Raw genomic sequence first — 144,179 nt, 5'->3', positions numbered from 1 at the left:
CTATGTCATTTCGGACTCAGCCAGCTCAGTCAGTAGTGGTGCTACCAAGCCACTCTTGGTGATGGACATTGAAGTCAACCAGAGAACAATCTGCGCCCTTGCTACCGAAAGTGCTTCCTCCAAGTGATGTTCAACATAGAGGAGAACCGATTCATCAGCTGAGGGAGGGCAGTAAGTGGCAATCAGCAGGAGGTTTCCTTGCTCATGTTTCAGCTGATGCCATGAGACTTCAGAGGACAACCCCTTCCAACTGTATACCACTGTGCCGCCACATCTGCGGAGTCTGTCCAGGGATGGTGATGGTAGAGTCTAGGACATTATCTGTCAGGTATGATTCCATGAGGATGGCTATGTCAGACTGTTGTTGCTTGACTAATCTGTGAGACAGCTCCCCCAATTTTGGCACTAGCCCCCAGATGTTAGTGAGGAGGACTTTGCAGTGTTGACAGGGTCCAGTTTCATTCCTTCTTTGTGTCTTTGTAGCGGTTTGTTACAACTGAGTGGCTTACTGGCCATTTCAGAGGGCAGTTGGGTCTGGAGTCACATGTAGACCAATAGGTAAGGACGACAGATTTCCTTCCCTAAAGGGCATTAGTGAACCAGATCGGTTTTTACAACAAACGGTTTCATGGTCATCATTGCACTTTTAATTCCAGATTTTTATTGAATTCAAATTCCACCATCTGCTGTGGTGGGATTTGAACCCAGTTCCCCAGAGCATTACCCTGGGTCTCTTGCTGGGCCAGCAACAATACCACTACACTATGCCCTGCCCCTTGAATAGAGCATTCAAGAAGTGGGGTGAAAACTGATGCCTTCTAGCAGCTACCAATTTACCAGTTTATATTACTAATAAAGTTGATACTAAGAAGGGGGTTTTAATGTCAGAGAGGAGCTAGTTCAGCGTTTAGTTCAGAGGTTGTTGATAAAATGGGAATTAACATTCAATGGGGCTGGTAGGTATAACTTCAGTAATTTTCAGGCGTGCAGAGTAGAGGCAATGTGAGAGCAAAAGGCAGCTGCAAGCCTCCAACTGGCTCCACAGCAACCAAAATGAAAGAACCTCATTTTGAATTTGTAAGATGAAAATGCTTTGCCTGGTGTTGTCTATGAGTTGCTGTTGCCTTAATGGAGATTAGTTTGAGAATTTGTTAAAAGTTATGATAGTAGTAATTTGTAGACATGTGTATATCTATTTTAACCTGTGTAATTTAATAAAATGTTTCCTTTAGTTCAATGTAAAACCTCGAGAACTGGTGGTCTGATTCCTGAATTTAGAGTTGTATCTCAAACATAACACTTAAAATTATAGGTTATGACAGTTGTTTAAAGTTTCCCTCTGGGATTTTTAAATAACTCCGCTTTACCAACTGCATTGTAGGTTGTAGCACAATGTACTCTAATCATAACTGGAGACTTTCTCTCAAAGCAGTATATATTTTCCAATTTTCTATTTCAGGCATCTTTTAATCTCTGTGGAAGGTCACCAGTTTGGGGCAGTGTTTGTGCTGTGGAGCCATTCCATTAGGAATTGGGTTGAGTTTGAACTCATTTCAACTTGGATGTTTACAGTAAATAAACGTCTTGTATCCCATCGATTTGAGGTGGATTTGAATCCAGGACTCAAATGTGAAAGGCAAGTGTCTCCCTCACTTCTGCCTATTCTTCATATTATACATGTTTCCCATCCTGAGAGTTTTCCAAGTTTCTAGGCCAATACTTATCCCCCAATCAACATAATTAAAAACAAATTACCTGGGTGTTACTCCATGCAGATTGACGGCAGCATTTTTGTGCACTTTTGTTCCATTGTGAGAGTTATCTTTTAGTAGTACCACTGTAACATTGGCACTATTACGTATTCAAGCAAAAATTAGCTGTTGCATCACATATGAGAACATCAACTTCTCTAATCTATTCATTTAGAAACACTGACCTCAGGGTACAGCACATACAACAGCTTCAGAACAATTCTCAATGATTGGCCAATAACTAAGACAAGATTTTATTCGCTTAAAGATTATAAAAACTGTTGCTAATCCTCAATGACTGTCAAAGAACTATGGTGCTATATCATCACTTTATTCTCCTGCAATGAAGAATATTTTAAAAGCACAGATTTCAGATACAATTCAGTTCCCACTGGACTTCTAAAGAATGGTTTACAAATGGAACACTCCCAGTCCATACTCATGACCTGTGCTTATTTCCAGAACATTTCAAGAAGGGTTTTTCCAAATGGTCTTTCCATTCATACAGAATTTTCTTTTTTACCAAGTGCAGTGCTGATGCAACAATAAAAATATTTTATTATTGATGTAGGAATTCACGTGTATCTCAATTTCTCCACATAGCAAATGGCTTCAGACAGTGGCAACAAATCAGTTAATATTCAGGTGCTTGCAACACTCAAAAATTGCCATAATCGTGTAATCATGGGCATAAATTGCATATTCATGTACAAAGCAACCAACCTCAAAGGTTTGGAAAGAATACGCAGCATTTATATACATGATATCCAAAGCTAAACATAAGAGGGTCTTGGGCACAAATTCAAAAGAAAAATTCTGAAAAGATTAGGGTTGGATTAGGGAGGCAACTATAGATCTAATCTTCTTTGGGAGTGTTGAGAATATACTCGCTGTAAGATACCTCATATTTAATTATGAAAAGAAATGGATTGCTGTGTTGATTTACTTTAAAACCTTTATTCCTTCTAAGGATTTTTCTTTAAACCCCTACTTTGGAAAAAAAATGGTTGCGTATCTTCTCAATCCTCTATTTCCATACCAACCACAATGATTTGTGTAGCTAGAGGGTTCAATGTCTACTCTTGATTCTGCCAGAGAAATCATCACATTGAAGGCAGGTAGGAGCAAACAATGACTTCTTTCTCCCACCCACAACGAAAGAAAAATCAGCTTTGTTAGGGTATAAGGAGTAGTACACTGCATTAAGCATTCTGAATAAGGCAGGTTGTTCGCAGCCGAATGTAAACGTGAATGTAAGAATCACAATAACCAAGTTAAACCATGCAGTTTTTTTTAAAATGAGGAAACCTCTGTACATTTTTCAAACTGAATGGTATTTTGTAAAATGAGGTATTTCATCAAGGTTGCAATGAAATTCCACATCATCTAAGCTGTGGAGTCAATTGGTTGTTTAATGTGCAAATCATCATATATTTAAAACCAAAGGGGCCAATTTCAAGATAACTGGTTTTATTAATGATCACTTCTCAGATTCTCTCACAATTATTGCAACTAATGAATACTATCAGCCATGACAGTGATGATTATTTGGGATGGTGGAGGTGGTTCCAGACATTCATCCAGGTGCATTCATAGCATTTAATGCAATGGATAGTCAATAAAACAACAACAGCTTAAATTTATATAGCACCTTTAACTTAGGAAAATGTCCACAATGCTTCACAGAAGCATAGTCAAGCAAAAACTGACACCAAACAAAAGAAAGCCATGTTAGGAAGGATGACTAAAGCTATTCAAAGAAGGTTTGAAGGAGGGTCTTAAAGGATCAAAGAGGGGTAGAGAGGTTTTGGGAGAGAATTTGGAATAGCCAAGTGAATTTAAACTTTTCCAGCTAAAGTGTACAAAACGTTAAAATCTCAACAGCCTGGAGGCAAATTCTATGCTAAATTAAATACTCTAGAGCTTTCTTGCCAGGAACCAAGTGCAGAAAAATATTTCAATGTTGGGTCTGTAACTGAAAGGGCTCAAGCATAATGTGTTAACGAGCATTTTTCATTTATGTAACATATATATATTATTTGAGACGCCTTGGGGATTTATGCTATTTACTGTTGATAGTAAAATTGTAAATACAAGGATAAAGAACAAAGCCCAGATGTTGCTTGGAATATCACACAGCAGGCATTTTCCTCAATAATTATCAGTGGCTCTACTGAGAGATGGAAATTTATGTCTGCATCTTACTCTCCTGAGGACTATGGTAATTTTTTAAAAATCCCTTCCAGCCCTTTTTCCCCTTACTGCCCTGACGGAGATTATTATTGGACTAGCTCAAGCAACTATCCAGTATTCCAACCAAGTGACTGCTCTTCGTGTGAGCCTAAGCAGTGAGTTAACCATGTGGGACATCAGTTAAATCAGATACTTTTCACTAACATGCCTTCCGTTTGATATCACGAATGGAAACATTTGTGGGTAGAATTCCTCATTCATGATGTCACAAAGCTTGGAATTTCATGGTGCCACATAATGAGAATATTCCATACAAAATGTCTGCTTCTAACCAACAGCTCTGAAGTATTAAAAACGAAAGAATCTTTCATTTATGTAACACAGTTCACAACTTTAGGATACCTCAAAGCATTTTACAGCTGGCAAAGTACTTTAGAAGCGTCGTTACTCTTGTAATGTAGGGAAATGCTGCCGTCAATCTGCATTGAGTAACACCCAGGTAATCTGTTTTTAATTATGTTGATTGGGGGATAAATGTTGGCCTAGAAACTTGGAAAACTCTCCTGCTCTTCTTTGAATAGTCTCATCGGAACTTTAGCAACCACCTGTGGTGGCAAACAGGGCCTTGGTTTAACATTTCCTCTGAAATACGCCACTTCTGTGCTGACCTGCCAGGCTTGATTAAATTTTAAAGTCTCTGGAGTGAGACTTGAATCTATGACCCTCTGACTCAGAGGCGAATGTACCTCCACCAAGCCAAGGCTATGAGGTTATGAGGTAACTGAAGAAACACAGGCAGCCAGACATTTCCCATTATGGCATTCAAAATCCTGGAGCAATTCAGCACAATATGTTTCCTGTTAGTAGTACTTTCTTGGCAAACATACTTCAAAAAATGTTGCTTATGAAAATCATGTGATGTAATCAATTGGGAATGGATATCTTTACTCAGTTTCCCATTCCTACTTCACAAGACGTTAGAGTATGCTGTGAGGATAGGAGTGGGGGATGTGTTACAAGAGAAAGAGGACAAAGGGCAAAAATCAGTGACTCTGGAAAAAGGACTTTTGAAGTGTTATGCTGATTATACAAACAGTACCAATGCAGAATTCCTGAGTGAAGAAAAGGGGAAAAAATGTAATAGACTTTACAAACATGATTCAACGTGGCCCCGGTATTAATTTGAAAGCAGTTTCCAAGCCAGGGCAAAGGGGATGGTGAGACTATAGGCGGAATCGCCTGCTCCCCTTTACCTTGCAAAGTAAGGCCCAACCAGAATCGTCCCCCCACGCCCGATTTACCATTACACTGGCAGAAAGACATGCCAGCTTGGAACAAACCTGGACAAGTGTCACCTGCAGAAGTCAGGACTTACTTTTAGGGGCTTGATCAGTTCATGGACATCTGAGGTGATGATGCTGGAGGCCAACAGCTACTGCACCCTGGAGAAACATGTTCATCGTATGCTGGGTAGATCCTCATGCACATGGCTCCGCCGCGGTGCAGCTCTCAGAAGGTGGGAGGTCTCCATGCAGCTGCTCCGACTTCGCTAAGGCTTCTGATCTTCACCAGGGCTGATACGGATGATTGGCGGACTGGGTGGGGGTGTGATTGGAATACGGGGGAGGGTGAAGGTTTTAGGGAGAGGATGAGCTTTGTGCGGTGGGGGGGGTGCTGGAGATGAGATTGGAAGGGGATCCAGGGGACGGAGGGAGTACAGGGGAGGGGGATACCTTAGGTGTTGGGGGGGGTGGAATGTCCAGGTGCACATTCAAGGGAGGGGTCTGTGGAGTCAATGGCTGCCTCCTGGGGATCAAACCCAATGTGGGCTTGGTAGGAGGGAATGGTTACAGTAAAAGGGGGTGGGGGGAGCTGGTGGGGTGGGAAGATGAGGGTGCGATGGTATCAGTAAAAGGGGTTGTTTGGTGGAGACACAGAGGTAAACATGGACACAAGGATGGGAAGGAGGTCAGGGAGGTCAATGTGGATGGAGATGGCATTCTTAGGAAGGTAAGGAACGTGCATGTTCACTTGGACATCCTGGATTACAGGGGTTCGGGCTGGAAGGTTACAATGGGGAGGTCAAAGTTATGCCAGGGGGATCTATGGTTATGTGGAAAGGACATGGATGACTAGAGGAGGGGAAATGATGGGGGAGCTTTTGAGGAATTTGACCACTACCAACTTTTCGAAATCAAAAGTGAGCGGAGCCTTGTGTTGGGCAGGCACAGGTGCTGCATAGGAGTGTGATCAGTGTGTGGCTGGAGATGCAGGTCAGCTCAGATGGACAAATGAAAGCGAACCCCAGCAGACAGCATTGAAAATGCTCGGGACATTGAGATTAGTGTGATGGATGAAAGCTCTGCGTTCGTGGGGCAGTGTTTGTACAAGGCTGCAAAAGGCCCTGCCACAGATACTTCCCCCTCTAGAATCACTCATGGTCTGGTTGCACACAGCTGAACTGCTAGTGCAGGAAGATGTAGGGGGAGGACTTGCAAAGCCTGTAAATGAAGCTGAAAGACACCATTACATGTTATTCAGTGAAAGTGAATACATTTTCAGATTATAAAGTGACAAAATGTGTTCACCCGTGCAACCACTTGTGATCAGAATTTCTTTTCTAGGCCAACCACTTCTAGGTTCTACACTGACATCCACAGCAGAGGTGGAGACAGCTGTACAATGATTGGCCCTGTTGCCTTTGTTGACTTTGGCATGCGTCCTATGGACAGCCGAGGTCATGAGGGTCCCAGCTTGTTTTGGCTGTCCTCCTGTGGGCCAGATGCTCTCTCTGTGGTGACAGAGGACGAGATTGAGGGGGTCACAGGCAAAGGGGGCTCAGAGGGAGTGGACAACCTCTGAGACTCCCGAGTGTATGATCCAGGGGTGTCCAGCTGCCACTCTTCCTCCCTTCAGGAGCCTGAGGGTCCCAGCCTGAATCCTTGGGGGGAAGGAGCACCTAGAGGGACTTTGAGGTTCCCTGTTTCCATCTCATGTTGCCACTGCAGGAACTCACCCATGGCTACCACGATGGAGTGCAGGTCTGTGCACATTCTGCTGGACCAGGGTCTCCATGGAGTCCGCCATCCTTCCCATGGAGACCTCCATACGTGCACATGTGGGCACCACTTCATCCAGAGCAAACCAAATCCAGAGGCTCGGTATCTGATTCGGCCTGACAAATGCCTCTTTCCCTGCAGTCCTCCGAGTGTCAGGGAGCTTGCTGAAACTGCCTCTTCCTGCTGCAGACAGGTGTCCATGCGGTGACCACCGGATTGTGAACCCAAGCCTGCTGTAGAATTAGGTCCCACCAAGGTGTGTGTCCCTGCGCTGGTGCAGGGTGTGGGTAAGTGCTGTGATGGGTCTTACAGGCTATTCCTCAATGGCGGAGGTGTCCTCTTGTGAGAACCTGGATGGAGCTGAGGGACTGGCTGGCGGAGGGTGTTGGTCGCTTGGCAGAGCTCCCTGTGAACCAAAGTAGAGATAATTAGTGCATGGCAGCAAAGTCAAAAGCAGGAGAGAGAACACTCACAGTTGCATTGAGAGAGGGATGATGTGGTGCAGGATCCTCACGTGGATGTTCAGCGCCGACCTCTGTGGTGCCACAGGCAAACCCCATGTCCTCACCAGTCAGTGCGATGGCACACTCCTCAAAGTGAGTGAAGGGCTTAATATCACTGTCCCCCCACCCACCCCACCCTGTGTGTACAAGATGAGAAGTAAACATAGAAACATATAAACTAGGAGCAAAAGCAGGCCATTCGACCCTTCAAGCCTGCTCCGCCATTCAATATGATCATGGCTAATCCGCTACCTCAACGCCATATTCCCGCTTTCTCTCCATACCTCTTGATGCCCCTAATATCCAAAAAATTATCAATTTATTTCGTGAATATACTCAGTGACCCAGCCTCCGCAGTCTTCTGTGTTAGAGAATTCCACAGGTTGACCACCTCATTGAAGAAATTTTTCCTCATCTCAGTCCTAAATGGCCTGCCCCATATCCTGAGACTGTGGCCCCTGGTTCTAGACTCCCCAACCAGGGGAAATGTCCCCCCTGCATCCAGTCTGCGTAGCCCTGTTAGAATTTCATCTGTTTCAATCAGATCCCCCTCATTTATTGGGTTTGGAATTTCTGATTTCAAATGAATTTAATCATTTTCTGCCTCCAGGTCTCATGTTCCTGAGCTGTGTAATGAGTGTGATGCATACCCACAGGACATGGTCCCACATCAACATATAAAGGACCAGTACAAAAATGTAGTTTGGAGGAGCCAGGAGATATTTAGGAGCAAGTGCAACACCAAGATTTAACATCACTTAATTACTGCTGGGTGTAGCCAAAAGCAGGAGGGACATGCCTTCTTGGTAACAGCAACAGGTTTCTGTGTGATGGGGAAAAGTATGGTTGAATGTGGCTAAGGGGATGAGCATCAGGGGCAACTGGCCTTGGGTGCAGTGCAGGACCTGGTTTAGTGACCATATGAGGTCAGGAAAATCAGTAAATTTGCTGATTCTCCTACATCTTGTGTTGTAATCCCAATCCCCTTTCATTCAATCAAGCGCAATCTATCACATCATTCCTCACACCCACTTAAGTTTTAGCACCACTATCCTTCACTTCCTATGCACTTCCTCACCTCTCGTGTCCATCCAACACTGCCACTCACCCCATTCTTTTGCAATGATACAACGTCTGATTGTTACCCCCACTGAATATACTGCATCCATTAGGTGAATACGTAGAAACATAGAAAATAGGGGCAAGAGTAGGCCATTCAGCCCTTCGAGCCTGCTCCACCATTCATTATGATCATGGCTGATCATCCAACTCAATAGCCTGCTCCCGCTTTCTCCCCATGTCCTTTGATCCCTTTCGCCCCAAGAGCTATATCTAACTCCTTCTTGAAAACATACAATGTTTTGGCTTCAACTACTTTCTGTGGTAGCAAATTCCACAGGCTCACCACTGTCTGGGTGAAGAAATTTCTCCTCATCTCAGTCCTAAATGGTCTACCCCATATCCTCAGACTGTGACCCCTGGTTCTGGACTCCCCCACCATCGGGAACATCCTTCCTGCATCTACCCTGTCTAATCCTGTTAGAATTTTATAGGTTTTGATGAGATCCCCCCTCATTCTTCTGAACTCCAGTGAATATAATCCTAACTGACTCAATCTCTTCTCATATGTCAGTCCTGCCATCCCAGGAATCAGTCTGGTAAACCTTTGTTGCACTCCCTCTATAGCAAGAATATCCTTCCTCAGATAAGGAGGCCAAAACTGCACACAATATTCCAAGTGTGGTCTCACCAAGGCCCTGTATAATTGCAGTAAGACACCCCTGCTCCTGTACTCGAATCTTCTCGCTATGAAGGCCAACATACCATTTGCCTTCTTTACCGCCTGCTGCACCTGCATGCTTACCTTCAGCGACTTCAGACATCCAGGTCTCGTTGCACATTCCCCCCTCCCAATTTATAACCATTCAGATAATAATCTGCCTTCCTGTTTTTGCTACCAAAGTGGATAACCTCACATTTATCCACTTTATACTGCATCTGCCATGCATTTGCCCACTCACTCAGCTTGTCCAAATCACACTGAAGTATCCTCCTCACAGCTCACCCTCCCACCCAGCTTTGTATCATCTGCAAATTTTGAGATATTACATTTAGTTCCCTCACCTAAATCATTAATATATATTGTGAATAGCTGGGGTCCCAGCACCAATCCCTGTGGTACCCCACTAGTCAATGCCTGCCATTCGGAAGAAGACCCGTTTATTCCTACTCTTTGTTTTCTGTCTGCCAGTTTTCTATCCATCTCAATACACTACCCCCAATCCCATGCTTTAATTTTACACGCTAATCTCTTATGTAGGACTTTGTCGAAAGCCTTCTGAAAGTCCAACTAAACCACATCCTCATCAACTCTACTTGTTACATTCTCGAAAAATTCCAGTAGATTTGTCAAGCATGATTTCCCTTTTGTAAATCCATGCTGACTGTCCAATTCTGCCACTGTTTTCCAAGTGCTCAGCTATTAAATCTTTTATAATGGACTGTAGAATTTTCCCCACTACCGCCGTCAGACTGACTGGTCTATAATTCCCTGCTTTCTCTCTACCTCCCTTTTTAAATAGTGGGGTTATATTAGCTACCCTTCAATCTGTAGGAACTGTTCCAGAGTCTATAGAATCTTAGAAGATGACCACCAATGCATCCACTACTTCTAGGGCCACTTCCTTAAGTACTCTGGGATGTAGATTATCAGGCCCTGGGGATTTATCGGCCTTCAATCCCATCAATTTCTCCAGCACCATTTCCCTACTAATACTGATTTCTTTCAGTTCCTCCCTCTCACTAAACCATGTGTTCCCCAACATTTCTGGTATGTTATTTGTGTCCTCCTTGAGCTTTACATAATACATAAACTTTAGTCCCCTGCAATTTTGTTATTCTGCCCTTGTAGAAAAGAGTTCAAAGAGAGTGAGTGAGTGAATGTGTTTGCTGTGGGTTATTAGTAAATTGGGTTATTAGTAAATTGGATCACCAAAACAAAGGTTTGGGAAAACACACCATCACACACGTTAAAAATAATTCAAAACACTTTCTGCTTACGGACAGCTGGTGAGAGGAAAGAAGTACAGTTTGCCGGTCTCTCTTCTGCTCATATCACAGGAGTTCAAATCAAACAGCAGTGGGTCGGTGGTACAGATAATTGCAAGAATGTCTACTATGCAAGGAGTGGCCATTTCTGTGGATCTTCAGATACAGGTGTCAAATTAATCCATGCAGGTCATGACCACGGCTGTGTAGACTATGACTGCCAACATGGCTGTCCCTTTAAAAGGATGGCAGATATTTTATCCATTGTATTTGTGGTAATCGGAGGTGTAATACACCTTTAAGAGAATGTGAGTAGATTGACCACGTGACTGTAAGACCCAATGGCTGTGTAGTGCATGCTACCATGTTAATGTTAGTCTAGAGTAGGGTCTGGTTGGAGAAGCACACATTGTTAGTGCTCTGTTGTCTGTGTAAATAAATAGTATGTGCTTCATTTTATATTGGTCTCTGTCTCTGCAGTACATTGTAATCGACTCACCCGCCGACAGATAAGCGTGCAACCAGTTCACGAGCATAGCAGTAGAACCTAAGTGTTACCATGTGTCACTGATGATCTCCAAGCTGGTCTGCAGAAGAGTGGTAGGAGTGATGTGGCACTGGCCCAGGGAGGTGGTGAAATGGGTCATGCAAGTGGGAATTCCATTCAAAGCGCTCCCACTTTTCAGACGTTGCCTTTATATTCCTCCTCCATCACTTCTTTGGATGAGATGAAGATGAGTGATGACTGCTTTGGTTGTCCTCCATTTGTAATCTCGCTGCTGCACAATGGTTGTGCAAGGCAAGTACACACTGATTCGGGATGCCCTCGTTGACGAGTATTGAAGGGCATTGCCAGATCTACCAGGCACCGGAAGGGCATTTTCAGCACACCAATTGCTTGATGGTACATCTGGTGCTCATGTATCTGCCATTGTAGTGCTTCAGAGCCTCATTGGTGGGCTCCTCAGAGGTGTCATGAGCCAATTGTGAAGGGTGTATCCCTAGTCTCCTATGAGCCAGACTTTACGTCTGCTTCCTGGTGCAAAAGGCCTGGAATGTTGGATTGTTGCAGTATGAATCCATCATGACAGCCCCCAGGGAATGTGCCGCACACCTCCATGAATCTCTTCTTGCGGTTGCCTCTCCCGGAGCACCTCTCTCCCCGTGCAACTTCTGATCTCACCTCAGCATTTTGTCGTTGCCATGGATGGTGAGTAAATTTGTCGTTGAATGATGTCCCAAAAAACATCCCATCCTACTGGTGCTTGCTTGAAAACTTCCAAAAAATCTCAAAAACCTCTATAATGACAGGAACGGCCCTGGTCCCAACCATCTTCAACTGCTTCATCAATGACCTTCCTCCCATCATAAGGTCAGAAGTGGGGATGTTCGCTGATGATTGCACGATGTTCAGCACTATTCATGACTCCTCAGATACTGAAACAGTCCAAGTCCAAATGCAGCAAGACCTGGACAATATCCAGGCTTGGGCTGACAAGTGGCAAGTAACATTTGCGCCACACAAGTGTTAGGCAATGACCATCTCCAACAAGAGAGAATCCAACTATTGCCCCTTGATGTTCAATGGCATTACCATCACTAAATCCCCCACTATTAACATCCTGGGGGGTTACCATTGACCAGGAACTGAACTGGACTAGCCATATAAATATTGTGGCTGCTAGAGCAGCTCAGAGGCTAGGAATCCTACGACAAGTAACTCAACTCCTGACTTCCCAAAGCCTGTCCACCATCTACAAGGCAAAAGTCAGGAGTGTGATGGAATACTCCCCACTTGCCTGGATGAGTGCAACTCCAACAACAGTCAAGAAGCTTGTCACCCTCCAGAACAAAGCAGCCTACTTGATTGGCACCCCATCCCCAAACATTCACTTCCACCCCACCGCCGCACAGTAGCAGCAGTGTGTACCATCTACAAGATGCACTGCAGGAATTCCCCAAGCTCCTTAGACAGCACCTTCCAAACCCATGACCATTACCATCTAGAAAGACAACGGCAGCAGATAGATGGGAACAGCACCACCTGGAAGTTCCCCTCCAAGTCACTCACACTCCTGACTTGGAAATATATTTCCATTCCTTTACTGTCTCTAGGTCAAAATCCTGGAACTCCCTCCCTAATTGCACTGTGGGTGTACCTACACCACATGGACTGAAGCGGTTCAAGAAGGCAGCTCACCACCACCTTCTCAAGGGCAATTAGGGATGGGCAATAAATGCTGGTCCAGCCAGCCAAGTCCACATCAAGCCCATGAATGAATTAAAAAAAAGGAACACTCTGTTAAATTTTGCCAGAGGGAAATAGAAAATCTGTTGAAGAACTGAACCTTTATTGAGATCAGCCAACCTGAACGAGCCTCATGAAGTGCACCTCAATCTTGCCTCTTTTTCACTGGCAAATTTCCCAAGCTGGAAGCCATGATGGAGGCATCAATTCAAGAGGATGTTTAATTCAATTAGAAATCCAATCGTTACCACATACTTATGATGTTAAATGCTGTGCTGATTGGTGATTCCCATGAGCAGGCTACTCTCACTGAACCAAAGATGCCTCCCCTGCCATTGGGAAATGAACACATTGGACTGGGTTGCGATCACGTTCCAATTTTCTTCTCTTTTTACTGTTCACCTAAGCCCAACCCAGACATCCAGGATCTCTCCACGTTTGAGGATGCCGCCATCAAGTTGGCAGGCAAGGACAGAGATCACTGCAGTGGGGAAAGTGAGATCAGCCTCTCCAGGCAACCCAGTATGGATGAACCCTTGCATTCTGACATTCACAGTGAGTAGCATGCAATATTGTATTCAGCCTGTTCATGAACTAAATCTTCTCTCTTTTACAGGAAGCAGCAGGCCCAGACAAACCTGCACAGGCAACATAAGCCCCAGCCCCCAGGCCACAGAGGAAGATGCTAAGGATCCATTTGAAGATGACCCGTCACACTGTTTACCTCAACCCTCCACCAGTGCAGAGACACACACCCTGGTAGGTCATAGTTCTGGATTAGGCCTGGAGGACACCTCACTGACACATCTCCGCAGTAGTTGAAAGCAGTGAAAGTCCATGTTCCTGGCACTAGGAGGCCTGCTGAAGAACAGCCAACTACTGAGTCCGAGTCAGGTGATGAGCCTCTGGAAAAGGCCACTGCAAACATGCTGGAGATGCAATGACAGGCAGCGTAAATCAGGTAGAGTTGCAAGAGGCATTCAACAGACTACAGTGAAGGATGGAGGAGTCCATCCTCGGTCTCTCTGATGTTATGGCTGTGACATGTGAGTGCCTCGAGGTCTCAGTGGGAAGGGTCTTGGAGACGTTGGCCCAGCAAGTTTTGCCGGATTTGCGCTCGGACCTTCACTCTATGGCTATAGACATTGGTGGGATCCATCAGTGGCTAGGCGAGAGGGAGTGGGGGGGTTGGGGGGAGGGCACCTTGACCTCCATCCAGGTAACCCCTTCTCCTCATGGGATCACTCACAGGGAGGAGGACAGCAGCTGGACACCCCAGGGCCATCCATTCAGGTGACTCCGCGGGCGTTCAGCTGATCCCAATCCCCTCTGCCTGTGACCCCATTCCCTCCAGCTGCACAGGCCGAGGAGGGTGCACCTGCCTCACAGCAGGAAACCCGAACCAGGCCAGGGCCTTCCAGGCCTTGAGGCTCCAGAGGGCACCCACCAAAATCATCAAATACAAACCGGCAGAGCAGTGAGCAGGCTACCTCCACCTCTGCTGCAGATGCCAGGGATGCACGAAGAGGCAGCAGTAGAGTTAGAACAATTAAAAAAGCTAGATATCACTTTTGGGTCACTGATGTTCACTCACTGTATATATCATGCAACTTTGTAAATACATTTGCTGTTCATGACAATGGTCGGCATTTGAATGCATCGTGCATATGAATCCATGTGGCCTATTGTTGTGAGGGTGACCCAAGCTCCCATTCTGTGATTGCCGCCCTTTGTAAGCCTCACATTCATGTGATGTCTGGCTGACTCATGTTAGTTACTTGCCCCTTGTCTAATGTCAGGCGGATGTCAACCTCTTTATTGAAAGTGACTGCAAATTGCATTGGGAAGTGATATTCATTAAAAGACACCATGGAGTTCTGCGTGCCCAATTGCATTGCAGGGTTACCACTCATGTTGTCTCATCATTAAATAGCTGTCTTCATTATTAGTGGCAAAGCACAAGACCTGCAGCCATGATGGTCTCTCCAGATATGTGCGCATCTCTGTGGCAGTAAGAAGTGTCTCATTCAGGAGACCGCGACTGCATCAAGTCTGCTTGAGGCAGGCTTTGCACTGACGTGCTACCTTTCACTTCCCAGAGCGGCTACATACAGCTTTGCTGCTGACCTTTCCAAAGGTTAGGGCCCAGTGAAACATGAGCGTTGGAGGTCCAAGGTCCAATGCTGACCTTGCTCTCGATGTTAGTTGTTGTAAAAGCCTTTCAGATCGCTGGCATTTCACTAAGGACAGGAGAAATGCGCTTGTCTTGCCTGCACTTTACTCCCCCTGGAACCTTGTGGCTAATAGCGTGTGTCACGGGCACGCCTTCCGGCTTTTGCGGCTTCGATCGCATCATGTGGATGCTCCCTATCATCGCCCCCTTCAGGTTCCTGCCCCTCCAGGTCTTCATCATCCAAGGAGTTCTTAGCCTCCTCCATGTCTCCCTCTGGCAAGTGATCCCCCTTTTGAAGCGCCAGGTTGTGTAGGATGCAACAGGCCACAGTGATGCAGGACACCCTCTGTGGAGAGTACTGCAGAACCCCACCTGAGCAGTCCAACATCTGAGGCGCATCTTCAGGACGGCAATGGTCTACTCCATGATGGGTCTTGTGTGCCGCGTTGCATCTCTCCTCTGAGGCACTTTGAGGGCGGCACACAGGTGTCATGGGTCATCATTTCAGTGGGTGCCCTTTATCACCAAGCAGCCAGCCCTGTGTGCGCTGCGGCCCTTCGAATATCTGAGGTACATTGGAGTACCTCAGGATGTATGAGTCATGGAAACTCCCAGGGTACCTGACACAAATATGTATGATGTGCTTCTGGTGCTCGCACACCAGTTGAACATTCAGGGAGTGGAACCCTTTCCTGTTTATGAACACCAGGGACTGCTGCCATGTCAAAACCACATGTGCACAATCGATCGCACCCTGTATTCTAGGGAAACCAGAGATTGCAGCAAAACCCAGAAATCTAGGAGCCTGGCTAGATTCATTAAGTGTGCACTTCACACAATGATGAGCCTTACTGTAGGGGGCATCTGTCACCTTCTTGATACATTAATATGTCAAGGATTGAGAGATGCCACATAGATCCCATGCAGATCTCTGGAACAACTCACTGGCAAAAAAAATGGAGTGTGGCGATAACCTTCAGGTGCACTGGCAGGGGACGCCCTCCCAGTCCATGCAGCACTAGCTCTTCCCGCAAAACATGGCGGAAATGAGCCACCACACTTCTTGACAAGCGTAGACGTGCAGAGACTTGTCTCTCACTCATCTCCAGATAGGAACAGCATCTCAGTAGACCCTTGGTCATGCGAGTTGCCTCCATGGGATGGTTCTGACTTCCTCATCCTCCAGGTCTTGCTGGGCCTTCCCTGGACCATGGTCCTCAGGCTGGGCCTCTTTTTGAAGCTGTGTTAGGCAGCGACAGGCCCTCCTCCTCCTCAATCAGATCACTGCCATCAAGAAGGCAGCACTGAGCACAGGCTCCATTATTCAATCCTCCTGCTCCCTGTGAACTGGTAGATCCAAAAGATTAAAGAGTAATGGGTAACCATAGTAGATCTCCCAATCACTACCAAAAAGCCCTAAAGCTGCATCTACACTACTCGTCCTTCCCTGATGCAGTATTCCAGCTGAGGTGCTACCTCACAGATCTTGGTGACCAAGATGCCACCCCAGTTACTTGACAACTTAATCCCAGAGAGGTTGGAGGAGGCTCGAGCACATCCAGGATATGTTCAACCTTACCAAAGGCACTCCCTATGATGTCTGGTCTGGTATATTGATTATGCCTAACCTGCACTTTTGGAATGACTGGATGCCCTTTGGCCTGTTAGCCATGCCGATTGCAGAAAGTACCTTAGAGGCCTTCATTGATCATCCTGCAGATATCCAGCAGCTGTTCTCCCTTCACGGTTGCCTGTATCTTCCGTTCGTACATCCTCTCGGTTAATGCTCAAATCGATCAACTTCGTTTTGAACCCAATAACTCCTACAGTTTCACATTAAAGCTCCAAATGTGAGTGGCTCCCATTGCACCTTCTCAGAACTCAGGAATTCCTGAGTTTATAATCAGCTCAGGCTCCATATCCATGTTGTTACTCTAAGCAGTGTGAGGGTGCCCCCTGTTAGGGTGGCTGAGTCCAGCCATGGGCTCCTCCCACACTCTCTCAACCGCCAACCTCGCAGGTTCTTTTCCAGTTTTGATTTTAAATTGTGTCATTACTTCAGGGTCTCAAGATAGTGCTGATGTATTTCTACTTCAAGACCAGCTTCGACCCTCCCCCTATCACAGTTTGGGTCCTCCCAATCTTCCTGGAGCCTCACGATGTGCAGGTAGAGCTCCCTCCGGTGATTCTCCAGCTTCCCCCAGTAACCCTGGATCCCATTGTCATTGTGGTGGACATTCCTGCCCTCCCTCCTGAGCCTATCACTGTTGGTGTCCCCATGCCCCATCTGGACCTCACCTCTCCCCATTTGGGGCTGTGTGTATGGTCACATAGAGTCAACCCCCACCTGGAGAGCTTCCAGTAACCCTCCCCCCTCCGTATTATGTGTTCCCAATCTACATGCTGCAGATGCCTCCCCTGCCCATCCCATCTGCAGCCCAGTACCTAGCCATCATCAACAAGTGTGAGATTATGACTATGCCCTGCACACCAAGCTATACCTGATCCCCAATGAGCACACAGGCCTTGCCATTACCTGGAGTGGGAACACAACATATTTGTCATGTTTAGCTCTGTAATGTGGCCCTCAGGGCCCCATGACTGCCTTTAATCTCTCACCCTGACTCTGAGACCCACATAGCCTCAGAACAACCTTTAATCTCTCACCCCAACCTCTTGGCCCAGTCCAGAGACTATGACTGTCTTTCATTCAGCTTTCAATGAATCACTACAAGACCATTTCCCTCCCCCTGCCATGTGTCTCTGTGCAATCTGTCCCTCTTATGCAAGCCTTCCCTCCATGCTACACCACACATGAATCTCTCTGCAATGCTTCCCTCTTCTGTCACACTAACCCCGCCCCCACCTCTCATACTCCAGAGTCTGCGTGCGTCCCCTCCCATTCATGCAAATCAAATCCCATCCACCCCCTTCTGTCTGCATTCTACTGTTCCATGTCAGGCTCCAGCTTCCTCGCCCCAAATCATTCCTCTGCCTGCCATCATTCCACACCCCCCCTTCCACCCATCCAACCCTACCCAATATCCCTCACCTAATGTCTTTGGCGTCTCCCCCCACAACCCTACCAAACCCCCTTCATGCTCATGTGTCTGTCACCTTCACCTCCCCAATTCTACCAAGCCCTTTCACTCTTATGTCTCCACCATTTTCCCTCAACCCCCACCCCTGCCACCCTGCTGGTCCCTGTTTTAGAGTGCAGCCCTGCCTAAAACTCACAGGACACAATGCGGCCCTGCCGGAGTAGCACGGTAATCACTGTGAGCAGCCCCATCATACACCCCACCAGTGTGGGCGAACACTGGCATCGCTGAGGAATCGGAGCAGCGCTGTTGCAGGTAGGCTTTGAATGTCGCACTCACCCCAAAGTCACAAGTCAAGTGAGAGCGGACACCGCTTATATCTGCGCATGATTTAGACTGGTCTAATTTCCTGCTGGAGTGGCATGTAATTGGGAGGTGGTGGGGGGGGAAGCATGATTCCAGCGCGTTGCGTTTTTATTGAGTATTCATAACATACTAACGCATGCAAATTGTGTTCCCAACATGATTAGCAGGAAAGCCGACCCGCAATCATCCCATCATGAAAGTGGCGAGGTAAAAATTCCTACTCATTTTCCCGCCAGCAGGAATCTGACTTCTGGCCTCTCTCCGAATTTCCCACTCCCACCCACCACGAAACCTGCCCGTGGCAGGATTGGAACATTCTGCCCTTTGTTTTTGTTAACATTGATACGCTGCATGAATAATTGTCCAATAAATTTGTTCTTTTTTCCTGCATTTAGTTCACCTGTTTATATTTGTAGTGACGTGAGAGCAAGCCCCCTAAAGCTGGCGTGAAAGAAGGCAATCGGTTGAAGATTGCAAGGAAAATTATAAGGATTGTAACATTATTGACGAATGAAAGGGCTGATTTAGGTGAACTCTCCAAGATGAACTTTCAGAGCTTTGGCAGGCAGGGGATTCCAGAACTTTCCCAATGACAGATGTTTGGATAAACGGCAGATAGTTGCCCACTTTCTGTCTTCCTCGTTTCTTGAATAGTGATGTTATATTTGCATTTTCCCTATCTCCTGGGACCTTACCAGATTACAGAGATAGTGGATGCAACAGTTGTAGCCACATCTTTTAAGACTCTAGGATGCAGGTCATCAGGTCCAGGAGACTTGTCAGCCTTTAGTCCCATTAGTTTTCCTAGTACATTTTCTCTAGTGATTGTGATTGTTTTAAGTTCCTCCCTCCCTTTTGCCCCCTGCTTTTCAACTATTCTTAGGATACTTTTTGTGTCTTCTACTCTGAAGACAAAGTACAAAATACTTGTTCAAAGTCTCTGCCATTTCCTTGTTTCCCATTATTAAGTCTATGAGCTCCTTACACTTGTTAGAGTGCAACAGTGCAAGACCAAATTATTTTTTTCTGTACACAATGTGATTTTTCCAAAGTGACAAAACACAGCAAAAACACCCAAAAAAGTTAACTAGCAGCCTGAATTAAGAAACCTACAAGTAACCTGTAAGTAACAGTGATCCCTTTAAACAGCAGTGGTGAGGGAGCCTTTCTGCCCATTCACACCATTGTGGGGTGCAAGTTCAGCACATGAACAAGTGAAGCACTAGGGGATACAAAACTGGAGAATGGGTCCCCCAAGACATGCAGGACCCTAGTTTGGATACATTATTCTGGACTTTAACGTAATCAACATGCACTCCTGCTACTAGCCTTTAACAATAGGATAGGCAGTACACTTCTGGCTGCAAATGTGCATATGCTTCCTATCTGCCATATTGGGAACTTAATAAATGCTTGACCAAATGTCTAGACCCAGGTGCCTTAAGCCAAGCTTCATAGTAACTTTACCTGGATGGATTGAATAAGGTTTCTCTTTCACCTGATATGAGCAAGCCAGATCACAGGCATCACTTGTGAAACTTTGTGTGTGTCAGGTATTCTGTAACGTAGTGTACATCAGATATTGAGACATTGTGTACATAAGATATTCTGTGACATAGTATATATCAGATATTGCTTGACGTGGTATACATCAAATATTGTGTGACGTGGTATAGATCAGATACTGCGTGACGTGGTATAGATCAGATATTGCGTGACATGACATAGATCAGATAGTGTGACGTTGTGTGCATAAGATAGTGTGACATTGTGTACATAAGAAAGTGTGTGCGTAAAATATTGTGTGGCATTGTGTACATAAATGAATCTGCAAACATAATTTTGCATTCATACTTCGCGAGTCAATTAAAGCAGATTTGGCAGACGTGTACATTTCTTCACACAATTATTTATATCCCAACTGTGCCCACAACAAAGTATGGTCACTAAAGGGATGTGCCGCAGTTATATTAACCCTTCATATTTTAAGATAATTAATTTAACCTACCAAAAGTTATCTATATGTATCTTTGAATTTTTCAGTTGCTATAAAGTACCTTAAGACATGTAAAAGTAAAGCATATATATTTTTTAAATGACCACTCAGAGTCACCAGGACAAGAAGCTGTTCAAACTGAGTCACTGCACACTGGACAGGCACATGTAAGGACATGAAATGAGAACAACATTGTACTGTGTTCACATCAGAAGGATTCAAATTAGTCTCCCTGTATGTGAACTGTGCCTTACTGTCACCAAGAAGACTTCCTTTCCACTACCGGTATTTACTCTGGAAATCAATTTGATAAAACTGAGAGTTAGAATAAATCTGGGACTATTCTATTCCTCTATCAAATCAGTCTGGGTTTGCAGAGGTTGGAGACACATAGTTCAGATCATTTACTTTAAAATTAATGCTTTGACAAATCACATATTATCAATGCATTCTTCTAACTATATTTAAATAAATATAGTTATAATAATAGTTAGTTAAATATATTTAATAGCAGGCTAAAATGTTTAAATGTCCAAAGAACACAGATGCTGTCATTTTTCTTGGATGCATAGTGGCTTCACCTAGCAAATCACATGGAAATATTTCCTAGCATTTCAGCCAAAAATGATAATAGGACATAACTGTCTGCCAAAAGGTCTGACCCTTGGTGATTGAGATTGGAGGCAGAACACTTTGGTTTAGGCAGTAAAATCATTTCCTACTCGTGATTATATAGCACACTTGTTAAGTATGCTTCAGCACAGTAATCGGAAGAATACAGCTAAGCAGCAGCCATGATGAACCAGCCTCTCAATGGGACAGACTGGGAGGTCACAAATGATTTGGCAGCTCAGATGAATACAAGTTTAATTGCATTTGTACTACTCACTGATTTCGCCAATCATTTTTTTCGTTAACAAGAACTGAACCTCTATATTTAATGCATAGCTAATTGTTGCAATGTTGCAACAATTACCCAAATTAAACATTTCGCCACGAATGTGGTCTATAGTTACAAACATACAGATCCAAATGTACAAAACTCTACATAGTTCAATCTCAGCGAGGACAAGATGACGATGCAGAATATCAAAACCAAGGGATGAAGGGGAGGGAAGAGAGAGAGTGCGAGAGGGGGAAAAAGAGACATCCATATCCAAGGTTGTTCAGTATCAGTTATTTCCCAGGGAAACCCAAGAAATCCATTATTACTCATAAAGGCTACACCATGCGGTTCGAGATGAAGTAAGTGTTCAGAAGAAATTGCCAAAATCTCCATCATAGCTCATTTCTCAGAATAGATCCTGGTGGATTAAAAATATTTACTGAACTGGAACAGTTGTTCAGTTGTTTACATGACATTGCAAATGCATTTGAAACATGCACTGAGATCAAATAAAGGCACAGGCTTTAATTCTGAGTTCATCAAATGGAAATAACATTATTTTCTACTAAATTATTGTTCCTAATCAGCTTCTTTATAAACCAAATGAATTGCTCACCAAAGGTGAATTCAGGATGAAGCAGGCTCTTTCCCTCAATGAATGAAGGGAGTTTCATTAAAAAGGATCCCAGAAATTCTAGCATTGCATTATAATTGTATTTGTATAAGGAAATGGGATTTAAAAACTTCTTTTATAAGAAAAAAAAATTACGATAGTGGGAAGTATTTTGTATCTTTGACATTGAAGAAGTTTTTTGTATATCCTCCTCTTCCATCAAAAAAAATACAGTACTAATTAAATGAAGTCTATTCACTACATAAAAAATAATCTCCAGTAAGATTTGGCATAGTGGCTTCCAGAAATCCATGGCTGGTTTGTCAGATCTACCTGTCCTTCAAGGATTTCACTGAAATGCTATCTAATGTGGTTGTGAAGCACCACCAAGGCTCAATAAGTCTCTCTGGAACGCTTTACTGCTAATTTAATGATCTTAGCTTTGTTTTGGGCATTGGTGGAAATCACTAAGCAAAGTCTAGTCTAGGCCTTCCCCACCTCGCCCAAGGGTGCAGAGAGAGTCAAATGGACCAAGTTCCCACTGGTGCTTCGTGTTGTGCGTGATTGCTGTTAGCAAAGAACTTGGAGCCAGAAATAATGCACAATACAGGGATACTCACAAAAATGGAAGGCAGAGAAAGACTTTAAAACATTTCTTGGCTGAAAAGGATTACGGTAACCAAGCAATATGAAAGACTTCCAACATAGTTAAATTGTTCAAGTTTTATTTACCGCATTTCATTTACATACTGAATTACTTATACATTTGTAAAATTGAATTATGCAGCTATTAGGTATGATGTTCCTCATTCTTACCATAGGCAAGTCAGACAATCACATAGGAACAGGAGAGAGCAAAATCCTTGATAAAGCACTTGTCCTTGTAACACACAAGCTCCCCACATGGAAGTGGCCTATCTTTCAATTTATTTCACTGCATTCAGGGAAATTACAAATGGAAATTCAAAGATGCAGCTTAACTAGAAGGGTAAAATCTATGATAAAGGCAATTAACCAGGAAGGAGAAATTCATAGCAACCCTTTCTTAGTTGATATAAAAAGATTGGGATTACAGCAAGCCTGACTTCCTGGTCTTTTGGAGGATCATCTGCATCAGAGAAAAAAGCAGGAAATGTACAACTGATGCATTCTTGAAAGGAATTCAGGTGTTGTTATCAAAGTGTTATCTTATCAACTGCTTCATAGGACACCACTAATTCACACTGATCTGGAACAACAAATGTCTCTTTCTGGCTGATGTACATTCTGAAGGTTAAGGTAGAAATCAAAATGCATGAAAATGCAAAGTTAAATATACCAAAAATAATTCAAGTTCACAAAGGAAAACTATTCACAAAGGAAAACATCTCTCATTTTAGAAATCAAAAAATATGAAAAAAATGTAAATGAAAATAAAGGATTGACTACATAATGGGAACAAAAATCATGTGGCGCAAAGGCAAATGTCTTTTAAAAAGAACAGTTCTCCCTCAGTTCCTTCTCAGAGATTATTGGGCAGATCAACAGTATATAAAGGGCTACAAAAATATCAGCATTGTGTTTGGCACTTATTGTTAAACTATTATGCTGAGTATCATCCTCCAAATAATCCAACTAAACTCTAAAATACTAAAGAAAATGAATCATGCACAAGACAAATCATTCCCTCAGGTTGGATATAATGCTAAGAAAGTTTCCCTAATCTCTAGTGTACTGCAGAAAGAGATAATCTGAAACAGGTCCTAGATAGGTATTGTGGCTTTGGTAAAATAGCTTTCGTCACTTGAATTCAGTTGTACATAAGGAGGGCCAGTTTTAGTTCTACTTGTGTACATTTTTATTAACACAATAAATTTTGCACACTGGAGGCAAAAATAAAAGTGACCAGCCATACAGAGACATACCTTAATACACTCCTGACCGACAAAGCCTTTAAACTTGATGCTTAAACTAACATCTGCACTAATTTCTGAATAACTTACTACATTTCTAAACCCACAAAGGTTTGCAGGGTACTTCACCTTATGTAAATGATCAATAAACTACACTGCAAATATTTAGCAGAATCAAAAATAATAAACTAATTAAAAATAGTTGGCCTCTTACGTGTTGTCCCCCAAGTTCCAAAAAAAAAATGAATTGTTTCAAAGTTGCATCCTTGTTGATCAGTGGTTGTTAATTTTGTCGAATTAACAGTTTTGATTGTCAATACTATAAATTTGTGCCAGTACGCACCTTGTAGAGAGTATCTATTCACTGCTTATTAGAAAGTAAGCCACAATTTCCCCTTTTTTAATGAACTAAATATATTCACATTTAGTTGACAATTTACTCAGCAGTCAAAAAGTACAGCTAGTTCCACACAACTGATTGGAATCATGTACAATAAAGATGTAGGCAGAATCGACTGCCAATATTTGCATAAGAACTTCAATGCCAATGTCCAAGGTTACCACAGCAATTGAGTCAGAGATTTTTTTTGCTCTTTGACATTTTAAACAGCAAACAAAAGATTTGGCCCTGGACTCAGGCAACTAACATCCCAACTTCACTTCAGAGTGTAAAGATTTACAAACCACGATATATTTCCATGTGGTAGAAAAATTTGGAGCGTCAATATACAAAGATTTTTTGTTTTCATGGCAATGCTTCAGCCAATCAGAGTTGATTACCAACTATTCAGCACCCTTTTCCCCTGTACTATAAATTGTTGTGTGGTTTGAAATTTGGCATTCTTGCACTTACGCTGAGTGACCAAAGAAAAGTCTCTTTTCAGCAATACGCAAAATCTTTTTTAAAAAAAACAGCACATCATCTTCCGAACAGTTTGTATACTAATTTGCATAAAGAGTGTTCAAACATTGCAGGACTTGAACAAATGAACTTTCATGATGTAAAGAAATGCCTGGATACATTTGGGAAGATTGTGAAGTTCCCTAATATTTGTGCCTTACTTTATTTGCATTGCTCCCCCTCCAACTGAAAGGAAAAATGCCACGGTTAAAACATTTTTTTTAGCTTAAAAATAGGATTATATACAGTTTTGCAGCATCATCATTTCAAACAGGGATTTCTGTGGAATTCAGACATCATTAGGATGGTACTGTTTTTTTATTTTCAGTCTCCTTCAGCGTTGCAAGCATTGTATATATGTCAACTGAAAAGAAAACAAATATGCATTCATCGCCGTTAAGAACAATGGCATTTTTCAATCCAAATGGATGGAAATTGATGGAAGATTTTATAGCAATGTTACCGTCACATTTTTTAAAAAGGACACTTTGTAACTGGTACCATATATGTTTTAAGTGTATTCACTATTAAAATATTTGGCATGGTTTCTCCTGCAGTCCATGGTTTTTAGTAAAGCTACCAGATGGTATAGTTCCTGCTGCATGCAGAACTGATATGAGCTGTGCCAACGGACATCACAGCAGCAAAGTAAAAGTAAAAGTGGAACTAGATAAACTTCCAAAACGTAGCCAGACAGTCCTGCACAAACTTTCATAAACTGCATATTATTGTACAACCTAACCAAAGTAATCTTCCTGATGTAAGGAACAATGTGGAACATATTGGAAAGTAAAGTAGTTTCCTTAGCTTTGTGAACAACATCAGTTTTATTGGGAGAGAACAAATTTCAGATTTTTTTGATAGGCCTGATTTGGCCAACAAAAAAGATTGCTGTCCTTTTTTGAAAAGAACTACAAGTCGTACAGCTTAGAAAAAAAATGGAATAAAACAATATTACACCTACTCTGTAGGGATTGCAGCAGACAAACTGAAGCCTGTAAAAGACTGAACAATAATTTTTCCTACATGAACCTACTTTAAATTTTCAACTAACAAGATTTATTAAATCATATTGGCTTCTTTATAATTCTGGAGGACTAAATACTTTTTTAAAAAATGACTTCATTATATACTTTAAAGATATATTTAGGGAGATGAACCATACCTTTATTCAAGGTATGTGGCATGTGTGTACTGAGGAAAAACATTTAAATATGACTAATCATTCATTTTCACTACAGTATACAATTTTTAAAATATCTCCCAGGCTATTGTTTTCAGTTTTATCACACTTTAACTGGTTATCTATAATCTAAGCATCTATCAAATTGACAGCAACTGAAATAGAATTCTTACACATCATAATCATCTTTAGCTGCATCCTAGAATTTTGAGTGCTACTACATTTTTACCAATCGTAGATGGAAAACAGCTTTTATTCCTGTTTAATGATTCACTTCAGTTAACTATAGCCAGAAGCAATAAGGCAACCGTTTTCATTTCTCACTTCAATTAATTGTTTAGTTCTACCTAAAATTCCAGCATGGAGATTGTTTGCATCCAAGGAGTTTCAAATGCATTGAGGAACTGATATGTAACTATGGACAAAATGGTATACTAATATAAATATAGATAATCATTTTCAACTTTGAGCATGATTATAGCCCTCAAAAGCAAGCAGTCACATAATTTATGCGCCACAGTGTTTTTTAAAAAGTGTATCAATATGCCATATAATGTATGCGCATGTTTGTTATATATGCACAGTGCAAGACACAATGCAAATTAAACTTCGGTTCCTTAATTTCAGACTTTTACATTATACAAATGTTCTTTGCACACCCTACTTAACTTATATTTTATGACACACAAAATTACTTATTCCTGAACCATTGGCTGCAAGAGTGGGATTAAGCAATTATTTTAGTGTTTTATTACTTTCTGTTTGCTTGGGAAAAAAATCAGAAAGCTCAAGATACAGTCAACTGATGCTATTTTTGAATAACATGACACATTGATTTGGATACCCATTTTTAAAAAAACTTCCAAACACACCCAACATAATCAAAGTAGCATAAAAAGGTAAAAAATAAGGTGTTTCTTCATTGTCCAGTGTTTCTATTTGATTTATAAGACCAGAAAAGGCAAATGTTCCCAATTTGTGCCAGAATATAATGTAATGCTAGAAAAGACAGAAGTGCAGATGTTATTTTTATCATTCAAAAATATTCGCAATGTAAATATTCAAACCTCCTACACAACAAATTTCACTTCATAATGACCACAGCATGAAAACAGGACTGCCCAAAATCTAGCTGTAACTTTGAATGACGTTGGCTGGTAATCTGGCATAAATAAAAATCATCTCAATTCATTTTAAGCCAGTTACTTGTAAACTGGACTGGCTCAGTAATTGCATACATTACTGCTAGTGCATTTTGCCCAGCTGAATCTTCTTCCAGGCTTCAGACGCTGTAAAAATGCAAGAATCTATGATCCCAGCAACTGTAAACGTTCCTCCAATGATTGCACAGATCTGGGGGTGTTAAAAATTATATGAATCAATTTCCGATACCAAAATTTCTGTGCACAACTTTCACAGACGTGATTTAAAAAAATACCTGAAACATTTATTCCCAGACAAGACACACAAAATAACATTTCTCCCCCAAATCAAAACTAGGTTTCTTGAGAGTAAATTGCTACATTTATAATCAAACATAATTTTGCAAAATCATTCAAGTGCCCTAATTCAAAACTGTCACATGCATTAATCTAAACAGGTAAACGTACTTTCTGCAAACTTAATCATTAACGCCAGACAAAAATCTTCATGCCAATTTTGATCTCATCAGTTATCATGGAATAATAAATCTGGGTTTTGACAATCCTTACAAAAAATGAAAGCAAGTAACTAACATACATAAAAGCCTTCTGTTACAATATAAGCTGAGCAGCAGTTATTCTCTAGGGTTCAGCATCATCAGTCTCTTACGTTAGTCAATTCCACATCGTTCGTCATCAGGGATTATTACCCAATACAGTTATCTTATCTTACAATATCAGGACTTGGGGTCGCAACAATGAAACTCCCCCCCCCATTATGACAACTAATAATCTCAGATGAGCCACTGTGTGCGTTTCACCTCTCTTCTAAAAGCTAGACTGTTAAACCACCGCAGAGACATAAAAACAGTTATGAGCAAAGGCTGATTTCATTTTGAAAGAATACATGAAACGAGAGACAATGAATGGAATGTTTCAGATGGCGGGGTTTCCCACCCCGACACCTGAAGATCCACCAATCATGGCAGCTCCCACCCCTGCGCAAGACATTTAACAATCGGAGGAGAGTTAATTGGCTGAAGGTGGGCCTTCCGCCTCTCACTCGGGGGGGGGGAAGTCCTGCCTCAGAGAGCTGCCAGCCAATCTGATTAGCCAGCAGCTATGTAATCGATCAGGCAGTCCCACTAGTATAAGTGCCAGAGTTCCCAGGAACAGGTGAGTGTGGGTCTCATGGCAAGGATGGTGGTGGTGGGGGGGGGGGGGGGGGGGGGGGAGGAGAAGACTATGGGGTGGTGGGGAGAGGTGTCGGGTGGGAGTCATAATGGCAAGGCCAGGTGGAAAGGGAGCACTTGGGGGAGGGGAGGGCAGAAAGGGCGGACCTTGGGGTTGGGTGGGGGTGCGTGATGGTTCAACATCCAGTGTGGAAAAGGGGACCAGTGAGAGGGGTATCCTCCCCCTTTCCCACCTGCAGGATCTGCTTCACCACCCAGCTGCCTACCCCTTCCCCCCACCCTCCGCTCCCTGAACTCTGCCTGCCTGCTGAACATTGCTGTAGAGCAGGAAAAGGCCTCAATTAGGGTGAGGGCAGGCGAGCTGTCCTGGGCCTCACCCATGCCCAATAAAATTGCAAACGGGTTGGGAGCGGGTGGGAGGTCACCAGCAAATTTTACCAGCACATGCATCTGTAAACCTGCTGCCAGAAGCCCGTAAAATTCTGCCCAATGTTTAGTGAATTGTAACCTTTTTTTAAAAAAAAAACATTCCTTCAAACATGGAAAGTAACAAAAAATGCCATTTGATCCCCATTGATGGGCCAAATACTAATCTGACCTGTAATTTTTCTGAAGCTGGAATGGACTAGGAGTGAAGCCTCACTTCACCTTTCTGACTTCCTCTCCAGATCCATTCAGTCTGTCTACAAATTGTGTGGACAGCAAAGCCCAGGCTTGAACTCCAACAGCTCTTTGCACATGACTGACCACGTGAACTATTAAACTGGTCCTTGCCTTCCCAAAAAAGTGCCAAGCAATGACCATCTCCAACAAGAGAGAATCTAACACTCTCCACTTGACATTCAGCAGCATCGCTGAATCCCCATTATCAACATCCTGGTGGTTACCTTCGAGCAGAAGCTGAACTGGACCAACTATATAAATACCATGGCTGCAAGAACAGGTCAGAGGCTAGGAATTCTTAACTCACCCCGACTCCCCAAAGCCTGTCCACCATCTACACGGCACAAATCAGGAGTGTGATGGAATACTCCCCACTTGCCTGGATGAGTTCAGCTCCAGCACTCAGGAAGCTTGACACCATCCAGGACAAAGCAGCCCGCATGATTTGCAGCCCACCTTGAACATTCACTCCCTCCAACACTGACACACAGTGGCAGCAGTATATATACCATCTACAAGATGCACTGCAAGGCTCCTTCAACAGCACTTTCCAAACCCGTGACCCATACCACCTAGAAGGACAAGGGCAGCAGATGACCATGGGAACACCACCTGCAAGTTCCCCTCCAAGCCACAGGCCACCCTGACTTGGAACTATATCGCCGTTCCTTCACTGTCGATTGATCAAAAGCCTTGAAGTCTTATCCTATTAGCATTGTGGGTGTACTTGCACTGCTAGGACTGCAGTGGTCCTAGAAGGTTTCTCATCACCACCTTCTCAATGACAATTAGGAAGGGCCAACAAATGCTGGCCTTGCCAGCGATGCACACATCCCATGAAAGAATAGAAAAAAAATGAACATTCTTGGCTCACACGAATGAAGATGTTCTAACATTACATGTCAAACTAGCACAAAGCAGTGTTGAAAAGTGTAAGCAGCAACCCCGTTATCTCAAACCTATATAGATAACAATTTTGATGGCTGTTACAATAGCTTTTCAGAGGACTCATAAAATAACTACTTCCCCATTTGTCCCATTGACTCCAGCTTTGTTTCTTGATCAAGCCAAAAAAGGATGCTGGATATTTGGAAATTAAGCCTTAGAATCCAAGTCTGACTTTGCATCGAGAATGAAATCATGTCTTAACTTGCAGCAAGTCCCATTCCCTTATTAACCCTGTGCTTGTTGACCTACATTGTCTCCCAATGAAGCAACATCTTGATTTCAAAATTCGCATCCTCGTTTTCAAATCCCTCCATGGCCTCACGCCCTCTCTATCTCCGTAATCTCCTCCAGCCCACTGAACCTTCTGAGATCTCTGCACTGACCAAATTCTGGCCTCTTGTGCATTCCTGATTTTAATTGCTCCGCCACTGGTGACCATACATTCCGTTACCTGGGCCCCAAACTTTTAAATTCCCCCTCTACACCTCTCTTTCTTCCTTTAAGGCACTCCTTATAACCTACCTCTTTTAACAAGCTTTTGGTCCTCTAATCTAATATCTCTTTACATGGCTCAGTGTCATACTTTATTTTATAATGCTCCTGTGAAGTGCTTTGAGGTATTTCATTATGTTATAAGCACTATATAAATTTAAGCTGTTGTTGCAACCAACAATTTCTTCTAGACCAGTTGCAAGACAGCTACTGACATCCTAAACACATCACTTCAATTTCTTTAGATGTCGAAGGTGAAATCGAAAGAGTCTGAGAAGTGAATTGAAAAAAGAAAAAAAACTGGAGAAAGGAAGAAAGAGCAAGCAAAAGTTTCTAACCTGTCCTTTAGTAAAATTGATTTTTAGTAGTACCTATATATGGTAAATATTTCAATAATAAAACTAGAAAATACTGGGATAGTTTTGGCATTGTAAAATTAGGGTTTGTTTCAATAGTGCACCGACTGAGGATTAAGTACAAACAAATCAACCTTCACTTCACCAGCGATTGCACATATCCTGGGATGGTCCCACTGTTTGCGATCTTACTTGGAAGGGAAATAAAATCTCAGGCAGTTTTTTTTAATGATTATGCAAAGTCTGGCTGCAGAATAGACTGTAATTTGTGTTAAAAAACAATACTCTTCAATCACCAAATATTGATCCAATTCTCCCTTAGATTTGTTCACATTAGCTGCCAAACCTGGACCCTATTCCATATATTCCCCATTTAGGGGATAAAAGTAAAGTTTACAGAAAAACAATGTAGTACCAGAATGTTAGAACAGATCCTCAAATGAATCTGCAGGGCAGCTTTTCGTACCCAAGTGGGGAACGCTGAGCTCATTCGAGATTTTTAATCATGCAGAGTATGTGAGGGCAATTTTCACATTCAGTGTGAGTGGAAACCATGTGTCAGTAGAAAACATGCAGTCGTGAATTGAGCATCGGTTATACACTCCACCCGAGTCGCTTATTCACTGAAGTCAATACAGGATGTGTAACCAACACTGATCCCATACTGCCAGTTTTCAACACCTTCTGAAAATGAAAGGCAGGATTTTTGATTTGGGATCGGAACCCTAATGTGGATCAAATGCAGGACCCGACCCTACACAACATGTTGGAAATAGTCACCTGACAGGGTATCCCAGGATTGGTCAGTTAGTAGCCAGAGGGCATGCTCGCTGTACAATTAAGGATAGGGGGAGGTTCCTGATAGGGGGTCCTTCAGCACCGAGACAGTGACAGCCTGCCTTCCCTTCCTGCCAATGGAAAGAAGGGAAAGAGAGAGAGAGAATCTCAAGATGGAAGTGCACCCTCTGCACTTTTAAAAGTTTTGAAAATAAAAATGGCCACAGCTGCTGGCAGAGCACCATTGTGAAGGGGGAAGCCCTCCACAGGGCAGAAGGGCAGACTGTGGCAGCAGCTGCAGCCATCTTTCTGCACTGGTGACATGGGTTTTGGGTGGGGGGGGAGCGCGGGAGCTTTAAACTATTCGGGATCACTGCTTCCCTGGTCTGCCACCGGGAGGCAGCTCCTTTCATTGGCCACATTTCAGTCACTGCTGTGGGGGGGAGAAGAGTGGGGGCTGGGGGGGCGAGGGGGTCCGCCTGCCGACTGATAAGTTCCAATCAGCACAGGAGTAGGGCCTTAAAATTGTTTCAATTGGCTACTCTCCTTTGACTAGGTCTCCTTGAAAATGGGGGGGGCGGGGGGAGATGCCAGGCAACCAGTATGCCATCTTCCCACTGTGATGATTCTGCTGGCACCTCTGCAACCATCTGAAAATCCAGCCCAAAAAGTAACTATGGCTCTTAAGTTATTGCATTCATTCTCCTGGAAGCTACTGGATCTGGACTTAATTTTTTCATACTTATGTATTAAATTAGAACACAGTTCTAAGCCTCCTAAGGTCAACACTAAACAAAGTGGATAGACTGTAATTATATAGCACAATATAAATCTAATAAATATAATACTATCAGAGCAGATCTGGCAGCTTTTTACACCACTATTAATCTTTATTGCATTTTTAACAGAAGTTAGGATAGGTAAGGTTACAAGGTTCAGATTAATGTGCCTTGTTTTTCCAAAATCACAAATATATGGACACTTGCAAGTTCATATTTGATAAATTCTGAAATTAAAATTGTTACCTACACTATTTGATGAATATGTATTTGCTGCGTAGGTGCGAAAGCTGCTGCTTCATCCCAAATGCTTGCTTCATAAACAATACACCATCTGCCATCCAGCAGATAATCTCTCTAGAAACAGCCCTGGGTAGCTTTCAGTGCACTGTGATGATTCACATACTGCCATAGCAACAATGATGTAAATCCTCACGATTAACACTATTAGTCTCTATATTTGGCCTATAAGAACGATATCCTTCGAGTACAGTCTCAGAATCAGAAGTACAACACTTTAAAGGAGTATTAATCTTCAATCCATGTAGTCATCGTATTCCATTTCTCCATTCTTAAATTTCGACTGACAGCTGGATTAAATTCAGAATTATATATTTCCTAAAGCTTTGCAAGATATATCAGAGATTCTGGTCACTCCCTTGCATAAATAATTCTTACTAAGGGTTCTGAATCTGAGATTTTGGAATCCCTTCTAACCCCTAATTACAGGGGTCAGTTTCACTATATGTCAACACTCATCTCTGTCCCTTTTCTTAAAGTTCCAGCTTGGTAATTGGCAGGAACCCTGAGTGGAGAATTGAAGTGAACAGCTCAAGCGCATGATCCATACATTCTTGAAATTGGCCAGCTGAAAGAACTTGAATGCCCATGAGGCAAGCAAGAGACATTATGTAGATTTTGTCTGAAGTTGCTTTGTTAAGCACTTACTTTAAAAGGATCCGTAGGTTGACAATAGACTCGTACAAAAATAACAGGGAGAGCTGGTTAAAATGTAGTTTTTCAAACAGCACTCAAGCTCCAAATGCTGCAGTGCTACTGCTCCACTGAACAGCTGTTACTTAAAACGTGGGTGAGATATGCAGACGGCAACTCCAAGCTTCTAAGCATCTGCAGTATGATGCTGCCCTGCTCCACCTTACCCCTTCTCTGCAATACTAGTAATTCTGCCTTGTTTCTCAGAGAGCACAACAGTACAGCAATGCAATAATGTGTTGATTTCCCCTCTCAACTAAATACAACCAAAAACACAGGATAAAGGGAGCTGGAAGTGATAGGACACGCAATTTCTAAATAAAAAATAAATAATTTAAATGCTTTATAAATAATAATAGCTTCACAGGAATTAAGACGCATAAACTTTGAATTAAGCACACCACTCTTTCTTACGTCAGGCTTCTTTTGAAATACTTTCTAATCCTCCAGAGTCTGCTTAAGTATACATTACATAAGTAATAAGCAGACAGTATTCATGTAGAAATTTTAGAAGTACAGAAAGGGTAGCTATGAAGGATTGAAACTGAGTGACCCAATCTAATGCTCTGGAATTGTACAATTGCATCACAAATGGAAGAAAGCTTAATAACTGAATGAAACACAAGCAAGTTACAGAATCACTAAAGCTTTTTTGATCAAAGAAATATTTTCTCATCTCAGTCCTAAATGGCCTGCCCCGTATCCTGAGACTGTGGCCCCTGGTTCTCGACTCCCCAACCAGGGGAAACATCCTCCCTGCATCCGGTCTGTCTAGCCATGTTAGAATTTCATATGTTTCAATTAGATCCCCTCTCATTCTTCTAAACTCTAATGAATACAGGCGCAATCGAACCAATCTCTCCTCATACGACAGTCCTGCCATCCCAGGTATCAGCCTAGTGAACCTTCGCTGCACTCCCTCTATGCCAAGTATATCCTTTCTTAGGTAAGGAGACCAAAACTGCACATAATACTTCAGGTGTGGTCTCACCAGGGCCTTGTATAACTGCAGTAAGACATCCCTACTTCTGAATTCAAATCCTCTTACAATGAAGGCCAATGTGCTATTTGCCTTCCTAATTGCTTGCTGCACCTGCCTGTCTACTTTTATTGACTGGTGTACAAGGACACCCAGATCCATTTGTACATCCACATTTCCCAATATATCACCATTTAAATAATACTTTGCCTTTTTGTTTTTCACACCAAAGCATATAACTTCACACTTATCCACGTTATACTGCATCTGCCATGTGTTTGCCTCATACACACACATAACTTGTCTAAATCGCCCTGAAGCCTCCTTGCATCCTCCTCTCAACCCTGCCCAGTTTCGTGTCATCAGCAAACTTGGAAATATAGTATTTGGTTCCCTCATCCAAGTCATTTATATATATCATGAATAGCTGGAGCCCAAGCACTGATCCCTGCGGTACACCATTCGTCACCACCTGCCACGTGGAAAAAGACCCATTTCTTCCCACACTCTGTTTTCGGTCTGTCAACCAATTCTCAATCCATGCCTGTATATTATCCCTGATCCCATGTGCTTTAATTTTGCCCACTAGCCTCTGATGTGGGACCTTGTCAAAAGCCTTCCTGAAATCCAAATACACCACATCCACTGGTTCTCCCTTATCTATTCTACTAATTACATCCTCAAAAAACTCCAGTAGATTAGTTAAGCATGATTTCCCTTTCATAAATCCATACTGACTTTGTCTAATCCCGTTAATGCTTTCCAAGTGTTCTGTTACCAGGTCTTTTATAATACACTCTAGCATTTCCCCCACTACTGATGTTAGGCTAACTGGTCTGTAATTCTCTGTTTTTTCCTCTCCCTCCTTTTTTAAATAGTGGGATTACATTTGCCACCCTCCAATCTGTAGGAACGGCTCCAGAGTCTATAGAACTTTGGAAGATGACCACCAATGCATCCAATATTTCCAAGGCCACTTCCTTTAGTACTCTGGGATGTAGATTATCAGGCCCTGGGGATTTTTCAGCCTTTAACCTCATTAATTTCTCTAGCACCATTTTTTTTTTTCACTAATACTGATTTTCTTCAATTCCTCCCTCTCACTAGACTTGGTTCCCTAACGTTTCTGGGAAATTATTCGTATCCTCTTTTTGATGGCATAATCAAAATATGTGTTCAATTCTTCCGCTATTTCTTTGTTCCCTATTATAATTTCCCCCGTTTCTGACTGTAAGGGCCCTACATTTGTCTTTGCTAATCTTTTTCTCTTCACATATTTATAGAAGCTTTTACAGTCAGTTTTTATGTTCCCTGCAAGTTTACTCTCATACTCCATTTTCCCTTTCTTGATAAATCTTTTTGTCCACTTTTGCTGAATTCTAAACTGCTCCCAATCCTCAGGCTTGCTGCTTTTTCTGTCTATTTTATATGTCTCCTCTTTGGGTCTAATACTATCCCTAATTTTATTTGTAATCCATGGTTGAGCCACCTTTCCTCTTTTATTTTTGCACCAGACAGGGATGAATAATTGTTGTAATTCATGCATATGTTCCTTAAATATTAGCCATCGCCTATCCACTGTCAACCCAATTAGCAGTGTATTTGGAATTGAAGTTTTCTAAATAGACTTTTACAATATTCCATTTAAAACCTTCTATTGGCCCAGATGTTGCAGTAATAATGATGGAAAAACTGTCACAATTCACCATCATTACACCTCTGTAAGTGACAGCAGCTTAGTGTCATAGTATCAATACAGCGCAGAAAGGGGCCATTCAGCCCATTGAGACCATACCAGCTCTCCATGCAGCAATCTAGCCTGTCCCATTCCCCAGCTCTATCCCCATAACCTTGCAAGTTTGTTCTCCTCAAGTGCCTACCAAATTTCCTTCTGATATCAATGATCATCTCCACTTTCATCACATGAGTGAGTTCCAGGTCATTACCACTCACTGAGTAAAAAAAGTTGTTCCTCACATCCCCCCTGTACCTCTTGCTAAAAACTTTAAATCTGTGGCCCTTAGTCCTTGTACCATCAGCTAATGGGGACAGTTTTCTTTGTCTAACTTACCTAAACATGTCATAATCTTGTGCACCTCTAATAGATCTCCCCTCAATCTTCTTTATGAACATAGGCACATACATACGAGCATACGAATTAGGAAGAGTAGGCCACTCGGCCCCTCTAGCCTGCTCCACCATTCAATAAGATTATGGCTGATATGATTGCAACCCAACTCCACATTCCCGCCTACCCCCTATAACTTTTCACCCCCTCGCTTACCAAGAATCTATCTACTTCTGCTCTAAAAATATTCAAAGACTCTGCTTCCACTCCCTTTTGAGGACGAGAGTTCCAAAGACTCACAACCCTCAAGAGAAAAAATTTCTCCTCATCTTGGATCTAAATGGGTGACCCCTTATTTTTAGACAGTGGCCTTTAGTACTAGATTCTCCCACAAGAAGAAACATCCTCTTCACATGAACCCTGTCAAGACCCCTCAGGATCTTATATGTTTCAATCAAGTTGCCTCTTACTCTTCTAAACCTAGCCTGTCCAACCTCTCCTCATAAGACAACCCGTTCAATCCAGGTATTAGGTTAGTAAACCTTCTCTGAACTGCTTCCAACACATTTACATTCTTCCTTAAGTAAGGCGACCAATACTGTACACAGTACTCTAGATGTGGTCTCATCAATGACTATATAACTGAAGCATAACTTCCCTAGTTTTGTATTCAATTCCCCTTATAATAAATTATAACACTCTATTAGCTTTCCTGATTACTTGGTGCAGCTGCATACTAGCCTTTTGCCATCATGCACTAGAACACCTAGATCCCTCTGCAGAGCTCTGAAATCTCTCACCATTTAGCTAATATGCTTCTTTTTTATTTTTTGCTGCCAAAATGGACAATTTCACATTTTCCCACATTATAATCCATTTGCCAGGTCTTTGTCCACTCATTTAACCTATCCATATCCCTTTGTAGCCTCCTTGTGTCCTCTTCACATCTTACTACCCTACCTTTCTCTGTGTCATCAGCAAATTTAGCAACCGTGCCTTCGGTCCCTTTGTCCAAGTCATTTATATAAATTGTAAAACGTTCAGTCCCCAGCACTGATCCCTGTGGTGCTCCACTTGTCACAACCCACCAACCAGAAAAAGACCCATTTATACCAACCCTCTGTTTCCTTTTAGCTAGCCAATCTTCTATTTATGCCAATATGTTACCTCCTACACCATGAGCTTCTATTTTTCGCAATAACCTTTAATGTAGCACCTTATCAAATGTCATCTGGAAATCTAAATACAGCACATCCACTGGTTCTCCTTTATCCACAGCACATGGTACTTCTTCAAAGAACTCCAATAAATTGGTTAAACATAACTTCCCTTGCAGAAAATCATGTTGACTCTGCCTGATTACCCTGATTTTTCCCGCTATAATGTCCTTAATAATAGCTTCTAACATTTTCCCTATGACAGATGTTAAGCTAGCTGGCCCATAGTTTCCTGCTTTGTCTCCCTCCTTTTTTGAGTAAAAGGAGTTACATTTGCTATTTTCCAAAAATCCCTAGATTTGGGGAAGGTTCCATTAGATTGGAAAATAGCAACAACCCCAGCTTCTCCAACCTAACCTTGCAGCTAAAATTTCCCATCCCTGGAACCATTCTAGTAAATATCTTCTGCACTGCCTCAAGGGCCTTCGCATCCTTCCTAAAGTGTGGTGATCAGGTCTGGAATGGAATACTCTGGTTGTAGCCTATCCAGAACTTTATAAAGGTTCAGCATAACTTCTTTGCTTTAGTACTCAATACCTCAATCCATGAAGCCCAAGATCGCATATATTTTGTTAACTGCTCTCTCAAAATGTCCTGCCACCTTTGAAGATTTATGCACATGAGCTCCCTGATCCCTCTCTCCCTGCACATTCTTTAGGACTGTGCCAGTAATTATATATTGCCTCTCACTACCCCTTCTGCCCAAATAAATCACCTCACACTTTTTAATATTAAATTCTATCTGCCACAACCATCCTGCTAGTCTATCCATATCCTGTTGTATTTGAATGGTATCATTCTCACTTTCACATTTCCAAGTTTGGTATCATCAGCTAATTTTGAAATTTTACTCTGTATTCCAAAATCCAAGTCAAGCAGCCTCTGCGCATTTCCTTCAATGTTCTCGTTACTTTATCAAAAAAATTCAATAAGATTCATCAAACATGATCTGTCTCTTACAAACCCATGCTGCTCTCCCTCATTAACTCAAACCTTTCCAAGTGCCTGTTGACTTTTTCCCTGTTTATTGTTTCTAAAACCTTACTCACCACTAATGATTAATTAACTGTCCTGTAGTTACTAGGGATGCCCTTGCACCGTTTCCTGAACAACGGTGTCACATTTTCCACTCTCCAATCTTCTGGCATCTCCCATCTAGGGAAGATTGAAAGATTATGGCAAGCCTTTCCGCTTTCTCCATGCCCCATTTCACTTAGTAACCATCCGGATCAGGTGACTTATACACTCTAAACATAGCCAGTTTTTCCAGTACATCTGCATATCAAGTTTCACTCCATCCATTACCTCTATCATATCTACTTCTACCAATATATTGTCAGCATCCTCTTCTTTAGAAAAGATGGATACAGAGTACTCTCAAGTATTCTAGCTTTGCCCTGTGCCTCTAGAATATTGCATCTTCTTTGTCCTTAATAGGGCCTTCCCCTCCTCTTACTATCCACTTACTATTTACATGCTGGTAGATGATGTTTGGGGTTCCCTTTTAATGTTAACTGCCATTCTATTCTCTGTTTGCTAGTCTTATTTACCTTTTCATTTCCCTTCTCAACTTATTGTATTTGGCCTGGTTCTCCCCTGAAGAATTCACCCGCCTTGCAATACACAACCTCTTTTTGTTTCATCATATTCCCTATCTCCCTCATCATCCAACAAGCCCTAGATTTGGTTCCCCTGCCGTTCCCTCTTATTGAAATCTACCTCACCCGTACCTGAAATATCTCTTCCTTAAAGGTCACCCATTGTTTTGTTAGATTTTCCTGTCGAACTTTGGTTCCATTTTACCCTGGATAGATCCCCTTGCACCCCATTAAGGTTAGCCCACTTCCAATTTAGTAGTTCTACTTTAGATTCTTCCTTGCTCCCTCTCTAGCACTAACCACTCTTATGCAAATGTTCTTCTTTGGGGCTGGGACCCTGGCTTTGGGGTTAAATGGGGGCCACAAACAGTGTTCCCTCTAAGCTGCATGCCTGCATAGCCACTCAACAGCCCACGAGTGCCAGAGTGCTCAATTATTACAGCCATACACATCCTGATGGATACATGAGGTTTACTGCCACCCTAGCGCAACAGTAAAGAATTGATAAACTCCTCAAGACAGGAAATTAACAGATGAGAGCCAAGCCCAACAGGATTAATCAGGTGAAATTAAAAGCCGGAATTCAGTTCCTGGAGCCTGAAGCTACGTCAGCGTTTGACTTTCCTGCAGCCCGCTTGCCGACTCTCCCACTCGCTACTTCCCTCCCTGACCTTACTGTTCGCCACTTCCCATCCACTCGCCATCTCTCACTCTCGCCTCTCCCCCACTCACCACTTCCCTCCCTGACCCTCCCACTTGCTGCTTCTCTCCTGCTTAGCACTGCCCTCCTCAGTCCTCCCACTTGCAGCTTCTCTTGCTCCCTCACTCACTTCCACCTGTTCTCATTATGCATGCTTGGCTGAGAGCCCAGACCAATAAAAGCATTAGCTCAAAATGGAATCTTTTATGATAAGTGAAGTGAATTTTTGGCTTTACTTGGTTGACAACTTTAAGTGGTTATAATAAGTTATTCTTTCTGTGCTCACTTTAGTCTCAATGTTTATTCAGACAGGAGTAAAACGTGTGACTTGCTTGAAGCCTGTCATTGATACTTTAATGGTCAGTCTGACAATCAATTTTATAGAGTTGTACAAACAGTGGTTCATTTTTCAAAGAACATTTCTGAATGGGAGTTTTTATTTCTCAGCAGTTCCACACATACCATTGATATTACATGGCTCATTGGTTATGTACAGAGTGCATACTGGGTGAATGAGCATGGAAGGGGCATGAGTTGGCACTGAGCTGGCATGGAGAGTACAAGGGGCCATGGGGAGTGGCTGGGAGGGCATGAGTTGGGATGGACGGTAAGAGGGGCTGTGGGAAGTGGGTGAGGGGGTGAGGGTTGGAGGGCCTAACAGCTTTTATTACAAATGGAATTAAGTCCCAGCAAACCGTGGCGGACCTTCCAACACCCCCACCTCGGCACTCACCCGCCCCCATGGCTACCTAGGGTCTACTTCTGGGTCAACAATTATCATGCATCCACCTCCCTGGAGCAAAAGTGGTGTGTGACCGGGTGCTTTAAATTGAAGTAGATCTTCTGAGTGGGGTAACTTCCTGATGCAAGCTACCCGCTTCAGGAGCCAGAATCTGGCCTCAGGTATCAGCATTAAGCGCTGCAAGGTCAGCTTTTGCTTAGTTAGATGATAAGTAAGACTTCCCCTACACTCGGTCTCAACCAATACACTGCAGGGGCCCTCCTGCTATATGAGCATGATGTGCTTCAATTTTCCACACTAGGCACCCTGTAGCCTCTGGGCCAATATACTGCCAAACTAGGGGAAAAATCTGTTATAGTTCTACGCTCAATAATATTGGTGTTGCCCATATAAAATCTTTTTGGCCAACAGATAAAGAATCGTCCCAGATTTGCACCAGGTGCAGGCGTTGGCGGGAATTAGAAGTTTTACCCGTCGGCTGCAATGGCAGCTTTTCACGCCATATCGTCCCAATCCCACCTCATTAATCATGCATTCCCGGGAAACATGCCATTTTGATGCCGGGTGGGGTCTCATTTGCCCACCACAACATCACCTCACCGCTCCTACAAACCAAGCGACAAATTTAAAGTGCAGCTGTGAACATACCTCTCAGTGCTTCCAGCCCAGGACTGCTGAAAAGTAGACATGGCCCTGAAAGGCAAGAAGGCTGCAGCCCCCCGATTCAGTGACACATCTCTGGAATGCCTTTTGGACGCCGTGGAGGCCTGCAGTAATGTCCTTCACCCCGACCCAGCAATCTCACCACTCCGGCTTGGTTGGCAATGGCAGTGGTAATCAGTGCCAATGCTGCACAGAAGAGGTTGGTCATCCAATGCAGATAGGGGATGAATGATGTCATCCATGCCACCAGGGTAAGGCAACCATCTCATCACTCTAAACTCACACACTCAAGCCCATCACACATTCACTAGCATCTCACTCACCGCCGGCTCAAGAGACATCACCACTCACTCTCTCACACATCCTCACATCTCCATCTGGCCTCATCTCCTCTAGAGGCTGCCTCCTCAGCCCTCACCATCTTGAGGCCATTTGCACAGGTCAACTTGTGCCCTCACACACACCCTGGAATACCCCCCTTCCCCAGTACAGTCCTCGCCCTGCAGCCTCCTCCCTTGCCAGAAGCCACTTCTCCCTCTTCCCCAAACAAGCCCTACCCCTTTAGCCATTGAAAAGCCACCCGCGCCTTACAGCTGGTCTGGTAGGTAGAGACCTGCCCGTGAGCCCCCCTCAAAAGCAATGTGGTGCTGTCTGCAAAGCCTGGCGCTGATGACCACAAGTCATCAAAGCAAGTTAAGCAAACAAACCTCAAACTCCCGAGCGAAGTGCAGCTCGCCAGGTGCACATTGCTTATGTACAGTTGTGAAACACGTTGGCATGCTCAGATGATCCAGCGTGGAGGGGGGGGAAGAATGATTCCAGCGAGCTGAGCTTATAATGATATGCAGATGTATTACAATGAAGTTCCCGATGTCTGACAGCGGGAAATGCGGCCTGCCATTGATGGGCAGAGCAGATGATCACAAACTGGTTTCACGACGTTGTGAAACCGATCTTTGGCCTTCTTGCCATATTGTCCGCTTACGCCGCCAAACATGCCCAATGCCAATAGGCATGGAAAAGTCCACCTAAAGACTTCTCTTTCATTATTCCAGGCAGGATTTAAATTCAAGGTTCGGTTATGAAAGATGAATGTGGGATGCACTACACCAAGATTTTAAATTTTTTTAAAAATCAAGACATTATTATTGCTTCTCTTTTCCTAATCTGACACTATCATGCCCAATTCATTCTATTCAATGAGAAATCTCAAAAATTAGAATGGGTTTATACACACAGTTTTAAAAATAAAATATGCTGCAGTGGTAAAGGAATCCCTAAAGCAATCCAACTTACGTCAGGAGAAGAACCCATATCAAGAACCTTTGAGTCATAGGAAATACCCATCTTAAAGTCCCTAAATGTTGCGCTGGAAAACCACAAGGTTATTAAAAGCTAACCCACAGAATAAACATTAGCACACTAATTATTTGAACTGATATTTCAAAGTTTTGTTCATTAAGTGAAAGTATAATTAATATGGTTTTCCCAATCAAGATTGAATTACACCAAGGTGACTGAAAAAACAGAACACCATCAGAATGTTGGCTTTTAAGTCAGCCACCTAATTGTTATTGTATTTGTATTATGCTACATGGTATGAACCATACAGCGTGATGTACTATTAAGTATTCACATCAAGTTGATAATCAAGTGTCCACTCACTGTTGTAATAAACCTGTATAATGGTTGTTGCCGTTCAACATATTTTACAGTGATTGGGCTGAGGTCATACCGGAACCAGATGGCAGGTATAATGCGGCCTGTGTGGCTGTATGCCACATATTCCTGAAATGTACAAAAACAAAGCATTAATCAAATTTTGACAAAGGTTGTTTAAATTCAGTTTAATACTGTTTTCACATTATTTATTTATTCCACTCATTGATGTACGGAAGGAGAAAGGGCTAACTTGAATTCATATAGCAGATTATCACTTCTTGCAAAGATCTCAAAGGTGCATCACATACAATAAGTTAGTTTGACAGTTAAATTGATAGTTTGCAGGCAAATGCAGCAGCCATTTTTTGCACAGCAAAATCCCATAAACAACAATGAGCTGAATAGGCAAGGACTCCAGTTTTGAGGGTGGAACATTGGCTAAGAGAATTCTCTGATAGCGCCACGGCTAAGAGAATTCTCTGATAGCGCCACGGCTAAGAGAATTCTCTGATAGCGCCACGGCTAAGAGAATTCTCTGATAGCGCCACGGCTAAGAGAATTCTCTGATAGCGCCACGGCTAAGAGAATTCTCTGATAGCGCCACGGCTAAGAGAATTCTCTGATAGCGCCACGGCTAAGAGAATTCTCTGATAGCGCCACGGCTAAGAGAATTCTCTGATAGCGCCACGGCTAAGAGAATTCTCTGATAGCGCCACGGCTAAGAGAATTCTCTGATAGCGCCACGGCTAAGAGAATTCTCTGATAGCGCCACGGCTAAGAGAATTCTCTGATAGCGCCACGGCTAAGAGAATTCTCTGATAGCGCCACGGCTAAGAGAATTCTCTGATAGCGCCACGGCTAAGAGAATTCTCTGATAGCGCCACGGCTAAGAGAATTCTCTGATAGTGCCACGGCTAAGAGAATTCTCTGATAGTGCCATGAAATCTTTAATGTCAAGCTGAACCTTTAAGACAGGAAGATGGAGCCCAGGCGTAATATCATGGTCAAAGGATGGCCAATGCATCACTTCCTCAGTTCTGTTATACTGGATGCAAGCCTAGTTAATTACCTCCAAGCCCTAGAATGTGTAAATAACCACATTCAAAACAGACTGATTATGTGGAATGCAAATTTTAATGAGAAAATAATATAGAATATGGGGGATAGAACAACATACGGAGGAAGTTGTTTTGACTGCCCTCTTATGAGCAGTGTTTATTCTACATTAATTTTAATTAAAGTTGTATGGGAGCACAATCGCCCACTCTTAAATTCACTTAATAAAAACTCAGTCACCTTACCTTTTGTGCTACTGTGTACTGATAGGAAAAGCGTTGTTTTGCCTTTAAATCTTCATACACTGTGGGGACTATCTTCAGTACATAGTCATGTGATGCAAGAGCTGTGCGAGAGCAAAGAGAGTCAAATGGTTACATCGCAATATATAGTGAAGACTTTTCAACTGAATTCCTATAAGTGTTAGAGTATGTTATTTATATGTAACAATTTTATCATGTTATGCATGGTACAAAAATAATCACCAACAACTACCTACACCTCGATTTGATTCTAGACATGAATCAACATGTGACCTTTACTTTGGGTTTTACAATTTATGATTTAAAAAGCTAATTAAGAGTTTCAGTTTTTGTTTGTCCAAAAGACAAGGACTAGCAATCTCCAAGTAAATTACCATCATCACCACACTGACAGCTCCAACAAAAGCCTGAGCACTGTGAAAAGGGTTACAAATAATATTTTGTCTAAGTGCATAGCCGTAGGTACAAGTAGCAGTATATTTTCTTAGTTTACCTGCCTGCGGCTGCTGCACCTATAGAGTCAGCAGCATTTCATCTAAATGGTTATGAGTAACCCCCTGATCATCAGCCATGTCACGATTAGTGTAACCAATCAGTGAACTTCATCTTCACCTTTTTAAAATAAAAATGAGGAAGACTGAATCACCACTGATGCAATTAGGACACAGTTCAAACAGGTAATTTAGTGAAAATATAATTTTAAGCATCAGTATCTAGCAGCTAGGTGGCACAGGGCTATTCAACAGCTGTACAAGCACTATTCCAATGACTGCAGACAATGTATACCCTGCCAGCCACAGATGGTGGGTTTCGATCTTCTCAAACCGACTATATACTCTGCAACATGTTAACCAGGCAGTGGGAACCATTACTATGGATCTGGACTATCTACGCAGATGGCTCCATTTCCAGTCCTATTTGGCTAGAATGCTTGAAAGTGAACTAGAAGATCAGATAACTTGAGTTACAGAAACCTACTGCCAGGTTAAATTGGTGCAGGGCATTGGTGGGTGTGCTACCTTCAGGAAGCTGAACAGCCCATACCAAGGGGGAGAAAACCTGGTATTCCGTTTCTTCCTGTGAAAAGCATCCCTTCTGTCAGCTTAGGTTTCTTTTGCTGTCACAGAGAAGTCTGTGGCTTGTGCATAAATCTTCCATGGAAAAGGAAGAGAAGGGAAGATTCAGGCCATGGGGTCATCGCACCCCCAAGATCTTAGCCCCACCTTTCTTCCTTCCCGCCTGGTCTCCAAAACTCCCACCCCCCCACTCCCTACGTTGCCAATTCCTTCCTGCCCTTAAAAGCCCAAGATTTATCTCACTCCGGACACCATTGATCTTCCTTGTGGGGCTGCTTGCAGTCCCAGCAGCACGCACTGAGTTCTGGCACTGCTGGGACTGCTAGTGCCGCCGGTTAAGCGACCAAAAGTTCTCAAGGGCACGACCTCCTCCCACTGAGAGGCGGAAGTCTGATTCTCATCTGCTTGATGCCACCAGCAGCGTGTTATTGCTTGCTGAGCATCAGTCAGTACAACACCGATTTTCCTTGCAGGGGCAAGCAATATGCACCCCTCCCCTCCTTCCCCAATCCCCCCTGACTCCGTCAACTCATCGCCATGTCTCAGCATTCGTGCAGGCCTCTGGATTACTAGTCCAGTAATATTATCATGATGTTACCATCCTCTATCATATTAAGATAGATGCTCATTTAACCGTTGTGCTCTCAAAATTCAAGTTTGTATTCAGATAAGGTTTACACAGAATGTGAGAGAAATATATTTTTCCCCATTTTCAAAATATTGGCGTATCCTTCAAGTCGTTTTCTAAGTTTAACCAATCAGCCCCTCCTAATTCTTACCGAGCTAACTAAAATATTAGTTATGACCCTCCTCCTACGCTAGGATATTTCCAATGAAGGTACCAGAACTGTTCTGAGGAACATGTTGGTGAGATTTAAAGTAAGTTTGCTCAAACCTAGCCTCAGAAACTATTTTACTTCTTATTAAAGACTGAATCTATAACTATTTTAAATACAAATTACAAAACATCTAGCCAGGCAGTTGAAAGTATTGCACATTGTGCTATCACTGGTTTGTTTTTAATGACTTGATTTTATATTTGCTGGAATGAAAACCTTCCAGTACCTGCAGAGTTTGCTTTGACATTCTGTCCCCCTCTAGGCAGTTGGACACCTTTCCAGAATAAAACTAGGTACTCTACAGAAACGGCAAGTCCATTTTTCAGGCATGCACAAGTTGACCCAAGATTAAATAATAGTTGGTCGGATATTTTGAAACCTGATTTGCAGCCATCCTGAATGAATCACAGAAAAGCTCCACTAATTACAGCAGCAAGGAACTACAACTGAATTTTCTGCACGATTCACTAATGATGGACAGAATCTTGTTGAGGTGTCGGGGGTCTCGCCTCCCAGCTGGAGAGCCAGTGGCAGACCAGCACTGCCTCTTTTCAGAAAGGCCCACCAAACAAGACCCGGGGGGGGGCGGAAGTCTCACCTACTGATCAGAGGCTGGCTGCTCTTCTGCTCAGCAGAGCCATTGGGAGGCGGTGGCTGCTGCAGGAAATAGGCCTACCAGAGTTCCAGGATCGTGGAGTAACCCAGGCCATAGGTAAGTAATTTGGGGGAGGGGGGGAATGGGGATGGGGTTCGTGGGGTAGGAGTTGCAGGGGGAGGAGTGTGGCAGCAAGGGTAGGGGAGTGGCTCTAAATGCCACCAGCCCCCTCGCCCCTCCCGATGTCGAGTGTCTTTGATCGAAGGGCCACCACCACATCCCCACTGCTGCCAGTGACAACAAGCTAGCCGCACACTGCTATGTAGACTGCATGGCGACAGGCCCACTCGCAGCTGGGTTAATACCAGCAACGGCAGGATGAGGCACTTAAGTGGTCATTAATTGGCCAATTAGGGGTCTCAATAGGCTGTGGGGCGGGAAGGTCAACTGTGAGCCTTCCTAACCAGAACTGAATTCTGGCTGAGACAGGGTTCAAGTATGCCACCATCCTGCCTAATAACATACCCCTCCCATCTCCAAGCTGGCCACAAGGGAGAGCAGAAGATTCTATCCGATGTTAGTAGGTGTTCCAAATTACCTTGTAACAATTCGTAGATCACAACCCAATCATTTCCTTTAAATGTAATTTTCTTGTCACACTTTTTATGCAATAGTATGAGTAAAGTAAAAGTAATAGTCAAGCATCTAAACTGAACCTGGAAAAATTAATTCATGTAAGTACTTACGATTTGAACTAAGTTTATCTGCTCTGGCTAGGGCATTAAAAGCACCTTGAACATTTTTAACCTAAAGAAATAAAACAAGAGAAATAAAACAAGAGTGACTTTTGTACCAAAACATATTGGCTTTAGAAGTAATTTCCTCATGTTTAATGTAACTACATTTTCCTTGAATCAAGTGCTCAGGATTATTTTCTCATCTGCAATGAGACCGGAGTGAGGTCACGAACCACAATGTAATGCGAGCGTAGGAAAAGCAGCTGATTGGTGAGTATTTCTAGTCTTTAAAGTAAAAGTAGGGTCTTCAGTTTGTGTTTAGGTCTTTAGTCTTTTTTTCTCTCTTTTTCTTAAAAATAGCTTAAGATCTATAATGGTGTAAAAGCAACTAATTATAATAAAGTGTAAAGATCAGGGATACTAGAATAATTAATTAATTAAATACAATAGTGATGGCAGGACGGGTGATGTGTTGCTGCTGCAGCATGTGGGAGCTGCTGGAGACCAAGGTGATCCAGAGTGAATGCATTTGCAGTAAGTGTTTGCAGCTCGAGGAACTTTCGATCTGAGTTGAGGAGCCACATCAGGGAGGGGGAAAGTTACCTGGACATTTTGCTCCAGGAGGTGGTCACACCCCTCAGATTAGGTAATTCAAGTTTGCTCTGTGATCAGAGACAGGAGGGTGTGACTGCAGGTGAAGCAGGTATGGGGACCCAGGGGGTAGCATTCGAGGAGCCTCAGCCCCTGCAATTGTCTAACAGTTACGAGGTTCTTGCAAGCAAGGGTGAGAGCAGGGACTACAGGGAGGTTGAGTGAGCTGACTGCAGCAGCATGGTACAGGGAGCCATTCAAGTGGGGGGAGGGAATAGGAACGTAGTAGTGGTAGGGGACAGTATAATTAGGGGGATAAGCGTTCTCTGCAGCCGGGACCATGAGTCCTGAAGGCTGTATTGCCTGCCTGGTGCCAGGGTTAAGGACATCTCCTCAGAGCTGGAGAGGAACTTGGAGTGGGAGGGGAGGGATACTGTTGTCATCGTCCACCTTGGTACCAACAACATTGATAGGACTAGAAAGGAGGTTCTGCTGTAAGAATTTGAACAGTTAGGAGCTAAATTAGGAGGTTCTGCACCTCCAAGGTAATAATCTTGGGATTACTACCTGAGTCATGGGCAAACTGGCATAGGGTAAATAAGGTTAATGAGTTAAATACATGCTCAAAGATTGGTGTGGGAGGAATGGGTTTCAGTTCATGGGGCACTGGCGCCAGTATTGGGGTAGAAGGGAGCTGTTCCGGTGGGACGGGCTTCACTTGAATCATGCTAGGACCACTATCCTGGTGAATAGTGCTGTAGAGAGGGCTTTAAACTAAATAGGAGGGGGGGTGGGGGGTGTGTTCTGGAGAGGGGATACGTAGGCTCACAAAGCGAAAGGATATGGCACCATTGCAGGGCAGCTATTTAGGTAATGATACCCAGAGTGTGACAGGAAGTGACGGAGCGTACAAACAAAAAAAGCAGCAGCAAATAGGATCAAAGAGGGAAAAAAATGGTAAAAAGGCAAAATTAATGGCTCTTCACTTAAAGGCACGTATAATTCATATAACAAATAATGCACGTATAACAAAATAAATGAATTAACAGCACAAACAGAGGTTAGTAGGTATGATCTTATAGGCATTATGTAGACATGGTTGCAAGGAGATCAAAGCTGGGAACTAAATATTCAGGGGTATGTGACTTTTCGAAAGGACAGGCAGGAAGGAAAGGGTGTTGGGGTAGCCTTAATAGTACGAGATGGAATAAGCACGATAGCAAGAAATGATCTTAGATCAAAATATGTAGAATCCATATGGGTGGAGGTAAGAAATAATAAGGGGAAGACGACGCTGGTGGGAGTAGTCTCTAGGACCCCTAACAATAGCTAGACTACAGGACAGAGAATAAATCAGGAGATAATGAGGGTATGTAAAAAGGCAGTACATTAATCATGGGTGACTCTTCATGTGGATTGGGAAAATCAAATTGGCAGAGGTAGCCACAAACAAGAATTCATAGTGTATTCGGGGCAGTTTCCTAGAACAATATGTTGTGGATCCAAGCAGGGATCAGGCTATTTTGGATCTTGTAATGTATAATGAGGCAGGTTTAACAAATGATCTGTGAGTAAAATTCCCCTAGGAAACAGTGACCAAAATATAGTGGAATTTAGCATTCAGTTTGAGAATGAGAAACTTAGTTCGGAAACAACTGTGCTAAATTTACATAAGGGTAAGTACAAAGGAATGAGGGCAGAGTTGGCTGGAGTGGACTGGGAAAGGAGTTTAGCAGAAAAGATAGTTGATGAACAATGGTAGATGCTTAAGAAAATAGTTCATGACTCACAACAAAGATATACCCCAGTGAGGAAGGAGGATTGTAGGAAGGGGATAAACCAACCATGGTTAACCAAGGAAGTTAAGGGTGGTATCAAATTGAAAGAAAAAGCATATAATGTAGCAAAGATTAGTGGTAAGCCAGAGGATTGGGAAAGTTTTAAAAACCAACAAAAGATGCTAAAGAAAAAGGCAGAAAATAAACTCTGAGGGCAAACTAGCAAGTAATATAAAAATGGATAGTAACAGCTTCTTTAAATAAATAAAAAAGAGAGGCGTCAAAGTGAACATAGGCCCCTTAAAGAATGAGGCTGGGGAAATAATAATGGGGAACCAAGAAATGGCAGAGGAGTTGAATAAATACTTTGCATCAGTCTTGACGGTAGAAGACACTAATAGCATTCCAAAAATACTAAATAATCAAGGGTCAAAAAGGGGGAGGAAATAGATACAATAACTATCACTAGAGAAAAAGTACTAGGGAAACTAATGGGGCTAAAGGCCGATAAAGTTGTATCCTAGGATATTAAAAGGAAGTAACTGTAGTGGATGCGCTGGTAATAATCTTCCAAGAATTCTTGAACTCTGGGAAAGACCCAGAGGATTGGAAAAATGCCAATGTAACACCCTTATTCAAAAAGGGAGGGAGACAAAAAACAGGTAACTATAGGTCACTTAGCTTAACATCTGCCATGGGTAAAATGTTAGAGTCTATTATAAAGGATGTAATAGCAGAGCATTTAGAAATACATAATATAAGCAAGAAGAGTCAGCATTGCTTCATGAAGGAGAAATCATGTCTGACAAATTTATTAGAGTTCTTTGAGGTAACAAGCAGAATAGATAAAGGGGAACCAATAGATGTAACATATTTGGATTTCTGAAAGGCACATAAGGCTACTTAATAAGATAAGAACCCATGGTGTTGGGGGTAGTATATTAGCATGGATAGAGGATTGGAGGATTGGCTAACTAATAGAAGACAGAGAGTTGGGATAAGGGAGGCATTTTCAGGGTGGCAACCTGTAACTAGTGGAGTGCCACAGGGATCGTTGCTGGGGCCACAATTATTTACAGTATATATTAAAGATTTGGATAAGGGAAGGCAAGTGGTGAGGATAACACAGTCTACAGAGAGATATAGACAGGTTAAGTGAGTGGGCAAAAACTTGGCAGATGGAATATAATGTGGGAAAATGTGATTTTATGCATTTTGGCAGGAAGAATAGAGGAGGTGAATATTATTTAAATGGAGAAAGATTGCAGAAAGCTGCGGCACAGAGAGATTGGGGGTCCTTGTGCATGAATCACAAAAAGCTAGCATACAAGTTCAACAAGTAATAGGGAAGGCACGTGGAATGTTGGCCTTTATTTCAAAGGGAATGGAGTATAAAAATAGGGAAGTCTTGCTAAAACTATAGTTTTACTAGTATAGTTAGACCACACCTAGAATACTGTGAACAGTTTTGGTCCCCTTATCTAAGGAATGATATGGCACTGGAGGCAGTCCAGAGAAGATTCACTAGGTTGATCCTGGATATGGAGGGATTTTCTTATGAGGAGAGGTGGAGTAGGCTGTACTATTGGAATTTAGAAGAATGAGAGGTGACCTTATTGAAACACATAAGATTTTTAGGGGGCTTGATAGGTAGATGCTGAGAGGTTGTTTCCCCTTGTGGGAGAGTCTAGGACCAGAGGACATAATCTCAAGGTAAGGGGTTGCCTAATTAAGGCAGAGATGAGGAGGAATTTCTTCTCTCAGAGGGTAGTGAATCTGTGGAATTCTTTACCACAGAGGGCTGTACAGGCTGAGTTATTTATATTCAAGGCTGAGATAGACAGATTCATAATCAGTAAGGGAATCAAGGGTTATGAGGAAAAAACAGGAAAGTAGAGTTGAGGATTATCAGATCAACCATGATCTCATTGAATGGTGGAACAGTCTCAATGGACTGAATGGCCTACTTCTGCTCCTATGTCTTATGGCCTTATGGTCTATTAAGCCATTTCAATATGTGCAGCAGATGTCCCCCTTACAGTAATAATGGGGGGAAAGAGCGAAATTTACATGGATGAGTGAGTGGGATTTGGCAAGGGTAGGAGTTTTAAATGGGCAACACGTCCAAGCACGTCGGGAAGTCAGCTTCAACCCACCAACTTCCAGGTTTTACTGAGGCGAGACAAGGGGAAGGCAGCCAACAAACTCCAAAGAGGCGGGTCATCATTTTAGATAAGACTGAAAGCTTCAGATTTAACCTGTTTTGCAGATTTAACTGTGGCCAGCCAGGTTTATAAAGTGTGGCTGGTCAAAAATTCTAGGCCCCAGGACACCCAGCAGCTACAGCAAGGCTGAAACAGCCCGAGGGAGAGGGCAAATGCCTTCATGAAACTCCTTGTGAGCCAGGAGGGGCAAGAGTGCTTCCCCCCACCCTTCCAAACTCCTCCACCATCAGAAACTTCCCTCCCAATTCCCTGTGCCCTCCAGGGTTAGAGATTGGGTTTTCCCCATCACCCGAAGGAAGAGAATCTGCTGGCACTGGGCAGAGATTGGACCCCCACCGGGCCCCGGCTCAAGGACCATGGAATGATCATTGGCAGATTTCTTTCAGCTTCTCTCCAGCTGATTTATCACCTTCAAATTGTGTTCCTCATGTTTTCTTCCAACATGCAAGACCTTGCACTTACCTGTACTGAACTTCATCTGCCATAATTCTGCCTGCTTACAAATTTTGTCCTAGGCCTTTGTAACGCTGGCTGCTACATCATAGGTTTACTTAGGCTCAGCTTGTCCTTTTCCTTATTCTATACTTACTGTCATCACTAATACTATTAAAGTATTCAAAAAGTTACTTTTAAAGAATTTTGCAACCTTTAAATCTATTTTCTGCCTCCAATTATCCTCCTTCTCCATAAGTAATCTGGGAGCCAGTCCCAGAATTAGTTGCACTGGGTTGCAACTGTTTTTTGATGAGTCTGAATAATGAGTTGTGAACTGCTCACGTCACCAGAGCCACCCGGTCAATATATGATGTAATTTTCAGACAAGAATTCAGCAGTTCAAATTGGCTTAAGTACTCAGCAGATCAGAGATCTGATGGATATGCTAATTTTTAATTCACATTTCTCTATCAGTTGCTTGCTAACATGCCATGTTCTTTTACTTCATAGGAAAATGCGGCCAACTTACTGACATAAGACAAATACCACTGCTGCAATAATTCTAGGATAAATATTAATAAAGCAACTTTCACAAAGAAACTAATATCCATGAGCCTTTTCTGAATCACTGGAGATGAGCTGGCATTTAATTCCATGCAGGGGAGAAACATTTAACAGAGAAAATGGTATTTGCGGTGAATTTACCATGTAGCTAGTTCATTTCCCCCAGATGCCAGCATCATTCTATTTCATTATCATTGGATTTTAATGAAAGAACGACTATGAATTACACTTGCCTCTCAGAAAAATCCTAAATCACTTCATTATTTTTTTTGTTTCATTGAAGTGTGAACAGGTAAATCCCATAGTCACTGGATTAATGGCCAGCCAGTCAGATGAATATTGACAGTAGGAGAACTACCTGCCCTTTCTCAAATAATACAGTCCAGCTAAGTCATCTGAATGCCTCAATTCCACAACTCACTCTAAGAGCTCTACCTCTTGAGTGGCAAGTGAGTGTTACTCTTTCATCATATTTAATTGGCAGTATGAATGAGGTCCCTCAGATACTGCACTGAAGTGTTTGTCAGGTTTGCCAGTTTTAAACAGAAAAGTTTTGGATAAAGCATTGCTTTGACCGGGTTATCAACCAGGATAGGTTTGTGTATAAAGAAAATATAGTGTGCAAGGTGATGGATGGTTATAACAATGAGCTAGCATTAATACTGTTTCCTCAATAGACTATAAATTATAAACAATTTGTTAGCTTGGCTGAATAATCTATTAACACACCATGCACACCGTTTTGTAAGCCTTGGATCCATTTTTTTGGCTGTGAACAGTGAGATCTCCAAGATAGAGACAGAGATACCAGGAGAAATGTTTTCAAGTCTGGATGCTGCTCAGGCAGTATAGTTTTCTTTATCAAAAAAGCTAAAGGCTGTGAAGCAAGGAACCCTAAATAAACGTCAAAAGGAGGATATACCATAAGGAGTTAGTAAATAGTTTTAAGTCAATGACGCAGAGAAGTCTAGCATGTCCAATTTTGCAAATTATGCAAAAGTAAGTTGTATATCTTGAACGAAGTGGCTCTGACCATAACTGCCGTGAGAAAAAAACACATTAATGATTCAAATTCCTCATTCACTAGCATCGAAGTGTGAGCAGAAAACTTAGGAAACAAGCCTACCCAATATAACGAGTTTCAGAATTTAAAAAACAGAAAACCAAGGACTTCAAGACCTCATTCACACTGGCAATTAAATATGATGAAAGAGTAACACTCACTTGCCATTTTGGGCAGGGCTTTAATTGGCCTTGAGAACTGCATTGATTTTAATGGAGAAGAATACACTTACCTCTATTATTTCACCAAATGTCAGTTTGTTAATTACATGAGTCATGTCTGGATTATCTGGCTGTGCAGTAGCACTGTGTGTGGATACATGGAAATTACCTGGAACCTAACAAAAACACATTTATTTTGCTTACAATAATACAAATTAATCCCAGAATTCCACCTGATATACAAATACAAAATAAACAATTGAAAAGAAATACAAAATGCTTAACATAGGGGTTGGGATGAAGGGGAGAAAATGTTATATTTAAATCCAGTTAAAGTTTTTGGTCCAGGTTTTGCTGTTAGTGCCAAAGAAATGCTGCTTGTTGTTAACACTCTGACAGCTGCCCACAAAGTTTTCTTGGGCTTTAGAGAAGAGGCCTGCTGCAATCAAGTGTCTGATCCAGCACAGCGTCCTCCACATGGCATCTGTGAGTAGGGCAAAAAACAGCGAAGCTCTTCAATCAAATTGAAGAATCCCAACTATTACAAGCAAATTACTAAACCAGTACAAATTAGAGACAGAGAGAGAAAAAGCAAAGGGAAGTCATTTTTATTTTATATTTTAAAATCTCCAACACTAATTAACTTTTGAAGGGATGAGACTCAAAATGAAAATTAAATTTTCAGGAGCAGGCAGGTTGTTTGGCATTAGTTATCAACTATCAGGTCTTTAAAAATTGACTTACTCCTGAATGCACCAGTACTAACTTTTTAATGGTGTCTTTCTAGTAGGAAAGTAGCCAAAGTTTAGGTCACTGTATATCTTTCAATGTTGAGTCCATTAGCGAGGACTCTGACAGTGCACCCTCTGGAAGAGCAGGTATTCCCAATGGCAACTTCCAAATTTCAATGTTTAAATGCACATGTGCGGATGTCAGATGTTGGTGTCTCATTTACTCTAATATCGGTGAATGCTGTTAGCCTCACCGTTTTTACCAATGCAGAATCTGGACCATTATACTTCATACAGCTTTTAATCAAATCATTTTAAATAATGGACTACAAATAGAGTATGATTCAATTTTCATAGATTTTTTCATTTTTTGTTTTATTTTAAATCTCAATATATTAAAGAAAGCACAAATCAGAAATAAATGCTGTCAAAAACTGAGTACAATTTGCACTACATTCATTTTTATAGCTTTCAAGTGCTCAATGAGGGTAGAAATTCCACTTGCCTGACATTTGGGTACTGATTCTATACAGACTGGTTGTAAGCAAGTGATATACAGAAGTCAATAACCAAAGTCATTCCAAATTGAGGGACTGAATCATATGGACTCATCAGGGCATCTATAGAGTGAGACATCAAGATGCTGCTTTCTGTTTCAGCATACTGACAGAATTATCAGTCTGATTCATTTGTGCCAGCTTTTGCAATCGGGCCCAGGTTTTATTCTTTCCTCTCAACTCCTGAAGGTACTGACCTGATACTGCTCCATTGGCACCAGCTGACATCTGGTGAAATAACAATTATTTAGACTATAGCAAGATATTTCTCATTGCCGTTTGGGTAAGCATTAGTAGACATCAGTGTACACTCCTCACGTTTCAATTTCAGATCTGCATTTACTGGCTAATATTACATATATGGACCCATCATTAAAAAAAATCAGTGATTAGTCAAAAGTTGCCACTCCCAAACAGCAAGTAATTTTAGAATCACTTAAAGTTATCTGAAGATTAAATAGCCTTTACCTTACACTTAACTGGCTTGATCAACACTTAACTGGCTTGATCAAGACAAAGAAAGGGATTCCTACCATATGACTCAATATTCTTTACATAAGCAATGCAAGTCACAAGGTTCAGTTACAAAAAATAAATACACTCTGTGGCGGACCAGTAGCTGGAATAGCATTTGAAAGGGAGGTATGACAATACAAAGGAATCTTGATTCACTGGATTATTGATGAGTCAAGATTTGTAAGCATATCGAGTAAAACCTCTTTACCTCATCTAAATAACGCATTCAACAAATCATTCTGCTGAACTAAATAGTCCAGCTGGTGCAGATCCTTTAAAATCTTGTCCTGCTCGAGCTATGAAACTATTACTTTTTGTCCCTTAAGTAAACAAAAGTAGATGTACACATTTCCAAACCAAACATTCCAATAAACTAAAGGGATGGATGAACCACATAAGGAAGCTATTCAATCCAACATGATTTTATGCGCAGATAACTTTTTAATGTTTGGTAGCCCTTCACTAGCTTTTATTTTTTTCCCCCTAACTACAGAATCTAGTTTCTTTTTCCAGCAATTCCAAATCAATTCGATTATTTTCTACAAACTCAGTAAAATGAACAAATCCGATCACTTTCAATGGCATCCATGGCTTGTTTTGGTTTTCATAACTGACATTTTGATTCAGAAATAATTCGTAGTCAGACATTAAACGAAAGAAATCTCCTGTGATTATACAGTTTGGTTCCTCCCTTAACGTCTACAATTCAAAAATCCATTTGAACCATCCACGCAAATTTTGTCTGGGACATGGCTTTGTAGGCTTTTTTTTTAAAGCTGTAATTGGTTACAAACTCTTTGAGGTAGAGTTCCCACTTGGTGAGCAGTCATGAAATTGGATCCAAAATGCATTTGGTTAAGTTTCCACTAAAACTAATTTGCATAATCACAAACTAAAATCTGTGACCAAAAGCAATAGAGTGTAACCACTTTTTCCTTTCCATGAAATGTACTTCTTGATGTACTCAGGAGTGGTAACCTGGTGCAGTTTTACCTGTGTAGCTGAAAATAGGTTTATCACCAAAAATAAGCATTTATGTGTCCAGTTTTCCACTTATGAGTAACCAGGTTTAAAATCAATGAAAATTACTTAAACAAACTGAACCAGTTAATAGTTTAAAGGCAAAAAACTGCGGATGCTGGAAATCCAAAACAAAAATAAAAATACCTGGAAAAACTCAGCAGGTGTGACAGCATCTGCGGAGAGGAATACAGTTAACATTTCGAGTCCGTATGACTCTTCAACAGAACTAAGGAAAAATAGAAAAGAGGTGAAATATAAGCTGGTTTAAGGGGAGGGTGGGACAGGTAGAGCTGGATAGAGGGCCAGTGATAGGTGGAGATTGCCAAAAGATGTCAGACAAAGGGACAACGAGGTGTTGAAGGTGGTGATATTATCTAAGAAATGTGCTAATAGGTGACATTAAGGGTAGAAAGCAGGACGAGCAAGGTACAGATAGCCCTAGTGGGAGGGGGTGGATGGAAGGGATCGAAATAGGCTATAAGGTAGCGATAAAACAATGGATGGAAATACATTTAAAAATAATGGAAATAGGTGGGAAAAGAAAAATTTATATAAATTATTGGAAAAAAGGGGGATCGGAAAAGGGTTGGAGATGGAGGAGAGAGTTCATGATCTAAAATTGTTGAACTCAATATTCAGTCTGGAAGGCTGTAAGTGCCTAGTTGGAAGATGAGGTGCTGTTCCTCCAATTTGCGTTGAGCTTCACTGGAACAATGCAGTAATCCAAGGACGGACATGTGGGCATGAGAGCAGGGTGGAGTGTTGAAATGGCAAGCGACAGGGAGCTCTGGGTCATGCTTGTGGACAGACCAAAGGTGTTCCACAAAGCGGTCACCCAGTCTGCGTTTGGTCTCTCCAATGTAGAGGAAACCGCATTGGGAGCAGCGAATACAGTAGACTAAATTGAGGGAAGTGCAAGTGAAATGCTGCTTCACTTGAAAGGAGTGTTTGGGCCCTTGGACGGTGAGGAGAGGGGAAGTAAAGGGGCAAATGTTGCAGCTTCTGCGGTTGCATGGGAAGGTGCCGTGGGAGGGGGTTGAGGTGTAGGGGGTGATGGAGGAGTGGACCAGGGTGTCCCGGAGGGAACGATCCCTAGTTGTACACTAGCCAGTTTCTTTGTAAATTAAGTATTTGGAAAACCTTTTTAAAAAAACACGACTATGAGCCTAAAAGAGTCTTCCCTACCAGTGCAATCAGGGGAATCTCACAATGTCAGTCTGGGGACATGGCCAGTTATGTGTGCGGAACCTGATCCAGACAAAATGAATCTTGAACTAGCACAAAAGATCATGAGAAACACGAACATAAGTGGTTTTGATGCAAGCCAATTATGCTTCAAATTCCTCAATCTTTTCTGCTGGTTCACCAGTGCTTTGGAATTTGGGTGCAAATTAGTGAAAACAAGACGGAATCTTATCCCCCCCAACGCCAGGGAAGTGACCATATTTAAATACCAAACCCAGATACAGAAAAACATGTGACAAACATTGTGTTTATCTTCTTTTATCTTTGTTGTAGCATTTAAGCAGGTGTTTGGACATAATCGTTAAATTTCTGAGCACATACAAAGGTTTTTCCAGACTTTAATTTTCGTGAAACATCCTGAAGCCTGTTTCTTTCAAACTTACCTTATTAATGTTGAACTGTCCCTCAAACCTGCAGCCTTGACCATTATTTAGAGGAAGTTTCATAGAGTTATCAATATGGCCAACTTCATGTCGTCCCATTTCATCTTGAATGTCTAGTCCAACAACTGGAAAAAAGATTTTAAAATAAACAAACCACTACAAACTGTTCAAACATGAAACAGAAGTCCTCAAAATTTTCAAAATAACTTTAAATATATTGTCTACTTAAAATTCTGAAGTTAGTTTTTGATGGACTAAAATAACTATTCAATTAGTCCTAAAATAACCAGGAGCTAATTATTAATGCTCTACCTCTCGTTGTACAAAGTAGTAAGAAAGAGTTCCAGCTGTGCATTATTGACACAATAAAACATTGGCAAGAATACGCATGGGCCAGAATTTTACGTCCTGGAGGCAGGTGCGTGCCTGACCTGAATGGGGGTGAAATCGCACGAGATGACGTTGGGCGAGCGTCCCGACATCATCACGCACTTGCACAATATTTCGCTTGGCGGGCACATGCAAAAGTCAAAAGAGCACCCGCCGACAATTAAGAGGGTAATTAAGCCCATTAACAGCCCAACTGTAACAATTTTTCATGGCCCATCCAACTTTATGGTTGGCAGATGGTGGGGCCAATCAGCCTGGCGGCCTTTACATTTTTGATGAAACCTCATCCAAGGGCAGAATGAAATCTCCATTAGGATTTAAAATAAAAACAGTCCCCAGGTATTTAATGAGATCTGCTTTCAGGTGCTTGATCGTGCTGCATGGACATTTTCTGTGGCATTTTTGGGCTCTCTTATTATTTGGAGGTTTTCAGCTCCCTGAGGCATCTGTCTGCCTTCAGGGAGTTCATTGGAAGCGCTCACCAGAACCCACAGAGACATCAGCGCCCGCCCCCAACAGCAGTGGTGAGCCTTTTTCCAGGCGAGTTTCACGCTGGCTAGCCGTTAATTGGCCAGCCAGCGTAAGATAGCTGTTGGGGGCCAATCACAGGTGGAAGTGCATTTCACGTCCGCTTCTGGGTGTGCCGATCGCCCACGCCCGGCGAGTACAAAAATTCAGGCCATGGAAGATTGCATTTACCCCTTGTAAAATTAACTATATTTGGCCTAAAATAAATAGCTTAGGAATAACCATAATTATTATCAGCCTCCAAAGCACAAACGTCTCAAAAACAACACTGAATATAGGCCAGTGAAGGGGGGACTGGATAACTTAATTGGTTTGGGGGCCAAATATTACAATTTGGTTTATTTTTCTGTGTAAACCTAAATCCAAAGATCTTGCCAATAATGTACAAAAGTAATTAGTTAGATTGAATGTGAGGTACTGCATTAACTATGACAACTTAAAATGTTGGCAATAACTAATTCTTCCCTCAATGTAGTCACATCAGTATCCAAAAGGGCAATTTTCTAGCAGCAGGTTTAGAAATTTCTTAAGAGAACATGAGCACTGAAGTAAGAATTATTTCTTAAGGTAGTCTTAGAAGCATGTAACCCCAACCCCCCTCCCCAATTTTGAATCAATAATTTTTTTGGTATGTTTCCAGTATTTTGAAGGCTACTACAATTATGACACATACCTTAAGCATTAAATGTTGCTACAATTGACTTGATTTTTATGCCAAGAGTTGATAGAACAGCAGTCAAACTAACAATGGTCGTCAAGCATGTGTCATTGCTGTTTACATCACTTTTTTCCAGTATATTTTACATTGATTTTGAAGATATATTGTGCACCAACTAGTCTCCCTACTAAAATTTACATAACCAGTCTCTATAGCATGTCACCGCCCCACCCCCACCCACCTTGAAGGTGCAAACGCTACTAAGAACGATGTCATGACAACCCAGCAAGAAACCACATGACTGCACATGCACACGCACACAAGTTCCTCTATGCACACATGCAAATTAGGAGGAATTCTCAGGCAATTTTGGAAGATGAGCCAGGCAGTGCAGGCCCACAAGATTGCACATGCTTACAAGCTTTGATGCTTGCATGCGTAGAAGGGGATTTTGGGTCATTCTGCGACAACATCAAATGACTCCAGCTAGTAAATGCTGATACAACTCTGCAAAGGTTGACCATCAGTACAAACACAGATCAGCTTTTTTTGAGTAATAATGTGAAATAAGGTGTTTTTTTAATGAGGGGTTATAACAGTTCAATGCGCAGGAGTATTAATTTGCTTACGCCTCATTTAATTAGGGACCTTTTGATGAAATACCATCAAGAATGACTGTTTACACACTTGTAATATACTAACTATTTACCATAAAATATTAGAAAAGAATAGCTGAATCCATTTTGATCAGAGAATCCTTTCATTCTGCGACTGGCTCCTGGTCCACCCAATAATTTATCCTGCAAGATCATGTCTGGCACAGCATGATCAATGCTCTTCTCATCTACCCTAACCTGAGCCAGGTGGTCTTTTAGCACAGTGCGTAGTGTCCCTGCCTCTGAGCCACAAGCTCTTGTAGGAGTTTAGTGTAGTTATAATACAGAATCAAAATATCTAAATGTAATTTTTGTATTAGGTTTAACTTCTATTAGTGGGTGATTAGTTTTGGAAATATACAATCTCTTTTGACTTTTATCACTCGTAACTTTATCAACAGAATGCGCAAGAATATTTTACCTAGCCCACCTTGTAAATACTGATGATTTCTATCTACTTATGTTACACACACTTGATTTTTAAATATTGCCCACTGTGTAATTCTCTATATTAGTTTGATATTGCTTTGTTTAAAGTTATAAATAACTTTACAATCTGTTTTTAAAAGTAAAATAGCCATTCCAAACACAACAGCCACAGTAAAACATATCACCCAGCAGGAGGCCTCCAGAAAGCAGACATTTAAAAGCGACTGATCTAATCAACAACACACACTGATGCAGTAAGATAAGTGCAAAAAACTGCAGATGCTGGAAATCCAAAACAAAAATAAAAATACCTGGAAAAACTGAGTTTTTCCAGGTATTTTTATTTTTGTTTTGGATTTCCAGCATCTGCAATTTTTTGCACTTATCTTACTGCGTCAGTGTGTGTTGTAGTTTTATTTTTGCAGTAAGATAAGTGTCTCATTTAACTTGGAATTCACATTAAATAACTAAAATCTGAGACAATGAGCTAATCTTGCTTCCTATCCTGGAAGAATGGACATCAGGAGGTGACCATGCACTGTACATGCTTCACCTCGCCAATCAGAATCTAATCATGCACTGCCTGAACCAGAGTTCAGGGCTGCCATTGGTCAGGCTGTGGTTGTGATTTGGAATGGGTTAATAAGGCCTGTTTCAGTGGTACAGTGTGCAGAAAGCAGAAAGAAGACAGAAGAAGAATTCTGGAAAAGACAGTACCCCAGCCAACCGAGGACGGTATTCCATGGTGAATCGGCCGAGACCACTGAGTGTCCCTTCTGTTGTACTTGTTTTGATAACTTAATAAATTTGTGAACCTTGTCTAAACATACTTGTATCCAGAGTGGCTTCATTTTTGGTCAGACCCAGGGTCTTACAATTAATGTTAAATTGGATTTCAGAACCCTATACTCTGGCTTCAAGTCACACATCAGGACTCAATGGTCATGGAAGGTACATTCATGATGCAGCCAAACAGACTGATTATCAACCTGAAAATCCTTCCAATACACCTATAGCAGGCGATAAGAGCGGGAGAGTCCTCTGGTCAGCCATGCTTGATGTGGAGTGGTGCCCCTCAAGCTATAGCCTCTGGCGACAGGCTGGCGACCTGTTCCAGGAAAAAGTCGTCATGGAAACGGACAAAAGCACATGCATCTTCTGCCCCACATGCCACTAGGCATGGGAGAGAACGAAGGAAGGAAGGAAGGAATTCTGAGCACAATATTGCACTTGCACACAGGTTCTGTGCAGTTCAAAAATGCCCAAAAGAGGGCAGGGAATTTATGGGTTAAACTCAGAGGTTAAGCCCGGCAATGCCGGAAATCCTGATTTCTTTCGCAACAAACATTAACGACTCTGCAAACGGTAACAGCATAGAACATTTATGAAGAGTACCAAGATGTATTTAACTGGCTCTCACTGTAAAGAGGGCAATGGGGACAGGGCAGCAAGGAACCGATGGGAAGAGGGTAAACTCATGATCTGAGTTTTCTTTTTGAAGTATGAAATGGAATGAGACAGATTTGAAAATGTTCTTCCTTCCTAACCAAGAAACCGAGAAGTGGAATTATCAGTTATGGAAACTAAACCAAACGCAACTTAAAAAACGAGTAATTGCTTCACGTTTAGAGTCGTTTACAAGGAGAATAGAATGCATTCTATAGTAATGGCAGATTCGGCTAAAACGCTCAAGAAAATACAAGGGCCAGAATGGTGATCTAACAAGTAGCAGTGATGCAGACTTGAAATCAACTCTGATGTACGGATGAAGTTTAGCCCCAGAGGCTTTGCATATTCAGACATAAAAGAAAGGGTAAGCTGACCTTATCATTCCTTCCTGTTTTTGTTCATTCATGGTTACTTATACTCACCATCACATGAAAGGTTAGGTAAAGTGATATTTAGATTTACTTCAATTTTTCCTCCACTGTCTTTGTCAGGGTCATCCACGTACAATTCATTCACTCTGAAATAAAATGGCAACCGTTCATTCCAAGAACATTTGGCAATAAGAAAATATGATTTAAATGTTCTAGTTGGCAACACCAAAGATAGAAAGAAATGTAGCATTTTCCCAACTAATGTTATATAATGTAATGGAGCCAATATTTACTCTGTCTTACATTTATTTACAGTGAAACTTACAGGCATATACCTCCTAACTCAGCCACACACAGTTTCAGTAACTTTTTTGTTACAAAACAATTAAACTGAGCTAACAAAATCAATGTCTCTATATGTGCTTAAGCAAAATCCCAAAAAATCCTCCACCTGCATATAATTAGACACAATTAATATACAATTAACAACAATTCTAGTGCAATGCAGACAAGTTTACTCATCTGGGCGACATCTCTCTGGTATAGCAATTAATATAATTAATTTACAGCTCCACACCTTCAATTTGGCTACACAAAATTCCATAACTGTTTGAGCTGGTTTCTTGGCATGACCAAGTCAAACTACAATTCAAATTATTTTCTGATGACTCTGCATTGTTCCCAGTAACAATGAAGCATACGTGAGATGTACATAAAATGATAAAGGAGCTACTGAGGGCTCGGGATTAAAATTTGAAATTACAGCACAGCAGTGCCCTGGAATCCAATTATGAGAAGCCAAAAAATAAAACGAAGACAACGTTTCAAATAAAGGAAAAAAAGTGTCATCAGAAAGCAAATAGATATCTTTATTCAAGGTATTGTGTGTAATGTGTGGTGCATAAGATGTCTGACTTCAGGGCAAGTCATATTCCCATCAGTAAAAGCGATCTAAACATTTCAAAACAAGTAATATGCAAAACTTTAATTGAAGGTTACAGGAACAAAGCTTGATTTTTAAAGAGCTTCCTTTTTCCTTAAAAGTATTTGCATCACTGAGCACGTTTCCATTAACCTTTGCTCGACACTTTGACATTTAAATGGAAACTGTCACTATTTCAGTCATAACTTGGTGATGACTTTTTAATCTCCTCTCTCTCTTTCAACGCTGGTAGCAGGTCTTTGATTTTTAAATTGACACCGAGAGTCAAAACTGAAATCTTGGGTCAGGAGGAAAAGCTGTCACTGAAATACTACAGGAACCTGCTCCACTCCTCCAGCTCTATCAGCTATTACTCTGCTCTAATTCTGTTTAAACTAAGTGAATTAGCAGTATCAAGGATAAAGAGTATGGAAAAATTATACTAAACTAAACTTTGTGGGGTGTGTGTGTTTGGGGCTGGGAAGACAGGGGGAGGATGAGAGATTGCTAGAATCGCTGCCGCATTAGTGTCCCCAAGATGTTAAGTGTCACAGTAAGCACAACATTTACCCACTTATTATGATGCTTAGCGAGATGATTCCAGCTGCTAAACTTGACTACAGATCTGGTGCTCCACCTACAGAACTAAAATTATAACTAATGTACGGGAAGGGTGCATTTTGTTTTTTTTTAAAATGGAATGTTATGTAAAAGATTGTAAAAAATTTGCAGTCTATTCTATTTTGCACATCAGGGATTGGACTAGCGCAAAGGGGAAAACCTTAAAATTAGAGCTAAGCACTTCTGCACAAAGTGCACAAAGATGATTGGAAACCTGGAATTCCACCATCCATCGCAACCCAGCCCCACCCCCCAAAAAAAAAAATTCTGTTGAGGTTAGTTTAATTGAAAATTTAAAAACTGAGATTGATGGAATTTTGTAATATAAAGGGATCAAGGGATATAGAATGAAGGCAGGTAAATGGAATTAAGATACAGATCAACCGTGATTCAATTAAATGGCGGAGCAAGTTCAAGAGACTGAATGGCCTACTCTTGTTCTGAAGCATATCTATCCTCTACGAAAACACACCTGATGTAGAGATTTTTTCAAGACCTGTTGCTATAAATGAATAGAAAGAAGGAGGGAGAGTAAATATTATTTATCAGTGATAAACAACCCAGGGAGAATGAAAAGCCATTGAACTCCTAGCAACCCAAGAGCCAACAGTAATGAGCAATGGTAAATTTAATTGAGCCCTATGCATTAAGCTTTCCTCTGCAAATGAAGGGTTTTAATCAATACTGCAGCAACTGTAATAGTTTACGGACAGACTGTCATACTTACATTTCAGTGGCAATGAAGCCAGTCAGTTCTGACAAGAAAAGGAACAACATGAACACGCAACAACAGATGGAAACTGTAAAACAAATGAATGCATTTAAAAACAACTCCAGTACTATTTGGTTCAAAATGCAGGATATATAGTCATTGTATAGAGTAAGAAATTCTACAAACCATAATTTTATGACCCCATCATTTATAAACGGTAGTAAAGACTCAGTGCTTTGCTGTATCAATAAAGGTTGACTAACTGGTCACTTGGTTGAAGATAAGGGTCAGGTAAATAAACAAGTAAAACATTAAAACCATTAAAACATTGTCAGAATATTGACCTGCATTAAAAACTCTGTAAAGACTCAAAACAAATTGTTTGTAAAAGTTTTATGATCCTGGATCCATTATGTGCTGCAAATGTCTCATTTTCATGTTACTCTGTGAAGACGGGAGAATTAAACAAGCCCATAAACAAGTGGCAGTATCAGTTTGATTTGGAGAAGCAATGTTCCATGTGATTCTACTTTTTTGATGTCAATTCAATTATTCATTAGTGTAGTTAACCATCATATAAAATTAATGCAGCGGAATGTGCCACAGCATACTGTAGTTGAGCTGCTAAAGCTCAGACAATAGCAAAAACACAGCTAACCAATAAAATCTTGGAAATGTAGGATCAAACAAACAGATGTTACTTGGCACATGGAGGGCTGCTTGCTTTTCAGGCCGTCAGAGCTGATGAGTAACTCTCCTTTCATCCCCTTCCCTATACAACAACAATAACTACACTACTTCATTGGTTACAGAGCACTTTGAGGGTTCCGAAGTTGTGAAAATTGCTATGTAAATGCAAGGTTTGTTTCTTTCTCTTAGTCAACTATACCGGTGTTTGATAAGATTCAGCAAAACCAAAATATCTCCCAAATCCAATTTCCCCACAAGATAAAAATCCATTGGCTTGTCTGGACAAACCAAAATTTTATTCATTTTCAAACAACTACATAAAATGAATATATAGTGCATCAGTCAGTTTTGACTAGACCATTGGGCACTTGGGCGAACATTCAGGGACAGCTGGCCCAAAGATTTTCTTCATATGAACTTATCCACAAGCAGAAGGAGATGCTTCTAGCTGCTTGCCTTGTATGTCAAGTGCCCAAAAATAAGTAAGGTTGGTCAAAACTGTGGTTAAATGCTAAGAAGCAATCCTTTCAAATAGTGGAATGGGGCCAACACCCTTGGTACTGTAAAAGTGTAAGGTAAATGATTTGCAAATTCTAGCAGCAAAATGGATAGGCAGTGGTAACGTCCATGAAGAAGCACAAGTACTCAAGTCTTCACATGCAATATGTAAGGCTCGCCACCCAAGGTTCCCATGGTGCCAAAAAGAATCCTCAAATATAGAAACTTCACACACAATGGACTGTACTGGTGTCAAGGTTTGAATTTCAACCATTTCCCTCGCATCATTAACTCATATTACACAAGATTATCAATGTTATTTTGGCATTAAAGATTAATTAATTCATATCTTCACACTCTTCCCATGGAGAACAGTGTGAAGCAATGAAGGCGTTTCAGACCAATTAACAGTTTAACAAACTCCTTCCATGGATGTAACCATCTTTGTACAAGCCAATAAGGTGGTTAACACTATAACAGCAGAGGTTTTTAACGGGCTCCCATAAAATGAACAAAGGGACGGATCAAGAATCCTGGGTGTCAAGCCAAAATTCAGAGCTTGGACTGCAGTCTCTACTTGCCAGGGATGCCTGGAGCAAAACTCAAACCCTGCACCTTCTGGTTCTGAAGCAGGAATGCTACCACTAAGCCAAAAGCTCACTGCAATAATTAAGGTTTAGGTTTAGGTGTCTGACACAGGGTGAAAACAATATTTGCGATAAAGTAACTACTATTGCAGTACCATACAATTTAACATTACCTAAACAATGGTTCCAATAGAAGTAAATATCATGGTTACAGAGATGTTCCACAGGCTAAGGTATAATGACACTCTTCGTCACTACCATTTTGTGCAAATCACTGAAGCCAGATCCAACTACTATTTAGATATCCTTAGCAACAAAATAACACTAAAAAAAAATCATTTTGGCCATGGACAGCAAGACCAGCGTCATAGAATGATGAAATGGTACAGCACAGGAGGCGGCTATTCGATCCAGCATGTCTGCGTCAACTCTTGAATGAGCTGACTAATTAACCCCTCATCCCTGCCCTTTTCCCCTAGCCTACAATTTTTTCCTCTTCAACCATCCAATTCCCTTTGGAAAGTCACCACTGAATCTGCTTCCACCACTCCTTCATCTCTGGTTCTTTTGACAATTATTTCAAATCTACTAACACTTTTTCCACAGGAAAATAGCTTACTCTGATTTACTCTATCAAAACCCTTCATGATTTTAAAAACTGCTACTAACTGTCCCCTTAATCTTCTCTGCTGTAAGAAACCAACATTCCCCCCACCCCCAGCTTCTCTAGTCTCTCTGCATAACAGTATGTGTAACCGTTCGGAAATCAGTCAGACATATTGCTGGCTGAAAGTCCCGAAGAATTTTGTAAAAACCTAAACAATGTGTTAGGTATATGTGGATGGGTTTAAAGGAAATCTTCAGAACTCATGACACAACTTAATAAATTGTCTTGAAGGAAACTGCATTCTCTCGATTGTCAAGTAATCCCAAGTGATATTGAAGGAAAAATCTGGCTACTTGGCAGAATCTCTGCCAGCCCCTTTGTTACTATGCTTAGTTCATACGTTGTAGTTGCTGCTGGTTTGACACAGCCTGGGAACTAACGCTTACTGTGGAACTCCCCCTGGTGTGGCTTCCTGAAATTCCCCTTCAGTGACATGAACCAAAACGGTGAGCAGTGGGCAGCACTCACTCATGAGATCATCGGAGTGGAATGTCAGATCACAACAGGAAGAATGGTCTGGACAGAAAATTTCAGTTCCCACTCTTGCTTTAAACCTCAGCTTTTAGAAGGGTAAAAAAAAGTCGATAAATTGTACGTCTCCTTGGTGTAAGTTTAAGTGTGTACCCGTGTTTCATCATCTGATGAGAAAATCAAATATAAGGGCTGGAATTTTCCAGCCCTTCACATCAGCAGGACCGGAAGATCCCGCCAGCACAAACGGAGATTTCAATGGCTTGCTGGCCCCGCCGCAGGAAAACCCGCCACATGGGGTTGGGGTGGGGTGGGGGCTGGAAAATTCCAGCCAAGCTCAATTAAGTACACAATAAAAGACACCACACTAATTACAAGCGTCTAAAATATGTAAATAGATTTATGACACAGAAACAAGCCACTCAGCCTACTCACGCCATATTGGTGTTTATCCTCACGAGGAGCAGTCCCAATTCCACATGCCCTCCCTGTTCCATATTTTCTTACTCCCCTTCCCTTCAAGCACCTAATCTAACATATTCTTAAATGTTGGCATGGCCTCTAGTTCAATAACTAATTCCAAAGCCTCACAACTCTTTGTAAAAGTCATGTGTAAATGACAGCCTGTTTGCTATCCTTAATCTTAAATTTGTATCTATGTCTCAACTACTGGAAACAGTGCGTTTCTGGCCATTTTGCCCATCCCTTTCTAATTTTAAACATCTCCATCAAATCACCTTATGAACTCCTTTGTTGTAATGAAAATGACCCAACTTCTCCAAGTCCCCCTTCAAAATTATTTTGATGCACAATTATATCACAGGAATAAAAACTGTCAGAATGAAAATTTAAGAAATTATAAATCATTTCCTTATGGAAATGGAGAAACACGTGGTCAAGAAATGATAATCTTGAAGAACAAGAAAAATATTGCAAAGAAACCTGCTATACATTTATTGCATGTTTGTAAGAAAATATTAAACAAAATACAAAAATACTGAATCAAAGTAAGTTTTATTTTAAAATTTATAGCATTGTAGAATTTAATTAACATATCGCACTACTTGTTCTGTTGAAGGGTCATGTGGACCCGAAATGTCGACTCTTTTCTTCTCCACCGATGCTGCCAGACCTGCTGATTTTTTCCAGGTAATTCGATTTTTGTTTTGTACCATCGCTATGCAGTCTCAGATTATAAGGATTTAGGAGGCTTCGTTGTGCAAAACAATTCTCAGGTTGCAGGCACCGTTAACAAAATAAGCATTTATTGCCCACCCATGGTTGCCTTCTTGAATCTCTGCAGTCCACATTGTGAAGGCATTCCCGCAATGCTGTTAGGTAGGCAGTTTCACCCAACAACAATGACAGAACAGTGATATATGTGGAAGTCAGGATGTTGTGCAACCTGGAGAGGAACTTTGATCTTTAGACCAGATTTATTTATTCATTAAAACTGAATTCAAATTCTCAAACTGCCACGGCGGGATTTGAACTCATTCCCTGGATTATTAATCCAGTGACATACTATCCTCTTTTGCATAGTGTAGTGCCAAAAGACATGATGGAGAGCACCAATGTGAAAATAGGTCTTGGCCGCCACACCAACTATATAGAGCTTAGTCCGATCAATGCTGCCTCAGACAGATGCATCTACAATAGACAGATTGGTGAAGACAAGCTCAAGTCAGTTATACTGTTGCGTTGACTCTTACACCACATGCAGCAAACCCAGCCCCACTTGAAGACTCAACCAGCTGGATTAATTGCAGTATCACCAAACTACTCAAATCACCACCAAGTGCACATTCTGTGCTCTCCTCCCTTCAGTGCCTCCAAGTGGTGTTTAACATGGAGGAGTAGCGATGCATCAGCTAAGGAAAGATGGTAAGTGGTAAACAGCAGGAGAATTTCTTTCCCACGTCTGACTCGAGGTTCTGAGATTTCATGGAGCCTGGAGACAATTTTGAAGACTTGTTCCCACCTGACTGTATAACGCAGTGCCTGCAGTTGGGATAGCACATACTCAGGGCTGCTGTTGGAAGACTCTGGCTGGGACTTTGGCTGAAAGGTAAAATTCTGAGTACGATTAGGTCAGGCTGTAGCTTGACTAGTCCGTGGGGAAGCTCTCCCAATTTTGGCACCAGTCCCCAGATGTCAGTGAGGAGGGCTTTGCAGGTTTGATTGGGCTAGATGCGCCTTTGTTGCATCCTAATTCTATGCGTAGATCATAGCCCAGTGCTCCATTCAGTTTTTATTCTTATTCGTTGTAGCAGCTTCACACAAGTGAATGACTTCCGAAGCCACATTAGAGGGCAGTTTAAAAATGAGTCAACCACTTAGATGTGGGCTAGAATTGTGTATAGGCCCAATGGGCTAAGCACAGTAGATTTCATTTCTTAAGGAAAGAGGTGAAACAGTGAACAATGTAATCTCTTAAAAGTGCCATGGTAGGATTTACACTCACTTTCTTCGAATTATAAATCCAGGCTTCTAGATTACTAGTCCAATAACATGACTAGTACACTACTGTGAACCCTGTTTCAATTATGAAGCCATGTCTGCCTTATTTTTCTTTCACAAGTACCTTCAACTTAAAGATTTTAGATTACTGTTGTTTCTCTTGTTCAAAAGTAAAGAACAGTATACAATTGACTGTAGCTTTTAATTTTTTTGAGCAACCATCTAGAGGACAGGGATAAAAGAATTTGCACATTGAACTTTATTACTCCACCATTAAGAGCTGTTTTCTAAAGTTGAACAATTAAATAAAGATAGTCTCTTTGACACTTGCTCTCTACAAACCAGAGGCTATAACTGAGTTTTTCCAGGTATTTTTGTTTTTGTTTCAGGTTTCCAGCATCCCCAGTATTTTGCTTTTATCTTGGCTATAGTATATCATTGATTCTGAACTATACCGTTTACACTTCCTCTTATTTGAGAAATTCCTGAGCGTGTGACTCTTCTCAGAATACTGTTGGTTTGTCAACACATCAATATTGTAGCAGTTCCTAAATGTCATCGTTTCATCATCAGAACCACTCTCTTACAGCAACTAAAGGATTAATTTTATTTCACAAAATTAATGTTTTATGGAACCATATTGTCCAATTGTATCCATTTTGACAAAAATGCAGATCAGGTGCCCTTTTAATCATTACTCTTGCAATTCTATCCTCTTTAACCATGTGTTTTCTTATGTGAGTCTCAGGTCTGTGAAGGGTTTTCTGTTCTCTACCTTATATTTGAGAAAGTCTTATTTGTGTATTTTGGAAACAACATGAAAATTTGTTTTCTATATTTTAATCTCAGGATTAGTTTGGTCTCAATTTTCAAAAAAAAAATACAAACTTTTCGAGCAATACTGGTGTTAATTAGAATTCTGCTCTCATACAGGTAATATTCAATTTACACTCTTGTTTTGGATTGTAAATCTACTTATTTTTCCTTATTAACTACAATTTTCATTTCAGAACAGTGTACTTCACACTGCATAAATGATTTAAGGATACCATTTATTTTGTCCTTGAAGGGAGTCACTGCATTGCAAGAAAGATGTGGGTTATGACATGCGTCAGAACGGAGGAAATGTCTTACAATATTGAGAGATGTGTAGTTTACAGTCATTAACCAGTCACTACAAGCCAACTATTCTGACTCATGATACCAAACTGTCAAAAATGAGTAATCCTAATGCATCACCACCATCCAGTTATAGATCATGTGATTTTTCTGAAATAAAGATCAGGAAAGCTTGGTTACGCCATCCAACTGCGATAACTAAACACTATTTGTGTAACCGCACTGTGGGTAATAGAGGCACAAACATTTAAGGCAAACAATACAGCATGTTTTTACTTCAAAACTAATCACACAAAATTGATAGTATCATACAGGAAACATTATCTGGGTTTTTATAAATGAAGGCATAAAGGTAAAGACTCAACATTAAAATTGTACAGGGCAATGATTAGGCTGCTGTGTGAAAGTTTCGGGCATCTCACTATAGGAAGGACATGAAAGCTATAGATAGTGCATACTATGTAAATCCCAACAGCATGAAGTCAAGGATGGGAAGCTATAGTTTCAGGAGAGGCTTGAAAGGCTGTGCCTATTTCCACAGGGGGTAAGATGGCTATCAGAAGATTTAAAAGCAGTTTTTTTTTAAATGGTGAATGATTTTGCCAAAGAAGATTTCCTCTGGTTACTCAGTGACCAGGGCACATCAATTTACTATGGTCACACCACATGAAATTTTGTTTTCTATGATTTATCTCAGGATTATTTTTGTCTCAATTTTCAAAAAGACATTTTTTATAACAGTATTGGGACTATTTACAATTGTCAAAGGGTCAGGAGAAATGTCTTTATTCAGAGAGTTGTTGAACCATGGAACACTGTCACATGGAGTGCTGAGGTAGTGATATTCCTATCTTTTACAGCAAACAGGAACAAACATGTGACGCAGAGGAAAATACTGAGCTTAATGAGAATAGTTTAGATACAAGTCTACAACTGGGGTAGCCCAGTCACGGGAACTAGTTAACTGGGAATAATTAGTTTTAACAAAAAGCTGGCACGAGCCCAATGGACTGAGTGGACTCCACTCCCATTCTGTAAAATTATACAGTTCCACTCAAATATAACAAAGTCAATTGTCTCATCACTAGGTCACTCTATACGAACTTGACTCATGACTGTAGCCACACCGCATTTGGTCAGAAACATGAGAAGAGACATAGGAATAACAACAACTTGCACTTATGCAAGTGCCTTTAACATTGCAAAACATCCTAGGGCACCAAGGTACATCAGAAAACTTATTTTTTTCAAGACAGATCGACCAGCATGATTAAGAGATTTCTTTTAACTTTGTGAGGGGGAAAAAAAATATGCAGCACTTTGTAAAAAGATATTCAATTTTTTCATATGGGTTATTTGACTTAGCACCACCACTCTTGGTAATCAACTGTCTTTATTCCCAAATTAACTGCACCAGAAATGAGCTCCTGCCCTTTAAAATGTTAATACTAGTGAACTTGCAGACCTTCACAATGATTTCTCTTTTGACCAGCTACCACAGCAAATGCTAACCAAGAGATTGGTCACGTCAAATCTATCTGCATGATGGAAATAAAAATAGTGTTCTGATTACCTCGCTATTGATAAAAACTTCGCTGATCTTCAGAGAGATTCCGCTCTTTGGATGCCCAGAAGAATTGCACAAGAGGTATGGAATTTTCCTTAAAACTCTGTTTTCCTGCTCCATCCGGGGCACTTTGAAGGTCGCGCTTCACCGGGGGCTCAGTTAAAATATTAAAGTATTGTGTCTCGCCAAGAATTATACTCTTAGTTACCTGCTTTGTGCATACTGCTTCTTGAACAATCACATTAAGTTAATCAAGAAGCAATATTTTTGAAGCAAAGTCATTGCTTTGTATGAAAGCAATCAATCAATCAGTGAAATTTAACACAGTGCGGCCCCAAAAACATCAATGAGATAATCAATTAAACAGATTTTGACGAAGACTCAGATTTTTTTTCCTGTATTGGGTGCCTGACACAAATGGAAACTCAGTGTTTAGGAGTCTCCAAACTGAGCTACCCTTCCCTGAGGATTGCATTTTGATGTGCTGGGAAGATTACATTCTCCCATGACCCAGGGAGCTATGCCCACAGGAGTATAACTCCTGACAGGCCCATTCCAGCCTGACAGGGGGAAACGCAAGAGCCAGACTAAAGGCAGTCTACTCACACTCGTGGTCAGGGGCTGCGAATTAGGCTTTAGGATCTGTCCATGTAAAATAAATTCCAATCAATAAGCAAACAACCCAGAGAATAGCCAAGACTGTTACTGACGTGAAAAGATAAACATCACCTATGGATAGCCATGATATGTAGGAAGTAAGGCATGATAATACTGCCTTGAAAGCAAATGTCCTGCTTTGAACAGACAGCAGTAGAAGAAATGGGTTGCCTAATGTGCCACAAGACATGGGAGACTAACAAACTTGCCAATCTTTCCACGTCATCCCCACTAGAGCTGTACCTTGAGTATCCTGCCATCCATTCTTAATTAGCACTTTTCTTAGATAATATCACCACCTTCAACACCTCTTTGATCCTTTTGTCTGTGACATCTTTTGATTATCTGCTCCTATCACTGCTTGCTTGTCCCCACAACCACCCCACCCTCAACTTCTCTCCCCCGCCCCCCACCTTAAACCAGCTTATATTTCACCCCTCTCCTAACTATACTTCAGTTCTGTTGAAGGGTCATGTTGGACTCGAAACGTCAACTCTTTTCTTCTCCACCGATGCTGCCAGACCTGTTGAGTTTTTCCAGGTAATTCTGTTTTTGTATCTCAAACATAATCTGAATCAGAAACATAAAATGCTGATAAACAATCTGTGGAGGGAGAAACAGTCAATTGTTTTAGGTCAATGACCTTTCATCAGAACTGGAAGGTGTTAGAAATTAGCAGCTTTCAGGCAAGTACAGAGTCAGTGAAAAGATGGCTGGGGCAGTGAGTGGGGAACCAGCAGGCAAGAAAACAAGGAGTAGATAGGTCTTTTTTTAAAAATTTGTTCATAGGATGACAGTGTCACTGACATGGTCAGCATTTATTGCCAAACCCTAATTGCCCTCGGGAAGGTGGTGGTGAGCTGCCATCTTGAAGCACTTCAGTCCATGTGGCATAGGTATGTCCACAGTGCTGTTAGGAAGAGAGTTCCAGGATTTTGACCAAGGAAGGAACTGCGACATAGTTCCAAGTTAAGATGGTGTGTGGCTTGGAGAGGAACCTGCAGATAGTGGTTCTCATACGTCTGTTGCCCTTGTCCTTCTAGGCACTAGAGGTTCTGGGTTTGGAAGGAGCTGCTGAAAATGCCTCGTCAAGTTGCTACAGTGTATCTTGTGCCACTGTGCACTGGTACTGGAGGGGGCAAGTGTGATGGGCTGCCAATCAAAAGGGCCACTTTGTCCTGAATCTTGCTGAGCTTCTGGAGTGTTGTTGGAGCTATACTCATCAAAACAAATGGAGAGTATCTAATCACACTCTAAACTTCTGTCTTGTATATGGTGGACAGATACTGGGGAGCCAGGAAGTGAGTTACTCACCATAGAATTCCCAACCTTTGACCTTCTCTTGTAGCCACAGTATTTATATGGCTGGTCTAGTGAAGTTTCTGGTCAATGTAACACCCAGGATGTTCATGGTTGGGGATTCAGGGATGGTAATGCCATTTAACATCAAGGGGAGATGGTTAGATTTCTCTTGCTGGAGATGGTCATTGTCTGGCATTTATTTGCATGGCATGAATGTTACTTTCCACTTAGCCCAAGCCTGAATGTTGTCCAGGTCTTCAGTGTCTGAGGGATCAAGAATGGGACCAACCACAGTGCAATCAACAGCTTCAAAAGCTTCCTTTGTGCTGGGCATGACTCCAACCAGTGGAGAGTTTCCCCCCAATCCAATTCCCAGACTTCAGTTTTGCTGCCTTAATATCAAGGGCAGTCACTCTCATAGCTCTGGAATTCAACTCTTTTCTACATGTTTGTACCAGGACTGCAACAAGGTCTAGAATCGAGTGCCCCTGGAGGAACCGAAGATGAGCACTGGTGAGCAGGTTATTGTTGAGCAAGTTTGACATGATAGCCTGCCAACAATACTTCCCATCAACAAAAACAGGAAATGCTGGAAAAACTCAGCAGGTCTGACAGCATCTGTGGAGAAAAAAAAATCAGAGTTAACGTTTCACGTCCTTATTACTCTTCTACAGAACTCTGTAGACGAGTCATAAGAACTCGAAACGTTAACTCTGTTTCTCTCTCCACAGATGCTGTCAGGCCTGCTAAGTTTTTCCAGCATTTTCTGTTTTTGTTTCAGATTTACAGCATCCACAGTACTTTGCTTTTATCTTAATATTTTCCATCACTTTGCTGATGGTCAAGAATAGGCTGACTAGACAGTAATTGGTCAGATTGGATTTGCCCGATTTGTGGACAGTACATACCCAGGCAATTTTCCATTGGCAGGTAGATGCCAGTGTTTTAACTGTAGTGGAACAGTTTGGCTGAATAAGTTGAATAAGCAGAAAACCCGACAGACCACCCGGAATTAACCTAGGCACCAGAAGCAGCAAAGGAACACCATGCCAAGTCCTCCTCACTTACTTCTGGGGACTTATGCCAAAATTGGGAGAGCTGACCCACAAACTAGTTAAGCTACAACCATACTGACTAATACTGCACAGCCAGTGTCCCAGGTCCCTCCATCACCATCCCTAAATATGTTCTGTACCACCAGCAGGATAGACCTATCAAGAGGTGGTGGCACAGTGGTATACAGCCAGGAGGGAATTGCCCTGGGAGTCCTCAACAATGACTCTGGACCCCAAAGTCTGATAGTATCATGTGAAACATGGGCAAGGAAACCTCTTGCTGATTACCATCTATCACCCTCCCTCAGCTGGTGAGTCAGTATTCCTCCATGTTGAACACTACTTGGAAGGTGCGCTGAGGGTCACAAGGGCACAACATTTGCTCTGGGTGGGGGACTTCAATGCCTATTACCGAGCTGGCTCAGTAGCAGCAATACTGACCGAACCCTGAAGAACTTACCTGCGACAGGTGGTGAGAAAATCAACAAATGGGAAAAACCTACTTGACCTCACACTTGCCAATCAACCCAGTCCAAGATACATCTGTCCATCACAGTATTGGCCAGAAGTGACCACCACACAGTCCTTGTGGGGACAAAGTCCCGTGTTCACACTGAGGACATTATGTGTGTGGCGCTACCACCATGCTAAATGGGATAAGATTCAGAACAGATCTAACAACTCAAAACTGTGCATCTATGAGGCACAGTTAGCCATCAGTAGCAGCAGAATAGCATTCCATCACAATCTGAAACCTCACAGCCTGGCATATCCCTCACTCTAGCATTATCATCAAGATAGGTAATAATGCTGTTTCAATGAGGAGTGTAAAGCAGCAAACCTAAAAATCAACCCAGGACTATACATGCATGATAACCAATAGAAACAGCATGCAACAGACAGAGCTAAGCAATTCCACAAAACAGATCAGATCCAAAGGTCTGCCACATTTAGTCATGAATTAACTGGAGGTGAGGTCAACAAACATCCTCATCCTTAATAATGGCAGAACCCAATATGAGAAGGCAAAAGGCAAGGCTAAAATGTTTCCAACCATCTTCAGCCAGAAATGATAAGCGGATGATCCATCTCAGCCTCCTCCCGAAGTCCCCTGCATCACAGATGCCAGTCTTTAGCCAATTCAATTCACTCCATGTGATAGTAAGAATTGGCAGAATCAAGCCTAGCCTGTCCAACCTTTCCTCATAAGACAACACACCCAATCCAGACAGTAGTTTAGTAAACCTTATCTGAACTGCTTCCAACACATTTACATCCTTCCTTAAATAAGGAGACCAATATTGTACACAGTACTCCAGGTGTGGTCTCACCAATGCCCGATAAAGCTGAAGCATAACCTCCTCACTTTTGTATTCAATTCCCCTCACAATAAATGATAACATTCTATTGGCTTTCCGGATTACTTGCTGCACATGCATACAAGCCTTTTGCGATTCATGCACTAGGACACCCAGATTCCTCTGCATCTCAGAGCTCTACAATCTCTCACCATTTAGATGATATGCTTCTTTTTTATTTTTACTGCCAAAATGGACAATTTCACCTTTTCCCACAGGTATTTGCCCACTCGCTTACTTTATTCCTTTGTAGCCTCCTTGGGTCCTCTTCACATCTTACTATCCTATCTTTGTGTCATAAGCAAATTTAGTAACCATATCTTCAGTCCCTTCATCGAAGTCACTTATATAAATTGTAAAAAGTTGAGGCTCCAGCACTGATTCGCGTGACACACTACTCATTACATTTTGCCAGCCAGAAAAAGACCCATTTATACCTACCCTCTGTTTCCTGTTAGCTGGCCAATCTTCTTTTCATGTTACACCCTGCACCATGAGCTTTTATTTTTCACAATAACCTTTGATGTGGCGCCTCGTCAAATGCATTCTGGTAATCTAAATACAGTGCATCTTCCAGTTCCCCTTTATCCACAGCACAGGTTGTTATTCACAATAAGAGGTTGTGGTGGAAGAATTAATCCAAAATTTTAAAACTAAAAACAAATTTTTTCATTGCATCATTATAAGGCACCCCTCTTCCAACACATTTAATAATTCTTTTAGAGCAGGCACTTCTTTTTGTAAAACAGTCTGATAGTTGGTGACTTGTGTCAACCCATTTTATCTTAGAGATCTCTTTTCCTTCTAACATCTCCTTTATGCTGGCTAGGTCTATTCGTAGTCTTTTTTCCGTGACACTTTTCATAGATTGAACGTTGTCCCAAAGAGACCGGAGACCGGTTATCAACATAACATTCTATGGGCAAACTTTTCCCACATTGCCCCTTGTATAATATTCCTGTCAATATATTGGACAAGTCAACCTTTTATCTAATGCCTCTAAGGCTAACGTTTCAGCAGCTAAGGTGCTTTTCACTACCCTTTTCATTTTCTTAGCCTCCCAAGCCAGGGGGCAACATTTATCGTTCTTTCCCACCAAGAATATGATAAACCCTGCGGTGCTAGAGGACCCATCTGGAAGATTGGCATGTGAAGCATCACTAAAAATGACCAACTTCATATCTTCTGGGTCACCCAATGCTGGAAACTTGAACACACATCTCTCAGAATTTAATTTTTTTTTAAAAAGTGTTTTATTTGCTCTCAGAACTTGCTCAACTGTCGCATGCTTCATCATGGTACTCAGCTCCAATACATCATAACTAGCGTCAGGCCTAGTCTGAGTGCACAACCAGTTCAACTGCCCAATCAAACTTCTCAACTGTTCCATTTCTTCCGTGGTAGCAGGATCCTCTTGTGAGGATCTACCATGAGTTATTGGGATATAATTAACATTTTCTAGATAAGATTGTTGATTCAATGTCGCTCCTAACTTGCTCTGCTTAATGTCTAAACCTATGTATTTAAAGGCCCTGGAGGCCTGACTTCCGATCTGGAATCCCTTCTTTATCTTCTCAATTACCAATTGTTTAAATTCTACAGATCCTCCACACAGGAAATCATCAACATGCATGATAGAGATCCCAGCTAGTTTCTCCTTATGGTACCAGTAGAACATCACGGGATCTGCCTTTAACTGAACGCAACCTACTTTCAACAAGACAGACCTCATGGAAAAATACCATACTCTTGATGCATCATTCAACCCATAAACACACTTATTCAATTTCCATAGCTTTCCTTCTACATCCCCGGCTTCTTTGGGTAGTTTCAAAAAACTTCCCTTTGAAACTCTCCCTCTGTAAAAACGCAGCCTTTTATACCAATCGATTTGCACTCCCAGGAATAGGATGCCAAAATAGCTAAAAAAATCTTCAAACTCACTTTCCCCACAGTAGGCAAGTCCACTCTGACATCCTGATCTCCTAGTGTCTCTTCAAAGCCTCAGGCTACTAATCTCACTTTCACCTTATATATGCCGTCTGGGAGTGCCTTTTCTGTACAGATCCATCTGTGAGATAAAGCTGGCTGTCTTCTGTCAAGTATTTCAGAATATACCCAAATTCCTTCCAACTTTCTAACTCTTTCCATTTTTCTTCCTTTATCAGCTTATTTTCCAATTTATTAGCAGCTACTAGAATCTCTCTCTCTGTCATAAGGACTTCTACTTCTATTGCGATTGCAGCTCACTCTCTAGTCTTCCCTGTTAAGCTACGGCCTCTACTCACATTCCTATCCCTTTCTGGGCTGCTACTATATGATTGTCCTCCCACGTGAACAGAACTCTGTTCGCAGGTCCGTGATCTTTTTCTAGGGCTACGACCACTTTCTGGTCCACTGTCAGAACTCATACTGCACTTTCTGGTTTTCCACGTCTTTACCTCAGTTCGCCAATCGATAGATCTTGTCCTTCATCCTGCACATTTAGCCAATGTTTGTATTTACCAATGGCCTTTCCTGCTCTCCCTATGATGGTGGCATCCCTCGACACACTGGTCCCTTCTGGCATGTATGTTACTTTTGTTCCTACTTTGGGTAATTGCCCTTTTGGATGAATAGTGTTGTCCTGTACCTCAGTATGACTTTGTTCACTGTCAGTCAACCCTGTATCTGCCGTCATCTGCTCCTCATAACTACCCAATGTATGTGTATGTGAAGGGCATGGTGCCTCCTCACGTTCTATGTCCTGTTCAGAACCTGTAAAGGTATAGTCAGTATCATTTAACCGTGAAGAATTCCCTAACAGTTTGGTTACCGTGTTGCACAATTACTACTTTCCCCATTACTCCCTATAACCTTGCCAGGTCCTTTCCACTCTTTCTGGCCTTCCCTTTCATAATATACCATGTTTCCTTGTCTAAACTGTATTCCTGACGATCTTATGCAGTGCCGTAGGGCCCGCTGAATTTTCTCCGAAACCTCAGCTTTAAATGAAGGATTTTCTGCCTGCATGCAAAGCGTTCAGATGAACAGAAAAGGTGGAGCTAATGCTAGTCCCTTCTAGAGCAGGGGGAGCATCTGACAACACTGAAGGTAACTTCGGATTTCTTCTGTACATCAACTGATATGGACTGTACCCCCCCCAATCATCTGCAGAGAGTTCTTTGCGTGCACCACCCATGCTAGTGACGTTTGCAGTTTACAACCTGGTTGATCAACCAATATTTTATGTAACACGTCATCTATTACTGCATGGTTTCTTTCACAAAGACCATTGCTAAACAGGCTCTCAGCTGCAGTGTACATAACTATGATGTTTAAATTTTCGCACATACATCAAAATTCCTCATTGACGAATTCCCCACCATTATCTGTGAGGAACTTCATTGGTGTTCCTAATCCTGTTCCTACCCATTTCTCCATGACCTTATTGACAATGGTCCTTTTGTCTTTACCATGTATCACGGTGGATAGACTAAATCTGGTTGCCATATCAAAGGAGTGTAGTAAAAAAATACCCCTATCCTTATCCCAAACTTTCAAGTCCATTGCCACTGCATCGTTAAACTCCCTGGCTAGTGGCAAGCTCACAACAGGTCGCAGTGGTGTCTTGCGATATTTAAGGCAAATTTCACACTGAGCAGTGATTTGTTCAATAAGATCATCATATCCTTTATCGACCACTCTCACATCTCGAAGCAGAGTCTTCAGTTTCTGTGGCGCGGGATGTGCAAACTGTCTATGTAACTTCCAAATGATCATCTTTTTGTCCACCAAATTCTCATTCTCAGCAGTTAACAAAACTTCATGAACTTTTTGATGAGAAATCTCTGGCTTCCTTAGTGGCAAGCAGTAATGGCCTGGCCTAGTAAAATGGAAATCCACATTTTTTCCAAACACAACTGCTCCATCATTCTTCATATCTAGTGTCATCTGAGCCTTCTTCATCGTGGATCGACTCAACAATAGCGGTATTCGCTAGAAACCACATCAGTACAAATTCATCCCCGCTATCTTACAAGGGAGGACCACCCGTTTGGAGGATGTTAGTGTATTGTCATCTGCGAACCTGAAACAGGTAGAGCTTTCATACTCCTTGACCTTCTGCCAGTCTGCCTCATCGAGAGACTCCAGATAGCAGTCAAGCCAGTCCATGCCATACTTTGTAGAAGTGCAACCACTGCCCAGAACTGTACAGTTGAAGGAATCTATCATCAAGATACTCATCACCAGATTCAAACTCTCAGTGATCAATACAATTCCATCATGGCAGTCACCATCAGCATTTTCAGTTTCAGATGAATCCGTCTCGTGGGTCACTTCAAAAACATGATTTCTTCGCTGTGGGCAGTTCATTGCGTAATGGTACTGGGAATCACACCAAAAACACTGATTAACCATTCCCCGTGCATGTTTTGGGTTTAAATGTCTACGGTCACCATCCCAGATATGCTTTTTGGCCCGACTCTCAAACTAACTATGGTTACAGCCATTTTCAGGCCTCTTGTCATTAACCCCATCTTTGTATTGGAATCTTCGTCTAATATTTGGTCGACCGCAAAATTCAATCACCATTGAATCCTCTATCCTTTGTTTTACAGCATAGTTGTTCGCATTTGCTAAAAAAGTGGCAGGGAATGACTGTTTCCCCAAAAAATTTTTTAGGGTAGCAGCCATTTGATCTGAGAGAGGTCCTTTCCCCCGGAACTGAACCCCTGTTAGTACTAAAAGACCATCAACATGGGAAATGCGAGCACAGTCCAATAATTTAAGTGCCAATACCAATTCTGGAGTTTCAAGGTCAAATCGCTGTAGTCTCCTATACCATTAATCAAAATCCATGATATATTCTTTCATGGGCTGATCATCTGATTTCCTAAACCTACCAAAGATCGTCCAAGCTTCATACACTTCCAATAGCTCATCATTTTTGTAGAACTTATCCAAAAATTGTATCAGATGGTTTAATCCCTCTTCATGATCCAAATCATCTACTTTCCACTCTGAAAATACTTTGCTTCTTATCTTACTTTTGGCTGGCAATGATAACGCCAAAGCCATACCTTGCTTCTTCCGGGGTATAGCAGTAACCCGGGTCCACATTTCAGCTTCAGCCTTCCATTGCTGAAAAGGTTCAGAGTCAGAAAAATTTGGTGGATAATCAAAGCTTGCGATTTTGTACCACCATTCCGTAACTTAAATTGTTAGCAACAGTACACTTCTTTTCCCTCAGAGGACTGAGACAGAAAGCTTCATGTGCAGCAATCAATCAGCAAAGCTCAAAGTTCATCCTCTGCTATCATGTTATTCACAATAAGAGGTTGTGGTGGAAGAATTAATCCAGGCAGGTCTCTTGGTTAAAGCTGGTTTATTTCCAAGACAACTCCTCAGTGCTACTAACTTCCTAGTAGCACCCACCCAAAGTGTTCCAGCTTTACCTTTTTATTCTTTTCAGTTGGGATAATTAATGCCCCATCACCTGTTTAACTACCAATTAGTTTTAACAAGATGATTTCCATATTAACACATGTTACTTCTTCAAAGAGCTCCAATGAATTGGTCAAACATGATCTCACATTCACAAAACCACGTTGACTCTGTCTGATTACCCTGAATTTTTCCAAGTGCCCTGCTATAATATCTTTCATAATAGCTTCCAACATTTTTCCTATGTCTGATATTAGGCTAACTGGCCTGTAATTTCCTGCTTTGTCTCCATCCCTTAGTGACTGTAACTCCTTTGTTCAAAATTTTCCAACATAATGGAACCTTCCGCAAATCGAGGGAATTTTGGAAAATTAAAATCAAAGCAACAACTACCTCACTAGCCACTTCTTTTAAGAACCGAGGATAGAGTCCATCAGGACCCGGGGATTTGTAAGACCACAGCTCTCACAATTTTCTCAGCGCCACTTCCCTGATGAATGTAATTCCGTAACCCCCGCCCGCCAAGAGTTCTTCCATTTTCTGATTTCCAGCTATTTCTGGGATGTTACTTGTATCCTCTATAGTGCAGAACGATGCAAAATACCAGTTCAATTCATCTGCCATTTCCTTATTTACCATTACTAATTCCCCAGACTCACTTTCTTTAGGACCAACATTGACTTTGTTAATTCTTCTTTTTTAAATATCAATAGAAACTCTTACTGTCTGTCTTTATATTTCTAGCTAGCTTTCTCTCCTACTCTAATTTTTCCTTCTTGATCAATCTTTTGGTCATTCTTTGCTGTTTTTAATATCCCCTATCCAACCTTCTGACCTGCCACCCATCTTTATGCAATTATATGCTTTTTCTTTAAGTTTGATATTATCCTTAATTTTTTTTTTAAGTTAACCACAGATGGTGGGTCCTCCCTTGGAATTTTTCTTCCTCGTTGGAATGTATCTATTCTGTGTATTCTGACATATTCACTTCAATGTCCATCACTGCAACTCTATTGGCCTATCCCTTAACCTAATTTGCCAGCTCATTTTAGCTAGCTGTGCTTTCATGCCCTCATAATTGCCCTTATTTAAGTTTAAAATAGTCTTCGACCCACTTTTCTCCCTCAAACTGACTGTAGAATTCAATCATATTAAGATTGCTTCTACCTAAGAGTGCCATCACCATGAGATCATTAATTAATCCTATCTCAATGCACAATACCAGATCTAGTATATCTGGTTGGCACCACAACGTGCTGTTCTAAGAAACTATCCCAAAAACATTCTATGAATTCCTTAGCTAGGCTACCTTTGCCCTTCTGGTTTCCCCAGTCTATATTTAGATTAAAATTACCCATGATTATCGCCATACCTTTCTGACAAGCTCCCATTATTTCTTCCTTTATGCCCTGTCCTACCATGTGGTTACTGTTAGGGGGCCTGTACATCACTCCCACAAGTGACTTCTTGCCTTTATCATTTCTCATCTCAACCCAAATCGTTTCTACATCCTGGTTTCCTGAGCTTAGGCCATCCCCCTCCAATGTGTTAATACCATCATTAATTAACAGAGCCAGCTCTCCAACTTCTCCAAGCTTCCTGTCCTTCCTAAATGTCATGTACCCTTCAATATTTAGGTCCCAATCTGGCATCCTACAGCCATGTCTCTGTAACGGCTATCAGATTGTACTTAGTTATTTCTATTTGTGGTATCAATGCATCTGTTTTGTTTCAAATGCTATATGCACAGAGCCTTTAGTTTTGTCCTTTTATTATTTTTGTAACCTCTAGTCTTATCTGCTGATTTACTCTTAGATTTATACTTCCTGTACTCTCTGTCCCTTCCTGTCATGGTCTATTTATCATTTCCCACATTAATACCTTTCTCTCTTGCCTTTTGTCTATTCTTTGATTTACCACATCTTCCCAAATTTGATCCCTTGCCCCCACTATTTAGTTTAAAACCCTCTCTACTTCCCTAGTTATGTGGCTCGCTAAACACTGGTCCCAGGACAACTTAGGGATAGGCCACCCCAAAGGTACCCACTTTCCCCAATACCAGTGCCAGTGCCCCACGAACCGGAACATTTCTCCCACACCAGTTTTTGAGCTATGTCTTCATCTCTCTAATTTTTTGTACCCTATGCCAATTTGCTCAGATAATAACCAAAAATTATTACCTTTGAAGTTTTGCTTTTTAATGTAGTGCCTAGCTCCTCATATTGAATATGCAGAACCTCTTTCCTAGTTTTACCTACGTCATTGGTGCCTACAGGGACCACGAGAACTGGATCCTTCCCCCTCCCCCTGCTAGTTCCTCTCCAGCCCTGAACAAATGGCCCAAACCCTGGCACTGGGCAGGTGACACGACCGTCTGGACTCTCACTCTTCACTGCCGACACCAGTGTCAATCCCCCCTCAGTATACTGTCCCCTCCTATCACTACATTCCTTTTTGCACCCCCACTTGAATGGCTTCCTGCAGTGCCATGGTCAGTTTGCTCATCCATCCTGTGGCTCCCACTCTCATCCAAACAAGCTGAGAGAACCTCAAATTTGTTGGACAATTGCAAAGGCTGAGGCTCCTGAACTCCTGTCCTCTGGGTCCCCTACCTGCATCAGTTGCAGTCACAGCCTCCTGTCCCTGACCATCTAATAGACCAAATATCCCAACTGTTTCATTGGAGTCAGATAGGAGTGCGAGACCTTTTGCAAAAGTAGAGTAGCAGTCATAATTTCACGAAGACCCATTCCATTCATGAAGGGACTCTCTTTTGAACTGCTGTTATTACATGAATAATTAGGAACACATTTGTAAAACTGGCATGAGACCAAGTTGTAGAAGCAAGCAGGATGTTATAGCACAAACACTTACTAAAAGCTCCCGTGTACGTGGGCTGTGTAAGGTCTCTTGGTACTTTCCTGTAGATATCAAGTCTAGGAAAAATATGAAAATATTTTAAATTAAAATTTAACACCCCAAATACATGGCAACATTTTCATCAACTCATTTCAATTTCCTAGCACTATTTGCTTCAATTGCTTAGTAAGCTCTTATAGAAAAAAATTGAAATTGCTCTCATTTAGCTGTTTTTAAACTTGTTACTTAATATAAAATAGCAGTGCTTACCACCTTCAAAGCCAAACAGGCAAGCTGCATTTACATAGCACCTTTATTATAGGAAATGGCATATGGCATTTTATGAAGGGATAGAAATAATTCAAATAAAAGGAACAAAAGCTGAGGTAGAAGACAGCCACAACTTAATCAAACAAATAGGTCTTGAGATTTTCAAAAGGAATTTTGTGAATGAGCTCTAGAGAGTGCGGCTGAATTGCCTGGAAGTTCTGTCTGTCACTAATGGTGGGGTGGATGGGCATATCCACTGAGCATCAAAGTTCTAACAGTGAAGAGCGCAGGAGAAGATTGAGGAGGCAGTGTCAGTGTGCGGGTGGGGGGGGGGGGAATGCTATGGAGGGATTTTATTTTGAGAGGGAAGATTTTGAACTCGACGCAGGGGCAGAAGTAATAAGAACAGGGGTGATGTGTGAGCAGGACTTGGCGTGGCTCAAAGATTTGGGTTAAATCAAAATTCACAGAAGGAGGTGGTAAGAGGATGGCAAGTGTGGCATTGGAGAAATCCATCTGTAGATAACAAACGCACAAATCAAGCTCTCAGGCAACAGTCAGTGCCAGGGAGAAAAAGATACAGCCACTGGTACGCCGCCAAGCGTTTTGGTGGTGAGTAGAATGTGACTTGTGAAATTCAGCACTGAGGTGAAGAAAATTCAATGGGTTTGCACAATGGGTTTGTATGGAATCAACAAGGAAGTTAAGTTGATGATGAGGGCCAAAAATGATGGCTTTGCTCTGCTAGATATTCAGTTGTTGAAAATTTTTCCTCACCCACAACTTAATGTTAGACTGGCATTACATAGATAGGTTTCAGGCAGAGATGATTAGCTCTGTGCTTTTTGCACTTGTTTTTGGAGGCAAAGATATAGAGGGCAGGGGAAAAAAGCTTTGAGCAGGCAATTCATAAGAGAAAAGAAATCTTGAACTACCCTTATCCTCTACGACAGAGTGAGACAGGATCAGCTGTGGGCAAGGGCAGACTTCTGCTTAATGTGATCAAGTCAGATCTCCTGAAGAATGATCAGATCAATCATACAACACTTAAGCAAGAGTTTGCAGCCCTAATACATAAGGGAGCAAAATTGGAGGACTAGACCAGAAGGAATAGTAAGGCTGAGAGAGCCTGAGTGATTTGGTACAGCAAGGATATCAAATTAAAATAACTTAGTAGGTACAATGAAACATCTGACAACATTGAACTGGGAAGGAAAAAAGACATCCTGCACTGTACTCATTAAAGCCAACAATCAACATTCCAGTGGTACAGAGTATCACACATCACGGAAATGTGATGCAAATAATTGCAGGCAATCAAAGCCCTTTCAGTTGCTGTGTGTCCAGAAACAAAATGTTGATACTGTAGCATGCTCAGGGGACATTCTCAGGAAGCAGCAAGCTGATTACAGTTTAGAAACACAAATGTATTACCAAAGAAGGAAATAAGATTCCTTCATTTCAGCAGTATTAACACAACAAATAAAGACATTCTAAAATATTATATAGCAGAAACCCAGAAGCAAGATGGCAGGGAACCAATTGAACTTCACTACTATAATCTAAGATAGATTTCTACAACATTGGGAGCAAATGTACAGGCTTATCTGAACCCAAAACATATATAAATACATATAATATACAAATAATATATAGATTGTATAATATTCTATATTATATATAAAATAAGATATATATGTATACACACACACATACATATACACACACACACACACACACACACACTATATATGTATTAGAGAGAGAGCGAGGGAGGCAGTATTATTCCACACTGTATTCTTTTTTATAAATTATTTTTACCAGCAGAAAATCACCATCAAAAGGATTTCTTGTGTTCTACCATAAACACTAGATGGTTATTTTCTGACAACATTCAATTTAGACAAGTCATTTTCTTTATTCTCCCTTATGCAACACTCAGCCCTCCTCTGTCAGATTAAACCCTCCCATTCAGACAACTGTTTCTTAGTTGTCTTGTTATATGGCACAAATGGAGTCACTTCCTGGATAACATTCCTACATATATTTCCTACCTATATAAGTGCGTTTAAATTTCAACAGTATTACAAATGCTGCATCCACAATCAAAAACAGCAATCATAAATTGAGTGGTGGGCGTTTGAAGTGGCTGTCGGTACAGCTGATTTGTTTCTGTTTTTAAAGAACTTACACTTGCCTCACAGGGGAGTTTTCTGGCAGGATATGTTCCTAAAACACAGTCAGCATCAAAAACTGGACTGTTGAGACATGCTGGCAACTGCATCATTGCCATTCTACAATGAACATTATGTCTGTTCCAGTGTGAAATATTTTCAATCTAGTTTCTAGTTTTCATTAAGGAGAACATTTAAGAATAAAAATAGGAGCATTGTGAACAAGGTAACATGCTTCCAACTCACTTAAAGCCCAGTTACACATCATTTAACATGGTGTCATTTTTCCAAGAGTTGTTACATCAGACCATATTCCAATTCTTTACACGCTGAGGGGGATAAATTAAACCAGCATGTATTTTTTTTTTGGTTAGGTAGCGGGGAGGTGACAAACACTGGCCAATAAATATAAAACGATTTGAGGTTTGGGTTAATACTGCATTGTAGCTGAGTTGGTATCATTGCTTGTAGGCAGAAGGAAAACAACACATATACTCAACGTATGAATGGAACTGCCCCAAATGTTGTGGTAGTAATTATGGCAAAACTGTCAGTGTTCACCATCATTACTCCTAGTCTGCAATCAATTAGAAATCATTGAACTGATGAGAACTTGCCAGTTTATGCTATTATTAGTCTGATGTAACATCTCTTGGGTGACATGTAACTGGGCTTTTGATGACTTGTTAATTTCATAATTACTGCTGAATAGGCTCACTGGCCCTTAAAAACTAATTTTATATTTGTGGAATATCAAACTCCTTCATTGTGATAAAAAAAATCCACTTACTTACAATTTTTTTAGATTTAGTTATATTTAGCTTCTATCTTAATCTCATATGGAAGCCCCATTCATTTATTTCACTCTCCGTAAAATTTAATTAAATGTGAAGGGTAATCGATGCATTTTACTTCTTGGTTTGCTACGTGCGAGAATACTCCAATGTGACTGGCTACTTAGCCTGACTAATGAAAATATTGTTGCTAGATGCCTGGTGATTTCCTTGACTGGACAGCAGGCTCAAACTAAGGTCGGGGAAGGGGAAAGCCACACCACAGAAATCACTACATTTTTGTGGGCAGTTATCTTTGATGTCAGCGGCAAGTGCTGTTACTTCACCACTGACTACAAAATCCAGGCCATTACTTTCTTAACTACACATTAGTAAATACCAGAAAATGAAGTGACCTTGTGCAACTAACTTAAAAATTCCATAGATAGAAATGAGTTACATTACCTATGATAGTTTATTTTCTGAACCAGTCCTAATCAGCATGTAACACTAACTGAATCAAAGTAGAATTTCATGGGTAGTATAAACCAACAGGCTGGTATTAATAAAGTAAATTATTTTCTGTATATGTGTACAATTAGTTTGAAACACAAGCATATTGATGAAAATCTAACGAAATGCAAATTATTGAAGGAAAGGAACCATTTACAATAATTTCTAAAAAGAGAATATGCATTTATATCGGACTTCATTGCATCTGCCAAACCATTTTATAATCATTGCATTTCAGAGTGTTGTTTATGTACGAAGACAGCAGCTATTTTATAAACAGCATGATTTCAGAAGTAGCAGTGAATGCATTGAACAATGAATTCATTGCCTTTACTATTAGTTGAGAGAAACATTAGCCAGGTTCCTTGCTATTCCTCAAATAATGTGAAAGAAATCCACCTAAGTGCTATAAATGGCAAACAGAAACTTGCATTTTCCCCAGTGTTGCGTATTTCACTGAAAAAAGATTGACATGTGGACTCACAGCAGACAGCCATCATTGAATTAACTTTATTTACACCTCCCCAACAGACAGGACAACATTGAGGGCATTATAACAAAATGCTCAGATCTTGTAATATACTACACTCCCTCCCCACTTATAAAAAAGCTTCAATATTAAGATGTAAAATAGTACATGTGTATAGGTTCCCATAACACAATATGACTAAACCAACATCAACAATATCTGAAAAGTTAACAGGTTGGTTTGCATACTTGTTTTTACTGTAATCACAACTAAAACACATATTGTAGATCGTAGCGAATAAGTCAACCCACCTATATGGGTGTATAGGACAACCCCATTTTTCCAGCCCCAAAAATCATGTTTTTGTAAAGACTCAGCATATAACTCAATCTGCTTTTTCAGCCATGGCATGTGATACTTGCATTAGCAGTCAGCCTCAAATTTCATCCCACAAATGTAGCTTTTACTTACCTTATAAATGGGCATAAGGAATCAAGCTGGTGATACAGGCTGTGTTGCAAAGATGTGTAACAGTTTAAGACATGCCCACATATAGCAGATCCCACGTGCAAACAACGAAAATAAATGGAGTCTTCCACAAAATGGAATGAATTATGAAGTTGGTTTCACACAAAGTCTAACATTTGCTGACTCATCAAATAACTGCTGCAGCGAGGGAATTCAGTGTTAGCGACAAACCAGTGTGAGAACAGGGAGGAGGAGTAATCCAGCCTGAAGATGATGCCAAAGTCCAAATGCGCCATGAGAACAGGGGCCAACCACTGGCCTTACCTTGTGAAGCAGTTATTGGAATGGGTCCTCAAAAATCATCAGAATGGTTACATCGTCACCAGAAATGCTATGATTCTACACACACTTAAATGGGCCAGATCAAACCGAGTCCAGCAAAAATTTCAGAGCAACAGCTAGTTGGTGTATCTGTTTTATGGAGCGAAAATATCCAGTGCTGCATAGAAGGCCAAGATTTCTCAGAGACTATCAAAAGGCCTTGATGCCAATATTACCAGTTCCCATGCATTCATCATCAGACAGCAGCAAAAACGCAAGTACCCATTATGCCACATTGTTTCATCCATGTTGCCAGTCATGAATTTCGATGTGCCCAGCAACCAAACTGTGGAGTGGAAAGGTCTGAAACAGTTCTAGTGAAATCCAGATGGCATAAGACGACAACGTCCACGGTGGGCACTAGCCTACATGGCCGATGGAACAAAATTAAAGCCTATGGTCCTTTTTAAAAGAAATCCCAAGCCAAAAATCAAGTTCCCTGCAGGAGTTTTTGTGCAGGTTCATGACAATGGTTGGCTGGATGAGGATGGAGTGAAGTTATGGATTAATAATGTGTGGAATAGGCATCCAGTGGCCTACATAAAAATGCAGATTATGGAATTGGTGGTACATTTTACCTCCCATAAAACCCGAGATCAATAGGCAACTGCAAAGAAACACCCACATTGCAGTAATACCGGGAGGTCTGATGTCCATTTTTCAACCTTTGAATTTGTGCCTCAACAAACCATTCAAGGATCATGTTCACATCGAATGGGATGCTTGACAGAGAAAAAACCCTCACAAAGAATGGAAATATGCACACTGCCCTGCTTGATGTTTTGTGTGATTTCATCATCAAATCGTGGGATGTTATTAGGGCACAATCTGTCCTCGGATTGTTCAAAATATGTAGAATATCCAATTCAATGGATGGAGAGAAAGATAATTTATTGTAGGCGGGTGATTCTGAAACCAAAAGCACCAGATCTGATCCAGAGTGGGATCCTTACGATGATACCTTAAGAGAATGAACAAGATTAACTCTCTGCATCAGATGATGGTGACAATGAATTTGACATTTAAAAACACTTTCAATGTGGTTAAAGGTTTCTTTATACAATTAATTTACTCAATATGAATTACCATTTTTTTTTCACATTTCGAGATGGTGACCATGCATGCCAGCTATTTACATTTTATACTCGCGTACAAGTCGATTCCCGTTTCTGGAGGCATTAAAGGTCAACTTACATGTTGACAACTGCAGTATGACCAATAATTCCAGAGTAATTTACATGCAAAAAATTTTTCAACACCAGTATGCTTTTAACAAAAATATCATTTGGCAAGAAGTAATGAAAGAAACAACTTATTTCTTCTTCCTTCCACGTACTTTCAATTAACCTTTCTGGCTTCTTTCTCTTTTTGTCTGGCTACCTCCTTCCATTTCCAATACCTTGACTGTGCACTCTCAACATCTCTGTATCAAACCTGAGCTTTGATTTTAACTAGCAATTCCACTTAATGGTTGGGACTAGACATTGATTTGTCTTAAAAACCCTGACTCACTTTGCTCTACCAGTGGGTTCTGTAATACCAGCAATCCTTCAGTTTCTTTGTGACTTTCACTTTGGGCTATAGGAGGAATTTGGATTATAGGGGATTTATCCTGCTCTCCTTTTGTCAGGTTTCCTCTTTCAAGCACATGATCCACATGACACTGACAGAGTCTCTCTTCAATCTTCACTAGATACGTGAATGCGCCTACTCTCTTTACAACAACCCCAAATACATACTTCTCTAATCATCTCAATGGTTTTTCACCATGACCTTCTAACCAGCACTGTGCTCTCTAAATTTCATGCCTTGTATATCATGACTCATCTTCACTTTGTCTTGCTTTGCTCTTACTTTGCTATTGACGACAGGTTTAAGCTAACTAAACCTTAGCCCAGGCGGGTGTTTAAACACTAATTCATAAAGTGAGTAACTTGTTGTAGACTGTGGCGTTATTCCGTAAGAGAACAAAAAATTGTCTAGTCTTTATCAGAGAGAAGCACAGAAATTACTGCCTAGCTTCTCACTGAGCAAACATTTCTGCAAAAGCCTCTTCACAATCTGTCCACTTACTTCTGCAGCACCATTCGATGCTGGGTGAAATGGTGATAGTCGAGTGTGTTTGACTCCATTCTTACTCAGAAATTTTTCAAACTCTTCTGATTTAAACTGTGAAGCATTATCTGACACTAACACCTCTGATAACCCATAAATTGCAAATTAGCTTCTTCAAACCTCAGTAGTTTTTGCACTTATGATATTGGGCATAGACTCAACATTTATCCGCTTGCTACAGCTATTAAGCAAAAACAAAGTACTCTTCTCTTCCATTTCAAAAAAATGGAAATACTCGTTTCCGCTGTTTCCGTGTGTTTGACCGTGAAATGAAAGGAACCTTGGGTGGACTGTTTCTCATTCTGGGACACATCTCTCAACTTTTCACCAACTCTTCAATATCTCTATCTACCTTGGATACCAAAAATAGCTTCTTGCTACTGCTTTCAAAAGAACTATTCCTGTGTGATGCATCTTCTCTAACAATCTGTTTCTAAGCCTTGGTGGAATAATGGACCCTTAAACACCATTGAAGGCAGCCTTGATCTGCACTCTGTTGATTTTCACAAGTGAAATAGTCCTGCAATTTCTCAACACACTCTTGAATGGCATAATTGAGCACTTTACTTTGCATCACACCCTTCTGAGTTTCTTCATTAATTCCTCTAGCAGATACCGGCATGTCATTTGTGTAGCTAAAGTAATTCACAGGTAACTCAGTGACAAAAATGACCCATTTTTAATGGGAAATCTCTAAAGAACACCTGCATTTGCGTGATCTTCTGACTTACAATATTTAATATTGTACTCATGACTAATTTTATCATTTGGTCCTCCTAACTCAAAGATCACTATGTACTCTTTTAGCACTTTCTCAATGACAGATGTACTCTTTCTGATCCCTACTATAAATAACTCGGCTCAGTTTAACCACACTTTCTTAAGCCAAATTCTTCCCATCAGGGACACCTTGTTCCCTCCTGGTACTATCAATGGCAGGTAAATATTCCATCCTAACACTACCTTGGCCTAACACCGAAATGCTGTTATTGGGCTAACGAGTCAGAATCACACAGGTTTTGCATAAGGGAGGGTGACTTAGGGACTTCTTGTACTCTCCTTCTGAGACAACGGACACAACTGCAGCTGTATCAACAATGAAAGTAAGTTGTGAATCTCCAATAATCACTTTTATTGTGGGTGCTAAAATTGCATCTTCAGTACTTTTACTCCCGTTTTCCACGTGCTGTTTTTCTTGCTCTCGGGGCACAGTTCTTGATCTTCCTGCTTGATAGTATCAACTTCCGTTTCCGTATCTATCAAATGCTCGTTTGAGAATTTCCAGACTCCTGAACTAACTTTAGTTTTACCGTAACCTCAACCTAGTGCATGGCTGTGACCTGGAGCTTTACCATGACCTGAGGCATTACTGTTTTCTCTACTCCTGCATGACATTTGGGTATGACTAGCTTTCCCACAGGCATAGCACTTTTGACTGGAAATGGGGGGTGATTTAAATGGTTGGTGGGTGCCATGGCAGCGGTAGCATCTAAATTTCTGATGCTGAGACTACAAATTTGGCCGCCGTGGCCTGGATTTCTCTGAAATCTGTGGACTTACCCTACCAGCTCAGGAAAATAACTCCCGTGCAATCTGAAACTCTCTCTCTTTCTGCCATTTCCATGCCTGTGGCCTCACTGCAGGCCTGCTTCCACGTCAGCTTATTGCCTTTGCTAAAAAGCTTGGCCTGGACTGTATTGTTCTTTAGGCCTCCTGCGAAAGTGACTCCAAGGTTGATTTCTAAGTTTGCGCCATACCCACAGTGACAAGAGAGTTTCTTTAATTCGAGGATGTAATCTTAACAGTCTCACTCGGTAACTGCTTCCTTTCACAGAATGCAACTCTCAGTGCAATCTCATTCTTCATAATATGAATCCAGCATTTCATTACTTTCAGCACATTCCATCAAATTGGGGTCTCTCAGACAATATTGGTCAAAAACCATACCAAACGCATCTGACCCCATCATGCTGAGGAAAACATTTACTTTATCCTCATGAGTTTCAAAAAAAAGTTTCAAAAAGTGTTGCACAATGTTCTCTAGTCCTTAACTTTTCAAATGAAATGAACAGAAAATTCCATCCCAGCCGCTTTGTCATCTTATGTATTGCAGGAAGCCATTACTGGACTAACTTTATTTACACCTCCCCATCAGAGGGAGCAGAAAAGAGGACAATATAATAAAACGCTCAGATCTTGTAATGTACTACACCCAGGACCTATGACATTATAGCATTCTCCCCTATACCAGCCTAGATTACAAGCTTAAGTCCTGAAATGGTGATTAAACCTCTGACTCAGGCAATAAACCAAGCAAAGTGACAAGAGCAAGCATGTAATGTTTTCCTTACCTCCCTTTTCCAAAGAACAATGGAAAAATTGCATAATGGATTAAGGTCATTTCTTCTCAAAGAGTGCTTATAAAAAAAATCATAACAGTTTGCAGCATTAACACAGACTCGAGAGCTACAAGTTCCAGTGCCATTTTCAAAAGCAGCAAAAGAAAAAAAATGATGGCCTTTGCTTGATATACAGCGCAAAATGATCTGATCAGGGTAGCCTTAATCCCACAGGATGCCTTTGATGCACCCTATTTCAGCATCAAGCTCGGTGAGCAAATGGCTCGAGCCCTGTTTACAAGGTTATCGATAAGACTAATCTCATAGCGTGTGGGACTATAAGAATCCCAACGCATATATTGACCAGTGAAGCTGGGTTGTGGTAGACCGTGGTACAGAATCCCCTGGCAGATTTCTCAACATAGGTGAAATTGAGTGCAGGATATAGCCCATTTAGTCATGTAAGGAAATTATTACATACAGCTGCAGATTTAAATATAGCAAACATATCATCCACATATCAGAAATATGCAAGGGGTAGCAGGTTAGGAGGTATATCACGCAAATTCATGAATGGGCCCAAGGCTATCACTTTCAGCCCTGAAAAGTGCCCAGTCTACCTCGGATTACCCTGGAAGGGCAAGATATCTCAAAAAATTTGAGCAATAGGTGAAACTAGCTGTTCCACGCTGCTGCTAAAAAGGCATTCTGCCTATCACACAAATGAGTATGTGGTAAATGAATTTCAGTGCCAGTGTGATGCTAGTATGTGGGCCATACATTCCAAAGGCTGGCAGATCACATCAAACATCATATCCCAGCCGCCGTTTGCAGCAGGCAAGGTACAGACCATACCCAACTAACCGGCGCTTGCAAAACTCAAAACACAGTGTTCAACATTAGATGTGATTCCACGATTGAGGATTATTTAGCAAATGTTGTCTAATGTGCTAAGAATTACGCTGACAACTAATTTAAGATTATCAGTTGGATTCGCAGTGCGGCGCATTTGCGTATACTGGAAGCTACATATATTAGTACACAGGGCCCTGTTCTTTGCAGACAGAAAGAACATGTACACACATTGTGCCTGTTTTAGCTAAACAAAATAAAAGTGACAGCCATTCACTGACTCATTCCTCAGGTAATGCATTGACCAATCAGGGTCAAGCTATCTGGTTTAAATTTGAAACAATGCTTAGCAGTTACCTGCCAGTAGCCATCACTGGTGCATTCTCCATGGCAATGCCTCTACCAATCAGAGTGCACTTGCCAACCAATCAGCACTTTCTTCTCATACAGTATAGACTCTTGATTAACAGAGGCGGGGGGGGGGTGAAAGGTTATTGGGGGTAGTGTCAAATTTGGGGTTGAGGTTACATTCAGAACAATCTTATTGAGTGGCAGAGCAGGCTTGAAGGTCCGAGTGGCCTACTCCTGCTCCTAATTCATATGTTCATACAAATTGTTGTTTTCTCCTTTATTTGGTATTCTTGCAAAATGTTCTGATGAGAAAGGATATCGAGGCAACAGAGAGAACAGTACAGATTCACTCAAATGCTGCCTAGTATGAGGAAATAATTACAAAGAAAGACTAGAAAAATTGGGGCAATTTACATCAGATGAGGAGTGGTTGTTGGTGATTGGACAGAGTGTACAAAATTTGGAAGGGATGGCACAAAGTAGACAGAAGCAGGCAGTATTCATTGTTTGATGGGTCTAGGTCGAGGGAACATAGAAATAAATGCAAGAAATTTAGCAAGAAGTTTTTTTTTTTAGAAAGTGCACACAGATTGTGGAATACACTACTGGAGTTAGAGATTGAAGGTGAGGCCATGTCAACATTTAAAAATCAGTTAGATAGGCGATTGAAGTTCAAGAGGATAAAAGGGATGTGAGAACACACTGGGCCTTTGGATTTCAAACTATTGTTTGCATGGAGAACAAATACCAACAGCGGACTAGTTGAGCCGAATGGCCTATTTACATTATTTCAAGTTCTCCTTTGTTTGCCAGCTTTTTCTATTTCCACTTTACCTTTATTACTTGCCACCATCTTACAAGAGAGCATTTACATGTTTTTAATGTCTCTTAAAAGCCTTTAATTTCTCATTATGATTCATATTGCCTCTAATATTTCTTCATTTATGATGATGAGGAGCTGAATATATTTTATCTCATACATTAACTTTGTAGGTACTCATCTGCACCTACCCTGCCTGTACAATAAACAGTATCTGTGTGTTAGCTCAAAATAAAAGCAAAAATGCTGAATATGAAATTTGACTTAAGTGGATTAATGCATTCATTAAAACAGCAACAAAGCATTCATATGCTAACATTGAGTACCACTTCATTCTAGTTTGTTTTAAGAAATAAACTTGTAAGAAACAGAATTATCAAGCAATAGTCACTTGGTAATACAGAAATCGAATATTGCTGAAAAGAGAGACATGTTGCCAAAGCTTTTCATCTTGCACTCATCAGGACAAATGCAAGAATTCCAAATTTCAAATGATCACAATAATTTATACTACAGGATAAAAGGGTGCTGATTAGTTGTCAAGTCAACTCTGATTAGCCGAGGCATTGCCACAGAAAAAGCAATGGGGAATTACAGGCTCCCCAAGGTCCTGGGTAATTCAAAAAAGGTGCAAGGCTTGAACATATTCCTTTTGTTTGCAGAGGATAGGTCTCCCTGTATGAATGCATGCTGCTTCTAGCGAGCCTAAATGAGCCACATTACAAGCTCAACTGATTATCTTACATTAGTTGTTAGTGCAGCTATTAGCGCACTCAGAATTGTTCAAAAAAAAGTGCTGCCAAATTGCAAAGTCACATCTAACAGCAGGTGTTTTGTTTTGGCTTCTGCAAGCACAAGCTGGTTGAGTATCATCTGTACTCTGCTTATTACAAACAACTGAAGGGACATATTGTTTGATTTGATCAGCCAATTGTTGGGACACATGGCTGACGTTCCTGTCATTACACCGGCACTGAAATTCATACACAATTGTTTGTCTTTTTGGGCTGGCGGCAGCATCCTGTTAATGTAAAATACCATTCGCATAGCCAATGCATTGTAGCAATGTGAAATGGCTTACTTAACCTGTTGTTCAACTTCAGAGTACAGACGGTACTCAACAACCATGCTCGCAAAACCCAAAACAAAACATCGACTGTTAGGTGTGATTCCACAATTTTTTTTTATTATTTGTTCATGGGATGTGGGCATCGCTGGCTAGGCCAGCATTTATTGCCCATCCCTAATTTCCCTGTTCAGAGAGCATTTAAGAGTCAACCACATTGCTGTGGGTCTCGAGTCACATGTAGGACAGACTAGGTAAGGGCAGCAGATCTCCTTTCCAAGAGGACATTAGTGAACCAGATGGGTTTTTACAGCAATCGGCAATGGTTTCCTGGCCATCATCAGACGTTTAATTCCAGATTTTTATCGAATTCAAATTTCACCAACCGCCGTGGTAGAATTCGAACCCGGGACCCAGAGAATTACCCTGGGTCTTCTGGGATACTAGTCCAGTGACAATACCACTATGCCACCACCTCCCCCACGATTGGGCAGCACTTGCTGAACCCATTCCCTGCAAACAAAAGGAATATCTTCAAGCCTTGCACCTTTTTGGAATTACCCAGGAACTTGGTGGGCCTATAATTCTCACTTGTTTTATCCATGGCAATGCCTAGACCAACAGAGTCTACTTTCCAACCAATCAGCATCCCTTTTCTCCTGTAGCACAAATTGTGATCCTTTGAAAGTTGGCATTCTTGAGTTTGTTCTGATGACTGCAAGACGAAAAGCTTTAGCAATGTCTCTCTTTTCAGCAATTTCAATCAATACCAAGTGCTAGTCTCTCTATATATAATTCCTGAAGCATAACCAGTAAATTACCACATATTTAGCAAAGTATATGTGTTAGCTGCCAGAAAGGACTAAGCAACACATTGAACAAAGAGAGTTAAAGAGATAACTTGTCTGTTTGAATGCATTATATTTTGTGTCACATTTCCAGTAACGTAAGCAAGTGCTCTCGTAGGTTAGCAACACAGATTTAAGTGCTCTGCGAATAATATAGCATTGAGTTTCCCCAATATCTTTGTGTTGTGAGGCAAGGGGTGGAATCGTCCCAGATTTGCACTAAGTGCGGTAGCGTGCATGAGAAAAGTCATTTTAACCGCCGGCCGCAATGGCAGATTTTCACACCGTATCATCCCATTCCTGACACATCCCCCCTCATTAATACTGCATTCATGGGAAACATGATGGATTGTTGGCGGGACGGCCTCTGATTCTCCCACCCCACGTAACCTCAGGCGTTCAATAATCTGGGCGCCACATTTAAAGGCTTCCCCTGCACAGAGCTAGCTCTCTAAGGGATCAAAAGCTGCTGGAAAGTCATGGCTGCCAAAGGGAGGAAACATGCTGCCCCCAAATTTAGCGATGCCTCCCTCGGGCACCTACTGGACGCAGTGGAAGCCCATCATGAAGCCATCTAAACCCGCTCTGGGCGAAGGCCAGCAAGCAAGGTCACCGATCCAGCATGGGAGGCAGTGGCAGCGGTGGTCAGTACCAACGCCCTGCAAAAGAGGACAGCCACCCAGTGCAAAAAGAGGATGAATAATATCCTCCATTCCGCCAGGGTAAGTCACTCTTCTCATCACACTTAACTCTCACACTCACAAACCCATCACATCCACAAGGATCTCTGCCAGTTCAAGGGACATCACCATTTACTCTCTCACACACACACCTTCATCTGCCCTGGGGATCGTGTCCTCATCCATCCATGGCACCACTCACCATCCAAACACGCCAGGTATCCTTCTCATCTGGCCTGGCAGGCATCCTGCTTACACTCTCTCCATTTGTATTCACGCAGGGCAAGCTGGCACACAACAAAAGGGAGATGTCGCAGATTGGTGGAGAAATGGCCGACATCAAGGTCACACAGACTTTGAAAATAGAGTCCTCCAGCTGGCCAGTAACTACCTGGATCATTCCTGTGCCCCGATGAGGTGGGCGGTGCCCAGCCAAGTGAGGATCCAGCAGTGCAACATCCATCAGACAACCATGCAGTGAGTGAGTTCCCCTGTTCTGCAGTCCCCTGCCATGCTTATCTCTCCTTGCTTTCGCAGGCACATCTGGGGTGCAGCCAAGGAAGTGCACAAGTCAAGCCCTCGATTCAGGCCCTGAAGACACCTCGGAAGAATAATCTGATGATACACTAATTGAAGTCCCGTCACAGCGCTCACCCACACCCTCCACCAGCATAGAGACACACACCTCGGTGAGACCTTGGGTCTGATCCACAGCAGGTGGTAGCAGGGACTTTCCAGGTCTCCAGCACTCGGAGGACTACTGAGGCCAGAAATCTGCTGTGTCCAAGTCAGATGAGGATCCTCTGGACTCAGTCATATCTCAGTTGCTGGAGCTGCAAAGGAAAGCTCAGGAACATCAGGAAGGGATGTCCGCTGCACTCCTCAGACTGCAAGGCATGATGGAGAAGTCCGACCGCCTTCAGGCTGAGGTGATACCGCCGGCATTGCAACGCGCCAAGGTCAACACTGGTAGGATGGAGGCTGCCAAGGAGACCTTGGTCCAGGACATCGGTCCTGCACTGCTGCGCGGGCTGATCTCCTTCATTGATGCCATAGATGGACTCCAAGAGTGTCAACGCAAGAGGGGCACGGGACAGCTCGATCTCACTCCAGATTCCCCTTCTCCTCAAGGAGTCAGTCAGGGGCCGTCAGGCACCAAAAGGGAGGACCATTGGCAGCTCGACACCCCTGGGCTATCCACTCAGGTGACTCCGGAAATGTCTGACCAATCCAAATACCCTCTTCCCGTGGCCCCAGCATCTCAAGCTCAACAGGCTGGGGAGGGTGCAGCTGGCCCACAGCAGGACACCCTAAGCAGGCCAGCACCCTCCAGGTTTCGGCCCACCCGATGACTCCCACCAATGTCATCACAGTCAGCAGGCTCCTTCCACTTCCACTGTGGTTATCGGGGGAGCACCAAGGTGTAGAGGCAGGGTTATGAAGGTTAAGGAGATGTAACACTTTCAGTTCACAACCAATTAAACTAAATTAACAAATCAGGGACAAAGTAAAAGGCAGCCCCTTAAAGGGAAACTGCAAAAACAAAAGACAAAATGCAAAAGAAAGTTAAGAAGGTACAGCCTGGCCACGGGTGTTAATCACTTGCACGTAATGTTCACTATTGTCTATAAACTCCCTAGATGACACCTTATCTATGTATGGCTCCTTGTTATGATAAGCAGTGTTCATGTTACTCAGATGTGAAACCTTGGTTCCTGCACAAGCTAAAGGCAGGTGTCTCATTCCAGGGCTTCTTCCTTGTGCAGAGTGCAACCTTCAGAGCAAAGCGATGGTCTGGCTTCACACTCTCTGGATACATTAGTGATGCCTGCACCTCGACGGTACTTGTCATTGCTGCCAGAATGTCGTGGCAGGCGTCACAGGGTTCCACCATTCTCTCTGTGTGCTCTCTGTACCTTTAAGGTGGGGCTGGACCCCCATCTCTTCAGATCTGTGTCTGGTGACATTGTGCTCCTGAAGAGGTCAGGTGCTGAAGGTTGACAAAGCATCAGGTGCTTTTAAAAGTTTCACAGCTGCTTTTCCATGGTATGATCCTGATCACAGAGTGCAGGCGAGCTGCCCTCAGCCAAACAGGAGTCAAACATTCATTGAGGCAGTGTGAAGATCTATGGAGTGTCATCATCCTCCTGGAGTCTGGTGATTATTAGGGCCTCCGCTGCCTCTCCATAACATGAGCCTGAGCACTGAGGGTATGGGCGTTATCAGCCACACAGGAATCAAATGTTCACAGATGTAAGGTGAGGATGTCAGGACTGTCCTCACTGCACCTCGTCATCGTCCTCTCACGGAACATTTCTTCCCGCGCGCGCCTGCCTCGTCTGGCCAGTGCAATGGCCTCATCACCGGCATCCTTGCCTTCGAGCACTTCATCACTGTCAGCCCTTTCAACGTCCTCCTCATCGGAGGAGACGTGCAGCTCTTCCATCTCCCCCTCAGCCAGGTCCTCCCCCAATTGCAGCGCCAGGTTGTGTAGCGCGCAGCAGGCAACAATGAAGCACGACACCCTCTGGGGACTGTATTGCATTGCTCCACCAGACCTGCCGAGGCACCGGAATTTCATTTTCAAAATGCCTATCGTTTGCTCCACAAAGGTCTGAATCGCGGCATGAGCCTCGTTACACTGTCAGTCTGCTGCAGTCCAAAGCCGCCACATGGGTTTCATCAGCCACATCCTCTGTGGGTAACCCTTGACATCTTTCAGGGTCCAGAGAGGCTGCAGGGTTGACTCCTGGAGGACAAGGATCTGAGACCAGCTAAGGATCTACAAGTCGTGGACGCTCCCTGGGAATCATGTGTTTGTGGTGGTCATACACCCACTGAACATTCAGCGGGTGGAAGCCCTTGTGGTTGAAGTAGTTGATTTCTTGTTGCCATGGAGATCTAAGCGCCACACGAGTCTAGTCAATGACACCCTGCACCTGTGCAAAACCTGAGATCTGCGCAAATCCCAACACTCTTGCTTCCTGGTTTTCCTGATCCCAGTCGAAATGCACAACGTTGTGCCTTCACGGAGATGGTGTCTGTGACCTCCTGGATACACTTGTGCGTGGAGGCTTGCAAGATCCCACACAGGTCACCTGTGGAGCCCTGGTAGGTGCCACCAACGTAAAAATTGATCGCCATGGTCATTTTCATAGCCACTGGATGTCCTCCATATCCCCATGGTGCCAAATGCTGCAGCTGGTGGCATATATGACTAACCAGTTCCCCAGACATGCGCAATCTTCGGCGACATTGGTTCTCGGTCATCTGCAGGAATGACAAGCGCCGTCTATAGACCCTGGGTCTAGCGAAGCATCTACAAGTGACAACTCTCTATGGGTCTTCAGCTGCAGACTGCGCAGCAGGCCCTGCCACACCACCATCTTGAGGGAGCTGCTCCTCTCTTTGTCGAGTCAGGCACGCCTCCACTGCTCTCTTCTTCTTCTTCTATGCTCCCTGAAAGCTGTGAGGCATACTGCTAAATCACCAGGCTCCATGATCCTGATGTTATCCTCCTGCAGAATCAAAGAGAAAGACGTGGGGGTTAGCATATGTGTCCTAGGAACCTCTCTTGGTTAAGTGTGAAGGCCCCTTCATGCATGCAGGAGTGCTGGCCACCACTTGGATGGCCAATCTGCAGTGCACTCATTGGCTGCCTGAAACCCCATCCACCTCCAAGGTTCTCCACTTGAGCGATTGACGGCAGCTTCGACCACTGGACTGAATGCTGTGCTTTCAGCTCAGGCACAGGCATTCTCCTAACCCACACTGTAAGGCTGTGCTGTTAGCTTGAACCATGAGGGATACTGGTCTAAACCTTAATAAAAACATTGCACAGGGCTGTGAGCACCTCCCCCAGTGACTGCGCCATGGCCACCTTTCGCAAGGGGATTCTACTACTTGCCCAGTCAGCCAATTGCTCTTCTGCCCCCTAAAACGCACATTAATTTGCAGTCTGCACCCAAGGGGTGAAAAGTTCTGGAGCATTTGGTGGCACTTTCATGTTTTTGCATTGCTTGAGTGGGCAGAAAAGCTTCAGGGGTCTGACTCCAACCATGTCAATGGAGCTGCTGAACAGTCTCAGCTGCGGAGCAATGTTCACTTTTGACAAGTCATGAAGCACGCTGTTCTGAAGTCACGCTGACATGGTCGTTAAATGTGACATGGGGGGGATGATTCCAGTGAGCAAGGCTTATAATGAGATGTTAAAGTATTGAAATTAGGTTCCCAACGTGCAGCAGCGGGAAACGCAACCCCCATTGACGGGTGGAGCAGACGATTGCAAACTGGTTTCACAATGGCGTCAAACCAATTTTTGACCTTCTCGCCATATTGTTCTCCCACCTGCCATGATGCCTAACACCAACAGGCCGGATGACTCCACCCAATGTCTTGACTCTGCTGCAGGCTGTTATCAGTCATTTCCTCACGGCACTCCCTGCCCCTCCCTCCCCCAAATGTCTGCCAATTTATGTCAACCAAAAGATTTTCTGTAATCTATAGTATTTTGAAACTGAGCATTTCTTCCTTCTTGTAACAGACATGCAACAAAAAGGCTTTCTGGCAAAAATGGTGGCTGTGGGAGGTGACTAAGGTCTATATCACAGAAAAAACTAAAGTCATGTTCAAGAGCAAAGCCTGGTGCTCAGATACGCTTCTCCAGTATCCACATCTTAATGTGCACCAAACTGTTCATTTAAACACACTGTACAAAAGAATTAAAAGAAAGAACTTATTGTCTGTTTGAATGCATTATAATTTGTGGCACATTTCCAGTATTGTAAGTGCCTTTGTAAGTTAACAATACCAGTTTATATAATGTATATCTCTAACAGGTGATTTGAGCTTAGATTTTAAAGCTCAGAAGAATGTAGTAACCTTGTAATATGGTTAAGATGTGCATCCATCAAGTGGAGCGGAGTTTCTGAGCATCCCATCAGATATGAAGCCTGATCAGACCTCAGTCACAATGCATACAGCACAGCATAGTTAACAATGGAGCAATAACTGGCACTGCAACGAGTGGAAAATAAGTCAGTAATTACATCAATGAACTTACTTTGTGAAGGGTATATGGAAAAGTAAAAGCCTTGAGAGAAATAACAAAAAATTGCACTGTGAATGTTATACCACTGAGGTTCCCAAATACCTTTGTGATCTGCTGCAGGCTGTATTCCTCACTGCACTCCATGCTCACCACCCCACCCCGCCCCCCCTACCCCCCTCCCTATGGAACTACCCAAAGAACAAAGGAAAGATGCAATACATCTGTAAAAAGTTTTAATTTTAAAACATCAGCCGTAAGCATGGGGCTGGGTGGTGTAGTGTATCAGAGTGCAATTACGTGATTTGAATATCAGACTACTGCAACAGTAGTTTACCTTTAATTTTAAAAACTGGTGCTTGTTTCACTTGTGGCATTTTTTAAATTCAGTGTCAATGCAGCCTTTACCAGAAGTGTTTGCATCAAGTCAATTTGACAAGGTAGTTGAATTAATTTACATTCATCTTTTACAAGATCAATAAATTGAAAATCTTCAATGCTGGCTTTGCATTAGAACATAAAAGACAATTGGGGGAAAAAAACATCAGTTACCAGAGAGATATTGGTCAAGTTTCAACATCCATTAGCTGTAATAATTAGAGGCAATGGAAATTCACTAGCATGAACTGTTGGTTCTGCTAGTTTACAAAGATTGCATAGAGCTTTTTGATCCACAAAGGGTCATCTGCAATTGTACTCTTGTTTGAGTGACAGATTCAAGTGGATGCCAATGACCAGTTACGGATTATCATTCGGTTGCAATGCAATCATAACTTTCCACTATATTGAATAAAAAGTCAGGATTTATTTAGGAGACGCTCCTATTAATTTAAACATTGCTCCACAACTGAGGAAAAAGCATAACTTGCTGACTTTTAGATTTCTTTTAATGACATGATGGACATCTGGCCCAGGGAAACAGCTATAGTCTTCTCTGGTATGTGGCCAGCTGCTGAACGTTTCAGCTGTTGTGTGGAAACTAAGTATTACATGAAAAATGCAGCCCAAATGACTACAGTGGCTTTGATGATGATGAAGCTGTAATAACTTCTAGCTACACAAAAAAAATGCACCTGAATTGCACTTCAGAACCAAGAAGAAACCCACCAATTCCACTCCCCTTGCTGTTCAGTTTATCTTTTTATCACTCCATGGATCGTACAACAGCAAATGTAAAAAATGTATTAAAATTGACAGATGAACTAATTAGAAATACTTGCAATAAAGCAGCACTAGGATCACAAAAATAAATTTAACACTTGCCATCATTGAGCACTGCAAGTACAAACATACATCTCCAAATCCATTACTTTCTCCACCTTGGTTTTAATAATCCATTAACCAACAGGAAGAGTACAGAGAGGGAAAGACCAGCACAATGTTCAGCATATCATATTTTAAATGCTCTTGATATGTTTAAACAGCAGAAATGAACTAAGCTATAACCTTGGACTTTGGCAGCTTAGTTATTTTTCTTAGTGAAACTTTCTATTCTTATTCTGGGTTTTGGGGGCTTTCCCTTCCTGCTATTATTCTAATTTTAACCTTTAACTCTCTTCTATTTCTTCTTTCAGTCTAGTTTAATTTATTCTCACTTGCCATAGCTGTTTCAATTTTTCTCCCTTGTACTCTGGTCGATTTATCTATTTCTCCTTTTCTACTGTTTCAATATGCAATCTATTGTGAGCCAATATACATTTTACATTTTTGCTTCTTTCACTGTCCCTCCTGCCACAGATATTTTAAATCTGCATAACATGCACATTATAAGTTTGATAGTTTAGACATTTTAAAATTAATTTATTCTGCAAACGGAGGATATGTAGTACAATCAAACCGAAAGCATGCTGCTTCCAATGGGGCTTAAAAATAGCTCAAGGGTTGAACTCGAGGAGAATATTAGCACCAGCTTCCATATGATTTAGAAAGCAACAGGTGAAAACTATGAAAATGAATCATTTTGCTTCAGAGACCTTGCCCATTGCACAGCACTTCCTTCTTTGCTGCTTAAGCATCTCGGGATGTTTTATTACATTAAAAGGTGCTATCTAAATGCAAGCTGTTCTTGCTTAAACTATGTTTTTAAGTGAGCAAAAGCATGCATGCACAAAATGACATAGCGTGATAGACTGAAGGTTTCTCAAATGTATAATCTCAGGTCATTCTAAAACAACAGGGAACAATTTAACGGGTGCACTCATTATCCAAAATGTAATCCCAATAGAAGTTTTTTTTTGAATTGTCTGATACTCCAAGGATTCTACTGACATTTGTTTTAAATCATTCCCGCAACTGCCTTGACAACATTTACAATCTTAGGCTGGGGGTTGGAAAAAGGATGGAAGACAAGTTGAAAACAAACTGGGTCAAAGTGAGAATGGTTTCAAAATTCACTAAAAGCAAGGTTTGCCACATACTTTTAGATTTGCGATTTTCTTTCACCTCCTCACCACCCACACCGAGCCCAAAGCCAATCACAAGGGATTTATCCTAACTATATAGGGGGAGGCTATGGCGTCGTGGCATTGTCGCTGGGCTAGTAATCCAGAGACCCTGGGGACCCAGGTTTGAATCCCGCCACGGCAGATGGAATTTGAATTCAATAAAAATATAGAATTAAAGTCTAATGATGGCCTTTAGGGAAGGAAATCTGCCATCCTTATCTGGTCTGGCCTACATGTGACTCCAGCCTCCAGATCTTAAATGCCTTCTGAACTAGGGATGGGTATGCTGACATCCCAGGAATGAAAAAGAAAATTACCAATCTTCCCTGGGTGTGAAGTAGATAGAGTTACAACAGCAAAGGAATCCACAGAGTCAAAGCCAGTCGTCTGTAGAGCAATCCAGTTAGCCCCCATTCCCCTGCTCTATCCCTGTAATCCTGCAAGTTGATTTTAGTTCAGTTGTAGGATGAGGAACTGCTCATCTTGTAGATCAGTTGGTGTGGTGGAACCAGTGGCTCCGATCTCCCATTTGACTTGCACCGGCATAAGATGGGGTTGGGGTGAGGGAGTCTTCTGCTTACTTCATGTGTAACCCCAGCTTATTTTCCAAGGTCAACTAATTTCAATAATGGTGGACAGATTCCCATTAGAGTGCTGCCTGAGATTATCCTTTTGCACGTTGGGTGGTAGGCAGCAGGACCTCGCACTGCCATGGAGTTAAGTATTTCAACAGCTCAAAAGGTGCAATCAAAGGAAAAGGAGGCAGAACTACACGGCAGCCAGTTTTACAGACAGTAGGTGGAGGTGCTTTTGAAAATAAGGCAGGAAAGGCTCAGCCTGTTTGGCATCCAGATCAGAGGATCCCAAAGACCAATGGCTACAGTTCAGTAGAGGGAGGTTGCACTGGATATTAGTGCCAGCTCCAGATTCCTTGCAGTTCAGTGATGTCATCAGGATATTCCAAGCTAAAAGAACAAACCCACATTTCCTCACAGGTGGCCAAAATATACTGTCCAATATGTCGGCCCTTTGCATATATTCATGACTTGAAGAGCACAAGACTGTGAGCCTGTCAGCAAAGCTTTTTCCATCCAATCTGCCAGCTACAAATCAACCTCCAAAATAAAAACAGAACCACCTGGAAAAACCCAGCAGGCCCGGCAGCATCGGCGGAGAAGAAATCAGCTAACGTTTCAAGCCTTCATGGCCCTTCGGCAAAATCAACCTCCCTCCATTTTGTTAGCCACAAGCTCCCTTTCCATGGCACATCTGGGATTTTTCAATTTGTTTCTATTATCTGTCATCATTCATTCATGCACCTCTGCCCCCACACTTTTATTTTTTAAAAATTTGTTCATGGGATTTGCGCATGGCTGACAAAGTCAGCATTTATTGCCCATCCCTAATTGTCCTTAAGAAGGTGGTGATGAGTCATCTTCTTTAAATTCTGTGGTCTGTGTGGTGTAAATACACCCACAGTGCTGTTTAGTAGAGAGTTCCAGGATTTTGATCCAGGGGCGATGAAAAGACCAACACTGGCTTTTCAAATTGTCAGCAGAGTTGAGAAGAGTAGGAGACAAGAAGTTAGAAGACAGCTGTAGCTTCACCATTAAAGGAGTCTGTCCCTTGCTTTTTACAGGAACACACCTAACTTTAATGCTTTCTATGCAAATCAGTACGAAATGTCATTTCTGCCTCATCCGTTCAAATCACTGACTCTTGCCAGGGATGTTATGGTATATGCAAAGGTTCAGGCAAAAAGGAACACGAAGCCAAGGCTCAAGTTTTGCCTTACCAGGAAGTTCAAAGTCACCAGGCACTACACACCCCATTCAGCCTAAATGGGGTGTGTAGTGCCTGGTGACTTTGAACTTCCTGGTAAGGCAAAACTTGAGCCTTGGCTTCGTGTTCCTTTTTGCCTGAACCTTTGGAGCGCCTTGGGACATTTTTTCTCCCTTTAAATTCGCTATGTAAACGGAAGCTATTCTTGTTAAGATATGTCTTCCAGCAAGTTTTCATTTACTTCTTCAGTTTGAGGCTCATGAATTCTGTGTGGCTTCCCAGGAAGATACAGGGCTGGATTTCATGGGGGCAAGTGGACTGCTTTTTAAACACGTGTTTAAAAAATGGCTGACCCACACCAAAGGTGGGCAATCTGGGTCAATTGGCTCGTTAACAAGCTCAATTGGTCATTAATTATTGAAAAATGGCAAGTGAGCTGCCAATTTCAGCACCCGCCCACCTTCCATAGTATGGGGACAGCTCAGAGGTGGGCAGGAAAGTGATGGGTTTGCCAACCGTCATATTCTATGCACCCCCCCCTCGCCAAAAACACGGGGACTGTAAAATCCAGTCCATAATTAGGTCTATCCTGCCACCAAAATGACATTAAAGACTGCGATTGGAATGATTGCCATGTCTCAGATGTCTGGATAGATCATTTCACATCATTTCAGAAGGCAGCTCACCACCACCTTCTCAAGGGCAACTAAGGGTGGGCAATAAATGCTGGCCCAGCCAGCGAAACCCACACCCCGTGAATGAATTTTTGAAAAGTACACTCCACAATTTTGCCACTAATTAAAATATCCTCTTGCAGGAGCAAGGGGAAGAAGGAATCATGAGGCAATAACGTGAAGAAAAGATCTCTGCGCAAGGTAGGCTGATTGGCGTTGTACTCTCATCTGGAAAAACCATGATCATGTGGCTGTCGATCTCTCTCTCTCTCTCTCACTAATTTCTAGTTTGTTACCAGTCGGGTATTTATCTAGTACAAAAGCAAGATACTGGGGATGCTGGAAATCTGAAATAAAAACGTAAAAATACTGAAAATAATCAGGCAGCATTTGTGGAGAATTAAGTGGAAACATTAACTCTGTTTCTCCCTCCATAGATGTGGTCTGACCTGAGAATTTCCAGCATTGGAGAGCTGCCAGAAATATATAGTGCGTGTCAGCTCCAGTATTTTTGTCTAAAAGTGTGTGTATTTTGAGCACCTGGGAACCTGAAGACATCATGTTTTTTCTTTTTCTGCCATTAAAAAGTATTCTTTATATTAAAGATAAACAATGGCCACCTGGTGCAGTTTTATTCATATGGCTGGAAATGGATTTTTCACCAAAAATAAGCATTTTTAAGTAAAGTGGCCAGTTCTCCACCAAACGGTAACCAATTTAAAAATCATTGAAAATGTCTTAAAAATATATACTGAGCCATTTAATAGTGTAGTTTGTGTACACAAGTTAGTTTCTTACTAATTATTTTGTTATAAAGAAAACTTCTAAAATTTTCCTACTAGTGCCTGTACACCTAAGAAAAAAATGGTGCAATTTGAAGAGTCCTCCTGAAGCAGCACAATTGGCAAATCTTGCAATGTCATCCTGGAGGTGCAACCAGTTTTAGGACTGGGGCCTGATTCATAAAATTGAATTATTAAACAGTGTAAAAGATTGCGGAAAATAAAAACACAAGGGGCATTGGCTTTAACTCACTGAGGTTTAAAATTTCTCAATCTTTTGCACTGGTTTGTCACATTTCTCCCAGATTGTGCTGCTATTACCAACATACACAAGCTGAAAGTCAACCCTGCCATTTCTATGGAAACAGTAGGTAGTGATACTTTCTTCTGAAGTGAAGGGATAAAAAATGTTCAGTGCTAGAAATTAAAGACATTGCTTTAGTCAATTGCTGACATGTACGTTTAGCCATAAATAAGGCACATGATTCAATACGATCTCTTCTGCAAATATTTGTGATCAGAGGTGCTAAAATTATGAAGTAAATATTCAGCCAACTTCAACTGTATATTACAAGAGAAAATAGTTTACACTTTTGTTCACACTTAAGCAATTACATACACACACACACACACACACACACACTATAGATACATAATTCTCATTCAAAATATTTTCTTCACTTACCCCTAATATAAATTCCTCTCAAACTATTAGCTTTAGAGAAAACGTTATCACTTTTTATTAATGACCAACTACAACACTTTACAAATTAGCTCCAACATCGCTATATTATTAATATTCAGATATAATTATGAGACTGGATACTGACAGTTCTCCCATGCAGAATCAAAGGTGATCACAGGCTAAACGGCTGTAAAAATTGTTGGAGGTGCAGGTTTTCTTCGGGAGCAACTCAAAGTCTGCTCTTTTGTCATAATCCAGATGGAAGGGATATGCCAGTGAAAGTTTAATTTGTCATCCTCCACAAGGACAATTGACAATTTCCATTCTAAATATGAAAACCAATATCATCTGAGGTTGGAGGCTATTCATTCTTGAATGAGGGTTACTGTACAGAAAAGATCACATTGCGCTTAGCCAATATCTGATGAGATTAATAAATCAAGGGGCAACAAAAACCTGAATATTTTTCTCATTTGCAACAAATAGTACACTACTCTAGCCTTGGTGAACAAATGTCAAGCGTTTTTATCTTCTGCACATGTGTATTTGTTTGAGCTTTTTTTTTCCAACGTAGCTCAATACGCTCATCTGATCCATTTACTGTAGGGGATCCTGCTATGACCAGGAGAGATGGCCAACATAATTACCTCCTACAGATTCTAGGATACACAGTGCTTCTTCCTTCACATCAATCCTGAACCAAATGTAAATGCATACAATAGTCACATCTACAGCACCTCTTTGGGAGTGGAGATGGGGGTTGTAGATTTTATGTAAGGAACTAGATGGCCCAAATGTCCTCCCGCCTCATCCGCTCTCATCTTTGTGATGGTGTTCAGATGCTTGAAGTCACTCATGTAGCCGTCAATAGCCTATTTTGCAGCCATGAGGTCACATCCTCTTATCTGCAAGGCAGAATGTCCATGGCTAATTAAATTCCTCCAAAGACACACAATAAAGCCACCACCAAGTCACCAGCTGCAGAGAGTGTGATTTAAGTCCACTACACCATCGCTCTGAAACAAAGCAACAACATTTTCTTTGTTTTTGGATTATTGCTAATGCTAATGCCACCATTTGTTCATTTATGTGCATGGCCAGTATAATGCATGTATGTTTTCCATAAACATGTTTAAAAAAAGCAGAAAAATAAAAAATAAACAATTTGGTCCAATGACTTTCCTGAATCTTCCATGATCTGTATACACTGTCATGAAGCTAAACTAAATAAAAACAGAAAATGCTAGAAAAACTCAGCAGATCTGACTGCATCTGTGGAGAGAGAAACAGAGTTAACGTTTCGAGTCTGTATGACCCTTCTTCAGACCGGCTGAGTTTTTCCAGCATTTTTTGTTTTTGTTTCAGATTTTCGGCATCCACAGTATTTTGCTTTTAGCTAAACTAAAATGGTCTGATGGTTTTGCTCCACAGAAGACTGGCATGCACATAAAATGTATTCTTACCTCCCAATTTAAAAAATGGATTTACAAATGTATGGCTGACCAAAAACATTGAGCTGCAACTTTTACTAACCCTAGGGTTTGCTAAAGTAGACTGAATATTGTTTTTTGCATATTTCTTGATCACTGCCATCCAGCAGCTTTTCTATTAGGAGATTGTCTCATTTCATTTACTTAACCATTTTGCACAAACTGAGGCTTAATTATGTTTTAAGAGCTAAGTGCCAAAATCATGCTGGTCACTCTCCATAAAGCTTCAACATATCAAATTCTTTCATAGGGATATTGTTTCACTATTTGAACAATTAGCAATATTAACAGGAACTAATTTACAAAAAAGTGTACATATGATGCAATAGGATTTATACTGCACCAGTGTGACCAAACGTCACAAGTGACCATAAGGCGTAGGAGCAGAAGTAGGCCATTCGGCCCTCCGAGTCTGCTCTGCCATTCAATGAGATCATGGCTGATCTGATAATCCTCAACTCCACTTTCCTGCCTTTTCCCCATAACCCTTAATTCCCTTACTGATTAAAAATTTGTCTATCTCAGCCTTGAATATACTTAATGACCTAGCCTCTATAGCCCTCCACAGTAAAAAATTTCACAGATTGACAACCCTCAGAGAAGAAATTTCTCCTCATCTCTGTCTTAAATGGGAGACCCCTTAATCGGAGATTATGCCCTCTGGTCCTAGGTTCTCCCACAAAGGGAAACAACCTCTCAGCATCTACCCTGTCAAGCCCCCTAAGAATCTTACATGTTTCAATAAAGTCACCTCTCATTCTGCTAAACTCCGATGATTACTCCAACCTACTAAACCTCTCCTCATAAGAAAATCCCTCCATACCCAGAGTCAACCTAGTGAACCTTCTCTGGATTGCCTCCAATGTCAGTATATCTTTCCTTAGATAAGGGGACCACAATTGAACACAGTATTCGAGGTGTGGTCCAACTAATGCCTTGTATAGTTTTAGCAAGACTTCCCTATTTTTATACTCCATTCCTTTGAAATAAAGACCAACATTCCATTTGTCTTCCCTATTACCTGCTGAACTTGTATGTTAGCTTTTTGGGATTCATGCACAAGGACTCCCAAATCCCTCTGTGCTGCAGCCTTCTGCAGTCTTTCTCCATTTAAATAAAATTCAGTTCCTCTATTCTTCCTGCCAATAACCCACTTGTGTACCCAGTTTGAGTTTCCACATTAAAAGCATTATATAAAATGCAAGTTGTTGTTAATGCAATGCATAATAAAGTGCAGTTTGGGAAGCAGTTACAATGGCATCATTATTAAACAACTTCTCCCCATACCACTTGCTTCAGTTGTGTCATCTTCATGAAGTACAAAAATAAGGTTATTTTCCCGCATTAATTCCATCTGCCAAGTTTTATATCTGTAGTCTTGTATCTTCCTCTGGTTTTGCATATCAATCCACTTTTCTGTTGTAATTTGCATTGATCTCTGCCTCAGCTACTCCCCGTGTACACATTCTCACAGAATGAGGGAGACTGGAAAGTTGCTGTAGTTTAAAAGGTGACTTTTACGTTTCAATTTTATGATAGAAATATTGATCATGTCTTATTTATAATACATTTTGCTTATTACTCCAGTGTAAAAGTACATTTTAACACAAGACCTGAACAGTTGTACTTGACCCCAAATTTCTCACAACATTGAACTGGGACAACCACAAGGGCCAAATGCTTTCATAATTCAACTTTCCTCATCACCATTGCCTTTTATTAGTCACTTCTGTTTCCCAGACAACAACGATAACATTCACATAACAGAATCGGAAGGAGACAAGTGATTTCAACCAGAACTTAACAAAATGAAATTCAAACCTAAAAGTCACCTCATAAAATGAAAGCAACTTTCCAGTTTCCCTCATTCTGTGAGAATGTACACACGGGGAGTGGCTGAGGCAGGGATCATTGCAAATTTCAATAGGAAAGTGGATTGATATACAAAACCAGAAGATACAGGACTACAGATATAAAGGAGAAAGTAGGACTGCAGTTTTGGATTGTTCTAGCATCCACCCAGCATGCATATGATGGGCCCCCCTATGTGCTGTAATGGTTCGTGAGAGGGAGAGTACAAAATGAAAGAAAACAGTGATGAATGCAGAGAAAAGATGAGAGGAGAAATTGAAAGATAAAGTAGAGAGAGACAAAGGAGACAGCACAGAAAAAGGGGAAGGAGGGGGGAACCAAGTGAGCAAGAAAACGGAGAGGGAAGTGAGAGCAGTAAGGGGGACAGTAAAAAGAGAGTTGAAAAAAAAAGGGGGAAATTGAGAAGAGAGAGATAGATAACGGATAGAAAGAGAAGAGCCTTCACTTTAGGATCTCAGATATGAAGAGCAACATTTCGATCACTGCACCAGTAAAGCTGACACTTGTGAAAACAGTGAAGATGGGATTTTTATTAAGAGCCAGAAGTCGTACTCTTCAGTAAAACAGTCATTGACCACCTTATTAGGAATCATTGTGCATGAATTATATTATGACAGGTTGCTACATTGTGCTTATTCTACATACTGCAATGGTGAGCCTATATAATGTGCAGGTTTTCCTTACATTTGCTTATTATTGTTCTTGCTAATGATACTTCCTGCAATCTGTTTCTAATAATCAGAGAAAATCTTGACTCATAATAGCAATGTATTTGTAATGAGCATTGCAAAATCAGCAGTTTTTTTTTTACAAGTGGTTCCTTATAATCACTGCCTCTGGCAAATGGAACAAAGAACCCAATTTTAACAGCATGCAGCAAAAGTTCAAAAACTGCATGTAATAAAGCTGCACCTTGCTGCGCACAAGAAAGGGTTCAATGCAAAATTCCCCTTGATCCGACTTCCACCCTGTCCATTAACTAGTTGCTAATGTTGGCTCTATGCAGCAGAGCGGTTGCTTAGTAGCTAAATAGTTTTTTTTAAAATGTATTCTTCTGGTAAGCAGCTGTGTTCAGAGCTTCAGAGTTCAATTTAAATTCTTCATAGATTACAAAATGTTTGTAGGTGCCTTCGTCCCTCAGAAAGAAAGATGACTTGCTGACACTGCTTCCATGGGTTCTGAGATGACAGATAAGTCCAATACGCAATCTGCAGACTGTGCCACATACAGGGCAGGTGGTGCTTGAAGCTTTGGGTGGGCGATTTGTTTGAAGGTTTGCGCGCTCTCTCCAACGCCTCGACTTTGCCTCTGCATGCTCCTGATGAAGTCTCTCGAGGTGTTCGATGCCTTCCTGTGTGAAGCTTCTCCATTTTGATTGGTCTCAGGCCAGGAACTCCCATGAATCAGCGGGGATGTTTGACCTCTTCAGGAATGTGTTTTCGCTGTCCTCCTGGGAGTGTCCTGCAAGTTCCAAGTAGAACAGGAGTCTGGTGTCAGACATACGACCGACATGGCCCGCCCAGTGGAGCTGATTTTGCGTGATTAGCACCTCGATGTTGGGCATGTTGGCTTGGGAGAGGATGCTGCTGTTGGACCTTCTTTCCTGCCATCTGATTTGGAGGAACTTGTGAAGGCACCGCTGGTGGTACTTCTCCAGTGCTTTGGAAGTGTCTGCTGTGAAGTGACCTTAGTCTCATGTTTGAGATCCTGGTCCTCACAAGGGCTAGTAAGTGTAGCTTAGTCACAAGTAACCTTAGTCACAAGCAGGCTGGAGTCAACTAGCTGACCCAGGGAAAAGTTTGGAGGCAGCCACATGAGTTGCCAGGTGCCAAAGCGGGCTGTTTTAAAGATCCACCTTGATACCATGGAGCTTTGTCCCAGTTAAAATAAAAACAAAGGCCCTCCATCCCTCACCCCTCACATTCCTTCACTCTCAAAACACTCCTTAGGCCCCATCCATGCCAAATGATCCCTCATGCCAATCTCAGCCTCCCACCCATCCTCCATATCACCTTATGCCCCCTATACCAAGCTCTGCCCTTCCACCCATTCCACTGTCCCTCATAGCCTCTATGCCAATCTATGGCACTTCCATACCATTATATACTGTCTAGATGGAACCAATGAATGATGTAATGTATAGTGGGATGTGTAAAAACAACTTTAAGTGCAAAATGAGGTTTGGCTGAAAGCCCAGACAACCATTAGAGTACTAGAGTTGTGTCCCAGAGCAAACATTGTTTGATTGACAGCCCCGGCTCTCTGATATTTGCTGTCAATTTCACAATGTTTGTTTACATAAGTTAAGAGGTTTCAATGGTTTGTGATTTTTGTTATTGATGCTTTAAAGGGTCTGGATGATTGACACTTTAATTAGCTTGTAGTGAAATGATCTTTTTTCAAATATAGGAGGTTATGAATGAAATTTTTTTTTAAATTTTTAAAAACACACCCTACTGTAAATTATACGGTTCATTGGTCCTAGACAGTGTATAATGGCTCAATGGACATGGAATTGGCGTAGGGGGCATGAGGGGCCATTGGGGTGGATGAAAGGGTAGACTTGGAAGGGCAGGGCTTGGCATAAGGAGCATGAGTGCGTCCATAAGGGATGAGTGGGGGCATGAGGAACACCTTTTGAACTTACCTTTTAAAAGGTCCCCTCCTGCACACTAGGGTTCACAACTCCTCTGAGGGCCTGTGAGCCACAGCTCATTAACAACCTGGCCCAACTCCATGAAAATTGCATAGGAGTAGGACATGCCTATCTCTGCAATGGAGCTGGTCAGGTCGGGAGTGCCGGATGCGAGCTTTTGACAGGAACCAAGCCGCACCCTTTAAAGGCATTCCTGAAATCAAAGAGCTCAGGAATCCCGGAATCAGGACACAACCGTCATTTTTAAAAGGATCCCAAGTCAACCCAACTTGGTGAAAATCTAGGCTAATGCCTTAAAGATGTGATCTGAAAATATGTAGAAATTTATGTTATGTAGTGCAATTTAAGTCCAGTTTCTAAATTTAAAAAGTAAGCATTTACTGCTTTACTATAAAAGGGAACAATGGTCATTTTAAATCTTTGATAATTGGAAAAGCCATACATAAAGAAATGTGCTGCAAAGGTATTGAGTCTACTGTATCACAAGGCTTAATGCATCTCAGGTCTCAAGGCGATAGTTTATTCTACTAATGATGTTCTTTGTGCCGTTTGCAGTCAGTCACTTGCCAAATTTAAAACCTTGTTGTCCAGTCTATAAAAATGCTAGTCCTTGACAGTACCACAGAACAAATCAATACAATATTTAAAATATTAAAAAAGTAATTTTCATAAAGTACCAGATGCAGACCCGTCTCAAATATCAATCAGAACAACAACCCTCCCCAGTGTCAATTATCATTTAAAGCAATTCAAACATTATGACCACAAAATGTCAAGTACTAGTGTTTACTCTCCACTCTAATTAGGCTTTAGCTTAGAATTCTAGATTTGAACGATTAAAGCACCAGGATACGCTTAGAGGTTTCCAACTGGAACAGTACTTTTTCCCCTTTCTTTCAAAGCAGTTAAAAATTGCCACCCCTACACCCAAATCCACGCATCATGTTAGAAACCGAAATACTGATAACTGACCTCCAAATTCAGGGGTAACCCCCGGGCCATTCTTTGCTGCAGGGGAAGCGGCTTTCTGGTCACCTTAATCGCATTTTTGCATATCTGTCAACACAGCATTGGCACAAAAAACACCATGCTACAACTGCAATAAGATAGCCGCTTCCTGTCAATACTTTTAAGATCAAGTTCCTCATGAAGCCGAGAAGAGAAACACAAAAAAAAAAGGATTATCACTATAATTTCAGTGAAGCATGGTGTGTGAACTTTTTGACTTCTGTCCGAGCGTACTGTGAAAAATCACTCAGCAATAAAATTAATGAATTTATCACCGCGCATATCCTTCAGTCCTGCCATTCGTCCTTATGTTCACCAGTCTCTTTGCCCCACAATTTGTAACGTTTTCAACTCCCTTGCCAGTTGTGAACCCAATTAATCTGTTTCATTTTTCATCTTTAAAGTTTTTTCCCAATCCATCCTTTTGGCCATCTCGCCAAACTCTCCCAGTTTTGTCCAGCATAGGTTCCTTCATCCGATTTATTCCAACCCCTCCCTCCCCACTCAGTAAAGCACTTTGCAACATTTTCCATGTTCAAGGTATAATATAAATGCAGGTTGCTGCTGGCTTCCAAATCTGGATGATACTTGAAGACAGCTGGAGTAGTTGTGGTTATAGGTTTGTCACTATTGCTGGAAATAACTTTTTGGTAATAAATTCAGCACTGCACAATTGCCACATTTCTGAGTTCAGTTGAACTATCTTTGCATTGGACTTTTTGAGCAAAGTGAGTTTTCACAAATTTGCTTCAAGAGACATTGGGATAGGAATAGAAATAGAAATAAAGAACAACTTGCAGTTGTTACAGAGCACCTTTAAAGGTGGTGAAAAATTCCACTGCACTTCACAAGAGGGTCATCTGACACCAGGTCACATTAAGAGATATTAGGACAGACTACCAAAAACTTGGGCAAGGAGAGCAAGAGAACAAAATTATTTTGTTAAATAATAGTTCTATTTCCCCGAGTTGAAGAGGATAAAAATGCTAGAGGAAATCAGAAGGTCATAGAATCGCAGGGAAGTACAGTACAGAATGAGGTTATTCAGCCATCGAGTCTGTGTACCTGGTTAAAGATGAGCTGCTGATGTAAGCTAGTGTGGTGTGCTACTTATTTTCTATAGAGCTTACCTTTGTGCAATAATAGAAGTATTAACTGTTGTCCCCTTTACATTTGGTATTCTTGCGAATGATGAGTGCAAGACGAAAAGCTTCCACATGTGTCTTTTTTCAACGATACTCGGCCAGAGAAGGTACCTATGGCTGGCCTGAATTTAACTACATAAATGCATGTTGTCTGAAACGTGATATTTTTCCTACTGACAACATTGCTGAGGGATGCAATATGCAGCTCCCATTGGCAAAATAATATTGTAGCAAAATCAATAAACCAGCTTTATTTGACAAAATGAAGCATAGTTGCAGAAACAGTAAAGTTATAATATATTATGTATTACACTGATTTACAAATTGAATTTTGAACTACGAAATGGCATAGATGACTGTTAGCGGTTTATTTATAAAATAGCACATTATCCAGTATGGGAACTAACAAAAGAGTTTGCCAATCCTTTTTAATACTTCCTTGTAATGAAACCACCATACAGCCGTTGCTGCAGCCCATTTCCTATATGCAACTCAAACCCCAGGGGGCAAAATTAATTCCATGCAAATAGTCCCTTCCACACATTTGCTATGCAATATTTCAAAAGTTGCTGCAATACAATAAAAGTAAAACCAACACAATTTTAAAATGTCAAGAAGAATTCTGGCAGATATGCTATTCAAACAAACAAAATAAATGCGTCCTGTGACCATAACCATTTTATCATTCATAAAATGTTAACTTTGTTCTTTATGGATGACATAAAAGCCACCCATTGAAACATTAAATAGCATCCACTAAACATGGTCCCCGATTGAGACCATGAAAATCCAGCCCAAGCAGTCACCTGGTAGGTGAGATACTTGAGGCCCTGCATGAGGAAAAAAATAAGCAGGGTCAAATACCACTAATTCCACAATGGTACATCAATGCCTAATGATTAACACTGCCAAACCATTAAACCCCTGCACCACGCCAAACACCTACCTGCATTCTTAACGGCCAAAGATGAAAATGTGCATTAAAATTCGAGCAGTGTCCTGGTTTTAAACAAACCAATAATGTAGCAGCTGACTGACTGTGACATGTGCAAACTTTCCAGGTTAAACCACTGCTTAGTTGCACCCAAGTGACTTTTGGCATCAAGTTATTTTTTTTATCCTGTTGCTATCCATCATGATATATAAAACGTTCAAGACATTGAAAGGATTTTCAGAGAAGCTATGAAAGAGCTCAACTAAAGTATTATGGGATTCAACCAAGTCTGAAAAGGTATCATCCGTAATTATTAAATTAAAGCCTTTTTAAATGATACAGAATGTGAAAAAAATAGTGCAGTGGCAGTCCTCATCGGGAAAATGTGATATGCATTAAAAAACATGCACATGTTGCATATGAATGTAATCATCTGAAAGTGGGTTCTGGAGTGGGTTCATTGTAAAATTAATACTTTGCTGTAGTACAATGTGCATTATGGATTTGAAGCACATCCTGTATACTCTATTAATAGAACATGTGGTTGATAGTTCATTTCCCACTGAATATGGAGCTGTAGCAACCCTAATGCAGGACGACACAATATTAGGCTGGGAAACAAAAAACTATCCACATCTGAAAGCTCCATATTAGATCGTGGCTAATAAACTCTGTACGAAGAGTTGTTGCATTTAACTGACATCTTTGGTCATACACGCTTTTAATCTTTTCTTTGGATGACCATCTGGATTATAAAATCACTCTTTTTGAAGGCCGAAACAAGAACTATTCAATTCAGAAGAAGCTGAAACGTGTTAACTGCAGTCTATGCACATTTGCTGGTGGCTCATTTATGAATGCATAAATACATGAATTCTGACGCTTTCAGAAACACAGCAACATTTTGCTTGGCATTGTAACAGTGTGTTCATCCACAGGCTACTGAAATTTGTGCTACAACTCATTAATATCATCACTTGATACTGCATAACTTTAATATGTTTTTAAAGAGAGTGATATTGTTTTTCTTCTTGCACTCATCAGAACAAAGCAAGAATGTAAAATGTCAAACGATCACAACATTTTATATTATATTACAGGAGAAAAGGATTCTGATTGGTTGGCAAGTTGATCTGATTGAAGCTTGGGGAGCAACACTTCACCCAAAAAAGCACAAGGCTTGAACATATTCCTTTTGTTTGCAGAGAACATGTCCTTGGCATATGAATGTATATCACTTCTGGCAAGCATAAATAAGGCATGTTGCTCACTAATAGCTACACAAACAACCAATTTAATATAATCATTGAGCTCATAACGTGGCTCATTTACACTTGCTAGAAGCAATATACATTCATACGCAGGGATCCTTTTCCCACAAACCAAAGGAATATGTTCAAGCCTCATACCTTTCCTGAATTGACTAGGAACTCAGGGAGCCTATAGTTCTTTCATGCTTTCTCCATGGCAATATCTTGACCAATCAATCAGCAGCCTTTTCTCCTGAAGTATAAATTGTTGTGATCATTTGAAATTTGGCATTCTTGCATTTGTCCTATGTGCAAGATGTAAAGCTTCAGCAACATGTCACTCCTTTCAGCAATATTATTTTTATAATTCATTAATACATAATTCTCCCTTTTAGATCACTTATTCAAAATCTTTTTGATGCAAGAGCACTAAAGACTGAAAAACAGATATTTAAAAATGTAACATCCAGTTAAGATGTAAGCATTCACAAGAAACAGAGTATCCAAACATTCACTACATCAAAATCAAAGCAATTTATTATATCAATTTACGATTTCAAACTGAAAGGGGAGAGGTGGAGGGGATCTTGCATTCCTTTTGCCCTGCAAATTTGTCATAACAATGTTCAGTTACCTGAACACAGTTCCCAGTGTCAGAAATATCGATCCCATTTACCATCCATATTATTCTAGAATACTTTGGCTCTTCTGACCACCTTCCACTAACATTCTTTGTCCCTTGATCACTTATCACAACATCCAAGCAACATTACACCCTGAGATACCAGCTACAAACATCAGTTAGGAATAGGAAGGAAGGAAACATATCTCAAGTAATTCTAATATATATTCAAATGTGTTCACTTGATCCTTTTGTTGAGATACAAGAAACCAAATAAAGGGAGGGGAGGATAGAAAAGAGAGAGAGAGAGAGATAAATGGAAGTTTGAAAGAGAATGTAAGATGATGTCACCACATGGGTAACTGCTAGATCACACAACAGAAGGTCCCAGATTTAGCTGGAGTTAGTTCTTAGCCAGGGTGGCAATAAGGAGAGTACCACTGGATTCGGCACCTCTGGAATACGAATGAAAAAAGAAACATCGGGATTCCTGCTCCCAAAGACCATCCAAATATCCAGGATTGTTGAATGTTCATGTGTTCTAATATTAACATATGTACAGTAATGGATTTGACAATGATGTCCACCACCATCCATAAACACTCATCATCTAACTTACAAAGGAAAAATGGTCACTGGGACAAGATAGGAGAGCACTATTAGCTCTATATGCAAAGAAGGAAACAGCAACTTCAAGGAGAAAGAAGATCAAGGATAAAACTAGAAGGTGGGGAGGGAGGTGTGGAACAGGGGGAAAAAACATTCATATTTGCCAGCATTTAGATGCATCAATGTGCTTTATTGCAGAGTAGTAAGATGAGAGTTCACTCTCATTTCCAATTGATTTGTATTCTTGTATGACTGACTTCCAATCTTTGCTTGTCCTCTCGTTCTCTATCAGAAGCTAGGGCAAGTCACCAGAGGTTGACAAGAGCAGTTCACAAGCCCTTAAATTCACCTAGGTGTAAAAACCTAAGGGTGGTTGATACTCAGAAGACCATTAAAAAAATAAAGGCATTTCAGCTCCAAAACGACAATCATAGGATGCGGCATCTTTAACACTTTTAAAAGAATCAGTTATCACCTATAGTAATGGCTGAGGGAAGGAAGGGTATTCATCTGTGATATTACATACAAAACTGTAAACATACTTCTGAATGGTTAAATGCAGCTTCACTTCCAGGTAATTACACACCTGTATTGATAACAATAACCCAACCCTAGTGTTAAGATTTTTATAACAGAACCCTGTGGGTAAAAGGGTTAAAACACAATTTGGAGGGAATGGACAGCCAATCCTAATCCCAATCCTAATTTAACAAAAAAGCTCCAAATCAAAATATGGAAGTCAAAGAGGATTTTAAATCAATAATGCAAAATAGTTAAGTATGAAATACTTCTAAAAAAAGTTAAAATTGCATCATTGCTTTAATCCCCTATCCCCTGTACTGAAATTACAACACATAGTTTCTGAATTGCAATTTTAAAACAAGAGAAAAAACTTCCGGGTAGAGCCGGACCCAGTTTGGAACAAATCACCGAGCGCCACGTGTTAATGTGTTAAAGCTACTCCAGTTCACAAGGGGAGGATGGATCCTAAATATAATCAACTACAAAGATCAACTCTCCGAGCTGGAGATACAAGTCATTTTATAACACATGAAAATTGCATTATCCTGGGGGTTTTTTTCTTCATCATTTTAACACTAGCTATAACAACACATGTGTATTTGCTGAAGTGCTCACGTACATTGGGGAGCTGCTCCAGATCTGACATGGGCAGTATATTTCTGTGTAAATCCACTGAAACATAGGTTAGAAAGGTGCATTCCTCAGCTTGAAAGAATCCCAAATAAAATCCTGAAGTAGAATTGCAAACACACTGTAGGGCAGTAACAGCTCTCAGGTGCTCCTTGTAGAGGTTTTGCAGTGTGTTCCCGAAATGGAAGCTTTTCCAGGAGCTACAAGGACCAACTGACCCCCTCAGTTACAATTGTGCAGCATTCCTTTAAAAAGAGAAATTCTCTGCATCCTCCCTAAGCTTCGCCTGCACAAGAAACAAACGATTTATCAATGCACGAACCCGAGCCCAACTCACCGCCTGACGTCGAAAGCCATCCCGGCGGCTTTAAACTGTAACCAAATCAACAAGACAATGAATGTAGCGGAAATTATCAAAGGTAAAGTGGGCAACTTTATCTGGAGCCCGCCGGCTGCCTCCCGGATGCACCGTCACTCTTGGACGCCTTGCATTTCGCTATTGGCTGTGCTGAGAAACAGGTCTCGACTCTTTTTCCGGTCTGATTAGTACAGTAAAGTTGGTGCCAGGGGGTTGTTCTTTTACTCTCTTTCTTTGTAGAAGAAAGTGACAACGCTCCTCGCCTCCCCCCGCCCTCATCACTGTCGACACGAGGGCCAAATGGCCAAAGAAGACAGGAAAGAGGAGGCAGAGGTCCAGACGAACTGATTTTGCCACGGATTCTACTGTTAGAGATGCAGTGCTGAACAATCTGACATGTTAAATTCTACATGGCTAATGGACTTTGGCCACTTCTGTTTCGACCTGCTCCCCCCCCCCCCGCCCCCGTACCAACAATTTGTAGAGACACTTCAGATATTGCTCATGGTTTGAACTGTTCAAGTTTTGTGCCTTTATATATAATAGTTAGAAAATGTGAAAACTCAAAACAAAAATATTATCACAATTTGGTGGCATTTATTTAATTGCAGGCGAAACATATGTGTGGAAGTTAAAGTATATCTAAAAGTCAGCTTTAAAACCATTGAGACTAATAATTTGGTAGCCTCCACGTCATTTTGTACACCTTTTGATAACTGAGTAAATATTAGTAGGGGAGGAAAAAAAATATTGGAAAATAGCATTTGATTTTAGAGATTTTTAATTATATAGGACAAGCTCGATGGTCGTGATTATTAAAGAAACTATACTGAGCTTTACCACCGCAGTAATTATTATGACATCAGGAGCAGTGAGGTGCCCAGATTCTGGAGTAGTCAAACACTTAGGCCTGGATTTTCATCCTCAAGGCAGGTAGCAGGAGTCCGGAAAATTCCTAGCTTGGCCTGTCCGCCTCGGGAGGAAATGCCCGCAAGGATGGGATTTTCATTGTGGGGGAGCAGGTGCAGGCTGGAGTCGGGCCAGCTAACCCAGGAGAAAGTCTGGGGGCAGCCACAGAGGGCTACTGGGTGCCAAGGCTTTTTAAAAGGCCCACCTTGTTGCTGTGGGACAAGATTTTCAGGCCCAGATTTTCGCTCGCAGGTCAGGTGCGCAGAGACAGGAGAACGACCAGCTCCACAAATCCAACCTTTAAAAATGACTGCCCAAGCGTCAGATCATTGACCCAGGTGAAGTCGGGGAGGGGGGGTGGAGGGGGTTGTGGGTAGGCTGAATTAGAAGTTGGGGTGGGCAACCCAGAAAGAACTGAGAGGGTGCCAGGTGCGGAGACGGGCTGGGCAGAAGACCTGCCCCCGGGCTCCTGCACTATGCCGAAACTTCAAAAATAAAAACATCCCTCCAGTCCTAATTCCCCATCCATGCCAACTGATGCTCCTCCACCCACCCACCATGGTCCCTTATAGCCCCTATGCCAACTTACTTCCAACTTATGACAACCCATTCCCCCTCACCCACCACCTACCAGGCCAACTCATCTAAGATCCACCATGGGCAGACCTCAGGACCCACGCAGGAATGAGATAAAATAAATTTCTAAGCGTCTATTGCAGACATCACTATATTGATAAAACACTCAGTCATAGAAAACTCATTTACGACATTTACATTCCTTCAACTAAATAAAGCCTTATGACAAACATTTCATTCAAGTGCACAATTCCTTATATCAACAAGCATTGGAATTTATAGTCATACATCATAAAGTCTATAACCACTTGTAGCTGTCAATGAAACTGTGAAACAGCAGGCACCCTACTGTGATAATGAATGGTTGTGAAATCAGCCATGTGGAACTAATCCAGTCATGAAAACCCTCAGGCTTATGTCAACAGACAGAGAGAAATAGCAAGCAATCATTTATTTAAGACTCCAGACATTGTTTTCAAAGATTTAAAAGGCAGGGCTTTCAAATGCAAGGACATTTTGACAGCTCCATTTGATAGTTGCTTCTGACAGTTTTGACAGTTGATTTTGAAAGATCTGTTGACAGTCCCAATGAGCTTGACAATAATGCGTTTTTGCACTTTTACTCAAACTCATGCTAAGGAACCTGACCTCCTCCAAAACTGTCCCTGGACCACATCCAAAGGGGTACCTTACCTCTCCAAAGCGGTACCCTGGCTATCCAAACAAATCCACCAAGTTCAGACCTCTTATGTGGTCTAATCTGCACACATCGGGTTCCACATTCCTGGCCTACCAAGATCCCATTTCAGTAGAGACAGCTGATGATTTAAATGGCCAGCTGTTTCTGTAAACCGTGCATGTATGAAAAGGCCCCACCCCCAATCCCACCCCTGCAAAATTGGGAAGTGCTGTTTTCAGGGGTCCGACTTAAATTTTTGAGCATTTCCATTATTTTCACCATGACAGAAAGCCTCTCTATCATAGTGAAAACCTGAGTCCCAGTTAAAATAAAAACACAAAGGCCCTGCAGCCCTCACCCCACCATACATTCCCCATGCCCCATCCATGCCACCTCATCTCCCCACCCACCTCTTATCATCCCCTCATGCCCCCATGCCAAGCTATGCCCCTTGGCCCACCCCCATGGCCCCATATAACCATTATGCCAAGCTGTGGCACTTCCTTGCCCTTGGTCTCACTATACACTATAGCAGAAACTGCAAGCACTTGTTGTTCAACAGAGTAATGAATTCCTGGGCCCTCAGCCAAGCCTCATTATATACTGTGGGCTGAGAGCCCAGGCATCTATTAGAGTAACAAAACACCTGAGCCCTAGAAAAAAACATTGCTTGATTGACAGCTCTGACTTGCTGATCCCTGCTGTCAATTTCACAATCTTATTTACACAAGGTTAAGAGGTTTAAAGTTCTCGTAGTTTCAGCTATTGAAACTTTAAAGGGTCTGGCTGATTGACATTTTTATTGCCCCCTACTAAGTAAAACTACTTTTTTTAAACATACTGGAAAGTTATGAATGAATAACTTTTTTAAAGAATTTTTTAACACATACGACTGTCACTATAGGGTTTATTGGTTCAATACAGTGTATAGTGGTTGATGGAAGTGCCACAATAGAAGTGCCACAACCTGACTTGAAGGCATGAGGAGCCATGGGGTGGTAGTGGAGCAGCATAGCTTGGTATAGAGGGTATGAGGGAACCTAGGTGTTGTATGGAGGGGTGGGGGGGGCACCAGGGCCGAGGAGAGAAAATATAGGCTCTGGTGTTTCTCCTGTTCCCAGGCCGCTTATTCCTACCCCCACTCCACTTTAACCCTCCCCCTCAATCATGCATGATATTTTCCCCTTTCAAGATTCACCAATCAATTTACCAAACAATCACAGAAAGGTCCTAGTAAAATTATGACACCTGTTGTTGGCATCTGGTTACAAATATCATCCAATATATATGCAGCATGGGTCATTAATACTCAGGACAGCAACGATATAATGCAGTGTTAGTTTTTGTGTGCCTTATAGGTGATTGCACCATGAATGTTAAACCAGAGAGCACAAATTTTACTTGATCGGCATTATACAATATTGTTAATTTGACAGGAAAATATCCCATTAGTTATTTATAGCAATGTGCAGATGATAACACTGATTTCAGTCCCTGCCTCAACTCTCATTAACATGTTCTGCACATTGCACCATGTGGACATGGTGACAGTAGAATCATATTTGGGGGAAAGAGTCAATACTTGTAACCAAGATGAACTGCGCAAGATCTTTTAAATTCTGTAGAAGTAGACAAAGACTTCCTTCTGCCTGGGTGCATGATATTATTCAAAATAATTATTTCATATAAGGGATGTAATTGGATTCTATTTTATCAATAATCCTACAGAGTAGAAAGATGAAATGACTCCTGAGCAACAAAGTGGAATGATTGAATAACATAAGTTTTCACTGTCAGTGAGAAGCAGGGCCCTCAGGTGTCTCTGTGCAACACAACTTTTAAGAGGCCAGAGCACAAAAACTTAATTATTTACAATTGTAACTGCTTTTTTCTTCATGAACAAGACTGAAGACTCTGCTGATCACTGCTTCTCACTACAATATATTTTGATATTGACTGTGCAACACAACTTTATCACGATATTTCAATACCTCAAAAATTCATAAAAAGTACCAAGATAGGGCGGGATGATAAGTAAGTAGACAAAAGGATAAGATTGAAGTCAATGGAAAAGACTCTTGAGAATCATGTGCAGTGTAAAACAGGTTACTGATTCACTATAAGCCTATTAGGCACTGCTCTCCTAGCAATTTCACACCACAAAGCCTGCTCACAGTAAACTTTCATTAGCAACAAAACAAACAGGACTCTAGCCATGGTTTATCGATGACAAGGGCCATCTAGTGCAGTTCATCTCATCCATCTCAGAATGGCATATGAACATACGTATTATGAGCAGGAGTAGGCCATTCAGCCCCTCAAGCCTGCTCCACTATTTGATAACATGCCTATATTATACCAGTGACTACAACTCAAAAGTATTTAATTGGCTGTAAAGTGATTTGGGACATTGTGAAAGGTGTTATATAAATGTAGGTTTGTCTTTCTTTCATTACACATGCAGTAATCAGAGTGACAGTAGCAATGGTGAAATTGGAGGCCCAATGCTGATTCTCTAAGGATAAATAATCACAGAGCCAACGACTGATGTTAGGAAAGTGGCTACAAAGAAATCACTACATTTACAAAACAACTCAACTCTGCAGCTAAACTCCCCTAATTTCCCCCCACAAACCTGCCCCCCAACACCCACCCCTCCAACCTCCCTCTAACACCCCAAACCCCACTCCAATCTTCCCCAATCGTCCCTTACCTCCCCCCCACCTTCCCTCCCAACCACCCCCCTAACCTCCCCCAACCCCTCTCCCCAACTCCTCCACAACCTTCCTCCAACCCCCCTCTCCCACCCCTTCCAACTGCTGCCCCACCCACCCCACACACAAAAACACACACACACACACACAGTTTTCAATTGGTTCTAAAATTGCAGGGATTTCACTTACCAATTTTCAAGCAAGAGCTCTCTCCTGACCAGCTGGCTGCTGTTGACCTTCGGGCAGCTTCGGTTTTCTGGTGAGCTTTTCAAAAAAACGAACGGACCCACAAAGCTGCCCGAAGGTTGGAAGCAGCAATGCAATATCTCAGCGAAATTGACACTGACACTGACAGGCCAGGTTTACAAAGATCAGAACTCGCTGGTTCCGATTTCGTTTAAGCCAGTCTGCGGCTCCGGCTGCTCAGTGTGGAGGACAGGAAATTTTGTTTAAAACACCGAGCCCGGGTCCCCCTACCATGGGCCCCAGTGTTTGGCACCATCCGCTCCCCCCTCTCCCAGGCCCTGGGGGGCAGAGCTTTGCATAGGGGATTGAGGGGTCATGGGAGTTGTTTGCAGGGCAGAGTTTGAGATGGACGGCGTGAAGGACCATAGAGGTTGTTTAGGGGGCATACCTTGGCATGGAGCATAAGGAAGACGTTTTGAACTGACCTTTTCAAAAGCCCTCTCATGCAGACTAGGGTTCATGATTGAGGTGCTGTGAACCATGACTCAATGAGAACCTGGCCTGACTCCATGAAAATTGTAGAGGACTAGGCAATGGGGCCAGCCAGGTCGGGAATGTAGAGTGCAGGCTCATGACCCAAACCAGCCCGCACCCTTTAAAGGCACTCCCTGAAAATTGGAAACCCCACAATGGGGTGGGGAATCCAGGAATCAGGTCCCGGCAGCAATCTTTAAAGGGCTCCAGGGTCATCCTTATTCATTGAAAAAGCAGCCCTTGAAACCAAATTTTGCTGATACAACATCAGTGCAATGACTTTGCATTACTACGCTGGCAGATATGGATAGTCATGACATGCCCAATCAGGACAACGCTTTGTCGAACCCTGCCTTTATCCACCAAATCTGATATACTCTCTCAGGAATTGCTGGCTCATATCAGGAGTGGTATCATAAACTAGCAATTTTGTTTTAAATTGCTGTCATAGCTCTGATTGGTCAAGAGCTGACTCATTTTCCAATGAAGCACTTTTCCTCTGATTTAATAGTTTTTCTCTTTATGTTTTGTTACATTTATCCGTACAATAGCCATTTGGGTAATGAGATAATCAGTGGAACAATGATGTTATTGGCAACCATTTTTCAGGTGGTTTTTAAAAGCTGGCATGGATTTGTTAAAGGCAAGTCGTGTTTGACAAGCTTGGTTGAGTTATTTGAAAGAGTAAGGTAAAGGATAATGAAAGTGAGGTTGATGTTGTGTGTATGGACATTCAAAAGACATTTGGTAAAGTACCACATAATAGACTTGTTCCAAACTTGAAACCTATGGGATTAAGGGTGAAGTAGCTGTGTGAATACAAAATTGGTGAAGAGACAGAAAGCGGCGAGTACTGGTGAGCGGTGGGTTTTCATACTGAGGGAAGTGTGCATTGGTGTTCCCATGCTTTGTTGTTGTGATCGTGGATCTTTGTATATTTGTATATTTATGACCTCCATATAAGGGCAAGGGCATAATTTCAAAATTCTCAAATGACAGTAAATTTGGGAATGTAGTTAACAATGAATAAGATAATAACAGACCTCATGAAGACAAAGATAAAAGCAAAATACTGCGGATGCTGGAAATCTGAAACAAAAACAGAAAATGCTGGAAAAACTCAGCGGGTCTGACAGCATCTGTGGAGAGAAAAGAAAACAAAGTTAACGTTTCGAGTCTGTATGGGGGCCATACAGACTCGAAACATTAACTATGTTTTTTTTCTCCCTCCACAGATGCTATCAGACCCATTGAGTTTTTCCAGCATTTTCTGTTTTGGCTCGTGAAGACAAAGATAGACTGGTGAAATGGGCAAACATGAGGCAGATGAAATTTAACACAGATGTGTGAAGTGATTAATTTTGGTAGGAAGAATGACAAGAAGCAATGTAAACTAATAGGTACGATTTAGGTACTAGGGGTGTACGTACACAAGGGTTTGAAGATGGCAGGGCAAGCTGAGAAACCTGTTTAAAGGGCATGTGGGCAGCTGGGGCCTGCTAATTCAAAACAACAGTGGCAGTTTGAATCTCCTTCACCTGTGCTCTTCCCCACAAAACAAGTTAAATCTTGCTCCAAACTCTCACCCCAATTCTACTAGAGCCCAACAATGCTCAATGTTTCAAAATCACTCCTCAATCCTGCTCTATATCAAGCTCCACCACATCCAAGGCCCCAATCTTATTGAACACAACCGCCTAGATACATTCTCAATACTTTCTGATGCATAATGCTTGCAGTCTGGGATATCACTGTTCAAATACTCTATTCTCCTAGAACTCCTGGATTGCCAGTGACCTCATCGGCCCTAGATGCTGATAGGTCGGCATCTCCGTTTATCCTAACCTGTTTTCATAAGAACTGCAACTGACCATGACCACTGAGTACCCTGCCACTGTATTTTTAAAGTAGTATATATGACAAACACCATTCCCTCCAGAAATTTAAGCTCATCGAAATCTCTCCTCTGATCAATCTGATCTCTCATCACCCCTTTTCTCGCTGATCTATATTGGTTCCCTGTTGAGCAAAGCCTTTCTTTTAAAGCTCTCATAATTTTTTTAAAACCCTTTCTACCTTCACCTATTTCCATCTCTATAATCTTCTCTAGCCCCACAGCCCTTTAGATCTCTGCACTCCTCCATTTCTGGCCTCTTGTGTATCCCTGATTGTAATTGCTCCACCATTGGCAGCTGTTCCTTCATCTTCCGAAGTGCTAAACTCTGGAATTCGTTCCGAAATTTCTCCATCTGATTAGCTCTCTTTCCTCTCTTAAGATGCTCCTTAAAATCTACGTCTTTGGCTAACTTTTTGGTCACCCGCCTTCATGTGTCCTTACCTAGCTCGGAGTAAAAGCTTAATTGATAACATTTCTGAGAAGTGCCTTGGGACATTAGCTATATAAGTGAAAGATGTTTTTTGTTGTTATTGTAATGTGTTTACATCAACATTTACAATGCACACTATCTGTATAAACATTTATAATGGGTAATCCTATTTAATTGTCAAATATTATCAGAGTTTCATAATACAGAAAGCTAAGTAAACAAGTAGCTGTCCCAAATTAGTTCCATACCAGGTGGACTCTGTCCCATATGTTTCTGAACTTTGTCTCCTAGTTCTTTGCTGTTTACCTGCATTTCTGCATTTTCAATTTTTGCTTTCAATTCACCTCTTTTTTTCTTTATTTTTAATGTGCTTACTTTGTTGTTCTCCTATTCTGCTTTCAGTTCACCCCTCATGCCTGCACCATGCTCTTCTTTGCCCCACTCTGTCAGAGCCTACAGACATCTTGCCCCCTCCGAGTCACTCCCCTCCTTGCTTCATGGCTTCTGCCCTCATGGTTTCTCCAGCATACCATCCCTAGAACTACAGCTTCTGGTACGACACCTCCATTTGTTCTTTCCTTCACACATGCAAACGTGCACACTTACCTGCCCCATGTAAACCACACTTCTTGCTCCTCTGCCATGACTCTTATATCCACATTATTAATTGCATTCTTCAGCTAGGTGAGCATGGCTTCTGCGCTTTTCTTTAAGCTCATCTTGCAGTCCAGCTCCCTACATTAGTTTCCTATCACTGTTGCAGCTCCCCTCCCTCCCCTGCTGCCTGGCACCAAGAAACAGCATTTGTTTAAATGGGTGTTGAGCACTATCATTTGTTTTTAATCCTATAACCACTTTAAAACCAAATGGCTATTTGTTTAGCTTAGTGCTGGGAATCAACTTTAAATTCTGCTGGATTGGAGCTGTGAACTTCCACCCCATCTTAATTCCATTTCACATCTTTCTAGGATAGTCTCTCCATTATCTTCCTCATTTGCACTAGGGCAGATATAGCATGGTCCTCCATTATTTCCCAAACCATCTCCCACCCCAAGCCCCCTGTGCCTGACCCCTCGCTTTCCCTTCATCCCAACCACATCCCACCCAACTATCCATTCGTTACCGTCTATTCTTTTCCATTCCCCACCTGTCCCCTCTCCTATCAACCACCTCCTGAGCCAGGTATTCATGTCTTTTGTGCCCTCTCTATTCTACTGTCTCCCCCCCTAACTAGATTCCCCTTAAACCAGTATCTTGCAATCTTCGCCAAAAATACATCTTGTTCCTTTAATACTCTTCACACTTCTGTAGTTGCAATTGGTTATATGGTAGCGTGTTGCTTGGTTGAGAAATGATGTATCACTAAAGGAAAACTAAAAATGGTTTTAATTATATTGTTATTTGAATCCTGTGATGTAATACATTTTGAAATGCACCTCACATTGTTCCTCTTTATGAGTATGCACACGTGGTGTTCATGGAGGTAATTTTACATTTTAGGTCATCTTTTGTTCATCAGCACCCAAGGGACTCTCTGAGCAGCACCTTCCTCCAAATGTACCAGATGATTAGAATTTCAGTAATATTGGGTTTTTTATTTTACTACTTGCTGAAATAAATGTATATCCTGTGTCCATTACAGTCTCATAACATCCTACATTACCTGCCATATTCTATATCTGCATTATTTAACTGAATTTCTAATAAAACAAAACTAAGATAAAAATAGTTCTACTCAAATTTCATATTTTTTGACACTAATTGTATAGATTTCAGGTTTTGTATAGTTTTCAGCCCTGTGCCTAGTTGGTGCTGGAATCCTTCTTGACAATGACTGCGGGTTTTCTGGCAAGCTTGCCAATGCACCAGGCTTCACCATTTTCTATACGTTGAAGTGCTCATCTGAGTTCTCTGCAGCAGAACTAATTTGCAATCTTGACCTCTGACTATTCTTTCCCCCTGATTTGGCTTTAGGCCACTCCTGCCTGATGGCTGACCATGTGCAGATCCATCAGTATACTATACTATAAATTATGCGCAATGTCAGTTTCTGAATCGGTGGCTGCAATTTTGAAATCAAATGATGATGTATCTTCCTCACCACTCTCTTCATACTGTTCATCCATTGCCTGGCCAGATTGCATTTCAAGGAGACAGGCAGAATTATAAGGCTGTGGTTGGGGAAGGTGGTGTGGAAGAAAGAGGTGCACTCCTACAACATCTCCAGCTTGTAAATCAAAAGAGAGTGTTGAATGAGGATGAAGTCAGATATGCAAAGGAGATTAGGTATGAAGATAGTCATTTTCAATGATTTCAGCCATGCCGCAGCAATGGCTTCCAAATCATGACCAGCACTGGCTCCTCCATGGGGGTTAAGGTCTATGGTTGTGTCTGCCCTCTCCTAGTTAGCTCTTACAGCTCCAGTTGTGTGTCACCTTGTCCTGCAAGAGAGAGGGAAAAGTGTCAATGAGTGTGGTACAATCTGTATGAATGTCATTGCTGATATGGGTGAATAGCTGGCATTGTGTTCAAGTTGTGAGATGTGTGTGTGAAGCTTGCAGCAGTGCTAAGCATGTGAGGGTATGGTGGAGCATAGGAGAGTCAAGTTTGACTCATCATGATTGATAGAGATTATTTGTAGAGGTGTAGTGAATTGAGCAGTCTTGAGGTTAATGGTGCAGTTGGTCATTTATGGCATTTAAAAATGCATTCACAGATCTTGACCATTCATGTGAGTTCATTGAAATTTTTGCGGCACTGTATCCATGCACTTGGGGCTTGATTCCTGTCTTTGATGTCCATGGTTATCTGCTCCCACTGTCTTCTGAGCATGGATGTGGAGGGGCTTCAGAGTCCCTGCAGATCCAGGACATCCCTCCTCCTTTCCAGCTCTTCCATCAAGGCCTCCAGTGCAGCATATAAAAAACCTTGAACCCCACTGTTTCTCTCATGTTGTATTATTCTCCAATCTTTCCCAGGTCAGATTCACTTCCTGAAAGACTGCTCTAGGCACAATGCACCTCCTGTTTTAGATGCGAGGTTTAAACAGTACAGGCTAGCTTTACTTGGTGCTAGCTGTACATGATGGCCTGAATTTAATAGCTGTGGTGGTGGCCCCATCCACCAACCAGAAAGCCAGGGAAAACCCCCCCCCTCCAACCCCAACCGCAGCAATTTCCTGGAGCTCTTCAATCCCAGCAATGCTCCTGGAAGTGGTGGACATTGCTGGCACTGCAGGAGGCCCCAAAAGAGAGGTGGGTGAAGCGGGCTCGCTGGGGCCGAGGTCAGGCAGAACCAGAAAAGGGGGTGGTGGATGTAGAGGGCAGCGTGGGGTCCTTCAGTAGGGGTGGCCCTTATGCAATTGGAGCTCTCCATGGGGCACAGGGTGCCCAATCAGGAGGACCCACCCCCCTCCCCAGAAAGCCCACAAGGAGGTCACCAGGGTATACCATTTACAAGGCAGAAGTCAGCAGTGTGATGGAATACTCTCTACTATCTATGATGAGTACAGCTCCAACAACACTCAAGAAGCTGGGCCCTCTCTGTGGAGAGAGAAACAGAGTTAACTTTCAGTTCGGATGAAAGGTCATAAACCAAAAACATTAACAGTGTTCTCCTCTCCACAGATGCTGTCAGATTTGCTGATTATTTCCAGCAATATGTTTTTATTTCAGGTTTCCAACATCTGCAGTATTTTACTTATGTAATCATAAACAGTTGTTTAGGCTTTCAGAAAGATATACTACCAGTGTTCTGCTGCACTGATCTTATATTTGATTATCCTCAAAAGTTCCATGAGAATTTTCAGTATTAAATTGTATTTTAAATGTGTGTTTGACAACATTTAGATTTGAGGTGAGGTAAGGTCCATTGTCCACAGAGGACCTTAAACATCTCTCTCCATTAGAGAAAAGCCATTGGTTAATTGGTTATATAAAGCTTGAGGGGCACCACTCCGTAAGCATGGGGCAAGGCGAGGAGGCAGGCCTCCATGAACTACCACAGCCAGTATGAGGATTGAAAAATTAAGATTTAAGTCTTAAATTTAAAAAAAATATGTATTCTGGACTTCATAACAAGTTCCACAACCTTTATTACATACACAATAAAATAATGGACAATTTTAAGGTGTCATGACTGTTTTTATGACTGTCGTGTAACTCAATCACATGTTCAGTTTTACAGTGTAAAATTTCCACTGTTGAAGAATGGTGCTTCTCAAAGCATGGGATTGTGACTTGCTTCCTCAGTTTAACAAGAATGATCCAGATCCATTAATAGGGGACTATGTATATTTGAGTAATAAAATGTATAACGAGGACAGCTTCTGCAAACAATTTTAATACACACCACAGAGTTTCATTAGCAAATAGCAGGAGGGTTGTATTCAAGTGCCCAAGGTACCATGAGGCTTCATGATGTAAGAGGAAACACAGTAAGGAAAGAAATTAGCTGCACTCTGCACATCAGCAAAGCTAATTATGTGCACTATTAACCACTCTCCAATGGTTCAGGTTGCTCTGCTGCCTGCCTCTCTTCTGCAGCTGTCTGCACCTGCATGCCCTGGAGAAAGAGGCCATGGTGTCTGCCAGTACATTTGTAGCCTACCACGACCAGTGGGCACTGCAAAGACAGAAGTGCTTAATTACTACAGAAAATATTTTGATTTAATTTGATAAATTTAGCAGTTTAACGTTTGTGCTCTTCTGAAAAAGGGGCACTTATGTTCACTTTCTTTTATTTGGGTTGGTGACACATCTTAAGGATTCATCTAAAATAGTTAGATTCTCACTGTTAAAAAATAGTAACAGGTGGTTTAGCTCCATTATTGAAAATCTAATGCGATTGTTCAGTCATGTGCCTGTAATATCCTGTTCAAACTCCCCTAAGTCCAAAAATAAACCAATACTTCATAATATGTAAGCTAGAATTACCAGAAGCCAAATTGTGTTCACTTTTTATCCAAATTGAATGCAAGAAATTCTAGCCACGTTAATAAATGATCAGAGCAGCCCAATTGCAAAAATATGTACCTTACAATTTTACAAATTGCATAATTTCTTGTCCCCCCCCCCCCCCCCAATAAACACATCCGTCTTCTGATTTGATGGGTTGATTGTTTCATCAGGTGAGACAATTGTCAGAAATTACATCATACTTAATTAAATTACAAATGCATAGGAAATTAACCATTGACCCTAAAATGGTCCTGCTGTAATTAATCGTTAATTAACCCATACGCACTCTGTTGTGCGTAGACCTATTTCACTGTAGTTCGCCAGAGCTAAGTTGTATTAACAATGTAAAAAAAAGTTATTTTGTATCGAAGTGTGGTTTTAGTATTTAACACGTGTATCAATTAACATTATCATCGAATAAAGATCCGAGACATTCACGGTCCTTGACAAATGTTATGTCATTACCTACATTCTTTCTTGCAGCGGTGTTTTAACAATTTATTAAGTTCTGAACTAATGTCTTTCTTTTCTGATAGCTTCTAAAATATGTGACTGGCAATGCAGTTGCATCAGATATTCTGAAAAGATGACTTCACACGTTTTCAAATTAAGATCATTCGCCGCATTATTGCAACATGTTGTTTAGCAGCGACTCATGTGATATCTATTTTGGGTTTGTTCTGTTCGTCGAAATAAACGTTCGTTACTTGATCGAACTATCCGCTCAGAACGATTTGTACTTCTTCGAAATATCAGAATGTGTTTTAATCTAACTCTGGTATCAAATTATAATATGGTAAAGAGAGATATCCTAGTTAGTTTTACAGAAATTGAAAACGCTATATGCTTCACAGTGGCTTCCTCCAGAGTTTCTCTTCAAGAAAGGTTGGATTTCTTTGAACATGCGCGCATATACAGTCAGAATGATTTCACTGGGAAACCAGGTAACTTCATACTAGCATCATGACTATTACATTGCCTCCTTTGTTCTTTACAGTACAATACAGTTACGTTGAATGAAGGGATTATAGATTTTAAGCCTCTTAATTATAATTTCAGCCCAGATTAAAGGTTAAGGTAGTGCATTCTCTGCACCCAAGTGAATAAGTAAACTAGTAAACGAAAAAGTGACGACCAAACAAGTTCATTTCTCCAGGTGATTACGTAAACCAGACAACGGCAGTTTAATCATTACAGAAGTTTCACGACGCTTGAAGTTCACAGTGAAGTGTCCAGCTAGCTTTGAACTTTCACAACTTCGGAAATGAACAAATGATGGGAATCCTTCAATCTGTAAAGTCGGAGTGTTCTGTACCAATTGAAATGAGGACTCTGTGAGCTGCTGGTCACCTGGTATTTGAAAATTGAGATTACATCACATTGTTTCTAATTAAGCAGCAAACAAGCGTGACGTGTCTCCCTGGCACACGTCAAGGACAAGGCGTGTCACTTCCAACAGGCGCCGAGTGCGTCACACCCCGGCACCACGTGACACGCATCGCGTCACCTTCATTCACAAAGTCGCCCATAAAAAGGCAGCCGGAGCAGCGGGGGCCAGAACAAGGGGGGGAAAGCAGCCCATAACCAGCAGGGTACAAAGGGAAAGCAAGCAGCAAGGATTTTCAAAACTCAAAGACGCGGAGCTGGCTTTTTACGAATCAATTGTGTGGAAATCAGCAATTATGGTCATGATGGAAATCTCTAGTGTTAGCAATGAAACTCTTGGGCAGCTTCTGAAGGAGGATTCATCGAAATGTCTGCTGCTGGACTGCCGATCTTTCTTCGCCTTTAACGCTTCGCATATCGTCAATTCACTGAATGTCCGGTTTAGCACCATCGTTAAACGAAGGGCGAAAGGGACAATGGGGCTCGAACATATTGTCCCCAACGAGGAGTCTCGCAATAGTTTAGTGTCTGGTCTTTATTCTGTAGTTATTGTATTTGATGAAAGGACATATGAGTTTGATCTGCTCAAAAAGGACAGCACTGTACTCCTGGCAGTCAATGCCTTATGCCGAGAATCCTATGGAGCAAGGGTTGTTTTTCTCCGAGGTAAGCAAATTGAGCGTCAGAAAAACACCTCTTCCTCGTCGATACACAATAAAACTGCCCAAACCATTCGTTACCTAGAACGAAATTTGATTGTTCAAACATATAACCCCAGCATAAGCACTTCTAATGATTTTATAGCTCCGCGTTAAAAGATAGTGGTTGTATCATCAAACGAATTATAACTTTACATTTGAATGTATGCGATATACTACCTTTTGAACCTTGTACCCGTGTGTATAGTTCACTAACTTACTACAGTAAGTTTGAAATTGATGTCTAAAGTTAACAGAGAATTAACCAGCTCTGCATCCTCTTTTTAATTGCAGGTGGTTATGATGGGTTTTCCTCGGAATATCCAGAATTTTGCACTAAGCCTTCGCCTCCTTCGGGATTATCTCTACCTCTGAGCGCCAACAGCAACCTCAACAGTGCAGAGTCCGGCTGCAGTTCCTGCGAGACTCCCCTATATGATCAGGTAGGTTAACTGGGAGGAAAATTAATAATTGATGAGCTTCACTGTTAAGCACGTTGTATTATCCAACATTTAAAAATAAAATCGATAATGTTAATGTCAATACTGCCTGGTAAAATGATTAAATTTGCCCTATATTTATTGACGCCATAAGTAGTCTACTAATGGAAATGTTTGCTTCAGGAAGTGTCTAAAATGACTAAAATGAGATTTTATTTGAAAACTGAGGGTTGGATGTTTTCTCTTCTCGGTAGGGTGGACCTGTCGAAATCCTCCCTTTTCTCTACCTCGGAAGTGCCTATCATGCGTCAAGGAAGGACATGCTGGACGCCCTGGGGATCACGGCCCTGATTAACGTCTCAGCTAACTGCCCGAACCACTTTGAGGAACATTATCAGTACAAATGCATTCCTGTGGAGGACAGTCACAAAGCGGACATCAGCTCCTGGTTCATTGAGGCTATTGAATTTATAGGTAAGGTCATGTTTTCATTCGGATCGTTAAACATTATCCTTTTTAGTTTAGCAAGGAGAAACGTTAAAGACTCAATGTTCTAAGGCTGTACCATACTCCTTGTGCTGTCGGCATCCTGTAACTGGTTAAAATACTTAGCGTCGACATTCTTCTACCACAGAGGTGGAATTCTACCTCCATTATTATCCATTTCAATTTGGTTTTCACTTCATCAGATCATTAGTCTTAATCTTTTGACATTCTGGTCAAACACACAGCCAAGGCTTATTTCTAGTTATACCAAACAGGTTTTTTAAAATTCTAAACTTGAAACATGTTATATATAATGATGGGTGTTTTCTATCCAGTGTCTGGTACTAAATCAGATCTGTTGTTTCTTTCAGACTCTGTGAAGAATACTGGTGGTAGGGTGTTTGTACACTGCCAAGCTGGCATCTCTCGATCTGCCACCATCTGCCTGGCTTATCTCATGAGGGCAAACCGGGTGAAGTTGGATGAAGCTTTCGAGTTCGTTAAACAACGCAGGAGCGTCATTTCCCCCAATTTCAGCTTCATGGGACAACTCTTGCAGTTTGAATCTCAAGTATTGACCCCTTCATGTTCGACAGAGGCTGCCAGTCCATCAAACAACCCTTCTGGCGCTTCAACTCGATTTGTCTTTAACTTCCCTGTCTCCATGCCTGTCCGCCCAGCAGCTAGTTCCCTGAATTACCTCCAGAGTCCCATCACCACGTCCCCCACATACTGACCTACTGGAAAGAGTAACTTTTTTATAGACTAAGCCAAGTACAATAAGCTGAAAGATTGTTCATATCCTTTTTTTTCAATGTACAGAAATCCATCTATGATGATTTCCAGACCAGGAGTTTGCTTATTGTTTTGAAGAATTGCAATACCTCAGCCAGACCCATGCACTGTGTCAATTCTGAAAATTGTCTGGGGAGGACACAACTGGCATTTTAGCACTTTTTTTATACTTATTTGACTGAACTCTAAGTGACAACAGTTCATACTGATTGTCAATTTGATAATTTATACAATTATTTATTTACATAATGTCCATTTTGTTTATTGTACAGCTATTTTGTATGAACCCAATAAAACATTTTTTACATAACTTTTCTTCATGTCACAGCGTGTTGTACCAGTGCTTAACTGGTCCTTGCATAACATGTTGGTTCTCGTGGATGACAGAGTCAGACAATGTCCCTAAGATTCTCAGTCTTTTTCCTGAAGACTTTGGCTTTCAAGGCATGTGGTAGCTGATCTCTGCTCCAGCTTTTACTTACTGCCACATTAGATGCTGTCTTTCCCTTGAGTTCTCGCCAAACAGATTTGTCTTAAATCAGCATCAGCAGACATTGGCAGCTTGTGTGTGTCCAGTATTACTCCACTACATTTGGAATTTTGACAAATGGCTAAATACAAAGCATGTAAAAAAAAACATGCAGAAATACACCCAAATGTCTAATTCAAGTGTTCTGTGGAGGTTAGTGAACTTTCAGGATTTCCTAATTGTAGCATTAATATAAAGCATGAAAGCGAGCCTTTGAATCCATACTACTAAACACAACCACAATCAAAATTCAATCTTTCTGATATTTCCCACCACCCCCCCCAATTCCACCATTGCTTAATATTATGGTAAGTTAGTGTGCCGTTTCCTTTGAAATTTATGTGATAAATTCCTGAGGGAGCAGCCTGCTGCTGAATGTGCTGCCTTTGTCACAAGTGTGAGTGTAATGCAAGGGTGTTTAATTTCAGTAACATCTATAGTTTCAGTGGGGTTATTTTTAAAAATTTGGGGGACCTTTTAATATCACATAATCCAGCCAGTTGCTCCAGCATCTTCAAAATCCTGTTAGCAGCAATTAGTTAGAAATCATGGCCCTGTCCAGCTCTAAACATGCCCTTTCATTATGTTTCATGGAGCTAGTTTAATTTCATAGTGCTCTGTCTGTAAAGTACAAAAATACATTTTTGATAGTGTAATCTTGCTACCAATAACAGAAACAACAACTACCCAGTTCCTGTTTAAACAGGTTCTTTCAAAATATAGTTCTACTTAAAGTACCATTTTATTCAGAATACATATTTAGCCTATGTCAGGCATTTACTGAGGCTGAATTTGGAGCTGAAGGGAGGGGGAATTATTCCTAGCTATTCCTTCTGAATAGGTTAAGGGGAAATGAGAAACCACTGTCCTTTGATGAGTGGGGTACGATGATTTAGCCACTACTGGAGTAGTAATTCAAAGGTCTAGACGAATAAACCAGAGAAAGTGAGCGCAAAACGCATCATGGTAATTTGAGTGAATTCAGTTTAAAAGTCAAAATATAAAGACAGTATTGGCAAAAGTGACCATGAAACTATGCAATTATAAAAAAAACTCAACCGGTTCATTAATGTCCATTAGGGAAGGAATCCTACATTGTTACTGGTTTGGCCTACATGTGCCTTGAGTCCTAAAGGTTGACACTTAAATATCCTTAGAAGCGACCTAGGAAGTCTTTCATTATACCATCGCTCTCTCCGGCCAACTAAGGATGGACAAAAATTGTCAGCCTTATAAGTGTAGTCCACATCCTGAAAATGAATACAAAAAATAATGTATTCTAACACAATCATTCCCTAATTTGGATTTCAAACAGCTGCTTACAGCTCATGTACGCTTAAAATATACACCCCAGTAAGAATCACCAGACTGCTTCTAAACTTTTTAAACTTGATGAACTTGATCTTTCTGTTGCCGAAAAGGAGAAAGCGGCAAACGCGTCTCGTAATAGGACAGCAGGTTCTATATTCGGCTGAAATCTTTTGGGAACACCAGTATATACGGTGCAAAATTAAACCCAAGTAAACAAAACTGAGACGAAATCTCAACCAAGGACCTATCCTAAATGTTTCATGACCGGGTACTTGGGTCAAAAGTAAAGATTAGCCAAGGTATTTGCCTTGGCGTTAGTTTAATCGTGGCTCAATAGCGTTGCTAAGTAACATGGGGGAGTTGTTCCTCAGAAAAGTATGACTGGTTGTGTCTCCATGGAAACCATAGGGAGTTTCCTTCGTCGCACAAGGAAGCCGCGCGTCACGGCTTGTTCTTGGCCACCAGCCCGGTCTCTGTCAGGCACTCGTTATAGTGAATGGTCTCCAAGCTTGGTATGGGAACATAAAGTCCCGGATCCGGTGTGTAAAGCGCACCTCTCATTCCTTTGAACACAACTTTTATACATATATACATACATATATATATATACATGTGTGTAGGTGTGTATATATACTCATCTTACATTCCTTAATTATAAGGATCACTTTTTCTGTGTGTTACCCCTCATCCGTGTGTGTACTGCAGAGTCAAAGTTCTCGGAAGTTAATCTTGTTTATATCAAAATAATGAACTGTTTGTAATTAATTATTATACAGTTAAATCCCCAACCGTGGAAAGGAATCGTTTGTGAGACCCATGAGTTAAATGTTCACTGGTGTAAGGACGGTGATTTAATTGCTAAGTAACTTTGGCGAGATGTATTTTAATATTATGCGTGCAGTCTGT

General features: G+C 41.5%; 2 protein-coding genes across 4 annotated transcripts; one reads left to right on the top strand and one right to left on the bottom strand.

Moving 5' to 3' along the window:
- Positions 1-22,585: 22,585 nt before the first annotated feature.
- On the bottom strand, positions 22,586-124,881 carry ergic1 (endoplasmic reticulum-golgi intermediate compartment 1). Of its 3 annotated transcripts, none has more exons than XM_078550701.1 (10): positions 124,725-124,881; positions 86,132-86,193; positions 65,415-65,487; positions 63,196-63,290; positions 58,664-58,788; positions 54,280-54,384; positions 47,401-47,461; positions 44,127-44,227; positions 42,829-42,951; positions 22,586-27,206 (listed from the first exon to the last, which is right to left on the bottom strand). In XM_078550701.1, the coding sequence occupies exons 1-10, from the start codon at positions 124,742-124,744 to the stop codon at positions 27,099-27,101; spliced, it is 873 nt and encodes a 290-aa protein (XP_078406827.1). In that variant the 5' UTR covers positions 124,745-124,881; the 3' UTR covers positions 22,586-27,098. The 3 variants fall into 3 exon arrangements, with proteins under 3 accessions (XP_078406827.1, XP_078406826.1, XP_078406828.1); XM_078550700.1 differs by lacking the exon at positions 124,725-124,881 and adding an exon at positions 124,377-124,595; XM_078550702.1 differs by lacking the exon at positions 124,725-124,881 and adding an exon at positions 105,620-105,672.
- A 14,285-nt stretch (positions 124,882-139,166) lies between these two features.
- Positions 139,167-141,736, top strand: dusp1 (dual specificity phosphatase 1). Its single transcript, XM_078550699.1, has 4 exons — positions 139,167-139,680; positions 140,007-140,155; positions 140,407-140,626; positions 141,010-141,736. The coding sequence occupies exons 1-4, from the start codon at positions 139,311-139,313 to the stop codon at positions 141,372-141,374; spliced, it is 1,104 nt and encodes a 367-aa protein (XP_078406825.1). The 5' UTR covers positions 139,167-139,310; the 3' UTR covers positions 141,375-141,736.
- The last annotated feature ends 2,443 nt before the right edge of the window (positions 141,737-144,179 follow it).

The sequence above is a fragment of the Cetorhinus maximus genome, chromosome 10 (assembly GCF_964194155.1).
Source record: "Cetorhinus maximus chromosome 10, sCetMax3.hap1.1, whole genome shotgun sequence".
NCBI classification, from domain to species: Eukaryota; Metazoa; Chordata; class Chondrichthyes; order Lamniformes; family Cetorhinidae; genus Cetorhinus; species Cetorhinus maximus.
This window is presented reverse-complemented; position numbering and strand designations above follow the sequence as displayed.

Bases quoted from the DNA above. Each gene is read 5' to 3' on its own strand.
- ergic1 (XM_078550700.1), bottom strand. From the start codon at position 124,438: ATGTTTCAGTGGATTTACACAGAAATATACTGCCCATGTCAGATCTGG. The intron at 42,952-44,126 runs GTAAGGTGACTG...TGTACATTTCAG, and splicing joins AGTACACAGTAGCACAAAAG to GAATATGTGGCATACAGCCA. The intron at 27,207-42,828 runs GTGAGTGGACAC...TAACACCCCCAG, and splicing joins TATACAGGTTTATTACAACA to ATCTGTGCAATCATTGGAGG.
- dusp1 (XM_078550699.1), top strand. From the start codon at position 139,311: ATGGTCATGATGGAAATCTCTAGTGTTAGCAATGAAACTCTTGGGCAG. The intron at 139,681-140,006 runs GTAAGCAAATTG...TTTTAATTGCAG, and splicing joins AAGGGTTGTTTTTCTCCGAG to GTGGTTATGATGGGTTTTCC. The intron at 140,156-140,406 runs GTAGGTTAACTG...TCTTCTCGGTAG, and splicing joins AGACTCCCCTATATGATCAG to GGTGGACCTGTCGAAATCCT.